At 42.7% G+C, this 144,179-nt stretch overlaps 3 protein-coding genes and 1 long non-coding RNA gene across 8 annotated transcripts; 1 reads left to right on the top strand and 3 right to left on the bottom strand.

The window, feature by feature from the left end:
* Window positions 1-47,195: 47,195 nt before the first annotated feature.
* LOC106571803 (uncharacterized) lies at window positions 47,196-62,504 on the bottom strand. The gene is made up of 3 exons (XR_001321011.2): window positions 62,231-62,504; window positions 47,392-47,462; window positions 47,196-47,235 (listed from the first exon to the last, which is right to left on the bottom strand). It is a non-coding gene; the product is annotated as an uncharacterized lncRNA (long non-coding RNA).
* armc2 (armadillo repeat containing 2) lies at window positions 62,278-85,144 on the top strand. Of its 2 annotated transcripts, none has more exons than XR_001321010.2 (18): window positions 62,278-62,425; window positions 62,983-63,293; window positions 63,400-63,472; window positions 63,659-63,833; window positions 67,595-67,757; window positions 70,057-70,130; window positions 70,882-71,001; window positions 71,851-72,035; window positions 72,190-72,292; window positions 73,690-73,913; window positions 74,699-74,844; window positions 75,359-75,458; window positions 76,224-76,560; window positions 77,917-78,039; window positions 79,833-79,946; window positions 80,185-80,317; window positions 83,987-84,315; window positions 84,467-84,596. XR_001321010.2 is itself a non-coding variant. In XM_014145261.2 (18 exons), the coding sequence occupies exons 2-18, from the start codon at window positions 63,082-63,084 to the stop codon at window positions 84,592-84,594; spliced, it is 2,580 nt and encodes an 859-aa protein (XP_014000736.1). In that variant the 5' UTR covers window positions 62,279-62,425; window positions 62,983-63,081; the 3' UTR covers window positions 84,595-85,144. The 2 variants fall into 2 exon arrangements, 1 of the variants encoding a protein (XP_014000736.1); XM_014145261.2 differs by having other exon boundaries at window positions 62,279-62,425; window positions 84,146-84,315; window positions 84,467-85,144.
* A 702-nt stretch (window positions 85,145-85,846) lies between these two features.
* Window positions 85,847-91,926, bottom strand: LOC106571802 (sestrin-1). 4 transcript variants are annotated; one of them, XM_045695899.1, is made up of 10 exons: window positions 91,633-91,867; window positions 90,884-90,927; window positions 90,588-90,653; window positions 90,235-90,324; window positions 89,945-90,127; window positions 89,424-89,663; window positions 89,000-89,251; window positions 88,602-88,792; window positions 88,266-88,410; window positions 85,847-88,144 (listed from the first exon to the last, which is right to left on the bottom strand). In XM_045695899.1, the coding sequence occupies exons 2-10, from the start codon at window positions 90,914-90,916 to the stop codon at window positions 88,058-88,060; spliced, it is 1,287 nt and encodes a 428-aa protein (XP_045551855.1). In that variant the 5' UTR covers window positions 90,917-90,927; window positions 91,633-91,867; the 3' UTR covers window positions 85,847-88,057. The 4 variants fall into 4 exon arrangements, with proteins under 4 accessions (XP_045551855.1, XP_045551854.1, XP_014000737.1 ...); XM_045695898.1 differs by having other exon boundaries at window positions 90,235-90,435; window positions 91,633-91,866; XM_014145262.2 differs by lacking the exon at window positions 90,884-90,927 and having other exon boundaries at window positions 90,235-90,435; window positions 91,633-91,926.
* A 25,223-nt stretch (window positions 91,927-117,149) lies between these two features.
* On the bottom strand, window positions 117,150-121,626 carry LOC123727130 (uncharacterized). The gene is made up of 5 exons (XM_045695243.1): window positions 121,051-121,626; window positions 120,087-120,355; window positions 119,826-119,991; window positions 117,783-118,061; window positions 117,150-117,660 (listed from the first exon to the last, which is right to left on the bottom strand). The coding sequence occupies exons 1-5, from the start codon at window positions 121,095-121,097 to the stop codon at window positions 117,543-117,545; spliced, it is 879 nt and encodes a 292-aa protein (XP_045551199.1). The 5' UTR covers window positions 121,098-121,626; the 3' UTR covers window positions 117,150-117,542.
* Window positions 121,627-144,179: the final 22,553 nt, after the last annotated feature.

Here is a 144,179-nt window from a genome sequence, read left to right as displayed (position 1 = left end):
CGGCCAAGTGGACTGGGGACAGCAAGGAGTCATCATACCAGGTAGTCCTGAGGCATGGTCCTAGGGCTCAGGTCCTCCGAGAGAAAGACAGAAAGAGAGAAAGAGAGAATTAGAGAGAGCATATTTAAATTCACACAGGACACCGGATAAGACAAGAGAAATACTCCAGATGTAACAGACTGACCCTAGCCCCCCGACACATAAACTACTGCAGCATAAATACTGGAGGCTGAGACAGGAGGGATCAGAAGACACTGTGGCCCCATCCGATGATACCCCCAGACAGGGCCAAACAGGCAGGATATAACCCCACCCACTTTGCCAAAGCACAGCCCCCACACCACTAGAGGGATGTCTCCAACCACCAACTTACCGTCCTGGTTGAAAAACAAGTTTTAATGACTCTAACCTAAGTGTATGTAAACTTCCGACTTTGACTGTAACTGTAAAAAAAGGGGGGGAAAGTAATCTGTCATGGATCTATGTAAAGTCAAGTTAACGGAAGAGCCGAGGAGAAGGGGGGAGTTTAGCCATTATTACTTAGCTAATTGGAAGGTTGCATCCAGGACGTGTAGTATAGCATATGTAGCCAAAATGAATACCTATGTTCTTGCGTTGTGTACATTTACACACCATAAAAGGTGCTTTGATGTAAACAGTGTTTGAGTCCAGGCCCTAGCAATCCGTGCGTTTTACCTACGCAGCCTGCTGAGCCGTAGCCGTAGAAGTAGCAACAGCAGGGTGGCGCTGAGAGGCCAGGAGGTTGTACAGTCAGGCTCCACCCCCTCTGGCAGCCATTTTGTTTTTCTAGAGCAAAACAATAAGCTATCTGTGTATATTGCCAAATTACTTGAAACATGTACATGTAGGTGATGCTGGCAGCCAAATTCACAACACACACACATGCACACACACATAGCGAAAAATAAGAGCAGGGATATGTGTTTTAACTCCGCTTGTTGTTTCGTTGTGGGCTTGAGGGGCATGTTATTATCTGCATATACCATCACTCAGGGGGAAGAGGGAGCTAGCCCATACCTAACATTACCCTAGATCACATCTCCATGGTAGGACACACAACAACATGTCCTTTGTTGGCAAAAAAGTCATGCTTGTGTCGTGAACCTGTAACCTGTGAACTATGACCTTTCAAGAAGAAGAGGAAAATCTTCACTTGGTCCTTTCGTTTCATTTTTTGTCATCATAGTTTTTTCTTCTCATGTGGAATTCATGATGCGCACACACCCACACCCCTCACAGACACACCTGGTGCTCCTACAGGTCTCTCCTGTATCTCCTGAGTGTGTGTTCGTGTGTGTGTGACTGTGGACGTTTATCTCAATTATTGATTTTATCTCACAAGGATATGTTATCCTTCGTTATCCTTCAAGGCGCATACAGCACCCCCCTCTGTATGCATGTACTGTATTTATGCATTATGAATTGTGTGAAATGCATATATATATACTCAGTCTATGTCCTTATATACTCATGTAGTACTTGACCCTTGTTTTTTTGTGATGCCTCGGAAGGTAGAGTTGAAGAAAGAACTTTACATTACTTGCCGGGTGGGAGGGAAGACACTACGCTAGTATTAGCAATGCTTTTGTTGAAGCAGATAGAGAACCAGGAAACCATTATTGTAGCAGCATCTGGGCCGCTGGTACCCCTTCTGTGTCTGGGGTAGTTACTCAGAGGGTTGCCCTGGCCTGTCTGTCCTGTAAAATAGTGTGCAAACAAACGTGTGTATGTATGTCCGTCACCCGGAGGCTGAGGCAGAGGAGTGTTTGTGCATGGCTGGGTAGGTAATCTACTGTAGCAGTGCTACCTGAAATTTAGTGCATGACCCCCAACCCCTAAAGTTCTACACCAGTGGTGCACTCAGCTCTCTCGGAATGTCGAGAATCTCTATGAGTCCCAGTAGATCCCCTAAACTTGAAATCTTCTAACCCCATTGTTTTCTGGAACCTGTGACTTCCAACAAACCTAGAACTTCTATGACTCTTCATTGTACCTTACCACTTATAGAAATGCCCCTGTATTATAGTATACAGACAGACAGAGAAGGGGAGAAAGAACCCAGTCAGCCCACAACAGATGTTCCACAAATTCATTCTTTGCTACTGTGTTTAGCCCCATAATGATGGCACATGCCATCCACACACAGACACACACAGTATTACCAGGCTGTATCACATCCGGCCGTGATTGGGAGTCACATGGAGCGGCGCACAATTGGCACCGCGTCGTCCTCATTTGGCCGGGGTAGGCCGTCATTGTAAATAAGAATTTGTTCTTAACTGACTTGCCTAGTTAAATAAAGGTTAAATATAATAATAATAATAATTACCCCCATGTCCAGAAAAAAAAGTCAGAAGTGCCACTAGTTACTCTTTTAGTCATGACAGCTCTTCTTGATCCTAGAACCTTCTGCACATCGTTAGCCCCACCCCTCACCTGCCATGCTGTCACCTATGACCTCTGCTCTTTGACCCCTGTAGTACACTCGCTTCTTCTCGACGATGTTGATGTTAGTGGGTATTTTTCCTGTGTATTCCATTTTGAATTGTAATCTAGTTTGTATAACAAATGGTGCGCATGTAAATAAACCTGGGTGAAGCTACACACTCTACTGGTTCCAGAAGTGCTCATTTTCTTTATGACATGTTTTGGGTTTACTGAAAATGCACAGAGGATTATAAAATGTATTCAAATGTACAACTATATGTGAATGTGCCATTTATTGGTTATTAGAAAAGCAGAACGAATAGGTAATATATTGGTTATTAATAGTTACTATTAATACAACCTTAAGTACACTTGGACATCTGAGACTTGGGATGGGTACTTTTCCATAATTATTGCATCACAGGGAGAAGAAGATGTAGAGAACATATTTGGTGTAGTAATGTTGCTCGTAAACACTTCGTCAGTCACAGCCCAAATCTCCCTCACACAGCCCCCCGACCACCCCTCACACAATGCCTGCCACCTCCCCAAGGTAAGGTTGCGGTCAGATATAAACTTTTATCTCTATGGTGTCAAGTTTCCAGCTGGCTAACTAAGAAAGGTCAGTATTTCAGCTATGAGGCTAGAGGTGAGTTAGTTTAGTTTAATAGAAATGCCTTGAAGCAATGTTCCCTGTAATTGTTTTCATCACTGAGCAAATTTCAGGTCTGCTGAGTGCAAACTTCTGGCACACGTTCACTGTGAACACTGAGGCTGTACCCGCTTTAAGTTAGTTTTAACAGTGGTCAAGTAGGCTACTGTGGCAATTTTATTGTAATGTAGGCCTAACAGAGTGGCCTACCATCAAAAACAATGGAGAAAATGCATCCAATAACATTTTAACATGGAAATAGCTGTTCTATTTTTCAACCTGCAGTAGCAGCCAATGTGTCATATTCAATGTAGGCCTACATTCCAAAAGCATGCAGGGCTTGACATTAACCTGTTTATCCACCTGTCCTTCAGACAACGAGGTGACTGAAATGTTGTGTTGTTTGATGCAAAATAAATACTTTACAAAATAAAATGCATTATTATTCCCATACCATTATTACAGAGAATCAGACAAAGCATACTACCCTCTGCATGCAAGCCTGTCTTAAAATACAACACTGCCCTTTGAAGACAAAAAAAAGCTCTTTACTGACTTGCACACGTTTTGTTCTCTTGTAGGAATCAATCACTCCCCTATTGCTGACTACAAAGTATCTATAACTGGGCTAATAACTCACTAACTAGCAGAGGATATGAACAAATGTACAAACGTGCACACGTCACTACATGTAGCTCTCGCTTTGATCTCAAAACAAGCGACCGCTGATGCTGTAAAAACAGTTCAGTTCAAAGTGAATGGCATATCCATACAATGGTCTATGTGCATATAGGTCTACTGGAACTCTGATTGGTTATGGTGCACCGGTCTTTGTAGAGTAGGTGCTTGAGTCGTGCCTGTCAATGCAATAGAATCCTACTCCGATGCGTTCTGCCTACAACAAAATCTCTTATATAATTAGTTTTGAATACTAAGTCTTGCATAGTTCTTTTTGTTTCAGTATGTTGTATTGAAAGTGGCTAATATTGCGTTGATTCGATCACAATTCCCACAGTAAAGGGAAACGTTGATAGTGTTAACTAATGGGGAAAACGCTACAAAGTTGAGTGAAGTTCAATCTCATGCTTCTCTGCACGTGCTGATATTTCTTCTGCGTGGCAGTCCCCGGGTGCACGTTTTGTTTTTTGTCCAAGCACTACACAGCTGATTAAAATAACCAACTCATCATCAAGCTTAGATTATTTGAAACAGCTGTGTAGTGCTTGGGCAAAAACCAAAATGTGACCTAGACAACTGATTCAGCCAATTAGACCAGTCTGCTGCATACTCACTGGAAGTCATGGGGTTTGACTTAACTTATCTACCTCTCTCTAGGTTTCACTGTTTGTCTTTTTTTCTGTCTCTCTCTCACTTTCTTTTCTCTCTGACTCCTGTTGGTCAGGAACTATGACCTTTTTCACACAGATTCTCTAGAAGTTTCGAGAGAATACCCTCAGCTATCCCTTTTTTTAATAATGTGAACTTGCGAACTTGTTATGTCTCTACCGCTACCTCCGGAAGTAGGGCTTGACATGCTTCCGACAGTTGCCCCCCTCCGAGCAGGGCAGTGAGAACAGAATTGTCTCATTCGGCCCAACACTCCGACAGTATGGTAATAGCAGATCAAAGACAATGTACAGACATTTTCCTAATATTAGAGACTTGTTTTATTGAATTTTTACTTTAAGTTGCAGTAACAGCCTGTTACATTCTGAAATTGCCGGCTGCACTGAGCCAAGTAAAACTATGGAAGCCCATCCCCACCACCAAAAAAAATTTACAATGTTGATAGTAGATCATACAAAACGAATATGTTTTTAACATTACAACTGGGAATTTGGAAACAAAATGAGCTCAGATTGGGAAAAATCATAATGTCTGTAATCTTCAGGTCAAAGATATTGGAGCTCTAGGATGAAGCCCAAGTTTCTTGACTTGTAATTCCTAGTTGGAGCATGTTTTTTTGCAGATGATTTGAATCAGCCACTACACAGCTGAAAAGTCCAGTGGCTACATGACTCGGGCTGGTCCCCAGAGTAGCTAGCCCTCTACAAGGTCACCAGACTTCATCTTCATCAACCATTTCCCAAACCGCCTTCCTCTGATCAAGCCATGAACTGTCCCTCTCCATCTTTTTTTTACCTTTATTTAATTAGGCAAGTCAGTTAAGAACAAATTCTTATTTACAATGACGGCCTACCTCGGCCAAACCCTCCCCTAACCCGGACGACGCTGGGCCAATTGTGCGCCACCCTATGGGACTCCCGATCACGGCCGGTTGTGATACAGCCCGGTATCAAACCAGGGTCTGTAGTGATGCCTCTAGCACAGAGATGCAGTGCCTTAGACCGCTGTGCCTCTCGGGAGCCACGCATCTTTGGAGAGTGCATGCACTCAAAAGACCTGGCCTCTATTGGTTGACCTAGCCAACTAGGCTACTGATGATGTATTGCTTGTTTGTTTTTTGCTTTTGATGCACTTTGAGATTGTTATGAAAAGCGCTACAGAAATGTAATAAATTATTATTATAAAAATATGGTTTATTTATATTAGTAGAGCAAAAAGCTCTGACGAAGGCCAAGAAGTCGACACGTAAGCTTCAATAAAAAAGTGATACTAGCAAGAGCAGTGTGCAGGTTTATTTTTTCTTTCAACTTATCTCATTGTTACCATGCACCTGCAACAACATAGCTCAGATTTGCGAGTACATTTTTGAATGTTGAAATGTTGAAAGTAAAACACACCAACAGTAAATGTTTATTACAAACAATAAACACTTTTCAATGAGAAAACAGAAATCCACTTTGGGATAAAAAAAAGGACTTAATCAAAAACAGTATAAAAATAACTGAATAGCTACATACAAAATACATAGTACTACTTCTTAATCAGGGCCTCTAAAATGGACATAAGGCGTGCCTCCCTGGCAATCACCCCTTCTCCCGTCTCCACATCTGGACCCTTCTGGGAGGGAGGAGATGACAGGTGGGGTAATGGAGTGGCTGTGGGCTCCCCTCCCTCTGTGCTGACTCCGGTGGGGGGAGCTTTCAACTCCTGAAAAATATGGAAAAGGATAGCTTTCAGCATCAAACATACTAGCTACATGTAAAGGCCTGTAAAAGGTATTATGCCAATTGCAGTATACTTCTCTGGAATACTTGCACCTTTCTGACATGTATATCTTCACACTTGAATGTGCCAATGAACCATAGGAAATAGATGGGAAAGTATTGTTGCTCTCAGATAAAAGGGGAACTTTATTAGCCAAGTACAGCACAGCAATAAATGTCAAGATAACATACAGTAGCGTACCGTGTATTTTTGCTTACGGTTCTCCCACTTATTTATCAACCATGCGGGTGATAGCTGCCCTTCCAGCTCACACACCTTCAAGTAGATCCTGAAAAAACATAAGAAATTCCACATTACAGGAGCATTCACCAAAACATGAGCAAAGTAGAGTTGTGTGAACTTTCTCTAGAGAGCTAGACTGCCACATCCTTTATTTCATCTTGGAGTGCCAAGGTGAAACAGTAACGAGTGCAGCTTACCATTACTTTCACCAACAGGTTATGTGCACACTGTAGCTACCTAGCCTAGACCCGGTCAGGCTGTAACCGTTGAGATAGAAACTAATATTGCATAGCATGAACATTACAACACAGATAAACCAACTTGACAAATCAGGAGTACTAGAAGAAAAGAGAAGTATTGGGACCAGCACCGCTGTGGAAAATAGGAATGTAACAGTAGGCTACCATTACTTACGTTAGCTATAGCTAGTGGCAGTGCATAGTGCAGTGTCAAGAGAGCTCACTAACTACATGACTTATTCAAAACCTTTGTTTGTGGCATTTCTCCTGCCGTGTTCACCACTGAATTAAATGCCTGGTATTGTCATCAGACCCTGTAACAGTTTGAACACAAGCCCTTATCAGAACTCAGGATAAGACCCAGATGCAGACAGAAAGAGGAGACAGAGGGCTGTGAGACAGGTTTAATCCTTGATACATTAAAAGTGGGATGCATACGGAGGGTGCGGGGAAATAGAAGACGAACAGCAGAGGGGATAAGAATCTTAGAGATGGGGAAAGGGCAGATAAAACGGGGGGAAAATTTGCAGGACTCCACCAGGAGGGGCAGATCCCGAGTGGACAGCCATACTCTCTGCCCGAGATGATAGCGGGGAGCCGGTGTCCGGTGGCGGTCTGCCTGCCGTCTATACCTGGAGGTGGTCTTGAGAAGAGCAGACTGGGCTCTCTTCCAGGTACGGCGACAGCGGCGGACAAACATCTGGGCCAAGGGTATGTTCACCTCTTCCTCTTGCTCAGGGAAGAGCGGGAGCTGATAACACATCGAAAATACTCGAAAGGCGAGAGACCAGTGGCTGAGCAGGAGAGGGTGTTGCGGGAGTATTCCACCCACACAAGTTGCTGGCTCCAGGTGGTGGGGTTGGCAAAGACGAGGATGCGAAGAGTCGTCTCCAGGTCCTGATTGGCTCACTCCGACTGGCCCTTACACTGGGGGTGAAACCCAGAGAACAGGCTGGCTGATGACCCAATAAATGTGAAGAACGTCTTCCAAAACCAGGACGAGAACTGAGGACCACGGTCAGAGACCATGTCCACCGGAAGTCGAAGGATCCAAGACATGCTGCACCATGAGCTAGGATGTCTCCTTGGCTGAGGGTAGCTTGGGGAGGGGAATGAAAAGGGAAGCTTTGGAAAACCTGTCCACCATCGTAAGGATAGTGGTGTTGTCATCAGACGGAGGGAGACCAGTGACGAAGTTCTCACTGTCCCTGATATGTGACCAGGGACAGTGAGGGCCAGGAAGTGGTTGAAGGAGGCCAGTCGGAGCTTGCAGAGGAGTCTTATTCTGAGCGCTGACCGTGCAGGCGGCGATGAACGTGGAGATGTCAGGGACCATGGTGGGCCAACAAAAGCATTGTCGAACAAAGGCTAGGGTCCGATGGGAGCCAGGGTCATAGGCAAGAGTGGAAGAATGAGCCCATTCCAGGAACGGGGAGTGGGCAGTGTCTGGAACAAACATGTGGTTAGCCGGGCCCCCCCGAACGCTGCGCATCACGGACCTGGTTCTCTATTCCCCAGATGAGTGTAGCGGGACTATAGCGGTGTTTAAGCACATCTGGCTTAACATTCTTGGACCCCGGGTGGTAGGATACGGTAAAGTTGAACCGAGTGAAAGCAGGGCCCATCGAGCTTGCCTGGAGTTGAGACGCTTGGCGGTGCAGAGATATTCCAGGTTCTTGCGATCCGTCCACACAATGAATGGATGTTCCGCCCCCTCTAACCAGTGCCTCCATTCCTCCAACGCCATCTTCACTGCTAGTAGTTCTCGATTTATCATATCGTAATTCTTCACTGTGGTGTTAAGACGAAGAAGGTGCAGGGATGCAACTTAAGGTCCTGGGCAGAACACTGGGACAGGACAGCCACGACTCCGACTTCCAAAGCGTCGACCTCCACCACGAACTGACGGGACGGGTCTGAATGGATTAATATGGGAGCTGTGATGAAGCGGTGCTTAAGGGCCAGGAACGCCCAATCAGCAGCTGGGGACCACATGAATGGGATGTTGGGAGAGGTGAGTGCTGAAAGGGGGAAGCCAGGGTGCTGTAACCCCGGATAAAATGGCGATAGAAATGGGAAAATCTCAGGAAGTGTTGCAGCTACACTCTGGATGTGGGTTGGGGCCAATCCACCACCGCTCTCACCTTTCCGGGATCCATCTGCACATTACCAGCAGCGATTATGTTTCCAAGGGAGGAGAGGGAGGAGCGATGGAATTCATATTTTTCTGCTTTCACAAAAAGCTGGTTGTCCAGGAGATGCTGGACGACTTGTCGGATGTGGAGAACGTGTTCTTGAGCTGAGCAGGAAAAGAAGAGGATGTCGTCAAGGTAGACGAACACGAACCGGTTCAACATGTCGCGGAGAACGTCATTAACCAGGGCCTGGAACGCAGCAGGAGCGTTGGTCAGACCAAATGGCATCACCAGGTATTCATTGTGTCCGCTAGCCGTGTTGAAGGCTGTCTTCCATTCGTCACCCTCCCGTATCCGCACCAGATGGTAGGCAATCCGGAGGTCCAACTTAAAGAAAATGGTGGCCGCCTGGAGCGGCTCGAAAACCGAGGTGATGAGTGGTAGCGGGTAGCGGTTCTTAACCGTGATGTCATTGAGGCCCCAGTAGTCGATGCACGGGTGGAGGGTTTTGTCCCTCTTCTCCACAAAGAAGAACCCAGCGGGGGAGGCAGAAGGACGGATACACCCTGCAGCCAGGTAGTCCTCGATGTACATTTCCATAGCCTTGGTCTCCGGACCCGACAGTGAATACAGCCCTCCCCGGGGTGGTGTGGTGCCCGGGAGAAGGTCGATCATGCAGTCATAGGGTCGATGTGGAGGAAGCGAAGTGGCCCGGGCCTTGCTGAAAACCTCCCGGAGGTCCTGGTCCTCCATGGGAACGGTGGAGAGGTTCAAGGCTTCTTCTGAGCCTACAGGAAGACGTCACGGGGCAGGCTGCGGACTTCACGCAATGAGCATGGCAGAACGGGCTCCAGCCAATGATAGCACCAGCAGTCCAGTCGATGAGGGCATTGTGATGCTGGAGCCATGATAACTCCAATACCACGGGTAACTGAGGAGACTTGATGAGCATGAATTGCATAGTCTCACTTTGGTTCCCTGACACTTGCAGGTTGATAGGAGTTGTACTTTGGGTGACTCTGCCTATAGAGCGCCCATCCAGCGCTCTAATGTTCATGGGAATGAAGAGGGGCTGAGTGGGGATGCCCAGCTCTGACACCAGGGAGTGTCCATGAAACTCTCATCGGCCCCAGAGTCAATGAGTACACGGAGAGATTTTGACTGGTCATCCCACCGCAGGATGGCATGGAGAGGGATACGAGTAAGGGGAGAAGGAAAATTATCCGTATGGCCCACCAGAGTACTCGTACCTACTGATGAACCTGGTCTTTTTATAATTTTTTTATTTAACCAGGTAGGTCAGTTGAGAACAAGTTCTCATTTACAACTGTGACCTGGCCAAGATAAAGCAAAGCAGTGCAACACAAACAACACAGAGTTACACATGGGATAAACAAACGTACAGTCAATAACACAATAGAAAAGTCTATATACAGTGTGTGCAAATCTAGTGAGATTAGGGAGGTGAAGGCAATAAATAGGCCATAGTTGCGAAATAATTACAATTTAGCAATTAAACACTGGAGTGATTGATGTGCAGAAGATGAATGTGCAAGTAGAGATACTGGGGTGCGAAGGAGCAAAAAATAAATAACAATATGGGGATGAGGTAGTTGGGTGGACTATTTACAGATGGTCCGAGGGAAAGGACGAGGGCTGCAGCTTGAAGATGAGGGAACACTAGGAGAGAAATACTCGACAGGTTCCTGACTCTCCAGCTAAGCGTTCCGGAGGAGGTGAGTGGGGTTCTCGGGAAGCCGGGGAGGCCTGGAGAGACACGCTGCTGACAGCGGGGTTACTGATCGCTGGGAGGTTACTGTCATGGCTGGCTGCCTAACAGACAATCTGCGGAATTGCTCCAGCAATGTATTCAAGGCATGGTCATGGTGTTCTGCCAAGGTCTGGAATCCTTCCATAAGACCTCGAAGTAACTCCCCGTGTTTCCAATGGTGGCTTCATTGGAGGAGACGGCATTGCGGAGCTGGTCCGAGTCTGCTGGATCAGTCATGGCCAGTTCATACTATCAGAACTCAGGATAAGACCCAGATGCAGACAGTTCGAATCACATAAGTTTTATTTACAAACATGGGGCAGGCAAACGACAGGTCAAAATCAGGCAGAGGTCCGTAATCCAGGGCAGAGTCCGTAAAGTACAGAACGGCAGGCAGGCTCAGGGTCAGGGCAGGCAAAATGGTCAAAACCGGAATAACTAGAAAACAGGGACTAAAGAGAACAGGAGTACGGAAAAACATGTTGGTAGGCTTGACGAGACAAGACGAACTAGCCACAGACAAACAGAAAACACAGGTATAAATGCACAGGGGATAATGGGGTAAATGGGCGACACCTGGAGGGGGGTTGAGACAAGCACAAGACAGGTGAAACAGATCAGGGTGTGACAGCCCTAGTATTTACAAGTAGCTAGCTAGCTAGCTAGCTAGCTAACTAGGCTAATGTTAACTATACTGAACAAAAATATAAATGCAACTTGCAGCAATTTCAACAATTTTATTGAGTTACAGTTCATATAAGGAAATCAGTCAATTGAAATAAATAAATTATGCCCTAATCTATGGATTTCACATGACTGGGTAGGGGCACAGAGGGGAGGGCACAGGCCCACCCACTTGGAATTCAAGCCCACCCACTGGGGAGCCAGGCTCAGCCAATCAGAGCGGGTTTTTCCCCACAAAGGGGCTTTATTACAGACAGAAATACTCCTCCGTTTCATCAGCTTTCCGAGTGGCTGGTCTCAGACAATCCCACAGGTGGAGGTGTGGAGGTCCTGGGCTGGCGTGGTTACACGTGGTTTGCAGATTTGAGGCCGGTTGGACGTACTGCCAAATTCCCTAAAACGGCTTATGGTAGAGAAATTAACATTAAATTATCTGGCAACAGCTCTGGTGGAGATTCCTGCAGTCAGCATGCCAATAGCAGGCTCTCTCAAAACTTGAGACATCTGTGGCAATGTGTTGTGTGTCCTTTTACTGTCCCCAACACAAGGTGCACCTGTATAATGATCATGCTGTTTAATCAGCTTTTTGATATGCCACACCAGTCAGGTGGATGGATTATCTTGGCAAATGAGAAATGCTCATTAACAGGGATGTAAACAAATGTGTGCACAAAATTGGAGAGCAATACGCTTTTTGTGCTTACAGAACATTTCTGGGATCTTTTATTTCAGCTCATGAAACACAGCACCAGCACTTTACATGTTGCGTTTATATTTTTGTTCAGTACATGAAGTTGTCGCTCAACAGCATGCAAGTAACACTGTATCTAACATTACTGTTCAAACAGTTATAACTTCTAGTCCTTCTAAAGCACTTAGCTAGCTAAAGGCAGCAGGCTGTAGATCTGTTTTCAAAGTTGTAACGTTATGATTAAATAGTAGTGATCATTTTAAGGAGAACAAAAATGACTTACATTTGAACACCACCGCAGAATCTTCGCTATTCGCCATCTTCCAAGTTGTTTCATTGAAGAGATCTATCACAACTCGTAGCCCCCCCTCCAATGCATTGCGGCTGTGAAATTCCCCAAAAGTGTGCAGCGAATTCTAATGAATGAAAAGCCAAAATGAGTATAACATATTGGCATTTAAAGCATATAGATTTTTCGCATACAGAGAATGCATCACGAGCGATTGCATTGTTTCCCGCTATTCGTTGATTTTGGTAGCACGTCCCCATATCTAATTCATCAGCTGTTGTCAAAGCCAAAATGCGTATGACATCCGGACATTTAAAGTACAATTGATTTTCAAAATCTCACATACTATTAAACTTTCTTTTTTCCCCGCATACTCAAATATACTACTATTTAGGACGTAAGTATGGATATTCAGACACAGCCAGTATGTCATCACCACTGTGTTGATTGATTAATTGCAGTTAATAATTATTTAGGATTAAAAAGGACAAGTTAGCCACCTGAAGTTTGAATATAAACCAAATTTGATCCCATTCACATTTTCTCAGAACACAAATAAATGGGCCTATATTAGGCTACAAATACATAGCTAAGAATTTAAATACATTAAATTACCACTAGGTTTCCCCTGACCAGGCAGCTGTGGTTGTTATAGGCTGCAGTAGATCAAACTGAAGTGCAGATTAAGTGTGCATGATTTGACAAATCATGAGGCATTTCATTGTATAATTTTTTTGGGGGTGGCGGGCTTCAGCTTCCAAATAAAACAGCTGCTTGTCGTAACTCCCTAGTGAATTCCCTTATATAAAGATGGGTTTGTTGTTTAGCAACAAAATCAACACGTGCGCAACTATGGGGCAACACAGACAGGGTTGGCTTAGATTGTTAACAACATGTAAACTATATTTCATCTTCAATGTTTATTGAAAACATAAATACATTTGCACAATGAGTACTAGTTGTCTATCAAATGCATTGTTACAGTTGTTGGTTAGCTAGCGAATTTTAGCCATATTAGCGTTGACATGCAATCGAACAAGATGAAACTAGCTGAAATGAGTCACTTACGTTTCCCCACATGACAGTTTGTCATTGTTGGTAGCTATCTGGCCATCCAGAATCACAACAACTCACGGACTTATGCCCCATTGAAGCGTGCACATCGTTTTTGTGACATTGTCAGCTAACCTATCTATTATATAATTTTTTTTATGGCTTTTTGAGGAGGAGCGGAAGTGAACCCTGGAACCCCAAAAAACTTCCGGTGCATTTGAAAAAATAGTCAGTTGCACAATTGAATTGTGTGTACCATGTTTAACCCAACCACTCAGAGGTTCAGGGGCTACTTTAATCGACATCATCAGCACCTGGGGAGCAGTTGTTGTTGAGGGTTAAAAGCCTTGCTGCCTTGCAGAATAGCAAATATTTCCACCTTGGAGATTCAAACAAGTGATCTTTCGGTTACTGGCCCAACGCTCTTAACCGCTAGGCTACCTGCCTCCATAACAACAGCGGTTCTGTTGTGGCTGTAAACAGCTAGTTACTAAGCTAGCTAATTTAGTGTAGTTGTTTTCTCATAGACCATAGTTGTCATGCCCTGATCTGTTTCACCTGTCCCTGTGATTGTCTCCACCCCCTCCAGGTGTCGCTTATTTTCCCCAGTGTATTTATCCCTGTGTTTCCTGTCTCTCGGTGCCAGTTCGCCTTGTATTTTTAGTCAAGTCAACCATTGTGGTTTTCCCCGTACTCCTTTTCTATTCTCTTTTGCTAGTCTTCACGGTTTTATCCACTGCCTGACTCTGGACTACTTTCCTGCCTGCTTGATCATCCTGCCTGCCCTGACCTTGAATCTGACCTTGAATCTTCGGTACCTATTGGACTCTGAACTGGTTCTGACCTTTTGCCTCTACACGACCATTCTCTTGCCTACCCCTTTTTGGATGAATAAACATTGTAAGACTCCAACCATCTGCCTCCTGTGTCTGCGTCTGGGTCTCGCCTTGTGCCTTGATAATAGTATTCACGGGGATGGTCCTTACATCCAGGGACAAATCTATTTTTGAAAATGAAAGTTGATAGATTTCCCAAAGAAGAATCGCAGCGGGCTGCATTGCCTGTATGAAGAGTAAAGAATGCTTGATCTGCTAAAAACAACAATGTTAGCTATCTACTGTAGCTAGTACAGTGCTGTCGTGTCTTTGGCATCATTAACGTGAAGACTGTTATTTTATCAGATCAATTCTCTGTAATTATTATTATGTGATTAAACAAATCATGTAAATGTAATTAACTAGGAAGTCGGGGCACCAAGGAAAATCTTCAGATTACAAAGTTATAATTTTCCTAATATAACTCTTCAGATATTTTAATATCTGATCAATTAGTCTTCTAATTAATGAATTATTCTTTACCTCACGTTAGTCTCATTCCAAACGTCGTGAATTGTTGATTATCTGCACAAACCCAACCTTTACTATGAATCATCAATACATCAATTGTCTTAATCATTTATTTACTAACTAAATAATCACAGAAATGCATAAGCAAACAACACAGTAGATATGGTTACAAGGAAATGATAGGGGAGGTTCCTTAGTGGGCTAAGCCAATATGACGGCTTGGTGGACGAAGGTACATTACATCATTTCACAAATAGTTTAATCTTTACTCATTCATTTTATACAAGAATTAGATGCAAACCCCATAATTGTGAAATTTACATATTCCGAGATATAGTTATGTGTTTTCTGTCCTCTCTGAGGTCACCAAATTAAACACTCGTCATACCCGTCCCTTAAGTGTCCACAGACCATTCCCACCTCCTCACAAGTGGACATTTTGTATCAAATCCTAATTTTGGGGATTTAGGAGTTTGCCATGTGAAATCCTCTGTTCTCTCTATGTGTCTCTTTCTGCATGGCCAGGGGAGAGAGTCTCCTCCAGGAATGTACGACCTGAGATAACAGAATCTGGGTGTAGGAGAGAGAGAGAGAGAGAGAGAGAGAGAGAGAGAGAGAGAGAGAGAGAGAGAGAGAGAGAGAGAGAGAGAGAGAGAGAGAGAGAGAGAGAGAGAGAGAGAGAGAGAGAGAGAGAGAGAGAGAGAGAGAGAGAGAGAGAGAGAGAGAGAGAGAGAGAGAGAGAGAGAGAGAGAGAGAGAGAGAGAGAGAGAGAGAGAGAGAGAGAGAGAGAGAGAGAAGAGAGAGAGAGAGAGAGAGAGAGAGAGAGAGAGAGAGAGAGAGAGAGAGAGAGAGAGAGAGAGAGAGAGAGAGAGAGAGAGAGAGAGAGAGAGAGAGAGAGAGAGAGAGAGAGAGAGAGAGAGAGAGAGAGAGAGAGAGAGAGAGAGAGAGAGAGAGAGAGAGAGAGAGAGAGAGAGAGAGAGAGAGAGAGAGAGAGAGAGAGAGAGAGAGAGAGAGAGAGAGAGAGAGAGAGAGAGAGAGAGAGAGAGAGAGAGAGAGAGAGAGAGAGAGAGAGAGAGAGATTGAGAGAGAGAGAGAGAGAGAGAGAGAGAGAGAGAAGAGAGAGAGAGAGAGAGAGAGAGAGAGAGAGAGACAGAGAGAGACTTCAGAGAGAGAGACAGAGAGCCTTTTACTAAAAATGATAGAGAGCTAAATCTACACACAATACCCCATAATGACAAAGAAAAAACAGGTTTTTAGACATTTTAGCAAAGCTGAAATATCACATTTAAATAATTATTCAGAACCTTTAATCAGTACTTTGTTGAAGCAACTTGGCAATGATTACAGCCTCAAGTCTTCTTGGGTATGACGCTACAAGCTTGGCACACCTGTATTTGGGGAGTTTCTCCCATTCTTCTCTACAGATCCTCTCAAGCTTTATCAGGTTGAATGGTGTGCGTCGCTGCAGAGCTATTTTCAGGTCTCTCCAGAGATGTTCAATCTGGTTCAAGTCCGGCCTCTGGCTGGGCCACTCAAGGACATTCAGAGACTTGTCCCGAAGCCACTCCTGCGTTGTCTTGGCTGTGTGCTTAGGGTCGTTGTCCTGTTGGAAGGTGAACCTTCGCCCCAGTCTGAGGTCCTGAGCGCTCTAGAGCAAGTTTTTATGAAGGATCTCTCTGTAGTTTGCTCCGTTCATCTTTCCCTCGATCCTGACTAGTCTCCCAGTCCCTGTCGCTGAAAAACATCCCCACAGCATGATGCTGCCACCATCATGCTTCACCATAGGGATGGTGCCAGGTTTCCGTCAGATGTGACACTTGGCATTCAGGCCAAAGAGTTGTTAATCTTGGTTGCATCAGACCAGAGAATCTTGTTTCTCATGGTTTGAGAGGGCTGTCATGTGCTTTTACTGAGGAGTGACTTCCGTCTGGCCACTCTACCATAAAGGCATGATTGATGGAGTGCTGCAGAGATGTTTGTCCTTCTGGAAGATTCTCCCATCTCCACAGAGGAACTCTCAAGCTCCTTCAGAGTACCCATTGGGTTCTTGGTCACCTCCCTGACCAAGGCCCTTCTCCTCCAATTTCTCAGTTTGGCTGGGCAGCCAGTTCTGGGAAGTCTTGGTGGTTTCAGACTTCTTCCATTTAAGAATGCTGGAGGCCACTGTGTTCTTGTGGACCTTCAATGCTGCAGAAATGTTTTGGTGTCCTTCCCCAGATCTGTGCCTCGACACAATCCTGTCTCGGAGCTCTATGGACAATTCCTTCAACCTCATGGCTTGGTATTTGCTCTGACATGCACTGTCAACTGTGGGAACTTATATAGACAGGTGTGTGCTTTTCCAAATCATGTCCAATCAATTACATTTACCACAAGTGGACTCCAATCAAGTTGTATAAACATGTCAAGGATGATCAATGGAAACAGGATGCACTTGAGTTCAATTTCAAGTCTCATATCATGCAGTATTTAGGGTCTGAATACTTACGTACATTTTTTTGTCCTTTGTTTAATTTATTTAAACTTCATTTAACTAGGCAAGTCAGTTAAGAACAAATTCTTATTTCAATGACAGCCTACCAAAAGGCAAAAGGCCTCCTGCGGGGATGGGGGCTGGGATTAAAAATAAATTAAATTAAAATATAGGACAAAACACACATCATGACGAGAGACAACACTACATAAAGAGAGATTAAGACAACAACATAGCATGGCAGCAACACATGACAACACAGCATGGTAGCAACACAACATGGCAGCAGCACAAAACAGGGTACAAACATTGTTGGGCACATTTTGTATAAAAACCTGTTTTCGTATTGTCATTATGGGGTATTGTGTGTAGATTGAGGAGGAGAAATATATTAATCTAATCCATTTTAGAATAAGGCTGCAACGTAACAAAATGTGGAAAAAGTAAAAAGGTCTGAATACTTTCCGAATGTAGTGTTTGTTTTTAGAAATTGTTGCAAATTAATAAAAAACGTAAAAGTCTTGAGTCAACAAGTATTCAACCCCTTTGTTATGGCAAACTTAAATAAATTCAGGAGTAACCATTTGCTTAACAAGTACCATTATAAATTGCATGGACATGATTTTTGAATGACTACCTCATCTCAATTATCTGTAAGGTCCCTCGGTGCAGCAGTGAATTTCAAACATAGATTCGACCACAAAGACCAGGGAGGTTTTCCAATGCCTCGCAAAGAACAGCAAAAAAAAGACATTGAATATCCCTTTGAGCATGGTGAAGTTATTAATTACAGTTGGATGGTGTATCAATACATCCATTCACGTCAAAGATACAGGCCTCCTACCTAACTTAGTTGCAGGAGAGGAAGGAAACTGCTCAGGGATTTCACCAATGTTGAGTTTAAAACAGTTACAGAGTTGAATGGCTGTGATAGGAGAGAACTGAGGATGGAATAACAACATTGTAGTTACTCCACAATACGTACCTAAATAACAGAGTTAAAAGAAGGAAGCCTGTACAGAATAAAAAAATTCCCAAACATCTATCCTGTTTGCAGTAAGGCACTAAAGTAAAACTGCAAAAAAATGTGGCAAATAAATGAACTTTATGTTTGGGGCAAATCCAACACAACAGATCACTGAGTACCACTCTTAATATTTTCAAGCATGGTGGTGGCTGCCGCCATTCACAAGGGCTAGGAGTTTTTGTTAGGATAAAGAGAAACGGAATAGAGATAAGTACAGGCAAAATCCTAGAAGAAAACCTGGTTCAGTCTGCTTTCCAACAGGCGCTGGGAGCCAAATTCACCTTTCAGCAGGACAATAACCTAAAACATAAGGCCAAATATACACTGTAGTTGCCTAGTTACAATTTTGACCTAAATCGGCTTTAAAATCTATGACAATACTTGAAAATGGCTGTCTCGCAATGATCAACAACCATCTTCACAGACTTTGAAGAATTGTTTAAAGAATAATGTGCAAATATTGTACAATCCAAGTGTGAAAAGCACTTAGAAAGACTCACAGCTGTAATTGATACCAAAGGTGATTCTAACATGTATTGACTCAGGCGTGTGAATACTTATGTAAATTAGATTTCTGTATTTCATTTTCAATACATTTGCTGAAATGCCTAAAAATATGTTTTCACTTTGTAATTATGGGGTATTGTGTGTAGATGGGTGAGATTGTTTTATTTATTTAAGACATTTTGAATTCAGGCTGTAACACAACAAAATGTGGAGTAAGTCAAGGGGTATGAATACTTTTTGAAGGCACTGTAGCAAAGCTGGATAGCTAATGAACATATTTTCAGTCCCAAAGCAAGAACTATGACAACACAAAAACACAACTGCAATGAAATATTAAATGTTATATCACTTGAGAATAATGAAGCAAGTCCTGGTCTAATTTCTATATTTCCTAACCTTAGATACAGAGACCTGTGAAAGCTGCTGAACCCTGTCATGGTACCTGATGAAATTGCTGTGTAATATGATCCTGTTGCCATCTAATGCACATTCAAATGTCATAAATCAACACTGCAGTGCTCTCCCTGTCCTCTGCCGTGCCTTGATTGTATTACTGTTGATGATATCTGGAAATGTGCATGTACACCCTGGCCCATCTACAGTTGCTAGCCCCAATTCTGACTTGTGCTCTGATATCTGTTTCACTGATTTCCGCTCTCGTAAAAGCCTGGGTTTTCTGCAAGTTAACACTAGAAGCTTATTACCTAAAATGGATCAATTGAAAGTGTGGGTTCACAGCTCCAATCCAGACGTGTTGGTCATTACTAAGACGTGGTTAAGGAAGAGTGTTTTGAATACTGATGTTAACCTTTCTGGCTATAACCTTTATCAGCAAGACAGATCTTCCAAAGGTGGGGGAGTGGCAATCTTTACCAAGGATCACCTTCAGTGCTCTGTTGTCTCCACCAAATCTGTCCACAAAGAATTTGATTTGATGGTTTGAAGCATTAAACTTCCAAATAGATTTTTGTTGACTGTTGGGGGGTGTTATCGTCCTCCATCAGCACCGGCCTGTACCCTACCTGCCCTAAGCTCTCTCCTGGACACTTACACTAAGTCTGAATTTGGTGACCTAAACTGGGACATGCCTAAACCACCTGACCAAGTCCTATAGCAATGGGACTCCCAAAATCTTTCTCAGATTATTACCAATCCCACAAGGTATGACTCCAAACACCCAGAAAAGGCTACTCTCCTCGATGTTATCGTCACAAATAATCCTGATAGGTATCAGTCTAGTGTTTTCTGCAATGACCTTAGTGATCACTGTTTTACAGCCTGTGTTCTTAATGGCTGCTCAGTGAAACGTCCTGTCCTGTCCTGATTTGTCATAGACGCTTGCTAAAAAACTTTCATGAGCAAGCCTTCCTTCATGAACTGGCCTCTGTAAATTGGTAAAGAATCAGCTTGATCCCCTCTGTCGAAGAAGCTTGAACCTTCTTTTTTGATAACTTCAGTGATATTGTTAACAAACACATTAGAGTTATAAACAGGTTCAGCACCTGGTTCGACCATGATCTTGCTGAGTTACTTCACCTCAAGATTTGCATTTGGTGAAAGGCTTGGCACACTCATACTCAGGCTGACTGGCTCTCGTTCAGGCAAATGAGAAATAAGTGCACTCAGGCTATCCAGAAGGCCAAAGTTAGTTACTTTAAGGAGCAGTTCTCTCTCTGTGGGTCTAACCCAAATAAGTTCTGGAAAACGGTTAAAGACCTGGAGAATAAACCCTCCTCCTCACAGCTGCCCATGTCCCTTAAAGTTGATGATGTGGTTGTTCTTGACAAGACGCACATGGCTGAGCTCTTTAAATCACCACTTCATTAAGTCAGGATTCCTATTTGACTCAGCCATGCCTCCTTGCCCGTCCAACATTTCCTTATCTCCCACCCATTTTAATGTGATTAGCCCCGATGCTCCTCCCTCTTTCCCCCCTGCCCTGCTACAAAGTCTCTCCCTGCAAGCGGTCACTGAGTCCAACGTGTTAAAAGAGCTCCTTAAACTTGATCATCTGACCCAGATGGTTTAGACCCTTTCTTCTTTAAGGTTGCTGCCCCTATACAGTACCTTGCAAAAGTATTCATCCCCCATTTCATGCAATGGACATACACAAAATAGTCCAAATTGGTGAAGTGAAATGAAAAAAGTTACTTGTTTCAAAATTGAGATCTTGTACAACCAATTACCTTCAGAAGTCACATAATAAATTGGGGGGGGGAGAATAGTTATAGAATAGTTATGCACGCGCAAGTTTTTTTGTCTTATTTCTTGTCTGTTTCACAATAAAAAATATTTTGCATCTTCAAAGTGGTAGGCATGTTGTGTAACTCAAATGATACAACCCCCAAGAAATCCATTTTAATTCCAGGTTGTAAGGCAACAAAATAGGAAAAATACCACGGGGGGTGAATATTTTAGAAAGCCACTTAATCGCCAAGCCTATCTCTGACCTTTTTAACCTGTCTTCTTTCTGGGGAGGTTCTCATTGCTTGAAAGGCAGCCATGGTTAGTCCTTTATTTAAAGGGAGAGATTAAGCTGATCCTAACTGTTATAGGCCTATTTCTATTTTGCACCGTTTATCAAAAGTGGTGGAAAAAATTGTCAATAATCAACTGACTGGCTTTCTTGATGTCTATAGTATTGTCTCTGGTGTGCAATCTGGTTTCTGCTCAGGTTATGGATGTGTCACTGCAACCTTAAAGGTCCTCAAAGATGTCACCATTGCCCTTGATTCTAAGCAATGTTGTGCTGCTATTTTATTGACTTTGCCAAAGAATTTGATATGCTTGACCGTTCCATTCTTGTGGGCCGGCTAAGGACTATTGGTGTCTCCGAGGGGTCTTTGGCCTGGTTTGCTAACTACCTCTCTCAAAGAGTGCAGTGTATGAAGTCAGAACATCTGCTGTCTCAGCCACTGTCTGTCACCAAGGGTGTACCCCAAGGCTCGATCCTAGGCCCCACGCTCTTCTCAATTTACATCAACAACATATCTCAGGCAGTAGGAAGCTCTCTCAGGATTTTGTGTTAAACGCTCTACAACAAAGCTTTCTTTGCGTCCAACAAGCTTTCTCTACCCTTAACCTTGTTCTGAACACCTCCAAAACAAAGGTCATGTGGTTTGGTAAAAAGAATGCCCCTCTCCCCACAGGTGTGATTACTACCTTTGTGGGTTTAGAGCTTGAGGTAGTCACCTCATATAAGTACTTGGGAGTATGGCTAGATGGTACATTGTCCTTCTCTCAGCACATATCAAAGCTGCAGGCTAAAGTTCAATCCAGACTTGGTTTCCTCTATCGTAATCGCTCCTCTTTCACCCCAGCTGCCAAACTAACCCTGATTCAGATGACCATCCTACACATGCTAGATTATGGAGATGTAATTTATAGATTGGCAGGTAAGGGTGCTCTCGAGTGGCTAGATGTTCTTTACCATTCGGCCATCAGATTTGCCACCAATGCTCCTTATAGGACACATCATTGCACTCTATATTCTTCTGTAAACTGGTCATCTCTGTATACCCGTCGCAAGACCCACTGGTTGTTGCCTATTTATAAAACCCTCTTAGGTCTCACTCCCCCCTATCTGAGATATCTACTGCAGCCCTCATCCTCCACATATAACACCTGTTCTGCCACTGGAATGAGCTGCAACAAACACTCAAACTGGACAGTTTTATCTCAAATCTCTTCATTCAAAGACTCAATCATGGACACTCTTACTGACAGATGTGGCTGCTTTGCGTGATATATTGTTGTCTCTACCTTCTTGTCCTGTGTGCTGTTGTCTGTGCCCAACAATGTTTGTACCTTGTTTTGTGCTGCTACCATGTTGTGCTGCTGCCATGTTGTGATGCTACCATGTTGTTGTCATATTGTGTTGCTACCATGCTGTGTTATGTGTTGCTGCCATGCTACTTTGTCGTCTTAGGTTTCTCTTTATGTAGTGTTGTGTTGTCTCTCTTGTTGTGATGTGTGTTTTGTCCTATATTTTAATTTAATTTATTTTTATTTTTAATCCCAGCAGGATTCTTTTTGCTTTTTGGTAGGCCGTCATTGTAAATAACAATTTGCTCTTAATAACTGACTTGCCTAGTTAAATAAAGGTTAAATAAAAAAATTGGTTTTGAAGTATTGAAACCAAACCATATGGGTTTGAATGAAAAGTATTTTTTTTTTAAATATGAAAAGGTGAATGTAAGAAGTGCACATTATTTCAAATAGGCTACATGTCATATTAAACAGAATATAATTACTCTAAATAGCATATAAACACATTTGCTGGTTCAAAGTTTTGGTAGTGGTGGTGGACGATGGGGCGCTTTCCTGGTGCCTGGCCAGCTTGCGGTGCTTGTAGAAACATATTTTATTAGACAACTATCTCCCACTCTCCATCTCTCAACGATAACACCGTCAAGAGAGTAGACTACACACATTTGAAAACTGTGGTAAAACCGCGGGGACACACACGGGACACATGACGAAAGAAAGACTTCAGACAAGCCACTCCAAATCACAGTTAAATTCATTAAAAAAAATCCCAATCTCTCTTTCGGCTACTTGCTACGCACTGATAGATAGACAAGTGTCTGTGCGAACACAAACTTGTTTGCTAGCTAGCAAGATAGCTAACATTTTCTCTGGTCCAATGTTAAACCAACTCGGAAGTTCAAAGACATTCAAAGTTCCTCCATAGAAGCCGCTCCTCCATAGGTATAATTCTCTAGGCCTAATTCACATAATGCATGTCATAACAGCACTTCAAGGCAAGCTTTCTCTTTCCTCCCCCCCAAAATGTCAGTTGCATCTCGCGCCCTATACTGTCAGATTTGGATATATTTGTCTGTTTTCGCTATATAACATTTAGAAGTTGTCCCTTTTCAGGTTTAGAAGAGGTGACTGCTAACTCCCGTTCGTATAAGCTAGTTTCTTATAGCTAGCATACAGAAATCGGTGGTCGTTTTTAACTGTAATGCAGTTCATTGGTGACGATGACATGAATATGTGTTGGGGTTGATATCCATACAAGCATTATACTCCGATTCTTACCTCAACATAATGTGAAATACACATATAAACAAAGCCATACAATCTACCTATGCAAGCAAGAAGTTGATCAACTCCCCAGGGAATTATGAACGTTTTCAGTCGCAATATGCTTTTACCTCATATAATGACTTACATGATGTTGATAAAATGAAGCCTGGTTTGTTCTAAGGTAACTTTAAGCTGAACGACACTATTATAACAATCACTGTACTTTTATATTCGTATGAGGGACAAACATTCATGTTTGATATGCTAACGTTACTAGCTAGCAGTAGCTACCTGTGCTATTGTCTTACAAGCTAATTTAATGTGTGTACGAACAAGAAAATAAACCCTATAATTGTCTGCACATGCATGTGAATTGTTGTATTATTAAAGAGTGTAATATGGTTTGGTTGCACTTGCATTATACAAGAGTGTAATATGTTTTAGATGAAAAGTTGCTTGCATTGTTGAATAGTTTGCATGCTTACTGACTGGTGGCTACTGTGATGTTTATGGTAAATTTGGAGCTGAAGAGCAAGAATATCATGTTGCCAGCCACAACGACAGGTAAGGCAAGAATGTAATGTAAATTGAAAAGTAGAAATCTCTTTGCCAGTCCGCTCCTCAGACTCAGGGGCGAAAATCTGATATCAACTTTGGAGGGGACAATTACATTAAATTTTCTCAAGAGCAATTCATGAGGGGACACCAAAAGTAGTGCTGTAACACATAGCCTACGTTGTAATATGGTAAATGTATATTGAGGAACCAAAGAAATAAGGTGTTTGCTGTACTCCTAACTACCGGTACCCACAACTACACAACCAATCACAACAGCAATACCATTGCCTTTAACAAATCTTAGTTCAGAGTGGGGGTATCCATGGCATTTTCCAATTATGTTCCTATTTTACAAGTAAAAAAAATGGAGAACCTTTCATAATGTTGCCAAACAAACACTTAACAAACTTACCTGAGACTCCCTGTCTCTGCCAGTCTGTCCCTGCATATCTGTCCCCAACTCTGCTGTCTGTGTGCCATCTGTTGCCTGCTCTGCCTAATGACATCATTGTGAAACATTTCCATTAGAATTTCATTTCTTTCTTATGAACATTTTATCAACTAGTCTTTGAGATATTAGGCTACTAGGGTTCTTACTTTGCGTTTTGGTGTACTGAAAAATACTCTGATGTCCGTCTTTTTTCTGCCATTTTTCTACCTGGCTGGCTACACACACACAGTATGTAGGTTATTTACAGTAGGAGATGGGCTTCTATCATCTTATCTTCTATCATTGTATATGGGCTTCGATCTAAAAGGTAGCTAGCAAATGTGAAACGGATTGCAGTGACAAGAGTTGACAGCTGTATGAGTTCACCATTTACACAACATATGCTGCAACCTTTTGTAATTTTAATCGTTTGTTTCATATTGGCTGGCTTCTAACAATAGCTGAATTTGCAAAGCTAGCGAGCACCAATTCAGTGGTGTTTGCTATAATCTTTGCTACCCGGGTTAAATAAAGGTGAAATAAAATATATAAATAAAAGTTCCCTTGCGACAATTTAGCTTTTGCAACGAGACCATTAAATATATTTAAAACAATGGTAGAAGAGAGTGTAGTTCTGATCAGTTTATCGCTAACCTTATCACAGGGACTTTGAAGCACTAACTTACATGCATGCTGATCTTGGAATAAATTGACGATAGCAAAGATTCCATCTTTGACGACGCCACATAAATGGAATAGGTACTAGCTAGCTTAATAGTTAATATTTGCGCGCTAGCTCTGCATATTCAGCTAGTGTGTGTGCGCGATTGACTGGATTAACCTCATGTCAGTTACGTGCATTGAGTGCCTTTCAGACAGTAGGTAAGACCTCTACGTTACCTAGCAAGCTAAGGAACTGGCAGTGGATCAAACCATTGTGAGGCAAAGGGTGGGGGGGGTCGCAATCTTTTGAAACTTAAAAACGCGCTATTAAGTGTCTATAATTAGCACAATTGCTTTCATTGCGTATTATTAATATTATTTAAATTACATAGTTATGTTTCAGTGATATATTGGGGGGGACAAATCATATTTTTCCCAGGATGGGGGGGTCGTGTCCCCCCCGGGATTTCCGCCCCTGCTCAGACTACGTCTTTCTGAATAAGCCCTTGGTCTCTCTTGCGTTTTTCTTTATCCCACTCTCTATTTCTCTGTCTTTCCTCTCTCTCATTACCTCAAACCACTGCAAACATTAGGTGTTTCTCAATATGCATACTATCGTGCTCTACACTCTCTCTCTTGGAGTGCATTCTAAGACAACGTTCTCTTGAGTACATTCTTGTGAGGATGAGAGTGTGGAGAATGCATAAAATAATACATTTGAGAAGCACTCCCACTCCCCCTATTGCATTACCTCACACTTCACCTCCCCATTCACTGAACCCTCTTCTAGCTAGGACAATGGCAACAAAGCAAAAGTTTTACTTCATAATTATCAGCTAGATATGCAAACCATAATAATTTGGCTAGCTAGCTAGTTAAACAGGCAAAAATAACCTAAAAACTGATGTTATGCAAGGTAGGTGTACATGCTTTGTGGGTAGCTATCAACTCTTCGTGGCTAACCCTATTGACTTACTATGGACTTACCCATTCACTAAACTCTCTTCCAGCCAGGAGGACAACAATGGCAATATAGACAAAACAAGATATACACAAAGCAGCCATTTTACTTCATAACTATCAGCTAGCTATATGTAAATTGTAATAATGTAGCTAACCAAATAGTTGAATGGGCAAAAATTACATAAAATGAATATTATGCAAGATAGATGTCAATTCTTCGTGGGTAGCTAGCTAACAATTATTTGTTGCTATCTGGCTAGCTAACAGTACTAGTAGCTAGCCAGTTAGCCCTATTGACTTACTATGGGCTCGTGATCTACGGTACGTAGGCAAGTAAACATGCTCAAATGAACACAGCATGTATTTATTAACGTATCAAGATAAAATTATTGTAGTCAGTCAACATATGAGATGTGAATAGGAAACATTTGTATTTTGTCTCGTCTTCAGTCTCATTGGATTACACTTCAAGATCAAGCCCATCTAAGAGGGGATGTTTTTTTCTGTTTGGAAATGTTTTAATTTCAGCTTCAGCTTCAGCACAAACAATTGATTTCAAGAATTGTGCATAGACTCTCTCTCTTTCACAATTTTTGTTATCAAACTATACAAAAATGTCCATTAATTATATCCACATTATAATTTACATTTCCTGTTGCTGCAGGATTATTTTCCTGCTGCCGCAAACTGGCTCAAATTAATATCCTACTTCTGTATGTTCCGCTCTGCTTTACACACACACACACACACACACACACACACACACACACACACACACACACACACACACACACACACACACACACACACACACACACACACACACGCGCACCTCTGCTCCACACTAATTGACGTTGGGTTTGTGGGGATGGATCAGTGACAGAGAGAGACCAGATAACTGAGTGGCTGTGAAATGATACCTCTGTTTGTGTTTGTGTGTGACTACTGCAGTGAGGTGATGTCATGGCTGTAATAGCCCACCGGCACAGAGTGGTTGTGTTGTCCTGCAGCTCTCCTATTAATTTCCATTGATCAACATCATTAAGGCAAATTACAGTGCAGACCCACGACTGTGGTAGCATACCAGCATTGCACACCACATACATACAGTGCATTCGGAAAGTATTCAGACCCCTTGACATTTTGTTACGTTACAGCCTTATTCTAAAATGGATTAAATCGTTTTTCCCCCCTCAATCTACACACAATACCCCATAATGAAAAAGCAAAAATAGGTTTTTGCCCCCAAAAAACGTAAATATCACATTTACATAAGTATTCAGAACCTTTACTCAGTACTTTGTTGAAGCACCTTTGGCAGCGATTACAACCTCGAGTCTTCTTGGTTATGACACTACAAGCTTGGCACACCTGTATTTCGGGAGTTTCTTCCATTCTTCACTGCAGATCCTCTCAAGCTCTGTCAGGTTGGATGGGGAGCGTTGCTGCACAGCTATTTTCAGGTCTCTCCAGAGATGTTAGATCGGGTTCAAGTCCAAGATCTGGCTGGTCCACTCAAGGACATTCATGTCTCTTTTACTGAGGAGGAGCTTCCGTCTGGCCATTCTACAATAAAGGCCTGATTGGTAGAGTGCTGCAGAGATGGTTGTCCTTTTGTAAGGTTCTCCCATCGCCACAGAGAAACTCTGGAGCTCTGTCAGTGTGACCATCGGGTTCTTGGTCACCTCCCTGACAAAGACCCTTCTCCTCCAATTGCTCAGTTTGGCCGGGCGGTCAGCTCTGGGAAGAGTCTTGGTGGTTCCAAACTTCTTCCATTTAAGAATAATGGAGGCCATTGTGTTCTTGGGGACCTTCAATGCTGCATACATTTTTTGGTACCCTTCCCCAGATCTGTGCCTCGACACAATCCTGTCTCGGAGTTCTACGGACAATTCCTTCGACCTCATGGCTTAGTTTTTGCTCTGACATGCACTGTCAACTGTGGGAACTTATATAGACAGCTGTGTGCCTTTCCAAATCATGTCCAATCAATTGAATTTACCACAGGTGGACTCCAATCAAGTTGTAAAAACATCTCAAGGCTGATCAATGGAAACAGGATGCACCTGAGCTCAATTTCAAGTCTCATAGTAATGGGTCTGAATACTTATGTAAATAAAGTATTTCTGTTATTTCTTTTAAATAAATTAGCAGGAAGAAAATAATAGTCCTTATGGGGTATTGTGTGTAAATTGATGATGAAAAATGTGTATTTAATCAATTTTAGAATAAGGCTGTAACGTAACAAAATGTGGAAAAAGTGAAGGGGTTTGATTACTTTCCGAATGCTCTGTACATCTATATGTGATGTAATGTACAGTACCAGTCAAAAGTTTGGACATGCCTACTCATTGAAGGGTTTTTCTTTATTTTGACAATTTTCTACATTGTAGAATAATAGTGAAGACATCAGAACTATGAAATAACACACATGGCATCATGTAGTAAACAAAAAAAAGTGTTAAACAACTTAAAATATATTTTATATTCTTCAAAGTAGACACCCTTAGCCTTGATGAGAACTTTGCACACTCTTGGCATTCTCTCTACCAGCTTCATGAGGAATGCTTTTCCAACAGTCTTGAAGGAGTTCCCACATATGCTGAGCACTTGTTGGCTGCTTTTCCTTCACTCTGCGGTCCAACTCATCCTAAACCATCTCAATTGGGTTGAGGTCAGGTGATTGTGGAGGCCAGGTCATCTGATGCAGCACTCCATCACCCTCCTTCTTGGTCAAATAGCCCTTAAACAGCCTGGGGGTGTATTTTGGGACCTGTTGAAAAACAAATGATAGTCCCACTAAGCACAAACCAGATGGGATGGCGTATCGCTGCAGAATGCTGTAGTAGCCATGCTCGTTAAGTGTGCCTTTAATTCTAAATAAATCACTGACAGTGTCACCAGAAAAGCAACCCCACACCATCACACCTCCTCTTCCATGCTTCACGGTGGGAACCATACATGCGAAGATCATCCGTTCATCCACTCTGCGTCTCACAAAGACACGGTGGTTGGTACCAAAAATCTCAAATTTGGACTCATCAGATCAAAGGACAGTCTAATGTCCATTGCTCATGATTCTTGGCCCAAGCAAGTCTCTTCTTCTTATTGGTGTCCTTTAGTAGTGGTTTCTTTGCAGCAATTTGACCATGAGGGCCTGATTCACGCAGCCTCCTCTGAACAGTTGATGTTGAGATGTGTCTGTTACTTGAACTCCTTGAAGCATTTATTTGGACTGCAATCTGAGGTGCAGTTAACTCTAATGAACTCATCCTCTGAAGCGGAGGTAACTTTGGGTCTTCCTTTCCTGTGGCGGTCCTCATGAGAGCCAGTTTCATCATAGCGCTTGTTGGTTTTTGCGACTGCACAAAGTTCTTGAAATGTTCCTGATTGACTGATCTTCATGTCTTAAAGTACTGATGGACTGTCATTTCTCTTTTCTTATTTGAGCTGTTCTTGCCATAATATGGACTTGGTCTTTTACAAAATAGGGCTATCTTCTTGTAAGTAAGCATTTCACGGTAAGGTCTACACTTGTATTTGGCACATGTGACAAATAAAGTTTGATTTGATTCGATTTCTGTATACCACCCCTACCTTGTCACAACACAACTGATTGACTCAAATTCCACAAATAAAATTTTAACAAGGCACACCTGTTAATTGAAATGCATTCCAGGTGACTACCTCATGAAGCTGGTTGAGAGAATGTCAAGAGTGTGCAAAGCTGTCAAGGCAAAGTGTGTTTAACACTTTTTTGGTTACTACATGATTCCATATGTGTTATTTCATAGTTTTTGATGTCTTCACTATTATTCTACAATGTAGAAAATAGTAAAAATAAAGAAAAACGCTTGAAGGCGTAGGTGTGTCCAAACTTTTGACTGGTACTGTATTTGTGTTTGCAATTTCTTTCCCCCTACCTACGTCCATTCAACACACTATCATAGATTATCGTTGTGACTAAACACCTGACTCACAGGTGATAAGAGTGTGAAGAGGAGACAGAAATAGAGAGGGTTGGAGAGAGAAAGAGGGGTGGCGCACTACCCCAGGTAGAGATTGATCTGAACACAACTTCACACAATGGTTTATCACAACAAAACAACAACAACAGCCCCACAAACACACAGCCCAAATGCACCAGAGAGGGACCACTGCTGCATTGGCAGGTTATGTGTCATCATGGCCCCTCTCCCCTATTTTGGCTTTTCTCTTTTTGTTTCCTTTTTGACTTTGTTGTTGTTTTTGTTCATGATGGTGATGCTGTGCATTGCACCACTTTCTCTCTCTCTTCCTCCCGTCTCATAGTCTGTCAAATGAAAGACAATAGAGACTTAAGGTGAAAAAAATATCTTTCTTTCTCTCGCTCAGTAGAGGGATCTTTAGGAAATAAACTAGGGAGGCAAAAAGGAAATATGTGAATGAAACACCAGCAGGGTGGTGTGGAGCTAGGGATGGAGGAGGAGGAGGAAAACAACAGTGGAGAAGCAGGAGGAGGGGCTGATGAATGTCCTCCCACACTATGGTCAGTCTTTAGTGATGTATTAGAAATGATTTCATACAGTCAATGAAATTAATGATATTTGGACCATTGGAATGAATGAACCTGATAACCTTAACAGTGCTGCATAAAACAAGTTAGTCAAAAGAGTATGAAGGACTTTTATCTCTGTCTCTATTTCCCTCTCTACCTCTCCTCTTGGTCATTCATTCAGCTCTCTATTATCCTCTCTCCCTCTGTCATTCTCATAACTTTTCAGCGTTTTCTCCCCTTTCCCTCTATCTGTCATTTTCATAACTCTTCTCCATCTCTTTCTCATATCTCTCTGTCATTCTCGCTCTTCTCCCTAACTAGCCTGGTCACATAGACAGAGAGAGGGAGAGGAGGTGGAATAATCTGACTGGAAATTTAAGTGTCATTCCATCCATCCATCCCCCTCTCTCCATCACTCTCTCTCCTCCTTTATCACACCAGCAGAGCTACCAATATCCCTCTTTCTCTCCCATTCTAATGTGAGCACAGTAGGCTACACACAAACACACACACACACACACACACACACACACACACACACACACACACACACACACACACACACACACACACACACACACACATATTCCTCCTAAGCCCTTCCATCTCCCCATCCCCCACTGCACAGCCTACATACATCTAACTCCCTGCAGCATGGATGTGTATATGTAGTACAGACACTTGAACTGCAGTTATGTGTATATGTACGTGTGTGAGTCTGACCTGTGAGTTGCGTGTGTTTGTGTGTGTCAGATCTGTGGTGTGTGAGCATGTATGCATGTGACCAGCACTCACGTGTGTGTTATTACTCTAAAGCAGTAACTAACCCTGCTCTGACCCTGTGTCACACGCTTGTGGAGGACAAGAGAGTCATTTAATACAGCTCCACCCCCCAATTTGTCAGCCTCCATCCTCCTAGCAGAGATAGTGTAAATGTCTATCTGAGGTGAGTTACTGTGCCCCAGAGAGAGGAGAGGGGGGGTAGAGAGGAAGGGAAGGAGGGAGGGAGAGAGAGCAAGTGAGCGAGCGAGGGGGGATAAGGAAGGTAAAGGGAAGGGAGATAGAGAGATACAAAGAGCATAGGTGAAACAGAAAGAGGAGAAACCGGGAGAGAAAGGGTGACAAAGAAAGGAGAGAGAGGGGGATGGTAGGAAGGTAAAATAATTAAGAGAGGTGGTGATAATAACGATACACTGCCCTGCTGCACGCAAGGGAATGTCATGGTCATACTGTAGCACTCTGCACATCCATATATCTCTCCATCGCTGGCCCCAATGGAGGGTCAGGACAGGCACAAAGGCACTAAAACATTGCTCTGGGGCCTTTGTGTGTGCCCGTAAGTGAATTATGACCTGCATTCACCATTAAAGCTACCAGGAAAAGCACATGCATAGCTTTATTAGCTCCTTTCTTTCTCACTCTCTCCTCTTTTCTCTCTCTTCTCTAAGTAAATGCTGTTGGCTGGCGTGGTGAGATGGAGTCAAGATAATCTTGTGTAAGAATCTCCCTGTAGGGGTTCAAGGCTGGTGGTATCTGAGTTGTGAGATGCCTGCCAGCCTGCTTACTGTGTGTGTCCACGGCTCCTCCTGATACAATTTGCTTTGTTCCCCCGCTCTGGTCAGTAATGCACTAGATCCCTTGTCTATAACAGAATTATGGAAGCGCACACATACATCAGTGTAGAAAAAACGCCTCCGGGCTTCAGGAGTCTTTATGGTGTATGTGTGTGTTTGAGAGGATAGTGAAGCTTATCACCATTAATCACTGGGAGATCATAGTTGGATTAGAGAGAGAGAGGATCCATTGTTTAGGGTAGAAAGCAGAGGGCAATATATGGCAGGCTAGTCACAGGAGAGTCCCTGTTCTCTCAGTTTCAGTGTTCACATGTAGGAGCGATGGATGGCGGGACTATGGGTGGCACGACACTGGAGGAGAGGACACTCCTACTATTACCACAAATAAATCCAAGGGTGAAATGCAGGGGTGCAACTTTGGTTTTAGAAGCGGGGTTCTGGGGGTCCTCCCATTTTTGGGGCATATAAAGCTCCTTTCCTGCATTTCTACACAATCTAATATGACCCATGGGCCTTCAAGCAGTCGCTTATTTAGAACAACAAAAAGTAAGCAAAAATGCCCAGTCATAAAGCAAGGTAAGAGATTATTAAATATGTCTAAGCGATTGATAAGACTGAACTCGATCAATGATAATTCAATAATCAATATTGTGTTGCACCTTTATCCTGTTAGGGCTAGGGGGCAGTATTGACACGGCCGGATAAAAAAACGTACCCGATTTAATCTGGTTACTACTCCTGCCCAGTAACGAGAATATGCATATAGTTATTGGCTTTGGATAGAAAATACCCTAAAGTTTCTAAAACCGTTTGAATGGTGTCTGTGAGTATAACAGAACTCATATGGCAGGCCAAAACCTGAGAAGATTCCATGCAGGAAGTGGCCTGTCTGACAAGTTGTTGTTCATCTTGGCTCTTTTTATTGAAGACTGAGGATCTTTGCTATAACGTGACACTTCCTACGGCTCCCATAGGCTCTCAGAGCCCGGGAAAAAGCTGAATGATATCGAGTCAGCCTCTGGCTGAAACACATTATCGCGTTTGGCAAGTGGCCGATCAGAGTACTATGTGCTTAGGCGCGTGCACTATTCGACCCCGTGCTTTATTTTCTTTCCTCTTTTTACCTAAACGCAGATTCCCGGTCGGAATATTATCGCTTTTTTACGAGAAAAATGGCATAAAAATTGATTTTAAACAGCGGTTGACATGCTTCGAAGTACGGTAATGGAATATTTAGAATTTTTTTGTCACGAAATGCGCCATGCTCGTCACCCTTATTTACCCTTTCGGATAGTGTCTTGAACGCACGAACAAGACGCCGCTATTTGGATATAACAATGGATTATTTGGGACCAAACCAACATTTGTTATTTAAGTAGAAGTCCTGGGAGTGCATTCTGACGAAGACAACAAAGGTAATAACATTTTTCTTATAGTAAATCTGACTTTGGTGAAGGCTAAACTTGCTGGGTGTCTAAATAGCTAGCCCTGTGATGCCGGGCTATCTACTGAGAATATTGCAAAATGTGCTTTCACCGAAAAGCTATTTTAAAATCGGACATATCGAGTGCATAGAGGAGTTCTGTATCTATAATTCTTAAAATAATTGTTATGTTTTTTGTGAACGTTTATCGTGAGTAATTTAGTAAATTCACCGGCAGTGTTCGGTGGGAATGCTAGTCACATGCTAGTCACATGCTAATGTAAAAAGCTGGTTTTTGATATAAATATGAACTTGATTGAACAAAACATGCATGTATTGTATAAAATAATGTCCTAGGGTTGTCATCTGATGAAGCTCATCAAAGGTTAGTGCTGCATTTAGCTGTGGTTTGGGTTTATGTGACATTATATGCTAGCTTGAAAAATGGGTGTCTGATTATTTCTGGTTGGGTACTCTGCTGACATAATCTAATGTTTTGCTTTCGTTGTAAAGCCTTTTTGAAATCGGACAGTGTGGTTAGATTAACGAGAGTCTTGTCTTTAAAATGGTGTAAAATAGTCATATGTTTGAAAAATTGAATGCTTTGCATTTTTGAGGTATTTGAATATCGCGCCACGGGATTACACTGGCTGTTGAGTAGCCCATAGAGGTTAACAAATAGCCTAACAAACGAACAACTCTTACAAATAAAATACAAAGACTTAACTTTTGATTGGCTTTATTAAGACATTCTCTTTATAAAATTTCAGCCAGACCGTCCAGCCATTTATTAAAAATATAAAACAGAAATACCTTCTTTACATAAGTATTCAGATTGGCCCAGCGTTGTCTGGGTTTGGGGAGGGTTTGGCCGGCAGGGATGTTCTTGTACCATCGCGCTCTGGCGACTCCTGTGGCGGTCCGGGCGCAATGCACACTGACACGTTGCCAGGTGTACGGTGTTTCCTCCAACACATTGGTGAGGCTGGCTTCCGGGTTGGGCGGGCATTGTGTCAAGAAGCAGTGCGGCTCGGCTGGGTTGTGTTTCGGAGGATGCACAGCTCTCGACCTTCGCCTCTCCCGAGTCCGTACAGGAGTTGCAGTGATGAGACAAGACTAACTACCAATTAGATACCACGAAATTGGGGAGAAAAAGGGGTATAAATAAATAAAATAAAAAGTTCCTCTTTTGAGATGGGAGAAACTTTCAGAAGAAAAACCATCTCTACAGCCCTCCACCAATCAGGCCTTTATGGTAGAGTGGCCAGACGGAAGCCACTCCTCAGTAAAAAGCACATGACAACCCGCTTGGAGTTTGCCAAAAGGCACCTAAAGGACTCTCAGACCATGAGAAACAAGATTCTCTGGTCTGATGAAACCAAGATTGAAATATTTGGCCTGAATACCAAGCGTCATGTCTGGGGGAAATCTGGCACCATCCCTACGGTGAAGCATGGTGGTAGCAACATCATGCTGTGGGGATGTTTTTCAGCGGCAGCGAGACTAGGCAGGGACTGGGAGACTAGTTGAGGGATGGATGACTGATTCTTTCCTGCATTTAATTATCGACAAGACTGTATGTACTTCTCTAAGAAATCCATCGATTCTTCCCAACAAGCTTTTCTTGTTAATGGGGAGAACCTAAAACGTTGTGTCTAATTTCATGTATCTCGGCATTTTGGACTCCAACTTGACATTTAAGAAACATGTGAAGAAGGTGGTTAACACGGTCAAGTTAGGATTATCCAACTTGAGGTTTCTAAGACCTTACCATCCTCTGGAGGCCGTCAAACTATATATGCATGCTATGATCTTCTCACATCTGGGATATTGCCTGACATGCTGGTCACAAGCAGGAACTACTATTCTGAAACCAATTGAATCACTCTACAAACAAACACTTAAGATATTTGATAACAAACCAAACAGTTACCACCATTGTCACATCATTCACAAACATAATTTATTCGGTCTGGATAGCTTTAAGCAGTATGTAGATGAAAGCCTTGTCTTTAAGGTCCTGCATGGTCTTGCCCCTCCACCCCTATGCCAGCATATCATGCTCAAGGAAAGCACCTCCAGGATAACAAGGGCAGTAACTAGAGGGGATTGCGTTGTCCCTTTTCACCACAGTAAATTTGGTCAATCGGCCTCCTCTGTTAGAGCTACAATATACTGGAATGCAATACCCTTGGGTTTGAGTTTATAGTCTGCTTCCAACTCACTCTCAAACACGTAGATCCCCTGAACGCAGCTCACTTTCCAGCTCACACTTTCAAACACATAGATACCCTGAACCCAGCTCACTTTCCAGATCCCAATGACCTGAATTCTGATCACCTGTTCACACACCTGTATGTCATTATCACACACTATTTAGTTCAGTTCTTTGCACCCCATCATTGTGAGGTATTGTTTGTTTTGTGACACACCTAGTCGGAGCACTGGGTTTTCCCTGTAATTTACTCCTCCCATGTATGATAGTTTTTGCTTATCGGATTTCCTGTTATCAACCTATTGCCTGATCTCCCGGACGATGTTACCAGACTTTTCCCTGCCTGTACTGTTGCCTTTTTGGACCCCTTGTGTATGACCTTCTGTCTGCCCCTGGACCCAGCTACCTGTCACCTCCTGTGGTCCTTTACAATAAACACCTGAGGCACCCTGCGCTTGAAACCAGCTCTCTGTCTCCCATTGTGTTCATTACATTGAGAAGCTGCACTGATTATTGTAATTTTAATTGAAAATATAGCTTAACTCTGTGGTTCCTCATATGTAAGACGACAGTTGATTAGTGTTCTATTATGAATAAGTTCTTAGAATTATATATTATTGGATGTAATGTATTTGTAGTTTGTATTGTTTTAAGTATTTGTATTGTGGCTGTGTAATTTCCCTTACTTGCCCTGGGACTATGGGTGCAAATTAGCTTTTGGCTAACCCTGGCACATTTACATGGATGTGGCATTATTGTGATATTGATGTAGATTAATGTGCATTGTCCCCTATAAATAAAACAATGGTCTGAGAGTCCTTTAGGTGTCTTTTGGCAAACTCCAAGTGGGCTATCGTGCCTTTTACTGAGTGGCGGCTTCCGTCCCGTCACTCTACCATAAAGGCCTGATTGGTGGAGTGCTGCAGAGATGGTTGTAGATACTTCTCAAGGATGATCAATGGAAACAGGATGCACCTGAGCTCAATAAGGTATTTTTGTAAAAAAAAATGCATTCTAAAAACCTGTTTTTGCTTTGTCATTATGGGATATTGTGTGTAGATAAGGGAAAAAAAACATTTAACATTTAATGCTACAAGTCATTCCCATACACACAACATCTGTTAGATAATTCTACCTGACAGATAGCTAGAGGCTAGCTAGAGCTGAACTGGCTGTGGTAACTACTAGCTAGCTAACTAGCTGCTAGTAGTTCACTTCAGTCGAGAGAGGATGAAACATTAGCTAATGTAACATGTCAGTTAGTACTAGATTAGCACTGGGAATACATACTTTTTTTTCAGTCAAACAGCAGTTACCTTGCCAGCTAGATCAGTCAACTAAAGAGTAGCCAGTTTCTGCTCAGCTTGCTTTTACAACTCTGAGAAAAAGCACAACACAGACAGCAGCTGCCTCTGTTCATCTATCCTGTGCTTGTCCTATTTGCCAGCCTTTCAGAGGCTTTGCCTTCACACAGCCAGCCTGTCAGCATGATCTGTGTGGTCCTAAATCCACCTGGCTGAAACCAGAAAACAGCCTACCTGACCGCTCTGAGGCGTCTGCATGGTCCTAAAGCACACTGGCGCTACGTTTTGTAGTGGGGGGGGCAAATATACAATTTCAGAAAGTGGGGGGGGTCATGTTCTTCCCTAAAACAGGAAGCCTGGGGAAGTGCCATGGCAGAAATCAGCTAAAGAGGGATAGGAACACGTCAAACCAATCAAATGCCTTGCTTGGGCAGAGCTCCAACTGTGTTCACCAGATTAGTGCGGTAGGAGCAACAGCGTGAGAAAAATAAATGTAAACAGTGTTGCCAATTTTTTTGTGACTGTGTCGCTATATTTATTGAGTTCAGACCCCTCCAGCGACTTTTATTGGTAAAAGATTCTAGCAACAAATTCAGCTACTTTTCAGGCTGCCTTTGGGGAGTTTTGACACTGAGGGTTTCTGTGGTTTTGATAGCATTTAGCAACTTTTTGTACTCAATTCTGCCGCAAATGAGTGGGAAAATCTGTATGTGCAACAGAAGTCACAGCAATGGTGCACTCACAGGCAGAGAAGCACAATGGGAGAGGGTTTGCGGCGGGAGAGGGGGCGAAAGCGCTATGTTAGGGACCACAGCTGTGCCGCTGCCGCAAAACGACATCTAGCAACAAATCAAGGAGCCAATAGCAGATCTCACTGAAAAACAGTGGGGGGAAAAGTACACAATTGTCGACACTTGAGTAAAAGTAAACATACTTTAATAGAAAATGACTCAAGGAAAAGTGAAAGTCACCCAGTAAAATATACTTCATTATCAAAAGTAAATGTAATTGCTAAAATATACTTACGTGTAAAAAGTAAAAGGATAAATCTTTTCAAATTCTTTATATAAAGCAAACCAGGCAGCAACATTTTCTTGTTATTTAAATCTACGTACAGCCAGGGGCAACACTCAGACATAATTTACAAACAAAGCATGTGTTTCGTGAGTCTGCCAGATCACAGGCAGTAGCGATGACCAGGGATATTCTCTTGAGAAGTGTGTGAATTAGAACATTTTTCTGTCCTGCTAACCATTGAAAATGTAACGAGTACTTTTAGGTGTCAGAGAAAATGTATGGAGTAAAAAGTACATCATTTTCTTTAGAAATGTAGTGAAATAAAAGTAGTCAAAAATATGAATAGTAAAGTAAAGTAAAGTACACAACCCCAAAAACTACTTAAGTTGTACTTTCAAGTATTTTTAGTTGGAAACACTGGCCAACTATAAGGAGCTGGTGACAAAACATTTTAGAAAGTTTTCAGCATGCTGGTTTTCACAGCATTTCTGTTATTTCAAGGTGAGCTAAAGCTGCAGCAAGAGGGGAGAAATGGCCTACAATGCTGGCCATATCAATATCTTTTTATTTTAACGTTTCTGAAGTGATATTTGGCTGTAAAGGCTAGCAGGAGGAGCAAAAAGTAGCTAGCCTCAATGACGTTTGATTTGAGAAAAGTTAGCTAACATTGTAAGCTACCTAGGTATAACTAGTTACTAGCTAGTAACATTTATCACAATTATAAGCCAACAAAATGTCTGGTGAAAATGCAGAGAGCCACATCAAATTACAGAAATACTCATCATAAACATTGATATAAGATACAAGTGTTATACATACAATTAAAGATACACTTCTTGTTAATCCAGCCGATGTGTCTGATTTCAAAAAGGCTTTACGGTGAAAGCACACCATGCGATTATGTTAGGTCAGCGCCTAGCCACAAAAACCATACAGCCATTTTCCAATCAAGGAGAGGTGTCACAAAAGAGGTGTCACAATAGCATTAAAATTAATCACTTACCTTTGATGATCTTCATCTGATGGCACTCCCAGGTCTCCATGTTAGACAATAAATGTTTGTTTTGTTCAATAAAGTTCATCTTTATGTCCAAATACCTCCTTTTTGTTCGCGCGTTTAGTCCAGTAATCCAAATGCACAAAGCGCGGGCACAAAGTCTAGACGAAAAGTTAAAAAAGTTCCATTTGAGTTCATAGAAACATGTCAAACGATGTTTCTAATCAATCCTTATGGTGTTTTTATCATAAATATTCAACAATGTTTCAACCGGACAATACTGTTTTCATTAGAAAGGAAAGGGAACGGAGCTCGCGCTCACGGCCACACGCGTGACTAAACTAAAGGCTTTCACCTGAGCCATCTGCTTAGAGTGCTCTTATTCGCTCCCCTTTCACAATAGAAGCCTGAAACAACTTCTAAAGACTGGTGACATCTAGTGGAAGCCTTAGGAAGTGCAATCTGACCCCACAGACACTGGATATTTGATAGGCATTCACTTGAAAACTACAAACCTCAGAATTCCCACTTCCTGGTTGGATTTTTCTCAGGTTTTCGCCTGCCATATGAGTTCTGTTATACTCACAGATATTATTTTAACAGTTTTGGAAACTTTAGAGTGTTTTCTATCCATATCTACTATTATATGCATATTCTAGCTTTTGGGCCTGAGTAACAGGCAGTTTACTCTGGGCATGCTTTTCATCCAAACTTCCCAATGCTGCCCCCTATCCCCAAAGAGTTTTAATCAACATTGACACTAGTTCATTTTGAATAATAGTTTAAGAATTAAAACAAGTTTCAACACTTCACTTCAAATAATCAACACTTCATTACTTCAAAATGTACAAATAAGCTAACTCGTAAAGATGAAACATCTTAGTCTAAACAACAATGGATAATTGAGTAGTAACAAGTAGACCATTATCACTAAAGCATCATTTCAGGTTAACAAAAAAATAAAAAATCCATGCCAGCGGTGGCCAACCTTGCTCCCCTGATCTATTGGGTGAGCAGACTTCTATTCCAGCCGAGTAATAGTATACTAGATTATCAAATCATTAGATTCAACAAGTATTGCTGGGCTGAAATAGAACTGCACACCCAGCAGACCTCCAGCAGGGTTGGCCTTCTCCAATTGTAATAGGTTTATACATCAGGACAAGCTAAGACCCAGATGCAGACCGTGTCGAAGTAACAATGTTTATTACAGCAACAGAGGCAAAGGTACAGGACGGCAGGCAAGCTCAGGGTCAGGTCAGGCAGAGGTCGGAAATCCAGATAGGGGAAGGTACAGGACGGCAGACAGGCTCAGGGTCAGGCAGAGTGGTCAGGCGGGCGGGTTCAGGGTCAGGACAGACAAGGGTCAAAAACCAGGAGGGCGAGAAAAAGAGAGCCTGGGAAAAGACAGGAGCTGACAGGACAAACGCTGGTTAGCTTGACAAACAAGACAAACTGGCAACAGACAAACAGAAAACACATGTCTAAGTACACAGGGCGACACCTGGAGGGGAGTGGAGACAAAGACAGGTGAAACAGATCAGGGTGTGACAGTACCCCCACCCTCCTAGGGGCGCCACCTGTCGTCCTACCTGGGCACATACCTGGTTGACCGGGGTGCCGGCAGTGGAAGTCGGCGATGAGGGCTGGGTCCAGGATGTCTCTAGCGGGGACCCAGCACTTCTCCTCCGGGCCATAACCCTCCCAGTCAACCAGGTACTTGAAACGCCTGCCCCATGATCGAACCCTCAGGAGGCATCTCACCGTGTACGCCGGATGGCCATCGACAACATGGAGAGGAGGGGTGGGCCTGTAAATTGAAGACACGGGACTGTGAGACATGGGTTTGATATGGGACACATGAAAGGTGGGGTGTATACGAAGTGTACTGGGCAACAGAAGACGCACAGCAGAGGGTCTAATAATCTTGGAGATTGAGAAAGGGAGGGCAGTTTGCGAGACTACACCCGGAGGGGCAGATCCCAGGTGGAGAGCCATACCTTCTGCCTGAGACGATACTGGGGAGCCGGTATCGGGGAGCCGGTACCGATGGCGATCCGCTTGTTGTCGATACCTGGAGGTGGTCTTGAGGAGGGCCGACCAGGCTCTCCTCCAGGTACGATGACAGCGGCGGACAAACATCTGGGCAGAAGGTATTCTGACCTCCTCTTCCTGCTCAGGGAAAAGCGGGGGCTGATACCCCAGGGAACACTCGAAGGGGTGTTGCGGGCATATTCAACCCACACAAGCTGCTGGCTCCAGGTGGTGGGGTTGGCGAAGACCAGGCAGCGCAGGGTGGTCTCGAGGTCCAGGTTGGCTTACTCCGACTGGCCGTTGGACTGGGGGTGGAACCAGAAGGACAGGCTGGCCGGCAACCCAATGAGGGTGCAGAACGCCTTCCAGAACTGGGATGAGAACTGAGGATCCCGGTCAGGGACTATGTCTATGGGCAGTCCATGGATCCGGAAGACGTGCTGCACCATGAGCTGGGCCGTCTCTTTGGCAGAGGGTAGCTTGGGAAGAGGAAGTAGTCGGCTTTGGAAAACAGATCCCCCACGGCCAGGATGGCGGTGTTGCCATCAGATGGGGGAAGACCCGTGACAAAGTCCAGGGAGATGTGAGACCAGGGACGGTGGGGGACAGGCAGAGGTTGGAGGAGACCAGCCGGTGCTTGCAGAGGAGTTTTGTTCTGTGCATAAACTGTGCAAGTGGCAACGAATGTGGACACGTCCAGGACCATGGTAGGCCACCAAAAGTGCTGTCACACTAAGGCCAGGGTCCGATGGGCGCCTGGGTGGCAGGCCAGCTTGGAGGAGTGGGCCCACTCCAGGACCAAGGAGCGGACAGTGTTGGGAACGAACATTCGGTTATCAGGACCCCCCCTGGATTTGGCTGGGAACGTTGCGTCTCACGGACATGCATGAGGTGGGAAGGATGGTCTCAGGTTCCGGGGTAGTAGTCGTGGGGCTATAGCGGCGGGACAGTGCATCCGGCTTGACATTCTTGGATCCCGGCCAGTACGAGAGGGAGAAGTTGAACCATGTGAACAGCAGGGCCCATCTGGCATGCTTGGAGTTGAGGCGCTTGGCAGTGCAGAGATACTCCAGGTGCTTGTGGTCAGTCCACACGATGAACGGATGTTCCGCCCCATCCAACCAGTGCCTCCATTCCTCCAACTCCATCTTCACTGCGAGAAGCTCCCGAATCCCCACATCGTAGTTCCTTCCCGTGGCGTTAAGGCGATGGAAGAAGAAGGCGCAGGGATGTAGCTTGAGGTCAAGGACAGAACGCTGGGATAAGACAGCCCCCACTCCGACGTCCGAAGCATCGGCCTCCACCACAAACTGACGAGATGGGTCTGGATGAACCAGGATGGGAGCTGTGGTGAAGCAATGTTTGAGGTCCCGGGAACGCCCGGTCGTGAACGGAACCTTGGGCAAGGTGAGTGCTGATAGGGGAGAAGCCAAGATGCGGATAAAGCGGCGATAGAAATTGGCGAACGCCAGGAAATGTTGCAGCTGCACCCTCGATGTAGGCTAAGGCTAATCCATCACTGCTCTCACCTTCCCGGGATCCATCTGGACACTCCCAGCAGAGATGATGTAACCCAGAAAGGGGATGGTGGAGCGATGGAACTCGCACTTCTCCGCCTTCACAAACAGCTGATTCTCCAGAAGGCGTTGAAGGACATGCCAGACGTGGAATACGTGTTCTTGAGGGGAGCGGGAGAAGATGAGGATGTCATCGATGTAGATGAAGACGAACCGGTTCAACATGTCATGTAGAACAACATTCACCAGAGCCTGGAACACAGCAGGGGCGTTGGTGAGGCCAAAGGACATGACCAGATACTCATAGTGGCCACTGGCCGTGTTGAAGGCGGTCTTCCACTCATCCCCCTCTCGTATCGGCACTAGGTAGTAGGCGTTCCATAGATCCAGCTTGGAAAACACAGTGGCCCCTTGGAGCGGCTCGAAGGCCGAGGAGATGAGTGGTAGTGGGTAATGGTTCTTAACCTCTATGGGCTAGGTGGGACGCTTGCGTCCCACCTACTCAACAGCCAGTTGAATCCTGTGGCGCGTTATTCAAATACCTTAGAAATGCTATTACTTTAATTTTTCAAACATATGACTATTTTACAACATTTTAAAGATAAGACTCTCGTTAATCTAACCACACTGTCCGATTTCAAAAAGGCTTTACAACGAAAGCAAAACATTAGATTATGTCAGCAGAGTACCCAGCCAGAAATAATCAGACACCCATTTTTCAAGCTAGCATATAATGTCACATAAACCCAAACCACAGCTAAATGTAGCACTAACCTTTGATGATCTTCATCAGATGACAACCCTAGGACATTATGTTATACAATACATGCATGTTTTGTTCAATCAAGTTCATATTTATATCAAAAACCAGCTTTTTACATTAGCATGTGACTAGCATGTGACTAGCATTCCCACCAAACACTGCCGGTGAATTTACTAAATTACTCACGATAAACGTTCACAAAAAGCATAACAATTATTTTAAGAATTATAGATACAGAACTCCTCTATGCACTAGATATGTCCGATTTTAAAATAGCTTTTCGGTGAAAGCACATTTTGCAATATTCTCAGTAGATAGCCCGGCATCACAGGGCTAGCTATTTAGACACCCAGCAAGTTTAGCACTCATCAAAGTCAGATTTACTATAAGAAAAATGTTATTACCTTTGTTGTCTTCGTCAGAATGCACTCCCAGGACTTCTACTTCAATAACAAATGTTGGTTTGGTCCAAAATAATCCATCGTTATATCCAAATAGCGACGTTTTGTTCATGCGTTCAAGACACTATCCTAAAGGGTAAATAAGGGTGGCGAGCATGGCGCAATTCGTGACAAAAAAAATCGAAATATTCCATTACCGTACTTCGAAGCATGTCAACCGCTGTTTAAAATAAATTTTTATGCCATTTTTCTCATAAAAAAGCGCTAATATTCCGACCGGGAATCTGCGTTTAGGTAAACAGACAAAGGAAAAGAAAGCATTCGGTCGACGCGAGCACGCGCCTAAGCCCATAGTACTCTGAGTTGCCACTTGCCAAAAGCGATAAAGTGTTTCAGCCAGAGCCTGCCTCGATATCGTTCAGCTTTTTCCCGGGCTCTGAGAGCCTATGGAAGCCGTAGGAAGTGTCACGTTATTGCACAGATCCTGAGTCTTCAATAAAAAGAGCCAAGATGAAACACTACTTCTCAGACAGGCCACTTCCTGCATGAAATCTTATCAAGTTTTGGCCTGCCATATGAGTTCTGTTATACTCACAGACACCATTCAAACAGTTTTAGAAACTTTCGGGTGTTTTCTATCCAAAGCCAATAATTATATGCATATTCTAGTTACTGGGCAGGAGTAGTAACCAGATTAAATCGGGTACGTTTTTTATCCGGCTGTGTCAATACTGCCCCCTAGCCCTAACAGGTTAACCGTAAGGAGAGGAAGAGGGATGGATAAATCCAGCAGCTAGGGAGTCCCCGATGTAGGTATCCATAGCCTTGGTCTCCGGTCCCGACAGAGAGTAGAGACGTGGTGCTAGGGAGAAGGTCAATCCCGCAGTCATAGGGTCGGTGCGGCAGAAACGATGTGGCCCGGGCCTTGCTGAACACGAAGGTCCTGGTACTCCACGGGAATGGCGGAGAGGTCCGGGGTACCTTCCGAGCCCCCAGGAAGACATCCCGGGGCAGGTTGTTCTGACTTCAGGCAATGGGCGTGGCAGAACGGGCTCCAGCCCATGATGGCATCAGTAGACCAGTTAATGAGGGGATTGTGCCATTGGAGCCAGAAGAATCCCAATACCATGGGATTCAGAGGGGACTTGATGAGCAGGAACTGGTCCCGACAGAGAGTACAGACGTGGTGCTAGGGAGAAGGTCAATCCCACAGTCATAGGGTCGGTGCGGCAGAAACGATGTGGCCCGGGCCTTGCTGAACACGAAGGTCCTGGTACTCCACGGGAATGGCGGAGAGGTCCGGGGTACCTTCCGATCCCCCAGGAAGACATCCCGGGGCAGGTTGTTCTGACTTCAGGCAATGGGCGTGGCAGAACAGGCTCCAGCCCATGATGGCATCAGTAGACCAGTTAATGAGGGGATTGTGCCATTGGAGCCAGAAGAATCTCAATACCATGGGATTCAGAGGGGACTTGATGAGCAGGAACTGGATAGCCTCGCAGTGGTTCCCTGACACCCGTAGGTGGATGGGAGTGGTGTTGTGGGTGACTCGGCCTATAGAGCGCCCGTCCAGCACTCTAACGTCCATGGAAATGTAGAGGGGTTGAGTGTGGATGTTCAGCTCGGACGCCAGGATAGCGTCCAAAAAAACTCTCGTCGGCCACAGAGTCAATGAGAACCCGGAGAGATTTGGACTGGTCTCCCCACAGCAGAATGGCATGAAAGGGGATGTGAGCAGGGGAAGCAGGAACGTCCTCTATATGGCCCACTAGAGTCCTTGCTCCTACCGGTGAGCCTGGCTTCTTTAGAGGACAAGAGGACATGAAATGACCATGTGTCCCGCAATACAGACAACTCTTCATATCGATCCTGTATTGCCAATCCGCTGCCGACAACCCAGTTCTGCCTAGTGTCATAGGCTCAGAAAACGGTGACTCGGCCGTCCTCGGCAGCCCTCGGGGCAGGTCGGGAAACCTCGGGTCCTCTCGGCAACGAGACCATCGGGAGCTTCCAGGTTGACTCGGAGGCAAGGTGGAATCCCTGGGCGTGCGTGCAAAATCGAATTTCCTCTCCCTCCGTAGCTTCCGTAGTTGCCCATCAATTCGGATAGTCAAAACGATGAGGGAATCGAGATCCGTAGGTAACTCCCGAGCAGCAAGCTCGTCCTTGACCACCTCCGAGACGCCGTGCAGGAACATATCGAACAGTGCTTCCAGGTTCCAAGCACTCTCCGCTGTCAACGTGCGGAAATCAACCGCATAGTCAGCCACACTGCAGAAGCCCTGCCGAAGCTGGATTAGCCTCCGGGCTGCTTCTCTCCCAGAGAACGGGGCATAAAAAACCTTCACCTCTGCCACGAATCTCTCCAGACTAACGCATATGGCCTTCTGCTGTTCCCATACAACAGTAGCCCAGGTGAGAGCCCTCCCGGACAGCAGCGTGATGAGATAGGCTATCTTGGAGCGATCCGAGGGGAAGGAGGGCTGAAGCTCAAAAATGAGGGCACACTGAACTAGAAACGCCCAACAGGTGCTTGACTCTCCATTGAAGCGTTCCGGGGGAGTAAACGGGGCTCCCGAGAAGGAGGAATGGCCGATGAGACGGCGCTGCTAGCAGCTGGGTTACTGAGGGGCTGTGGGGTTACCAAGGTGGTAAGCTGCCTCCCAGACAACCCGCGGAATTGCTCCAGCAAACTGTCCGATGCCTGGTCATGGTATTCAGCCAACGTTTGGACCCCCTCCACGAAGCAGTTCCTTGTGGCTCCTTGGGAGGAGATGGCGTCGCGCAGCTGGCCTGGGTCTGCTGGGTCAGTCATGGCCAGTTCGTACAATCAGGATAAGGTAAGACCCAGATGCAGACCGTGTTGAAGTAACAATGTTTATTACAGCAACAGAGGCAAAGGTACAGGATGGCAGGCAGACAGGCTCAGGATCAGGCAGAGTGGTCAGGCGGGCGGGTTCAGGGTCAGGACAGGCAAGGGTCAAAAACCAGGAGGGCGAGAAAAAGAGAGGCTAGGAAAAGACAGGAGCTGACAGGACAAACGCTGGTAAGCTTGATAAACAACACAAACTGGCAACAGACAAACAGAAAACACAGGTCTAAGTACACAGGAGATAATGGGGAAGATGGGCGACACCTGGAGGGGGGTGGAGACAAGCACAAAGACAGGTGAAACAGATCAGGGCATGACATTATACATTGTGTGTGATGTTTAACTGTATTTTTGTATACAAAATTTGCTAACATAGCTAGGCCTACACATACAGAATAACCCATGGCATATAGGAAATACCTCTAGTCTCTTGGGTCATTAATTGGGACCTCTCTCTTCGTCTACAAACAGGCTTTCACAGCTTTCCATATCTGAGGACAGAAAACATCACAAAGAAACAAGATTCATTATACTAAAATAAGACAGCACTGAATATTATGTTGCCATTATCTCTTTGTTCTCAGTTTTCCCCTCTGGGGACTGGAACTGGAGAATATTTTCATAATGTCCTCCCACAAAATGACCTGCCCTATCCAGTAGCCTACACTCTCCCTTCACTGACAGCTGGAGCTGCAATTTCACCCTCTTCCATGGCTGTTATTTACAACTGCATTTGGAGACTGTGTTTTTAATTTGCAATGGGTGTTTCACAATATGTGTACTACTGTGCTCTACACTCTAATGCTTTGGATGCATTCTCCGACTACGCTCTCTTGAGTACGAAAGTGTGAGTATGAGAGTGTGGAGAATGCATAAAACATTACATTTGAGAAGCACTCACACTCCCCCTACTGTATTACCTCACACTTCAACTCCCATTCACTGAACCTTCTTCCAGCCAGGACAATGGAAACAAAAGACAAAACAAGATATACACAAAGCAAACGTTTTACTTCGTAATTATCAGCTAGATATGTGAATCATAATAATCTAGCTAGACAGCTAGTTAAACAGGCAAAAATGACCTAAAACTAATGTCATCTAAGGTAGATGTAGCTAGCTAGCTAGCCAGTTATCCCTATTGACCTATGGACTTTCCCTGAACTGTCTTCCAGCCTGGACAATGGCAATAGAGATGAAACAACATATACACAAAACAACCCTTTACTTCATAACTGTCAGCTAGCTGTACTGTATGTGAATCGTAACAATTTTCATGCTTTGATCACGGTAGTATGCATTTCGAGAAACACCCAATGATTACATCAAGATAGCTAGCTAATAGGAAGTTAGCTAGCTGATGACATTTAATTCACTTAGCTAAACAGTGTATAAAGTTAGCTAGGTAGCTAGCAGTTCAGTTGAGTTAGCCTACAAAGTGGCCTAATGTAGCCAGCTAGCTAGTTAATAATACATCAGTTTTTTTTTTAATTTTTTTTATTATTTTTTTTTTTAATGGATTTACTTACTTGAACAGGTTCTCCCACTACTACTGTTTTTTGGGTCCTTACAAAAACAAAACAACAGGCAATCTTCACAAAATATTGGGTGGTAGCAAAGCACAGCCAGCAGCCATGTAGACAAATGGAGACAAGGAAAAAAAAGTGTGTTTGTCAAACGAGTTGTGACATTTGGCTTTACCAGCGTAATCCACTTCCAATTTAAAAAAATATAAATTGCAGACTGTCGGCCACACTTGATAACTTGAACACTAGTGCTCGAAACTAACATCGGAAATAACTATCTGGTTGGAAAACAGTGACGCACATAAGACACAGCACCTTTTCTATGTGCATGTGGGGGGAGGATTCGTGAAATGTAACATCCAATCAAAATCTTGCCACTGGGAGCCAGCGGACCATTCAAACCATTTTTGCAATACAAAATTCTCCCGACCTCCAGGGGAGGCGTGACAACAACGTGATTTCGGAGATATGGCAAAGCAAGACTAGGGATTATGTAACAATGTGGTTCTCAAAATATTCTGTTTTCACAGAATTTTGCTGCACCGCCCCTTTACACAATGGAAGTTGGTGAGGGATGATTGTTCTCAACACAGGCATGTCTCACTCTCTGTACGTTATTTATGTGTGTGTTTGTGTGTCTTTGAGTTATCTCATGCATGCCTTCCTCTCTCACCTGAGGAGTATATCACCTAGAGGGACAAACAAGGATACATTTCACCTTGATTGCTTATTTTTCTTACATGACAGAAAGAAAATCCAAATGTGTCATAAAACCATATCTCCCATTGAGTTGACTTGAAGTGTTTGTTTACACAGATGGGGGAGGTAGGGAGGGAGTATCTGAAACCACACCAAGGGTGTACTATTTCTTATTTATTTTCTTACAATAGAAAACTACAGAGAGGATGAGAACAGTAAACTATAATGTGAATGTTCTTGTAGTCTCACCATTGGTTGCACAACAGTTAGTGATGTGCAAAAATGAGAAGGGTGGAGAGGTTAGTGACTCTCAAACATCTATACACAATAGTACACACTTGAACACAGTGACCTACTATAGACTTTGTCACACACACAAATGAAAAAAGGAAGAGATGTAGGGGATTTGTCCCCTACATGTGAATCTTGTTGTGTTCCAAACACACTGCGTCCATATCACTCAACCACACCAAGGCATTGGTCCATGTGTGTACTTGACCAACAGAGCCTATTGTGACGTCATCAAGCAGTGGCCAGGAGAGGGCAGTTCATTCAATAGTTTATAGCCCTGTCATTTCAAACCAGTCATTGTATACAGGTGCATCACAATTCCCTATAGAACAAGCATTTTCTATTGAAATACCAGCATTACGAACAGCCCTAGGATTTAACTACCAGTTTTTTTATATTTATTTTTCAGTAGTCTCTATGTCTAGGACATGTGCTCAAGCTTACAAAACGTGGAACCAAAATGACATTCCCACTAGTGTCTGTCTGTGTGTGTCAGAGAGTTTATGTACTGTATGAGTGTGTGTATCTGTGTATGCCTGTTTATTCAAGCCAGGGTAACATGTTGGGAGAGCATTCAGGCTGCATTGTGGAGGAGTGAGTCAGAGTGTCTGTGGTCATTGGCCCTTGACATGAGAAGCCCATACAGACTGTCATAGAGCAGGAACACAGTGCACAGACAGACTGATAGACGGACGGACAGACAGGCAGGGCCTGTGGAAACAAAGAAAGAGGCAGACAGACAGACAGACCAGAGCATCACCAACACCCATGGAGCTATTTATGGAAACATTAATCAGTTCCATCAAGATTAGATATATGCTCTCTCCTTTTGATTAGAATATTAAATATTAAACTCCCTTCGTTGGAGTCTGTGGATGATAGGAGTCAAAGGGATATAAAACAGAGGGATGCTTCTCCATAATGTGCATGTGTGTGTGTGCGCGCCCAATGCTCATGTCTCCAAGTGTGTCACCCAAAAAATATCTGTGTGTAATATGAGTGCGTGTGTGTCAGGGTTCTTTTCCGTACAGATAGAGATGAGTGATAAGAGGGTGACTGTCTGTCGAGTGTGTCTGCTCTATTTGAATGGCTAGACCGTGTCAGTGACTACTATTCACCCCTACAGACGGGCTGCAGACAGTGTGTGTGCAAGTTTTATATCTGCTTGTGTGACTAAAGGCCTCAACAAGTCGCAGGTTGAAATGTATTGTCTTATCCTGGAGGCAGAACTGAGCGATTTCCCCTTAGATAGGCCAGCTGCAAAGTAAAACATTTTTCCTTTTTGATCTTCATTTAAGGTTAGGGTTAGGCATTAGAATAAGCAGTGTGGTTAAGGTTAGGGTAAGGTTTAAAATGAGCTTTTATGACTTTGTGGCTGTGCCAGCTAGTGACCAGCTAGCTGCCTCCAGAACAAGATTCATAATGAAAAACTCTAACCTGCCAACAAATCAAGCATTAGAGGCGGTTTATGAGTCCTATTGTTATTGTCTCTCTCTCTGTCTCTCTGTCTCTCTCTCTCTCAAAAGTTGAGAGAGCCAAGGTTGACAAAGTTAAAAAAGTGCTTCTGCTGTAAAACACAGTCTGGAGTAAGCTAAGTTGGCTTCTTTTTTATCATCAGAAATATGCAGCGTACACACTGTTCTGTTCGGTCCTACCTGTATGAGGAAATTCTCCTGAAGGCACATTTGAACTTGAAATCCCTGATAAAACTGCAAAGTCAAGCAAGCCTGTGTCAGTGTGCTAGAGGGAGATCACACAGCTTGTGTTGAACAGGAGTGGAGGCCTAGATACATCCATCAATAGCCAGTTGTGGTTTTCTGCCATAACACAGAAACACCCTCAATGCAAATCTCTCTCACGTCACAAAAAGAAAGAGTAAGAGAGACAGAATAAAAGAGACAATAGTAAAGAGAAAGAAAAGGAATGTTAATACTTGGGAGTCTGGGTTGCACACTAATTGAAATATCTCTATATAAGGCCAATTTTCCTCCCTTCAAACTCCGCCTGAAGCAGAATTTTGAATGCTGGAATTTGGGCAGAAGAATGAACACAATTAAAATGAATGAAGGATTACTTTATCCTATCCTAGGTATTCCTTAAAGAGGTGGGGTTTCAGGTGTCTCCGGAAGGTGGTGATTGACTCCGCTGTCCTGGCGTCGTGAGGGAGCTTGTTCCACCATTGGGGTGCCAGAGCAGCGAACAGTTTTGACTGGGCTGAGCGGGAACTGTGCTTCCTCAGAGGTAGGGGGGCCAGCAGGCCAGAGGTGGATGAACGCAGTGCCCTTGTTTGGGTGTAGGGCCTGATCAGAGCCTGAAGGTATGGAGGTGCCGTTCCCTTCACAGCTCTGTAGGCAATCACCATGGTCTTGTAGCGGATGCGAGCTTCAACTGGAAGCCAGTGGAGAGAGCGGAGGAGCGGGGTGACGTGAGAGAATTTGGGAAGGTTGAACACCAAACGGGCTGCGGCTTTCTGGATGAGTTGTAGGGGTTTAATGGCACAGGCAGGGAGCCCAGCCAACAGCGAGTTGCAGTAATCCAGACGGGAGATGACAAGTGCCTGGATTAGGACCTGCGCCGCTTCCTGTGTGAGGCAGGGTCGTACTCTGCGAATGTTGTAGAGCATGAACCTACAGGATCGGGTCACCGCCTTGATGTTAGTGGAGAACAACAGGGTGTTGTCCAGGATCACGCCAAGGTTCTTAGCACTCTGGGAGGAGGACACAAGGGAGTTGTCAACCGTGATGGCGAGATCATGGAACGGGCAGTCCTTCCCCAGGAGGAAGAGCAGCTCCGTCTTGCCGAGGTTCAGCTTGAGGTGGTGATCCGTCATCCACACTGATATGTCTGACAGACATGCAGAGATGCGATTCGCCGCCTGGTTATCAGAAGGGGGAAAGGAGAAGATTAATTGTGTGTCGTCTGCATAGCAATGATAGGAGAGACCATGTGAGGATATGACAGAGCCAAGTGACTTGGTGTATAGCGAGAATAGGAGAGGGCCTAGAACAGAGCCTTGGGGGACACCAGTGGTGAGAGCGCATGGTGCGGAGACAGATTCTCGCCACGCCACCTGGCCTAAAACATTAGGAACATCTTCCTAATATTGAGTCGCACCCCCTTTTGCCCTCAGAACAGCCTCAATTCGTCGGGACATGGACTCTACAAGGTGTCGAAAGCATTCCACAGGGATGCTGGCCCATGTTGACTCCAATGCTTCCCACAGTTGTGTTAAGTTGGCTGGATGTCCTTTGGGTGACCATTCTTAATACACACAGGAAACATTGACAGTGAAAACCTCAGCAGCGCTGCAGTTCTTGACACACTCAAACCGGTGCGCCTGGCACCTACTACCAAAACCCGTTCAAAGGCACTTCTTATGGCTTGAATCAGGTTAGCGGGATCGATATGACAACAGCCAGTGGAAGTGCAGGGTGCCAAATTCAAAACAACAAAAATCTCATAATTAAAATTCCTCAAACATACAAGTATTATACACCATTTCAAAGCTTTACTTCTTGTTAATCCAGCCACAGTGTCTGATTTCAAAAAGGATTTACGGCAAAAGCAAACCATATGATTATGTTAAGTCAGCGCCTATACACAAAAAAACACAGCCATTTTCCAGCCAAAGAGAGGAGTCACAAAAAGCAGAAATAGAGATAAAATTAATCACTAACCTTTGATGATCTTCATCAGATGACACTCATAGGACTTCATGTTACACAATACATGTATGTTTTGTTCGATAACGTTCATATTTATATCCAAAAATCTCAGTTTACATTGGCGTGTTATGTTCAGTAATGTTTTGCCTCCAAAACAACCGGTGATTTTGCAGAGAGCCACATCAATTTACAGAAATACTCATCATAAATGTTGATGAAAATACAAGTGTTATGCATGGAACTTTAGATAAACTTCTCCTTAATGCAACCGCTGTGTCAGATTTCAAAAAAGCTTTACTGAAATAGCACACCATGCAATAATCTGAGTACGGCGCTCAAACACAAAAACATGCCATACAATATATTCGCCATGTTGGAGTCAACAATAGTCAGAAATAGCATTATAAATATTCACTTACCTTTGATGATCTTCATCAGAATGCACTCCCAGGAATCCCAGTTCCACAATAAATGTTTGTTTTGTTCGATAAAGTCGATCCTTTATGTCGATCCTTTATGTCCTCCCTTTTGTTCGCGCCTTCAGTTCACAAATCCAAATTCACGACGCGTAGGTCAGACGAAAACTAAAAAAATTCCATTACAGTTCGTAGAAACATGTCAAAAGACGTATAGAATCAATCTTTAGAATGTTTTTATCATAAATCCGCAATAAAGTTTCAACCGGAGAAATCCTTTGTCTTCAGAAATGCAATGGAACTGAGCTACCTCTCACGTGAGTGCGCGTGGCTGAGGCTCAGGCTCATGCCCTGCTGGCAGTCCTCTCACTCAATGAGCTCTTATTCATCCCCACTTCACAGTAGAAACCTCAAACAAGGTTCTAAAGACTGTTGACATCTAGTGGAAGCATTAGGAAGTGCAAAATGACCCCATAGACACTGTAGTTTGGATAGGCAATCACTTGAAAAACTACAACCACTTCCTGTTTGGATTTTTTCTCAGGTTTTTGCCTGCCATATGAGTTATACTGTTATACTCACAGACATCATTCAAACAGTTTTAGAAACTTCAGAGTGTTTTCTATCCAAATCTAATAATATGCATACTAATAATATGCATATCTTAGTTTCTGGGCGTGAGTAGCAGGCAGTTTACTCTGGGCACGTCAGTCATCCAAGCTACTCAATACTGCCACCATCCATAAGAAGTTACATCTTTTGTCTTGCCCATTCACCCTCTGAATGGCACACATACACAATCCATGTCTCTATTCCATGGGTGTCAAACTCTGGCCAAATTTGGCCCGCGAGATAATACCAAATTACTACTAGAGCTGGCCCGCCGGTATTATACAGCGCATTCACCGCTAATACTACGAATCCCATAATGCTCTGCTGTTGTTTTCGCGCGCCAATCAGGACAGGACCCATAAACGCCCTCTCCTCTGTGACAGTAGTCATAGCAACATAGACGCTACAACTGTCAGCGCGCTATCCCTTCCCAAAAATGGCGAAAAGAAAGGCAGAAAACAGGAGCTTTCTGGACAAGTGGGAGGCAGAATATCTGTTTACATATGTAAAAGACAAACCTGTTTGTCTTATTTGTGGAGTCAACGTGGCTGTAAGTAAGGAGTACAACATTAGACGACACTATGAAACGAAACACCATGACAAATACAAGGACCTGGACATGACTCAAAGGAGCCAGAAAGTAGAGGAGATGAAAAGAAGTTTGGTTTCACAACAGAATATGTTCAAAAAAGCCACATCACAAAGTGAGGCTGCTGTAAAGGATAGTTATATAGTGGCAGCAGAGATCGCAAAATCAGCCCGGCCCTTTAATGAGGGAGAGTTCGTGAAAAAGTGCATGATGAAAGTTTGTGACCTCGTATGCCCAGAGAAAAAGCAAGCATTTTCAAACATTTCAATTGAACTCCAGTGCAACGACACGCTGAAGTCAAAGTATGATGCTGTGGGCGCCGCACAGTTTCCACGGTTCATCCCTGACACAATGCCTCAGCTCCGCACCCAAGCTGCTCAGATGCTCTCCATGTTCGGCAGCACTTATCTATGCGAGCAACTTTTCTCCTCGATGAAGATGACCAAAACAACTCACAGGAGACGTCTGACTGATGAACACCTTCGCTCGATATTGAGGATTTCTTCAGCTCAGAGCCTGAGCCCAGACATTGATGAACTAGCATCCAAGAAGAGATGCGCATCAGATTAGATCAGTGTGCAATAATTAACGTTTTCTTTGTGCACTTTTTCTTGCTACAAGGCATGGGCTTGAATGGTTGATTGATTTATTATCATTTTATTTGTAAAATTATTAGCCAGTGGAAAAAGTTTATTTTGGTATTTAAATCAGAAGGCTGCAAATAGAAAAGAGGCATACGATTTTTATTTAAGTTTTATTTATTTAATAAATGAATGCCATTGATGTGTTTTTTCATTTGAAATTCGATTTTGCATGTGTCCACTATTAAATTATATATTGTATGGTAATAAGCGATGCTTGTTCCATATTCAATGTTAAAGCAAAACTTGTTTGGGTCCATATTAAAAGGTTCATTTGTTCAATGTTGGCCCGCGACTTTGTTCAGGTTTTACATTTTGGCCCACTGGGTATTTGAGTTTGACACCCCTGCTCTATTCTCTCAAGGCTTAAAAATCCTTCTGAGAACACACGTTCCGCTAGCGGAACGCCTCACCAATATCCAATGGTAGAGCGTGGCGCGAAATACAAAAACCTTAAAAATGCTATAACTTCAATTTCTCAAACATATGACTATTTTACACCATTTGAAAGATAAGACTCTCGTTAATCCAACCACATTGTCCGATTTCAAAAAGGCTTTACAGCGAAAGCAAAACATTAGATTATGTCAGGAGAGTACCCAGCCAAAAATAATCACACAGCCATTTTCAAAGCAAACATATATGTCACAAAAACCCAAACCACAGCTAAATGCAGCACTAACCTTTGATGATCTTCATCAGATGACACTCCTAGGACATTATGTTATACAATACATGCATGTTTTGTTCAATCAAGTTCATATTTATATCCAAAAACAGCTTTTTACATTAGCATGTGATGTTCAGAACTAGCATTCCCACCGAAAACTTCCGGTGAATTTACTAAATTACTCATCATAAACGTTGACAAAATACATAACAATTATTTTAAGAATTATAGATACAGAACTCCTTTATGCAATCGCTATGTCAGATTTTAAAATAGCTTTTCAGCGAAAGCACATTTTGCAATATTCTGAGTACATAGCTCAGCCATCACAGGCTAGCTATTCAGACACCCGCCAACTTCGGGGCTCACTAAAAATGGTATTACCTTTGCTGTTCTTTGTCAGAATGCACTCCCAGGACTTCTACTTCAACAACAAATTTTGTTTTTGTTCCAAATAATCCATAGTTATATCCAAATACCTCCGTTTTGTTCGTGCATTCAGGTCACTATCCAAACGGGAACGCGCGAGCGCATTTCGTGACAAAAAATGTCAAAATGTTCCATTACCGTACTTAGAAGCATGTCAAACGCTGTTTAAAATCAATTTTTATGCTATTTTTCTCGTAAAATAGCAATAATATTCCAACCGGACAATGTTGTATTCATTCAAAGAGGGAAAGAAAAAAATGGCGAGGTCTCGTGAACCCGCATCTCCAGTCTCTCTGTCACCAGGCAGTCCACTGACAAACTGTGCTGCTGTTATCTGCCCAGAGACAGGAGACGCGTCAATCCGGTTTCTGAAGGCTTTAGAGAGCCAATGGAAGCCTTAGAAAGTGTCACGTAACAGCTCAGATACTGTAATTTCGATAGAGATGCAACAGAAGGACTACAAATTTTCAGACAGGCCACTTCCTGCTTGGAATCTTCTCAGGTTTTTGCCTGCCATATGAGTTCTGTTATACTCACAGACACCATTCAAACAGTTTTAGAAACTTTAGAGTGTTTCCTATCCAAATCTACTAATTATATGCATATTCTAGTTTCTGGGCAAGAGTAGTAACCAGATTAAATCGGGTACGTTTTTTATCCGGCCGTGAAAATACTGCCCCCTATCCACAACAGGTTTTAACCTGTCTTCTCCCTTCATCTACACTGATTGAAATGGATTTAACAATTGACATCCATAAGGGACCATAGCTTTCACCTGGATAGTCTATGTCATGGAAACAGCAGGTGTTCCTAATGTTTTGTACATTCAGTGTATGCTATTAAAAACTCGCACAATCTAGAATCAGAACAAATTAAGAACAAATTAAGAAGATTTAGGTGAACAACTTTATGATTAAATTTGGCAGAGTATGCTTCAGAGAATACATTCTAAAACATGCTGTAATACAATTTAAAATAGTCCATTGGCTACATTGATCAAATGCACAATTAGACCAGAAATGTATTCCACTTGTGACCGATGTAAGCAGGCTCCTGCTACTTTATTGCACATGTTTTGGATATGCCCAATTAAAAAAAAAAAGAACCTTATGCCTTTGTTGCATTATTCGAAGTGGCACCCTGGATACCTTTCTGAACAGTTATATGGGCAATATGCTAGCATTTATTACTCTTATTGCTAGAAGTGGAAAGATACATTTCCTCCTACTTTTAGCTATGGATAAAGGAAGTCTTGCAGCATCACAAACTAGAGAAAATGGGCTATTCAGTTAGAGGATCAGCAATACAATGGTATCATATCTGGCAACCTTTCTTATCTTTTGTAGCTCATTTCATAACTCCATAAAGTAACCCAAATATGACTGTGTATCAATATTTTTACATTTCTTTCCTTTTTTTGTTTGATTACAGTGCATTCGGAAAGTATTCAAACCTCTTGACTTTTTCCACATTTTGTTACACTCATCCTTATTCTAAAATGGATAAAATATATATTTTCAATCATAAATCTACACACAATATTCCATAATGACAAAGAAAAAAAAGGTTTTTTACAAATTTTGGCAAATTTAAAAAATATATAAAAACGGAAATATCACATTTACATAAGTATTCAGACCCTTTACTCAGTACTTTGTTGAAGCACCTTTGGCAGCGATTACAGCCTCGATACTTCTTGGGTATGACGCTACAAGCTTGGCACACCTTTATTTGGGGAGTTTCTCCCATTCTTCTCTGCAGATCCTCTCAAGCTCTGCCAGGTTGGATAGGGAGCGTCGCAGCACAGCATTTTCTGGTCTCTCCAGAGATGTTCGATCACGTTCAAGTCCGGGCCCTGGCTGGGCCACTCAAGTACATTCAGAGACTTGTCCCGAAGCCACTCCTGCGTTGTCTTGGCTGTGTGCTTAAGGTCGTTGTCCTGTTGGAAGGTGAACCTTCGCCCCAGTCTGAAGTCCTGAAAAGCTTTTCATCAAGGATCTCTCTGTACTTTGCTCCATTCATCTTTCCCTCGATCCTGGCTCGTTTCCCAATCCCTGCTACTGAAAAACATCGCCACAACACGATGCTGCCACTACCATGCTTCACTGTAGGGATGGTATTGGTCAGGTGATGAGCAGTGCTTGGTTTTGGCATTCAGGCCAAAGAGTTCAAACTTGGTTTCATCAGACCAGAGAATCTTGTTTCTCATGGTCTGAGAGTCCTTTAGGTGCCTTTTGGCAAGCGGGCTGTCAAGTGCATTTTACTGAGGATTTGCTTCCGTCGGGCCACTCTACCATAAAGGCTTGATTGGTGGAGTGCTGCAGAGATGGTTGTCCTTCTGCAAGGTTCTCCATTTAAGAATGATGAGGACACTGTATTCTTGGTGACCTTCAATGCTGCAGAAATTTGTTGGTACCCTTCTTCAGATCTGTGCCTCGACACAATGTCTCTGAGCTCTATGGACAATTCCTTTCGACCTTTTTTGTACTGACATGAACTGTCAACTGTGGGACCTTATATAGACAAGAGTGTGCCTTTCCAAATCATGTCCAATCAGTTGAATTTACCACAGGTGGACTCAAATCAAGTTGTAGAAACATCTCAAGGATGATCAATGGAAACTGGATGCACCTGAGCTCAATTTCGAGTCTCATAGCAAAGGGTTTGAATACTTATGTAAATAAGGTATTTTTTTATATAAAAATGCTTTGGTTTTCACTTTGTCATTATGGGGTATTGTGTGTAGATTGATGAGGAAATATTTTATTGAATCCATTTTAGAATAAGTCTAATGTGAAAAAAGTGAAGGGGTCTGAATACTTTCCGAATGCACTGTATATCTGTGTGTTTCAAAATTGTGTTTATATTACTGTAATTTTATGTCATGCCTGTTCATTTAAAGTCTGGTATTGGGGAGGGTCTCCAATGGAGTATGGAAGGTTGGGGTGGGGTCTTTAAAATGCCAAATAAAAACCCCTTGATAAGAAAAGACTGCTGCAGCTGCACATCGGCGGGATGGGGAGGCCCCTATAGTTCAGACAGACAAGATATCAGCAGTTTTCTATTGTATTCATCACATGATGCCTGATGGTTGCACTGTCAGTACAATTTTGTCAATTCTATGAAACAGGTTTTGCTATGAGAGTACATTAGAGTGAGAGAGAGAGAGAGAGAGAGTGAGAGAGAGTGAGAGAGAGAGAGAGAGAGAGACCTTACATTGGGGTCCTGGACTGAATAGTGATTGAGGAGAGAGAGAGAAGCTCCTCTCATCTAACCTCCATGTCAGCTGTGTGTTTCCTCTATTATACTGAGCTCCTGAGCCGGTTGCCAAGGAGATGCACCACCTTCAAGGAGGACGAAAGCACTCGCAAATCAAGCCATTTCTTCCTCACTGTGACGTGGACAAGTTAAAACTGTGACGTGTCTGTGGTGGGAGTGTGTGTTTACTGACTTTTAGAGCTGTTCTCTTCTTTCTCTCAATGATTACTGCTACTGCTCCCAGGCCATATCAGTGATATACACTTTGACTGTAACAGCCTCCTCCACTGCTCACCATGTTAGTGCCAACTGTCCTGTTAGTATGTTTCCCCCTCACTTAGTGACAATAAAATTACAGAGACCATCCTCCACCTCCCATTGGCTGGGAAGCACCATGGTGATGCCCTCTGATTGGGCATACCCACCATGCACTCTCATCCAATCAGGCTCACTGTATCCATGAGACTGAAGCATGTAGGGCTATTTAAATCCAACAAGAGAGACACAAAATGCTCAGATGTACATTTCTACTTTGGGAAAAAAGCAGGGGGGGAAAGGTTTGCGAGTGGACGAACGTTGCAAATCCAGACAGACCTGATTGCTGCAAAGTGATCGACCCATCTTCGGGGTTAAACTGACCAAGGGTGAAGCGTGAGTTGAATGAATGAAAGCAGCGTACCAATGCAAGCTGTACTCTTCTATCCCTCTACCCTATGTTTGTTTATGAATATTGATAGAACTCTATACCTTACTTGCACTCATGCCTGCTTTGCCCTAAATGAAGCTGTGGCAGTGAACAGAGACTGAACGGTGAAATCGGGTGGACAGAATGAACTAAAGCTGGAGGTCTCTTCTCCAGTGTCAGGGGAGCACTGGGTATTGGTTGTTCATGCCACAGGAATGTTGTACGAAAAATACTTTACATCTCGCAGAGGAGCAGCGTTCGAAAGCAAAGCACTGGATGAAAAAGTCGACGTAAGTTCGTGGCCATTTTGTGTTCGCTCTTTTTTATTTTAACATCACATTTTCACGGACCACAAAATGGCGTCCAAATGATCTCCTGCCAGGTCAGCCACTACGATCGTTTCGAGATTTGTTTTCATTGAATTTAATCTAACAATATCACCTGCAACATATGCCGTAATGGTGACCAACATTTTTATATGGACTTTGGAAACACCTTTAAATCAGATTTTATCCACATTTTTAGCAGTTTTAATGAATTTCTACAGCCTTATCTTAATTATAAAGTAGACTACATAAATGTATGACCCATGTACATTAAAATCTCAGTCTCAACTCTATCACAATTTCTGTAATACAAATAAATAATGTTTACTTATCTTTTCATATCTGTGTCTACATTGTTACCATTTTACAGCTTATATTTAACAAGTTAAGATTTTATGTTATTAAATAAAACATTAACTGCCTGGTATTTCATTAAAGTGAGTGGAAACTTATGGGAGAGGTGACAGTACTGTATAGCAACGGCCCATGCCGCCTTACCCTAACCATGACAACAAACAATGGAACAACAACAGATAGCCTACTACTATAGTCATGAGAAAGCAAGGTTCTTCCCTCCAGCAATTCTATAAACCTTGACTGGAAATAAAAGGTATAAATGTCAAAAAGGGTTAATACTCATTTACATAATGACCCAACTTAAATGTATGTGGCAGACTGAGACAGTCTAAGTCTTTAAATACTGTATCTGTAGTCTAAGTCAAGCTTTACCAGTTTTCTATACTTAATTATGCGCATAAGTGTCAGCAGCGGTTTAATGTGCCAGTGAGAAAGAGGAGATGGTTGATTCATAGCGGCCGACACATTAATACTGATTTTAAATTTAGCCAGAGTGTGTATTTGTATTAATTATGAATCCCCTTGGCAGCAGCTACTCTTCCTGGGGTCCAGCAAAATTAAGGCAGTTAAATCAGGAATCAGGGCAGCCTGTTCAGTTGAAAGCCTGCTCATTCTCTTAACAACAACTCAATGGATGGTTATTGTTATAAATCAATTCCTCATTCTGAATACTAACCAGAATGTAATGTCGGTGGGATGTGAAAAATGTACTTGGCTATTGGTTGAAACAGTTTACGTCTGGGTTTAAAGCATCTCTGGGGCACTGGGAAGGACATATAAAAAGATAACAATGTGACAAACAACACAATGTCCATTTTAAAGATCGTTTAAAGACAGAGCACCGTTTAATTTAATGACAGATGAGGAAAACTATAACATTTTGGCAAAGGTTCTCTAATCTAGAAACAAATTAAACACACAAAATTGGTTCTCATCCCTGGTTATAGGTAAAAATGATTATTCGGTGATGTATGACATGATAGCCTATGTGATGGTGTGACGCAACTGACTTGTTAAAATGTCATGCTTTTTGTCAGTTTAGTGAAAAATGCAAATGTTGTACCGAAAAAACGGTGAAGATGCTGAGGGACTCACCTGGGCTAATGCTGGACACAAACTGATAGTAAGGCTCGTGCCCGAGACTAGACGACGTCAGGCAGTCGTTTGCTGGCGACGTCTACAAACTCACTTGCATCAAACTTGAAAAGCAATGCATTTTCCTGTTTGGCTGTAGCTGGAAGTGTCGTCTCAAAATCGCCCATTCATTTTAAAGGTGATCACCAGTAGACGGTAAGTTTATTTTAGTAATAAGAATTCAACTTATTTTAATTTCCAAAGTCTGCCAGCTGACGTTAGCTAACGGTATCCAAAGCATTTGAACAGGCTAGCATGTCTAGCATGCTTGGTTTTTGAGACCACTCCCGAGGTAATTAGTTTATGATACCAATTCATAGTGAGTATTCCTGGTAGTGCTATCGGTTGAAAAAATCAGAGTGTATCATAGATTAACATTTAATTTGTTCGTTTCTGTACACAATTTCTGTTACTTTTTAGCCACTCCGGTTTGTTGTCACTAGTCAAACGCTTGCTACCTCCGCTGTTCTCGGTTACCATGGTTACTTAGCGAGGACGCGCAGGCTTTCTCGTTTACAACAAGCCACTGTAACGCTTCATATCAGTGTATAGTTTTTTATGCTGTTTTGCTTGCTTTACTCAGATGCATTTTTGGTGCCTGTTTCTGCAATGGCTTAACATACTGTGTTTATTATTCACCCATATATATAGTAAATAGCTTTTGTGAATAATTAATAGGTTTCCTCATCATTTCACTGCCTCTTCCTCTTCAGTAATACACCCAGGCAAAACCCACTTCTGTGATGAAGTCATTCTCATAAAGTAATTCTCCTGACCTCATCCCTGGTCCTGCTGGCAACAACCCTCACAAAATGTCTTCTTTGGAGAGGAAGCGTGAGAAACACAGCCCTTTCACCCTGAACCCTGACCCTCGGATGAAGACCAGCGCAGAGATCGTCACCGAGGCAAGGCACTCTCTGAGGACCCTGCGCACCCAGCGACCTTTTACCCCTCGAGACGACCACAGACAGCTGTTTGGAGAGACCTCTCGAGCCCAAGACGGTCGACCTCCCTCTACATTCAGGTTAAGGATCTGGTTAAACGCCCTATCTTATAACCCCCCTAGCAGTAGTCTAGTGTCACATCCATACAGTGTACTGAATGAACATGGTCTCTTTTTTTTCTTTCAGCCTCTACGCTTGGAACTTTGAAGCGCCGGACTCCAGACCGGGTTCTGGAACTCGCCTGTCTCCTCTGGAACATGTGGGTTCTCCTCATTGTACATTTCATATCCTCACTCTTGTACAGCACATTAATCTGTGTGTATCCTTGTGAACTTGTTGGTGGTCTTGGAAAGCCTTAGTGTATTGTTCTGATCAGCTGAAGACTACACACACTAAATCAGTGTTTGGTCCCTTTAATGATCAAGTAATGTTTGTGGCCTAACAGAAGCCCAGGTTGCCAGTGGCCCAGGATGAGGACCCAGATCCCGTCAGCCCCATGGCCCTCCCCAAACCCCCCTCTGACCAGCTGGAGCTGAAGAGGGGGGCGGTGGGGGCGAGGGCACGCCTTTTTAGAGCTGGCTCTCTGACAACACTCCCACCTGTGGCACGGCCAACAGAAGGTAAGGAGAGATGGAGAGAAAGGAAAGAGATGAAGAGTGAGGAAAGAGGGCTGAGATGTAGTTTTTTTGTATTTTATTAGGAAGTCTAAGAAGGGAGAGAGACAAAATTGCAAAAGCGATGGAGAGATTGGAAGTGATATACATACATACATAACACACACACACACACACACACACACACACACACACACACACACACACACACACACACACACAGTTGAAGTCGGAAGTTTACATACACCTTAGCCAAATACATTTAAACTCAGTTTTTCACAATTCCTGACATTAAATCCAAGTAAAAATTCCCTGTCTTAGGTCAGTTAGGATCACCACTTTATTTTAAGAATGTGAAATGTCAGAATAATAGTGGAGAGAATTATTTATTTCAGATTTTATTTCTTTCATCACATTCCCAGTGGGTCAGAAGTTTACATACAATCAATTAGTATTTGGTAGCATTGCCAAACGTTTCGGGTAGTCTTCCACAAGCTTCCCATAATAAGTTGGGTAAATTTTGGCCCATTCCTCCTGACAGAGCTGGTGTAACTGAGTCAGGTTTGTATGCCTCTTTCCTTTCACATGCTTTTTCAGTGCTGCCCACACATTTTCTATAGGATTGAGGTCAGGGCTTTATGATGGCCACTCCAATACCTTGACTTTGTTGTCCTTAAGCCATTTTGCCACAACTTTGGAAGTATGTTTGGGGTCATTGTCCATTTGGAAGACCCATTTGCGACCAAGCTTTAACTTCCTGACTGATGTCTTAATAACCTCTTACATCTAGACGTTCCGCTAGCGGAACACCTGCTCCAATAGTCAATGATGGGCGTGGCGCGAATTACAAATTCCTCAAAAATACAAAAACGTCAATTTTTCAAACATATGACTATTTTACACCATTTTAAAGACAAGACTCTCCTTTATCTAACCACACTGTCCGATTTCAAAAAGGCTTTACAACGAAAGCAAAACATTAGATTATGTCAGCAGAGTACCCAGCCAGAAATAATCAGACACCCATTTTTCAAGCTAGCATATAATGTCACATAAACCCAAACCACAGCTAAATGCAGCACTAACCTTTGATCTTCATCAGATGACACCCCTAGGACATTATGTTATACAATACATGCATGTTTTGTTCAATCAAGTTCATATTTATATCAAAAACCAGCTTTTTACATTAGCATGTGACGTTCAGAACTAGCATACCCCCCGCAAACTTCCGGGGAATTTACTAAATTACTCACGATAAACGTTCACAAAAAACATAACAATTATTTTAAGAATTATAGATACAGAACTCCTCTATGCACTCGCTATGTCCGATTTTTAAAATAGCTTTTCGGTGAAAGCGCATTTTGCAATATTCTCAGTAGATAGCCCGGCATCACAGGGCTAGCTATTTAGACACCCAGCAAGTTTAGCACTCACCAAAGTCAGATTTACTATATGAAAAATGTTATTACCTTTGCTGTTCTTCATCAGAATGCACTCCCAGGACTTCTACTTCAATAACAAATGTTGGTTTGGTCCCAAATAATCCATAGTTATATCCAAATAGCGGCGTTTTGTTCGTGCGTTCAAGACACTATCCGAATGGTAAAGAAGGGTGACGAGCACGACGCATTTTGTGACAAAAAAATTCTAAATATTCCATTACCGTACTTCGAAGCATGTCAACCGCTGTTTAAAATCAATTTTTATGCCATTTTTCTCGTAAAAAAGCGATAATATTCCGACCGGGAATCTGCGTTTAGGTAAAAAGACGAAAGAAAATAAAGCATGGGGTCGACTCGTGCACGCGCCTAAGCCCATTGTCCTCTGATCGGCCACTTACCAAAGGCGATAATGTGTTTCAGCCTGGGGCTGCCTCGATATCATTCAGCTTTTTCCCGGGTTCTGAGAGCCTATGGGAGCCGTAGGAAGTGTCACGTTACAGCAAAGATCCTCAGTCTTCAATAAAAAGAGCCAAGATTAACAAGAACTTGTCAGACAGGTCACTTCCTGTATGGAATCTTCTCAGGTTTTTGCCTGCCATATGAGTTCTGTTATACTCACAGACACCATTCAAACAGTTTTAGAAACTTTAGGGTGTTTTCTATCCAAAGCCAATAATTATATGCATATTCTAGTTTCTGGGCAGGAGTAATAATCAGATTAAATCGGGTACGTTTTTTATCCGGCCGTGAAAATACTGCCCCCTACCCATAACAGGTTAAGATGTTGCTTCAATATATCCACCAGATTTTCCTTCCTCGTGATGCCATCTATTTTGTGAAGTGCACTAGTCCCTCCTGCAGCAAAGCACCCCCACAACATGATGCTGCCACCCCCATGCTTCACGGTTGGGATGTTGTTCTTCGTCTTGCAAGCCTCCCCCTTTTTCCTCCAAACAAAACGATGGTCTTTATGGCCAAACAGTTCTATGTTTGTTTCATGAGACCAGAGGACATTTCTCCAAAAAGTACAATCTTTGTCCCCATGTGCAGTTGCAAACCGTAGCAGTGGCTTCTTCCTTGTCGATATAGGTCTCGTTTTACTGTGGATATAGATACTTTTGTACCCGTTTCCTTCAGCACCTTCAGAAGCTCCTTTGCTTTTGTTCTGGGATTGATTTGCACTTTTCGCACCAAAGTACGTTCATCTCTAAGAGACAGAACACGTCTCCTTCCTGAGCAGTATGACGGCTGTTTGGTCCCATGGTGTTTATACTTGCGTACTATTGTTTGTACAGATGTGGTACCTTCAGGCATTTAGAAATTGCTCCCAAGGATGAACCAGACTTGTAGAGGTCTACAATTTTTTTCTTCTGAGGTCTTGGCTGATTTCTTTTGATTTTCCCATGATGTCAAGCAAAGAGGCACTGAGTTTGAAGGTAGGCCTTGAAATCCACAGGTACAGCTCCAATTGACTCAAATCATGTCAATTAGCCTATCAGAAGCTTTTAAAGCCATGACATAATTTTCTGGAATTTTCCAAGCTGTTTAAAGGCACAGTCAACTTAGTGTATGTAAACTTCTGACCAACTGGAATTGTGATACAGTGAATTATAAGTGAAATAATCTGTCTGTAAACAATTGTTGGTAAATGTCTTGTTTCATGCACAACGTAGATGTCCTAACTGACTTGCCAAAACTATAGTTTGTTGACAAGAAATTTGTGGAGTGGTTGAAAAATGAGTTTTAATGACTCCAACCTTAGTGTATGTAAACTTCCGACTTCAACTGTATATAGGGAGAGTTGCATGTTAGGGTTTTTTAGAGCGAGGGGGAGATAGAGGGATGGTTGCAATAAGCAAACCATTAACACTATTATTGTAAGTAAATATCTCAGCGCGTGGCCTGCTAGTTATTTTATTATTAATTATTGTTTGCAGGCAGAAGGCTGTAACAGCGCTTCTCCCAAAAATGGAAATGAATGGAGCTTTTCACAGGAGGACATTATACCTGATTTACATTACCACTGGGGTGGTTGAGGTGGAAAACATAATTCACTGCAGCTGGTTGCCATGGGGTTTAGTCTTCTTTTTTGCACATTTGCTTGCTGTCATTCCTTACTTACTGTATTATAACGCTTTTGGGAAAAGCTAAAATGACTGTAAAATTGGGTTATTTGTACATTTTCTAAACATCAATTTTCTAATCTTTCACAAAATCAAAACACAATATCTGAAAAGATGGTGAAAACGTTAAGGGGTGTTCAGAATTAACACTAGTATCCAGTAACTATAATAGCTCTTAATTGTACTGTGTTTGTAGTAAGGGAGAGTGTAAATTCAGACTCCAGCCCAGAGCAGAGAGAGCTGTCAGCTAAGGGAAGAGGCAGGAGAGCCCCTTATGTTGAGCCTACTGATCAAGAGAGGAGAAACAAGGATAGTGGAGGACCCTCGAAACCTGCCCCACCCAGGACCAACAGTATAAGGTACTGTATGCCTGTACATTTCTCTACATTTCACCCCTTGTTCTCTCTTTCCTCCATATCCTCGTTTCTTTCTATTCTCATCTCTCTCTTTTTTTCCATATTCTTTTCTTGAATTGTTCTTACTGTTCTACTCTTTCTCCTATTTCTCTCTCCTCCTTTCTCTCTCCCCCTCTGTCCGTTCCTCACTCTGCCTCTTTTTGACCTAGGTGAAAGTAAGACAATAAGTGTAGATTTATTGGCACACAACGGATTCCATGTCACCAGTACCGCATAGTGGGGAATTATACCTCCTATTCTTACATTTCACATCCTTGGCCTTGGCCACTCTCTTTGTCACACCTTCAGTGTGTCTGATTCAAAGGACTTTAACTACGCCCCCCACCTCCTCCGTGCTTTCTCACTCATTTTGGTTCTCAGAATGCCTTCATGTTTATTCAAGGTATTTCATGAATTTCTCCTACTAAGTGTTATCAAATATTATATAACCTTTTAGCTACCCCCATCTAGGCCTAATAAGTCAACCTCATTATTCAGGTCAGGTATCTGTCTAAAGCAGGATTTCCCAAACTCTCCTGGGGTCTCCCATGGGTGCACATTTTGGTTTTTGCCCAAGCACTAGACAGCTGATTCAAATAATCATAGCTTGATGATGAGTTGATTATTTGAATCAGTTGTGTAGTGCTAGGGCAAAAACCAAAACGTGCACCCATGGGAGGCCCCAGGACCAAGTTTGGGAATCCCTGGTTTAAGGGATCCTAGTTCCCCCCCCAAAACGACCTTCTCAGCCAAAGCCCTTCCCAATAAAATAGGCCTATCTATCTGTTATCACCATCACTGACTGGTCAGCCTTATACCTCCACAGCCAGTAGAGGCTAGAACACTGTTTCTTTCTACCGACCTCATCAGGAGAGTGTCAGTTACGGAGGCATAACTCTAGGCGTGAGGACGGGCCTGTCATTAAAATCCATTCTTTCCATCGATTAGCTATAGCTGCTGGGGCTGTGTAACGACGAACAACCATTAAACACTTTTACTTAGAAACCAAGCTCCCCCACAGGTTTACTGAGAACCAAAAATCCAAGCCAGGAATCCTTTTCAGAACTTAGACCAACCCATCTTAGAGAGAGGGGGATAGAAAGCGACAGAAAAAAGAGAGTGAGAGTTTGAGCTAGGGGTGAGATACAAGAGTGACAGAGAAGGAGATTGATATAACATATTGATATACAGAGTGAAAGATTTAAAGTTGGGGTGTGTAGTGCATGCTCAAGAAATGAAAAAAAAAGTGAGTGAGAGATGAAGAGTGAGAGATAAGACATTGGCTGCTTCTTTTTCTCCAATAAGCCTGGGCTTTATAGCTCCAAATGGATGTCTATTCGATTTGGGTGCCCATCTGGGCATGGCTGGCAGCAACATAGCAGCGTCTCTGCTGGGACTGACTGACTGACTGTCTGCTGTCCATTGGCTAGACCCTGCCCAGGCCCAAGACACAGATGAGATCATGTCTCTGAGAATGCACTATCACACATAGAGGCCCTATTATCAGGCCCTAATCCTATCACACAGACCCCATGACCCCTCTCTCTCCCACTCTCGCTCTCTCTCTCTCTCTCTCACACTTTTTCTGTCTCTCTCTCCATGTGTATTTGTGCATCTCCCTCTTTTTCTCTCTGAAATGTAGAATAACATTCACCTCTGCTCTCGGCTTGTGCTTTCTGCTCTAGTCTATGCCCTGTGTACCAGCCTCAGTACTGTCCGTAAGTCATCCAATAGATGCTTTAGCCTTTGAGGGAGTTTTAAGTTCCATGCAGAATTTTACTTATCTGTTTTCCCATGTGCTCTTACAATGATTCAAACACAGTAGGGACATTATAGCACTGTCAAGATCAATTTGAACATCAATGACAACAAACAGACAGTGAATGGAACAGTGTAGATTAAAACAGCATGTTATGGGTGTTACTGTCTGTTCTCTAACCGAAACTGACTGGTGAGTAAAGTCACAGTGACAAAACATGAACGGCTTTAACCAGGCTTAACCCACAACGCTGTGGTCTGAGTTCTTGTTGCAATGGGGACACCGAGTGGTGGCTGAAGGAACTGGTCACATATGTATCTAGCAATACAACCAGTCGTTTCCAAACTACAGTATTATGCACTGTGAGTGACCCATCTTTGAAAATGTCATACATCTCAGTTAACAATAGTTAATCAGCCAAGACCTAATAGGTTCTGAGCCACCATTTTGGTAAAGACTGTTTCAACTCGAACATCTTGTGTGTGTTTGTATGTCAAATTGCAGTGGACTCAGGTTCCATGGTGGTGTTGACTCATCTATTAGACCAGGCGAAGGAACAGGAGCCGGGGCCAAAACAGGTTAGTCCTGATTCACTAAGTGAATACTAGCTTAGTTCAATAGTTTACTGAAACATACAGTTCTAGCTGTACGTTAGGATCAACTAAGGGCTTATATGTCCAGCAGCGAACCAACAGAGCCTGTGAGGGTAGCCTACACCAGGCCAATTGTTAAACCTATTGTTAAATCTACCATCCAGGTTGGTTGGTTGGCTGTAGATGTGTGTCACCCCGACTTTGAAGGATGTTTTATTTTATTTGAGCTTAAATCAAAGTCATAGTTGGTTTGATGTCTACATACTGGTTGAGGATGGATATATTAAGCTGCTAAATGAAAAGAACCAAGAATGTAGTGTTCATCTCATCTCCAGCCTAACCACCTTTCTTTCCTCTCAACTGTGAGAGCTTAGCAGTGTGTCACACTTTGATCATGCAGGGTGTTGTTGCTGAAGGCCTCACTCACACCTTCTGTAAGCAGCAACTAATGGCTGTTGGTCTGTAGCCACCACTTCCTGCACCACCACTGCACCAGGCAGCCAGGCATACAGATATGCAAATATTCACACACACGCAAGGACACACACAAATCAGAGGAACTATAGATGCAAACGGTGACCTTTCATTGCAGGCATTAAACTTCCTGCAGAGCGATTTATTTTAAGAAGCTGAACTTGTGAATTATACTCAGCCCTCTTGCACCAAGTTGAGGTTTGAGGCATTCATTGTCTGTGTTTTTCTTTCTTCCCTTTTCGTCTCCTTGTTTCTGTGTCAGAGTTAGGAACAGAGTTAGGCAACGGAGACAGACCAGCCAGCCAGGAGGCTGAGGACGAATCAGTGGTGTGGAATGTTAAGATTTTCCCTCTGTTGCAAGAGCTGGAGTCCATCGCTGCAGGTAGTGTTCTGTTTGCTATGAATGAACCCCAAACAAAAGTACAAACAGATGTTAGTCACATAACATTCTTCTCAATATAGGACAATGATGATTGGACAGTGTTGGATTGCAATTCTTTCCCTAATGCATCTATGTTGTCCTGTACAAAATGCACCTCTTCCGTAAATGCACAAATCATTTTGACTTTTTGCGAACTGGGCAGATATTGTGAAAACAGGACTGAAATTAAGTTTATCCTGTGATTTTAATATAGGGAAGTTTCTCATGTGCTATTCAGCTGATTTCCTTTTCATGCTAATATGTAAGTTCATAAAAAATTTAAATAAATCAGTGTTGTTAGAAAAACACACACAAATGAAAAAAGTTAACACGGAGCCATTTTAACAGTTGAAGAAAGCAAAACAAAGTAGTGTTGTGTTTGGCGTCCCTTCAGAATTCTCCTAGTTTGGCTTTGCAGTCTGACTACCGCAAAATAAATTCTAGGTCTGTAAATATTTTAACACTTTTGAAATATTTATTGTACCGAGTACCTCCTGGCTCATGCATTTCAGATTGGCTGTGAAATTGCAATATGTTGAGTCGAGTGTGTGGCCAACCTTTCTGGAAAGAGGCAATTGGCCGTAGAAGAAAAACATATTTTACCTGGAAAACACGGAAAAGCACCCCACCCTCTCTCTTCCTCTCATAAATGTACAGGATGTTAATCATGCATATTCACTGGGGGCCAAATCCTAACATAAGATATGTGTGCATAACTCTGTGTGCATGTGCATAAATACTGCATGCCAGTGGTATATTTGCACAAATATGTCTAAGTTTACATATTTTTCTTAATCATGTGCCTCTCAGGTGGATCCGAGGATGCCGTGGAGCGGCTGTGTGACGCGTGTGACTGTCTCCATGGCGCCCTGGCAGAGCACGGCATGCTGGGCCGGCGTTGCAGGAAGAGAGCGGGGCTTCTTAGGGCGCTGTTCTGCCTCATTGACCTCAACTCCGCCCAACTCAACCTGCAGCTCGCCAAACTCACCCTTGAGGTGAGTACAAGTGCGTTTCTCCCATCTCTTCTTTGCCCTAATACACAACAGTAGTTAGTTAGCTTTGTTGGGTGACATCCTTAGTACAAAGCAACAGCGTAAAGTTCCTGGCTGCTGTGTTAGAATTATTGTTGTCTAATAACTTGTTGTTCAGCTGAACGTCAGTGGAAAAAACCTGCTGAACATCTGTAAACTCATCTTCAAGATCAGCCGCAGTGAGAGCAACGATATCCTCTTTCAGAACAACTCCATCATAGGTAACATTGACACACTTAACAGTATGTGTGTATAATGTTAATTATATACAGTACCAGTCAAAAGTTTGGACACCTTCTCATTCAAGGGTTTTTGTTTATTTTTTATTATTTTCAACATTGTAGAATAATAGTGAAGACATCAAAACTATGAAATATCACATAAGGAATCATGTAGTAAACAAAAGTGTTAAAACAAATCAAACTATATTTTATATGAGATTCTTCAAAGTAGCCACCCTTTACCTTTGCACACTCTTGGCATTCTCTCAACCAGCTTCACCTGAAATGTTTCTCCAAGTCTTGAAGGAGTTCCCACATATGCTGAGCACTTGTTGGCTGCTTTTCCTTTACGCTGCGGTCCAACTCATCCCAAACCATCTCAATTGGGTTGAGGTCGGGTGATTTGTGGAGGCCAGGTCATCTGATGCAGCACTCCATCATTCTCCTTCTTGGTCAAATAGCCCTTACACAGCCTGGAGGTGTGTTGGGTCATTGTCCTGTTGAAAAACAAATGATAGTCCCACTAAGCGCAAACCAGATGGGATGGCGTATTGCTGCAGAATGCTGTGGTAGCCATGCTGGTTAAGTGTGCCTTTAATTCTAAATAAATCAGACAGTGTCACCAGCAAAGCACCCCCACACCATCATACCTCCTCCTCCATACTTCACGGTGGGAACCCCACATGCAGAGATCATCCATTCACCTACTCAAGTCTTCCTTTCCTGTGGCTGTCCTCATGAGAGCCAGTTTCACCATGCTTGATGGTTTTTGCAACTGCACGTTCAAAGTTCTTGAACTTTTCCAGATTGACTGACCTTCATGTCTTATTAAAGTAATGATGGACTGTCGTTTCTTTGCTTATTTGAGCTGTTCTTGCCATAATATGGACTTATCCCTATTTGGTATAAGACCATCTACTGTATACCACCCCTATCTTGTCACAACACAACTGATTGGCTCAAACGGATTAAGAAGGAAAGAAATTCCACAAATGAACTTTTAACAAGGCACACCTGTCAATTGAAATGCATTCCAGGTGACTACCTCATGAAACTGATTGAGAGAATGCCAAGCTGTGATCAAGGCAAAGGGTTGCTACTTTGAAGAATCTCAAATATAAAATATATTTTGATTTGTTTAACACTTTTTTGGGTTACTGCCCGATTCAATGTGTTATTTCATAGTTTTGATGTCTTCACTATTATTCTACAATGTAGAAAATAGTAAAAATTAAGAAAAACCCTGGAATGAGTAGGTATGTCCAAACTTTTGGTTGGTACTGTATGTGTGAATGTTTGTTTTTACCTGTGTAAGGTTCTAATTAAAAGCAGCTCATGTGTTGTGAGGTTGGAGTGATGTGTGTTAACAAGTGTGTGTGACTTTGTATTATGTCCAGATTCCCTGCTGTGTGTGCTGCGCTGTGAGGATGTGTGTGTGTCTGGGGAGGCTGTGTTGTACTGTGTGGGCACTCTGAAGTTCCTCTCAGGGAACTCCACCCTCCTCAGGCTCCTATTGGCCAAGGACTGTGTGGGTGTGGCCACCCTGCTCATACAGAAGCTCCATCCACTGTCCCAACCTGACCACACTCAGTTCACCATCGGAGGACACATCCATGTACAGGTGAGATTGTAGAAGATACTCCGAACCAGTTTTATAAACACCATGGTAAAGGCCCGGTAGAGCTGACCCCAAATCAGTCAAGGGCAGTTTTTTGAGCAACTTTCTGCTAAGTTCCTCGACAGTTGAAGAACAGCTGGACAGTTCACTTTTCAGTTGAAGTAAAAAAGCTAAACATTAAAAGGAACAAAATGTGAAATATTCGGTTTTAAGGAACTTCTCAGTTCTGGTGAGGGTTCTTTAATTGTCCTTATCCTGCTATTAGGAATTATGCTTTTGTTTCTGTCTGCTCCTCCATAATATTCTGATCCGTTCGGGCCATAACACACACAGCTCTGCTCCACAGTACAGTGTGTTTCATTCTATAGAAAATCAACACTTAACGTCTTCAATCTGATTAACTGATTAAGATGGCATCCTGAGTTAGAGTTTAGCAGATGATTTGATATGAAACGATATGTGGCAGCCTGTCTGGCTGCTTGTTATGCTGTTGGTAGTCAGAGGGATCTGAGAGTGTTGTCATTTCAGCGCTACTGCTGGCAACGCTCTGTGTAGTGTTGGAAATCAGTTTCCTTCACGATAGAGTGATTTATAGGGTCTTTGAATAACTTTTGCTCCTTCTGTCAAAAAGGTTGAAGATTACTGGAGATATTGTTACATCAGGTGCAACTGGCAAAGACAATCTACAATAAATCATCTGTTCTCTTGGTTCCGCTCTCATCACATCGACATTGCCTGACATGCTCTCTCCCTCTCGCTCTTTCTCTCTCCACCTCTGACCCCTGCAGTTGACAGCGACCCTGAGGAACCTGGCTGACCTCCCCGAGTCCCGCCCCCTTTTCGTCTCCCACGGCACCCTGACAGAACTGTGCCTGGTGCTGCGCCATCACCACGGAGACCAGGACATCTGCACCAACATTGCCAGGGTGTTCAGGTAACACACACACACACTGTACATCTAAAACCTCTCAAAACTTACATTCAACTGTTTTATTGAGAGTGGGACAGTACAGTCCTCAGGCCATTGGACATTGTGCATTTCTTTTTAGCCTGTAAACATGAAGTGATGGTTAAATATGTCTCAAAGACTTTTCCCAACTACATCAGCCACTCTGAACTGTTATTCCTCATAGGATGAACTGTAAATGTGTTTTCTATCTTATAATATGAATGAACAGTTCACTATCTCACAGTGAATGATTATAAAACCATGTAGCTCTCCCTATTTCCAACTAATGCCAATAAAACCAATGCCTCTTTAGTTAAACTGTCCAGTGAGAGTCTATCAAATCAAATCAATTGTATTTATATAGCCCTTCTTACATCAGCTGATATCTCAAAGTGCTGTACAGAAACCCAGCCTAAAACCCCAAGCAGCAAGCAATGCAGGTGTAGAAGCACGGTCTATCTGGTCAGTGTTATTTATTGTCCCTCTGTCTGTCCTCCAGTAAACTGTCCTCCTACTCTGAGTGCTGCCTGGTTCTGGCCCAGACCCCAGGCTGCTTCACACTATTTATAGAACTGTTGAGCAGACACCAGTGGAAACAGGTGAGCCCTGTGTGTGTACTGTGGTATAGAAAGCAGATTAGCCTATTCACTCCCAGTGTTTATACTGTTCATCGACTAAGCCTGTTTACCTTGAGCAGGTTGTTTATGTACTCCCAAAGCCCAGTACATTTACAGGTGTGTGTGTGTGTGTGTGTGTGTGTGTGTGTTTTGACTTTAATCAGCGTCCCAGGAGAAATTGAGGAAGTCATCCTGCCCTTCCTCAGGGAGACGGGGTGGGGAGGATCTAAATCACCCAGGGAATAAACAAAACACAGCAGGGGAGCTAACACCACACACACACAGTGGGCACACACACGCTAGACACAGTAGATATCCCCCATTAATACACATAGACACACAGTTGATCACATTGTGTCCTGAATAGCCCTTTGACAGGACAGCCTGTACAGTACAGCCCAGTCCATCCCAGCCACACTTGCCAGTCAGCCCAGCCCAGGACTAGGGTAACTCTAGGGCAATGGGAAGGATGTGTGCGTTTGTGACACCCACTTTAGGGGAGGGGCGGTGTGCGATTGAGAAACAAACGTGGTGGTATACAGGTTGTTTTCTTCTGCTTTTGGGGTAATTTGTCGGTCCTTGTCGTTGTGGTGGGGGAGAAATTGAAAATGAATGTAATGCCATATCTGATGGGAGAAATGACTGTGTTACTCTCTGTAACCAAGTTATTTGTTTATGTGGATAACACACACACACACTACACTGAAACACATTCAAGCCCCCTCCCTCTGTCTCTCCTCCACACAGGACCTGGTGGTGCGTCTGCTCTTCACTCTGGGTAACCTAACGTCTCGGAGCAGTGAGGCCAGAAAGCACCTCTTCACGGCTGAGGGATGTATGTCTGTGCTCCTGGGGCTCTACCACACCTACCACGGGAGGTGGGACCCACCTCCCGCACACACACCCCGCACACCTCCAGCCAGGGACACCTGTAACCCCCGCACCCCTTTCTTGGGGTGGCGGGAGAGCAAGGATGTGCTGGTGAAGCTGGTCAGGGTCCTGGCTAATATGTCCATCCACCCTGCAGTGGGACCGACCCTGGCAGCTAACACAGACCTAATACACTACCTGCTGGACACACTGGGTGAGTTTCAGCACTTTGAGGGTAATGTAAGGGTGAAATATGACCCCATAATGTTCTCATAACATCCCCATAATAATCCTATAACATCCCCATAATGTTCCCATCCCCATATTGTCCCTGGTTGTACTGAAGCTTTCTATTCACCAGGGTTAGTTAGTTAGCTAACTTGAGCTAGCGCTCAAGACAGTAGTACTTTATTTGTTTAGCCCTTAGGTGCTCCGTCACCAGATGAATAAAAATGTACAAACCCTTTATAATGTAAAACTCTGTACTGTCAGTCCTACATCTAACAAACATCTAACACCTATTTCATTTTTCCATTTCTCGCTTTCTTTCTTTCGATTTTTGTTTGTTTGTTGTGCACATCCTTTTTCAGTTTGGGTCCTTTTGCAGAAAAGAGCCAGAGAGAGAGCAGAATGTTCTGTTCTTTTGAGAGCCTGGTTGGTTCTTGTGAAACTCCTAGGTGGTTAGATTGGTTTCAGGACTGACTGACTGGTATAGGCCATGTTCAGGTGGGTGTGAAATTCTTAGTTTCTCAGCTTTAACTGTGAGCTCTTATCTTCCGCCTCCCTCCCACACACTGTACTGTACGTGACTTGGTATGAGGAGATGGAGAGAGAATGACAGAGAGAAATAGAGGGCCATATGCAGATGGTGATAAAGACAAAGGTATGGCCATTTGAAGAAAGAGAGGGTGAGTGTGAAACAAAGTAAAGAAAGAATGGGAAAAACCGCAAAACAGAGAGTAGATTGTGAGAGCCAGGCAGGCAGACCGAAGAGATGGAGTTTTTCCCTCTCCGATCTGCACTGGCTGTGGACATAAATCAGGCATCTCAATAATATCCTGTTTTGATCACAGTTTATGATGCATGCTGCTTTACATTAGAGAGAGGAGGAGAAATTCTCCACCACACTAAAGGGCCTTTCCAGTGAGACCCAGAAACGAAACACACACTATGATGCAGGCACCGGTTGACACTCAGTACGACCGCAATATGTGATATACAGTATGACCGAATAAGCAACATCTGCTGCAAAATCCAGAGCACATTCTGTTTTCAACCGCTTGCATCTTTTTTTACTTTTCTGCACAAGTTCGTTGGAAATGATACCCACATTTATTTGTACATTTCCTGCAGATAACATGTAGCTAAGTGAATTTTGCATATTCCATAGTTACTATTTTCACACTTTTTACTATACCTCTGCCTTCATTTGACCTATAAATTCTGTTCTTGCTGTGCTGCAGAGAGCCTCAACAGAGATCTTTTTTCTACAGTAAATGCATCATGTTTTAATGCTCCTTGCTGTAAAGTGTGTGTTGTGTGTGTGTGTGTGTGTGTGTGTGTGTGTCAGAGCTCAGGTCCATGCAGGAAAGCGAGGAGCTTCTGGTGAACGTGGCTGCCACCATCAACAACCTGTCCTTTTACCAGGAAGACAGCTCAGTGGTCAGGGACAGAGGACTCACTGTTGCCAAGTGTAAGAGAGTGAGAGTGTGTGTGTGTGCGCACTTGCGTGCATGTACAGTTGAAGTCGGAAGTTTACATACACCTTAGCCAAATACATTTAAACTCAGTTATTCACAATTCCTGACATTTAATCCTAGTAAAAATGCCCTTTCTTAAGTCAGTTAGGATCACCACTTTATTTTAGGAATGTGAAATGTCAGAATAATAGTAGAGTGATTTATTTCAGCTTTTATTTCTTTCATCACATTCCCAGTGGGTCAGAAGTTTACATACACTCATTTAGTATTTGGTAGCATTGCCTTTAAATTGTTTAACTTGGGTCAAATGTTTCGGATAGCCTTCCACAAGCTTCCCACAATAAGTTGGGTGAATTTTGGCCCATTCCTCCTGACAGAGCTGGTGTAACTGAGTCAGGTTTGTAGGCCTCCTTGCTCGCCGATGCTTTTTCAGTTCTGCCCACACATTTTCTATAGGATTGAGGTCAGGGCTTTGTGATGGCCAGTCCAATACCTGGACTTTGTTGTCCTTAAGCCATTTTGCCACAACTTTGGAAGTATGCTTGGGGTCGTTGTCCATTTGGAAGACCCATTAACTTCCTGACTGATGTCTTGAAATGTTACTTCAATATATCCACATAATTTCCCTTCCTCGTGATGCCATCTATTTTGTGAAGTGCACCAGTCCTCCCTGCAGCAAAGCACCCCCACAACATGATGCTGCCACCCTGTGCTTCACGGTTGGGATGTTGTTCTTCGGCTTGCAAGCCTCCCCCTTTTTCCTCCAAACATAACGATGGTCATTATAGCCTAACAGTTCTATTTTTGTTTCATCAGACCAGAGGACATTTCTCCAAAAAGTACGATCTTTGTCCCCATGTGCAGTTGCAAACCGTAGTCTGGCTTTTTTATGGCGGTTTTGGAGCAGTGGCTTCTTCCTTGCTGAGCGGCCTTTCAGTTTATGTCGATTATAGGACTCGTTTTACTGTGGATATAGATACTTTTGTACCTGCTTCCTCCAGCATCTTCACAAGGTCCTTTGCTGTTGTTCTGGGATTGATTTGCACTTTTCGCACCAAAGTACGGTCATCTCTAGGAGACAGAACGCGTCTCCTTCCTGAGCGGTATGATGGCTGCGTGGTCCCATGGTGTTTATACTTGCGTACTATTGTTTACACAGATGAACGTGGTACCTTCAGGCGTTTGGAAATAACTCCCAAGGATGAACTAGACTTGTGGAGGTCTACAAATGTTTTTTCTGAGGTCTTGGCTGATTTTTCTTTTGATTTTCCCATGATGTCAAGGAAAGAGGCACTAAGTTTGAAGGTAGGCCTTGAAATACATCCACAGGTACATCTCCAATTGACTCAAATGATGTCAATTAGCCTAACAGAATCTTCTAAAGCCATGACATCTTTTCTGGAATTTTCCAAGCTGTTTAAAGGCACAGTCAACTTCTTACCCATTGGAATTATAAGTGAAATAATCTGTCTGTTAACAGTTGTTGGAAAAATTACTTGTGTCATGCACAAAGTAGATGTCCTAACCGACTTGCCAAAACTATGATTTGTTAACAAGAAATTTGTGGAGTGGTTGAAACACTAAGGTTGGAGTCATTAAAACTAGTTTATGTAAACTTCCGACTTCAACTGTATATGTGTATACTAGGTCGAGGTGTTTGTGTGGCTCTGGTGTCTCTTTATATTTGCTGTCTCACTCCCTTGCTCTCTCCCTCCCCCCTCTCTTTCTCCATTCCTCTCTCTCTCTCTCTCTCTCTCTGTCTCTCTGTCTCTCTGTCTCTCTGTAGTGCTGTTGAAGCTGCTCCTCAGCTCCAGTATGGATGGGATGCTGGAGGCCACGCGTGTGTTTGGCAACCTGTCCCAGTCCAGGGAGGTTTGTGACTTCATCATACAAAACAAAGGTGTGTGTATATGCGTACACACACAGTGGAGTGAAATGGGGATATGTGTCATGCTCTATTGACACCTGTTAGACAAAATAAAGGTTGTGCTTTAAGTATTGTATTCTGTGAATACACATGCAGAGCACGCACACGCATGCAATACAAACCTTTTTTCCCAGATAAACACTGACACAAAAGACCCACCTGTGTTGTACCCCTAACCCATCTTAACCTCTTATCTCCCTGTCTCCCCCAGTACACCAGTTTGTGGTGACTCTGTTGGACTCTAAGAGCCCAGAGGTGTGTTTCTCAGCCTGTGGGGTCCTCACTAACCTGGCCCTGAACCCCCCCAGCAGAACCACCCTCACACAGGAGGGAGCACACACCAAGTAAGGAGCACACAGGAACTAGGAATGATATTAGTCTACTGTATGTGGTCATTTTACTAGGTCTTAACCCCAGTACCTTCTTTATGGTGCTAAAACATGTTAATTAAGACCTGGTGCTTTTAAGACTCACAGCTTAGTCTACTTTACTTGATCTACTAAAATCTTTTTTTGATTATGTTAATTGAGCTTATTGAGATTTTTATACATGCAAACATTTCATAGAATATCTGTTGTAGAGCCTCCCGAGTGGCGCAAGCATTGCATCGCGGTGGTTTGGCGTCACTACAGCCTGGGGTTCGATTCGGTCATTACCGGCCGTGATCGGGAGTCCCATACGTGTGTGTGTGTGTGTGTGTGTGTGTGTGTGTGTGTGTGTGTGTGTGTGTGTGTGTGTGTGTGTGTGTGTGTGTGTGTGTGTGTGTGTGTGTGTGTGTGTGTGTATATATACACTGCTCAAAAAAATAAAGGGAACACTTAAACAACACAATATGTGTATGTATGTATGTATATATACACTACTCAAAAAAATAAAGGGAACACTTAAACAACACAATATGTGTATGTATGTATGTATATATACACTAGTCAAAAAAATAAAGGGAACACTAAAACAACACTATGTATGTATGTATGTATGTATGTATGTATGTATGTATGTATACACTGCTCAAAAAAATAAAGGGAACACTTAAACAACACAATGTAACTCCAAGTCAATCACACTTCTGTGAAATCAAACTGTCCACTTAGGAAGCAACACTGACTGACAATACATTTCACATGCTGTTGTGCAAATGGAATAGACAACAGGTGGAAAGTATAGGCAATTAGCAAGACACCCCCAATAAATTAGTGGTTCTGCCGGTGGGGACCACAGACCACTTCTCAGTTCCTATGCTTCCTGGCTGATGTTTTGGTCACTTTTGAATGCTGGCGGTGCTTTCACTCTAGTGGTAGCATGAGACGGAGTCTACAACCCACACAAGTGGCTCAGGTAGTGCAGCTCATCCAGGATGGCACATCAATGCGAGCTGTGGCAAAAAGGTTTGATGTGTCTGTCAGCGTAGTGTCCAGAGCATGGAGGCGCTACCAGGAGACAGACCAGTACATCAGGAGACGTGGAGGAGGCCGTAGGAGGGCAACAACCCAGCAGCAGGACCGCTACGTCCGCCTTTGTGCAAGGACGAGCAGGAGAGGCACTGCCAGAGCCCTGCAAAATGACCTCCAGCAGGCCACAAATGTGCATGGGTCTGCTCAAACGGTCAGAAACAGACTCCATGAGGGTGGTATGAGGGCCCGACGTCCACAGGTGGGGGTTGTGCTTACAGCCCAACACCGTGCAGGACGTTTGGCATTTGCCAGAGAACACCAACATTGGCAAATTCGCCACTGGCGCCCTGTGCTCTTCACAGATGAAAGCAGGTTCACACTGAGCACGTGACAGACGTGACAGAGTCTGGAGACGCCGTGGAGAACGTTCTGCTGCCTGCAACATCCACCAGCATGACCGGTTTGGCGGTGGGTCAGTCATGGTGTGGGGTGGCATTTCTTTGGGCGGCCGCACAGCCCTCCATGTGCTCGCCAGAGGTAGCCTGACTGCCATTAGGTACCGAGATGAGATCCTCAGACCCCTTGTGAGACTATATGCTGGTGCGGTTGGCCCTGGGTTCCTCCAAATGCAAGACAATGCTAGACCTCATGTGGCTGGAGTGTGTCAGCAGTTCCTGCAAGAGGAAGGCATTGATGCTATGGACTGGCCCGCCCGTTCCCCAGACCTGAATCCAATTGAGCACATCTGGGACATCATGTCTCGCTCCATCCACCAACGCCACGTTGCACCAGGAGTTGGCGGATGCTTTAGTCCAGATCTGGGAGGAGATCCCTCAGGAGACCATCCGCCACCTCATCAGGAGCATGCCCAGGCGTTGTAGGGAGGTCATACAGGCACGTGGAGGCCACACACACTACTGAGCCTCATTTTGACTTGTTTTAAGGACATTACATCAAAGTTGGATCAGCCTGTAGTGTGGTTTTCCACTTTAATTTTGAGTGACTCCAAATCCAGACCTCCATGGGTTGATAAATTGGATTTCCATTGATTATTTTTGTGTGATTTTGTTGTCAGCACATTCAACTATGTAAAGAAAAAAGTATTTAATAAGATTATTTCTTTCATTCAGATCTAGTGTGTGTTATGTGTTATAGATGTGTTATTTTAGCGTTCCCTTTATTTTTTTGAGCAACCGACTTGCCAAAACTATAGTTTGTTAACAAGAAATTTGTGGAGTGGTTGAAAAACGAGTTTTAATGACACCAAACTAAGTGTTTGTAAACTTCCGACTTCAACTGTATTTCCGTTAATTCCCATATATTCCCGTTAATTCCCACGGAAAGTTTCCACCTCTGAATATTCCCCAAAATGTGCAACCCGAGTTTGGACACACCTACTCATTCAAGGGTTTTTCCTAATTTTTTTCTATTTTCTACATTGTAGAATAATAGTTAAGACAGCAAAACCATGAAATAATAATGTAGTAACCAAATAAGTGTTAAACAAATCAAAATGTATTCAATAAGCGCAAACCAGATGGGATGGTGTATCGCTGTAGTAGCCATGCTGGTTAAGTGTGCATTGAATTCTAAATAAAATACAGACAGTGTCACCACCAAAGCATCCCTACACCATCACACCACCTGCTTCATGGTGGTAACCATACATGCGGAGGTCATCCGTTCACCTACTCTGCATTTCACAAAGACTCGGTTGGAACCAAAAATCCAAATCCAACCAAAAACCTTCAATTTGGACTCAGACCAAAGGACAGATTTCCACTGATCTAAAGTTCATTGCTTGTATTTCTTGGTCCAAGCAAGTCTCTCTATCTTATTGGTGTCTTTTACTAGTGGTTTCTTTGCAGCAATTCGACCATGAAGGCCTGAATCACGCAGTCTCCTCTGAACAGTTGATGTTGAGATGTGTCTGTTACATCAACTCTGTGAAGCATTTATTTGGACTGCAATCTGAGGTGTAATTAATTGACGATTAACTTATCCTCTGCAGTAGAGGTAACTCTGGGTCTTCCTTTCCTGTGGCGGTCCTCATGAGAGCCAGTTTCATCATAGCGCTTGATTGTTTTTGTGACTGCGCTTGAGGAAACTTTAAAAGTTCTTGAAATGTTCCTGATTGACTGACCTTCATGTCTTAAAGTAATGGACTGTAATTTTTCTTTGCTTATTTGAGCTGTTCTTGCCATAATATGGACTTGGTCTTTTACCAAATAGGGCCATCTTCTGTATACTACCCCTACCTTGTCACAACACAAGTAATTTGCTCAAACGCATCAAGAAGGAAAGAAATTCCACAAATGTACTTTTAAGAAGGCACACCTGTTAATTGAAATGCATTCCAGGTGACTTCCTCATGAAGCTGGTTGAGAATGCCAAGAGTGTGCAAAGCTGTCATCAAGGCAAAGGGTGGCTACTTTGAAGAATCTCAAATATAAAATATATTTTGATTTGTTTAACACTTTTTTTGGTTACTACATGATTCAATGTGTTATTTCATAGTTTTGATGTCTTCACTATTATTCTACAATGTAGAGAATAGTAAAAATAAAGAAATGAGTGGGTGTGTCCTAACTTTTGACTGGTACTCTATATCGTTTGTAGAGTGCTAAGCTCAAGACTCAGTCATCTTTAGCCGAAGAGCCTTACTACAGTAGCAGGGGCAGAAGTTTCATCAGCCCACCTTTTAGGACCAGCTGCACGTGACTTAAGTCTCACCCAGTCACTTGGCGTGTATATGTGCGTGTGCATGCCTGTGTGCAGGCTGGCAGACTGTCTGAGGGACTTTGGACCAGTGGACTGGCAGCTGGCTGGCCTGGTGTGTCAGACCCTGTGGAACCTCACTGAGGAGGGGGGGACGGAGACAGGCCCCCCATCCACAATGAACAACCAGGAGAGAGAGGCACTGCTAGAGGTCCTAACACTATACCTAAGTAAGGATACCAAACTACTGTAATGATTTACCGAAAGTGTCTTGAATAACCATCTATAGTGTTTCTATGCTTCTGTATACTACTGTAAACAGATACTTTGTTCAGTTTTTTTATGTTGAATCATTTTGATTAAGCGCTTTCTATCTCTCAGACAAGGAGGACGCGCTGCAGTGGACTTCTGGTGACGACATGAGGGACTTCCACCGATTATGCTGGGAGATGGAGTTCCTGCCTGTGGCTCAGAGGCTGAGGGACAGGATCCAGACTCAGACTGACTAACATGACTATCTCCTTACTCTGGTTGTCGCGAATGGCACCCTGTTACCTATATAGTGCACTGCTTTTGACCAGGGTCCATAGGCTCTTGTCTAAAGTAGTGCACTACATAGGGAATAAGGTGCCATTTGAGATACACCATGTCTCACTCCCTAGTGTGACCTCTTTGCAATGTCTTCTCCTTTCTCATTGTTGTGCCTTGCTTTACTGACACCTCTCTAAAGTCACTCTATACTCTATGCTACTACTACTCTTCAGCTACTTCCCCTCTCACTAATTCTATGAATAAGTATTTAGTTATAGGTCTAGATTTTTTCCTGGTTAAGTCACATGGTCATGAAAAATGTCAAGGCCCATACCTATGACCCACTGAATGTTGAGCCTCTACCTGACATGTATGACAAACTGTTTACACTTTAAATAACAAATTATTTTTTAGGTTGTATCTTATGCATACTGTAAATGGTTGTGATTTTGTCATAAGCTACTCTTGTTAACATGAGTAGAATTGTAATTTGCCTCTGTGGTGATAAAAAGTGAATGTTTCTCCTTATGGCTGGTTAAGACATTTGTTAGGCCTAGATGTAATCAGATCAAGCGTTAACCAGCGATATCCAACACCCAAGTAGTTGATGTTTTTGCGGTATCGGAGGTGTAACTGCGTTGGAGTTGTCAAATCTGTGAACAGCTGCTCCTGATCAATGTTGCGAAGCCACACCCATCCCAACTTGCATTAGAAGTTCAGAACAAGAAAGTATAGGCTATATAGAACTAATGACGCATAAATTGATTAAATTAAATGAGGATTTCTATCAGCCCAATTGAGGTGTAGATTACATCTCACATTCCAGTTTTTGAACTTTATATTAACAAGGCTGCATGGGATTTCTCTTAAGTCGACTCCGTGTAGCTAATGGCAAAGTCCACTTCAGGTATAATTCCAGGAGACACTTGTGGATTTGACAGCTCTAACGCAGTTTCACCTCCAACACCGCCAAAACAACCGCTATGCTCTCGTGTCTCCCATTTGACCACCTGACCTCACTCAAGCACTGAACTTTCTCATCCTTCAGGTTCTTGACCGTCGATCAAGTCATGTGGTTTTTAAATGTATTTAGTTTGCTTTACCGCGCTTTGAAATGAACAGCTCTATATAAAAGTTGAATAAATTGAGGATGTCGGCTAAAGTGGATCTGATCGAATAGAGCCCTAAATCTGTGAACCGCTGTACACAAACTACAGCAAAACAGAAAAGTATTGTAAACATTCTCCTCAAAGCCTTTATTGTTACACAAATATGGACCAGGCAGTGCTGCTGCAAAGTGACAGCATTTTCAAATCACATTAATAAAAAAAAAATCTAAAAACGGCACTTCTGTTAAAAAAACAAACTCAGTTCCCCTCTTCCTTGTCCTACTATACAAAATTAAAGCGTTCAGTGACATCACACAAGACAACCCAATAGCATTTCATCAGGCATATTCAATGACAAACATTGTTCTCCACATGATAGATGCCTGTCTGTCTGGGTTGATATGAAACAGGTAGCTGGCTGATCATGGAGGTGTTAAGAGCATCATTTGTTTAGTCTCATCCTTTTTCAGATTGTCATAGGGAAATGAGTCAGTCAAAAATAGAGGCAGTTCAGTAGAGACACACTGCTGGTGATTGAATGGACCAAGTCACCCTCTGTCCTTAATGGAAAAATCCCTGAACATCCAAAGATTTCAGTCTATAGCAAGTCATGCCAGGGAGTTTTTCCACTGAGGACAGAAGTGAACAGAACAAAGCTCAAAGGTGATCCTAAAGGGAATGTCCCCTCTTATCTCATTGCACATTACAGACAAGTAATGTGATGTCCATTGTTCAGCTTGCAGATAATACATGTGCTGTGACTACAATTTGGTGGGTTTGTTGCATGAATGATTCAACATGTACCTATGTTATGTAATGAGTGAACATTTTGATGCAGGAAAAACAGTTTTAGGGAGAACTAGAAAAATGATACAATAAGTTTATTATATTTAATTTCTTTAAAGTGTCAGTAACTGACAGAAGTATGAAACCAACTTCCTACCACCTCCAAATAATCAACTGTCTCAACCCACCCTCAGACGAATGCAGTACTTTACTTGTTTTCAGTCAACAGAAATAAAAACAGTGGAGGGTCTGTCATCGTCTTAAAAAAATAAGAGCTGCTTTTGCACTGGTCAGGCTTCCACAGAGGAAACAAGCACAGCTATGACCGACTGCGTCGACCACAGTCGGTCCAATGAGAACCAACCCGGGCTCCTTACGAATGGAAGCCAAGCGACCCAGAGAAAAAGAGTCATTCTTAATGTGATAGAGAAAACAGAAGAGGTATGTACTGTTAAAACTCACAATCCAAAGCTTTGAAGGTGTTAGGATGACCAGGCCAGGGTCAAAGGGTGAATGTGGAAGACAGACAGGTGACGGCATCTTTATGACAACCGGAAGCCAATCCCCTAGAAGACCTGGTTTTTTAAAAAAAACATTTTTAGCTCATCTTTTTTCCTTACATGACAAAGCTTCTATCAGAAACAAAACAGATCAATTTAAAAGTGACCACATAAAAAGAGTGCCTCGCCTTTTTTTTTTTTTTTTTTAACGCTTGAAATCCCAACATTTTTTCTAAAACACACACGGAGTCACACACATACTTGTCACAGAGAGCCTCTCCTACTTACAGTCAAATTGAATAGGTCTCAAACAGTGTTCTTTTTTAATTTTCCAACACCTTTCCGTTCTCACACACTCCTTGGGTTAGCTTACACAAACAGTTTAGGATGGTTAGGGGGTGGGGTCAATATGACCCCATGCTTACCGGAGCTTACAGAAGCAGCAGTATCAGTCAGCACCTCTGAACACTGCCGTATGATATAAAAATCAGGCACACTTTACCACACAGCCCAAATAATGATTTCATAATCTCCAGTTACAGCAATAACATCTTAATACAACCCCCCCCCCCCCAAAAAAAATAACTATGATTACATTGAGTGTAGACTGGTGTACTGCTCTCATTTCTGGAGAATTGCTGTGGGTTTTTCACACTATAAGGAGATTTCAGTGACATCGTCCACTGAGATGTATTGGAATACTGGAAGGTTGGCCACACACTCCTGACAGAGGGAGTCTGCTCTAGGCTGCCCCCTCATGGTGTGCTTTGGCAATGCAGGCAAAGAGGACCAACAAAGCGCATCTTTCCACAAATGGGTTCAGATTATTATTTTTTGCAGTTATTTCTTTTGCCCCCCATTCTCTCTCTTTTGTCCCATTCACCTTTCTACTTTCCATCCATCACAAGGACGAGCTTCTTCATGACGAGCGGGGCTCCTTTCTGTCCCTTCCTATTTTCTGTTTTCCCCCTTGGTTTTTTATTTTAAAAGGTGTCCAACGAGAGCAACAACAACAGTAAAATACAACGATAAACGCCAAAAGCACTTCATGTCATGTAGCAGGTGATCGCTCTCAGAGCGTAGAGCAGTTCTGCCTGCATGCGCGCTTCCATAAGAAGCAGATTTACATGGACCTGGGAAAGGGAAAGGAAGAGTTACAACACTGCTCCAGTACTATGAGAAAACTAGAAACTTTAAATGCTACCAATAGAAACAAACCCATGGACAAATAAGTAAAATAAGTTGTTCCGTCACCTTCTCGGAGTGCTGGAACTGCCTCCAGAAGCTCTCATACATTCGTTTGGTGGTTTTCTCCGGGCTGCACACCATGGTCTTAATGTAGACCTTAAAGCTGCGGTCTAACAGCTGGTTAATCTCCCCATAGTCATAGTCATCATACCTGAGACACACACACGAGGGAGATCTGTTAGAGCTACTGATGAATACAGTTATTTCTTTACTCAAGTACATTACCGTCCAAAATGAATGCACTTTGCATTAAAACACATATCACATGTTTTCATTGAATCTAGCATATGTCATCTTGGAATAAATCAATTTGTATTCGTATTGTGCCAGTGAGTGGCGTACCTGATGCCGAACATGCAGTGGATGTAGTTCCAGATAGCCCTGCGGAGCATGGAGGTGTCCACGTCTTTGTGCATGGCCATGGTGTTGTAGGTCAGGTTGTAGGCCATCTGGAACTTCTCATCCAGCAGCTGACCAACATCAGGGTACAGACGGTTCACCAGGGAGTAGCCGTGGTCCTCCCAACTGTAGTCCTGCAGAAGAGAGAGGAGAAAAGAGGAAGGCAAGGTGCTAATTACAAAGTCTGGATATCAATTGGTCAATCAGATAGTGCAACATTTTCTAAATGTAATCTTGAAGCTATTGAGAAAACGCTTCACCTTCTCTGTCCTTTCAAAATGCCTCTTTCCATTGCTCTCTGTTTCTCCGTAAGTGAAGTTGTGTGTGCGAGCGTTATATACCTGTACTCTGAAGGTGGGTACATGTTCTCCTCTCCTGGAAAAGTCCTTGTAGCCGTAGCTGGGGTCTTCAAAGTGCCTGGACACGTCTCTTGACTGCACACACTCCTCGTCCTCTGCCGTGGCCACCAGCATGCTCTCGGTCTTCTCCCTCTCGAAGCGTGTGGCCATCTCCTCCTGACTGGCTTCCTCTTCATCACGACACTCCTGCAGCTGCTTCATTCTCTCAATCAACACCTCCACCTCACCAGACACCTAGACAGGAACACAAACATGTTCTGGGTCAGGGCATGGGTCATAAAAAGGGTGACCACAACCACAAGAGCCACTCAACTCACAACCACATCTTTGTCAAAGCCAGTAACTAACAAACCCTCAGCTTCACTTTCTCTCACACAAACAAATACACCATCCTCCTTCCTCACACCTGATGGCTGCCTCTCCTTTCCTCCAGGTCGTTGCCGTGCCCATTGCCATTGGCGATGTCGCAGACACAGTACTGGCTGAGGGAGACAGGTCTGAAGGTGTGCCCACCATCACTGTGGATCTCAGGGGTGATGCCACAGCCGAAGGTAAAGGATGCCAGGGAGTGGTAGTGTGTGAGGAGCACCACAGCATGGATCAGCTCAGCCAGGGACCAGCTGTGTTCTTCAGCCTTCAGCAGGTGCTGGGGAGAATAGAGAGTTGAAGTGTCAGTCAATCAGTAGTTTCCTTTGGATGGAATCTTATTTTCCTGTCTCTCAATTTCTACCCTTCCATTTGTTCTCTTCCTTCTATTTCATCTCTGCCCATTCCTCCCGCTTTCATATAACTAACCCTGCCAAGTAACAGCCGCATAACTCTGGTGTGCCGCCACCCATGATCTCAGTCTGTTACATAACCCTAACCTGTCCCTTTGCCCAGTCCTGCGTGTGTGTGTGTGTCACAGGTCCAGCCTCAGCTGCCTACCTCAATGTGTGCCTTGGTAAGAAGCCAGGGCCGGTGGGCCAGGATCTTGTTGAGCTCCCCAAGAGCCTGCAGCTTCTGTGGGGCTCCGTCCAGGCCATTCAGCCACTTGGGGTCCCCTCCCACCTGGAGGAAGTCGTTGACGTGGAGGTTGACCAGGTAGGAGCACTGGTGTCTGGCCGCAGCCTGGGAGGGATGCAGGGGAAGGAGAGAGTTACGAGATTGTCCAAGTGTCTCTACACTACCATGGTAAAGCCACTGCAGAGTTTAGATTAGGGCTTAAAGGGCCTCACCATGATGCCTATGTAGTGGCGGTAGTGCAGGGATAAGGGCCCATCCATCTGCAGCAGGTAGTGCTGTGTTCTCAGGAAACTCTCCAGGTACTGTGGGTGGAAGCCCATCACCAAGGAGATGTTGTCAAGACGACCCAGTGCAGCAAATGCGTCCTCAAATATCGATTGCACCCTCGGATCTACTTTACTGACTTGAAGTATCTGGTGCCACAGAGCCAGTGAATACATTTTTACTCTCAATCACATATTGATGTAATATGGCACTTTAATGTATTGTAATGGTAAGTAAAAAGGTGTAATAATTTCCACAAGTATAGAAGATCATGTGGTGTAAATGAAGTTGTTCTCCTTACCTCTTTTTCAGGGATAAATCTACTTGGTCCATTTCCCAGTGGTCTTGGGATACTAACTCCTAAGTCCTGCAAGTTAAGAGTACAGAAACACATAGTTCTGCAAGAACCAAATGCAACATCATGCGAAAACCCTAAATGCTGTTTTTAGTGCCATTTTGGCTGCGAGCCCTGACTGAGTAATATTGTACATCCTTCTGCAAGACATCTCTCTCACTCTCCACTAGATCACATATTCGCTCTACAGTCAGGTTGGAGCATTGCATGCACAGCCTGTGCAAAAGAGAAATCCAACTCACTTTGTTCACAATTTCGCTGTAGCAAGCTGCCATAACAGTAGTCTCTAGAAATGCGACAAGTGTCAAAATACACAAATCAAACACTTGATAGATACAATGCATCATGCGTGCGGCTGCTATGTAACCACTTGCAGTTTGAAACATTTGAAATACACTTGATACATTTAATACCCTAATTGATACAAAATTATTCGGAAAGGTTTGCATAGTCAAATGTTGTTATTAAAAGGAACAAATTCAAGACACGATTGACATCACATTAAACATTAAAACAGCCAACTGTCAACTTAAGAAGTCGCTGATCACATGTTCCCTGGGGACTCCATAGATATCTCCTGTCCCTCTGCGCAGAGCAATGAAGTGGTAGAATTAATTACCTAGTCTTAGAAGAACTCGGGGCCAAAGATTGCTCGACAGCGACAATACTGTCTTGCATTCAAAGACACCAAGCGAAAAATGTTGCTAAGCGCATATACGAAATAGCAGAGTTGACAATATGATGACAAACCACGAGATGAACTGTAAAGCGTTGACAAGCAACGCTAACTCCTCAAACGCGTAAACAAGGTTGGACACAAAAGAAAAGACTGCACTGCAGTTCCTTCGCTCGCAGCCACAAAACAAAGTGTCTAAAAGGACATGAACTTGTCACAAATGAACACTAAAATTCCACGACGACGGTGCACGGAGTTTTAAAAACATGCATTCACTGTCAAAAACATTTGCCATGTATTTTCCTTTTCTCTTACCTTTTTGCTAAGCCGTTCACAATGAGTGCATATTTTATATAAGTCTGTTACTGTAAATGAATTATTTTCCATGGTTTCTGTTGCTGCAGTTGCGTGCCTCATAATGTGTCTTCAGTGTGATCTTGTGTTTCAGGTATATTTAAATTGATGTTTCCGTTCTCGCTTTGTTTCATGGGGGTAAAGTGCTCAATTGTCAGTTGTTGCAGCCCTACAGCAGAATACCGTTCGACCTCAGCACACACTCTGTAAATAAACTGAGCCCTAGTTCAGTGACGTGCGCAACAGCCAATCGAAAGACGAAAACAACCTCCATTCATCAATGAGGTATAAGAGGACGGAGAAATAGGAGTGGACCGTGCGGAGAGAGGGTCTGAACGTGAACGCAGAGCGACCCAGCCCCCAGGAAAACATAATCAATCAAGTGTCTCATTTTGTTCCTTGCTTCTGCCATTGATCATGGCAATGGATATCGAATGACACCATCACTCTGCAGCGCACAATGTGTGCATTAATCTTATGAGTCTATCTAAGTAACATAACAAACAAATCCCCATGAAAATCCGTCAATTTAAACTAGAGATTGCATGGGATGCGTCTCAATCCACCAAACTTGAAGGTAACCCATACAAACGAATGGAAGTATGGAGGTAGTTTTGTGCCAACAAATATAAGGGATTAAATACATGTCCAAAACAACCGCAAATATTTCCTGAGCTTTCTTACAGCTCGTAGATATAAGGCCACATTCTAAATTTGATTCTAAATCAAATAGCTAAATGATCAATGGTATGACCATCTTAAAACAATTCCATATGTTAACTTAGTTAACCCCCCCAACAGCTTAGACTTCCAGAGGTTTTAAGAGGTCCCTTTGACCAGCTGCCTTAATATGTCTTTATTACATGATCCATAGGTGAATTATCTAAGTCAATCAATTATGACAAACATGTCATTCACTTTGCAAATTTTTTTGCACGTTTATTTTTCACCCTTTCCCACCACAATGACCCACTACACTAATGTTTGCATGCACCAGCTATCTATGTTCTCATCTCAGTCATGTGCATTGAAAACAACTACCGATACAAGATTATTCAGCAAGCAGCAGCAAGTTCTTTTCTCTGTGAAAAGTCCAATGTGGTCATGTCTCCTTGGCCAGCATCACCACTTTAAACAAGGTGGCCTACCGACGCTTTGCGGTGGCGTATATTATTATGGCACAGTAGGATATCTGGTCCTGCAAGACAGGACAGGACACAGCAGGTGTACAAACAACCTGAAATTAATCCCTGCTTATGGTGCATTTCAATTGAGGATTTAACCCAGTGTTTTACCCAAAAGGCTGACTTTTTTGTTTCCATCTATTCGGGCCGGCGCCTCTGTCTCACTGGGCCATGGCTCCAGCGGACCCGCTCTAATACCTGATGTCCACCAGATGCATATGCGTTTTGTTTTGCTGGATGTCTAGCCCACATTTTCCGTACTTAACACACATGTACTTCGCTTTTCAACTAGCTAAAAGCTAGCTAGTTGGAATCTGTGTGTGTAACTCTGTTTGTACCGACACACGGTAAGCAATGCATACAGTACACAGAATGCACCGCAGCTTAGTGAGGCATCCCAACGTAGTGTTGTGGATTGCTCCATTGGCAATGAATGACTTCAGCCGGAACACAAAGAGTTTTATGCATCTGGTGGAGATGAGGCTTAACTTGGAGCCAAGTAAGGCTACTTTTCTTCCTGCATTTACATAACCATGGCGAACTGTGAACTTTAACACCTTCACACAAAGCAACAGTCTTGAATGATACAGAGGTTGTTGATTCTGCTTGCCACAAGTCTTTAGTGTCACACTCCTGATGGAAGCACAATAACATTAAAGCCTGCATCAACATAATAGACTAGTGGCCCACTGGTGTGGGGGTATTATGACTTCAACATGCTTCGGTTCGGTTGCCACCTAGCTGAATTTGGCTAGGTGAACCCGAGCTCACATACTCCCTTAAAAGACCTTCGCTTGAAAAATGAGCAGCAATAGTACTGTTTAGAGGTTGATCGATTATGATTTTTCAACGCCGATACCGATTATTGGATGCCCCAAAAAATGCCGTTACCGATTGATCGGCCATTTTTATATATATATATTTGTAATAATGACAAATACAACAATACTGAATGAACACTTTTATTTTAACTTAATATAATACATAAATAAAATCAATTTAGTCTCAAATAAATTATGAAACATGTTCAATTTGGTTTAAAAAATGCAAAAACACAGTGTTAGAGAAGAAAGTAAAAGTGCAATATGTGCCATGTAAAAAAGCTAGCATTTAAGTTCCTTGCTCAGAACATGAGAACATATGAAAGCTGGTGGTTCCTTTTAACATGAGTCTTCAATATTCCCAGTTAAGAAGTTTTAGATTGTAGTTATTATAGGAATTATAAGACTATTTCTCTCTATACCATTTGTATTTCATATACCTTTGACTATTGGATGTTCTTATAGGCACTATAGTATTGCCAGCCTAATCTCGGGAGTTGATAGGCTTGAAGTCATAAACAGCTGTCACAGATGTGTGGAGAGACGGACCAAGGCGCAGCGTGCTCTGAGTTCCACATATTTTATTTAGTGAAACTTACAAAACAAAAGGAAACAAACAACTAACCGTAACATCAGCGGCGCTACATGCACTAACTCAAAACAAGATCCCACAAAACAGTGGGGAAATGGCTGCCTAAATATGATCCCCAATCAGAGACAACGATAAACAGCTGCCTCTGATTGGGAACCATACCAGGCCAACATAGAAATAAAACACCTAGATAGAAACACCCCCCCTAGTCACACCCCGACCTAACCAAAATAGAGAATAAAAAGGCACTCTATGGTCAGGGCGTGACAACAGCGCTGTGAATCAAGCATTTCTAAGAGCTGCTGGCAAACGCAGGAAAGTGCTGTTTGAATGAATGCTTACGAGCCTGCTGCTGCCTACCACCGCTCAGTCAGACTGCTCTATCATATATCAAATCATAGACTTAATTATAATATAATAAACACAAAAATACGAGCCATAGGTCATTAATATGGTGAAATCCTGAAACTATCATTTCGAAAACAAAATGTTCATTCTTTCAGTGAAATATGGAACCGTTCCGTATTTTATCAGAATGGTATTTAAGTCTAAATATTGCTGTTACATTGCACAACCTTCAATGTTATGTCATAATTATGTAAAATTCTGGCAAAATAATTACGGTCTTTGTTAGGAAGAAATGGTCTTCACACAGTTCGCAATAAGCCAGGCGGCCCAAACTACTGCATATAGCCTGATGCAAATGCGCTTTTGTTAAATCATCACCCGTTTGGCGAAGTAGGCTGTGATTCGATGATAAATTAACAGGCACTGCATTGATTATATGCAGTGCAGGACAAGCTAGTTAAACTAGTAATATCATCAACCATGTGTAGTTAACCAGATATTATGTTAAAATGGATTGTTTTTTAAAAGATAAGTTTAAATGCTTGCTAGCAACTTACCTTGGCTCCATGCTGCACTCGCGTAACAGGTGGTCAGCCTGCCACGCAGTCTCCTCGTGGATTGCAATGTAATCGGCCATAATCGGCATCCAACAATGCAGATTACCGATTGTTATGAAAACTTGAAACCGGCCCTAATTAATCGGCCAATGCCGATTAATCGGTCGCTCTCTAGTATTGTTTGTCCATCTTGAGATGCCGTAGCCAGTATAATTCAGACTATTGTGAGGAAGTGTAATCTAAGATAACGAGATCTTAGTCGCGCAATTTTACATCTAACTAGGATGTTTGGTGGAGTATTTCTCAAGTGCAAAAATTTGCATGAAAACGAGTTCACTACTGTTGACCAATGACCGACGAAGGTGCATAGACTTCGGCAACCAAAATTCAGCTTGCAAAAAGAAAAACATTTGTGTGCATGAACAGTCGAAAAAACCCTTGCTGAAGTCCAAAACAAATAAAAACTTCAAAAAACCTAGTCATAATATATGCACAAACTTTTCTGAACTGTTTCGGATGGGAAGCATGTGAAGGCCTTTAGACTATCAGAGCTCAGATAAAGCAGCCCAGGCCTAAACCAATCAGACAGGCGGTATAGCAGCTCAAACAAACCTAACAGGAAGTCTAGATAAGACAGGCAACGTTTCCCTCTCTGGCTCTATCATAGAGCCTGTCAATATAGATACAGCCTGGATGATGTCACCAGCTACCTGTGTTGCTGTTTTTACTGTATTGTACCCTGAATATTTACAAGTCATTTGTGAGTAATTAATGATGCTGTTTGGTCAGATGGTAGGAACATGAAAAGGAGGTTTGGTCCGGATACGACTACTCAAAAAATTCTTGCAGTGGTATGAAATCTAAATATGTGTCTAATTGTCTTATAAATTAGTGTGGTAAATAGCATATACATAATTGGGATAATTGCTTATTGCTGCAGCACAGCCAGCTAGGCAGGCCTGAGTGAGTCATGTGTGTTCCATGTCTGAGATGACAACAACCTCTTTACAAGCATGTTACATAATATCACTAGCATATTAAGTCTATCTAATAAGAAATCAAGGCGGGGGTGGAGGTGGGTTTGGGGAGGGGGGTGGTGGAAGAACCAAATAAAAACCAGACAAACAAGTTATATTAGGTAACAAGGCTCTTGGTTCAAGCCATTCGATCACAAAGCAGTTCGCATAACGGCTATGACTTGGCATTACCCGTATGTCCCCATCCAGGTCCACTTTGTAGTGCAGGACAGTTGGACATTATGCTTCATTAAAATGTCAAACTTTCACATTGTTCAAAATTGTAATTGTGTTTGTGCAGATGCTTAGCTATATTGTATACCTAAGGATGATGAGCCTTGAGTTATATGTTGCTGTGGATCAGTTGTCCTCTATGTAGCCTAACAACAATCCCTACCAGTGAGAACTGAAAGAACTATTACACAGAACAAAAATATAAACGCAACATGCAACAATTTCAAAGATTTTACTGAGTTACAGTTCTTATAAGGAAATCAGTCAACTGAAATCAATTCATTAGGCCCTAATCTATGGATTCCACATGACTGGGAATACAGATATTCCTCTGTTGGTCAAAGATAACTTTAATAAAAAGGTAGGGGCGTGGATCAGAAAACCAGTCAGTATGTGGTGTGACCACCATTTGCCTCATGCAGCGCGACACATCTCCTTTGCATAGAGTGGATCAGGCTGTTGATTATGGCCCGTGGAATGATGTCAAACTCCTCTTCAATGGCTGTGCGAAGTTGTTGAATATTGGTAGGAACTGGAACACGCTGTCGTACACGTTGATCCAGAGCATCCCAAACATGTTCAATGGGTGACATATCTGGTGAATATGCAGGTCATGGAAGAACTGGGACATTTTTCAGCTTTCAGGAATTTTGTACAGACCCTTGCGACATTGGGCCGTGCATTATCATGCTGAAACATGAGGTGATGGCGGTGGATGAATGGCACGACAATGGGTCTCAGTATCCCGTCACATCGCATTTTATCGATGCATTCAAATTGCCATCGATAAAATGCAATTGTGTTCATTGTCTGTAGCTTCTGCCTGTCAATACCATAACCCCACTGCCACCATGGGGCACTCTGTTCCCAACGTTGACATCAGCAAATCGCTCGCCCACATAACGCCATACACAGCGTTTGCCATCTGCCCGGTACAGTTGAAACCGGGATTAATCTGTGAAGAGCACATTTCTCCATCGAAGGTGAGCATTTGCCCACTGAAGTCAGTTACAATGCTGAACTACAGTCAGGTCAAGACCCTGGTAGGAACGAGGAGCACGCAGATGAGCTTCCCTGAGACGGTTTCTGACAGTTTGTGCAGAAATTCTTCAGTTGTGCAATCCCACAGTTTCATCAGCTTACTGTATTGTACCCTGAATATTTACAAGTCATTTGTGAGTAATTCATAATGCTGTTTGGTCAGATGGTAGGAGCATGAAAAGGAGGTTTGGTCCGGATATGACTACTTAAAATATTCTTGCAGTGGTATGAAATCTAAATATCTGTCTAATTGTCTTATAAATTAGTGTGGTAAATAGCATATCCATAATTGGGATAATTGCTTATTGCTGCAGCACAGCCAGCTAGGCAGGCCTGAGTGAGTCATGTATGTTCCATGTCTGAGATGACAACAACCTCTTTACAAGCATGTTACATAATACCACTGGCATATAAAGTCTATCTAATAATAAATCAAAGCGGGGGCGGAGGTGGGTTTGGGGAGGGGGGTGGTGGAAGAACCAAATAAAAACCTGACAAACAAGTTATATTAGGTAACAAGGAGGTGGTGGTGTAAGGGAGCCCAGATTGTTATCGGTTATCACTAGACCGAGCCGATCCAAGCTCCAATTCAATACTCTGTTTAAGGGCCTGGCTTCCTGGTTGATTTGGCACTGGCTGGCTGCAAGTCAGTCCCCTGGCTAATAGATAGCACACCATTCAGCAGGTTCATTGTGTTGATAGTGCCCCCCTCCCTCTCTCCCCCTCCCTGTTATCCCCAGAGAGGGGTGGGAGTCATGGTAAACATGCCCTGGGTCTGGAGTCAGCACTCTGCCATTTCCCAGCCGCAATAGCCGGAGCAGCACAGTGAGCACTGTGTGTATGTGAGCCCCATGGCTCAGCAAAGTTGCAGAGCAGAAGAGGCCTGGTCAGCTTTCGGTTTACGACACCATCTTTTCACATAAAAGCGCTAGGCTAGGTCAGGGACCAGACTGGCCCCCAGCCCCCCGGACAGAGGACAGGGCCAAACACTATTGTCACGGGCGTACACATCACCACCACCCAGCAGACACTCTTGGGGCTTTGCTGTACACATGCCGGCCAAAGACCAGTGCGGCTGGGGCAGGGGTAAGAGTGGGTTATGATAACATCATGATGATTAATTACACTGCAGTGGGAGGCTAGTGGAGATTCTGCAGGGATCCTTCTCAAGACGGTTCTCACAGTGCAGATGGTGAGCCTCAGAGGAAGGGATAGAGGGATTGGACAGTAGAGTTGGAGTTAACTCTTCTTTAATTTCGTCAGATCAGACTCAGTTTGGAACTGACCACATTCATTTAGCCATTTGTTTTGAAGGACTTTTGGACTCCTGAACTAACCGGATTGACATGGTATATGAGCCATGCCATTAGTCCTGCGGTATTAGGAATAGGGGCCTTGTTAAATTACTTGGGTCTCCAGAGAACCCTGGTTCTCAGTGGTCTTCTCTTTATTGAGTCTGAATGAGCGGTCTAACTGATGATGCACAAACCACCCGCACACAATGATATCCTATTATTACAACTGACTGGGAATACATTCTACAGATAAGACTGAAACAATGGTAGGTATGGACCGGATATCAACAGATTATCTATACAAATTAGATGTTTGGGTTTTAGAGGAGTATGTTAGTAAATAGTTTACTAACAGATCTCTATTACATCAATGCAACTGGTTTGTGATTAGTATTTTTATGGACAGGATAAAAGTAATGGAGATTTGAGGGGGCCAGAAAAAAAAAGTTTAAAAAAAGTTAAGGAAATGTACTTATTGTTTTACTGCGCAAACATTTCAGCTGCTGTTACCAGTAAAAAGGAGGATAAAAGTCAAAGGGATTAAAGTAGAGAAAAAGAGAGAGAGAGGAAGCCAAAGTTAATGCTGTGCACATAAAGTATGTGCCCCAGAAGTGGCTGCAGTGTTTTCCACATGCAATTAGAAGAGAAGAGAACGGAGAGCCAAAGAAAACCACAAAACTGTGGGGATGTTCAACAAGCGGTAGAAGTCCTCCTAACCAGTTCAAACCTGACCTATCGCTTTGCAGAGAGAGGAAGCAAAAAACTCCCACCCTCACAGTGACATAAGCCTAGCAACAGGCTACCACCAATCACAGGCTAGAACAACAGTTACAGGGTCCAATCTTTTTTCTCACTCTCCCTCTCTTGTTCCTCTGGGGAAAAAAGAGAATTAAAGGTTTTGCTAGAGCATGAAGTTGTGTGCACAAGCATATCTGGTCTATTTAATAGAGTTTGACTAACTTCTCACTTTACAAATTGTGCCATCAAGTTTTTCAGAGCTGTTTTGAGTGCAAGTGTGTATGTAAGTGCATGTGTGTTGGTGTGTGTGCGTGGGTGAGTAACAAGTAGACTTCTATTCTCACTGTGAACACGAAACCATATGCCGCAGCTTGACCCAGAGCGGTTTCACAAAAACAACCTATATCTCTTCCCCAAATCAACAGTGTACTGTATGCAGCATGCATATTCCTTATGTGATTTTGTTTCTCTCAGTCTTTGCATGTTGTTTAGAATTGAGGCTCTCTAGTAGTTGGTAACGTCTGTTTAAACTTAATGGAAGGGAGATGAATGAACACAACGTATAAGTAAAACTGAAATTAATAGTGCTTATTTGCTTCAATCATCGAACACAACCAGCGCTTAGAGACAGGCTTCTATTTGAGCCAGGTGTCTATTTCTGTAATGCAGAGCACACAGCTTTAGCTCAAGCTCCTTGCTAACCTTTTTCCTCCCCAACCTTGCAGTGTTGCCCTCTTCTGATCCAACTCAGACAAACGTTCAAGTTTGACTTTTTTACCCTTGTTCATGTGCAAAAAAAGTATAACTGCAGACGAAGTATGTAGGTATTCTCCCCCTTTTCCTCTGACTCTCCCTCACTCTGTCGCTCTCCCACTCTTCAAACAAGGCTCTTGGTTCAAGCCATTCGATCACAAAGCAGTTCGCATAACGGCTATGACTTGGCATTACCCGTATGTCCCCATCCAGGTCCACTTCGAAGTGCAGGACAGTTGGACATTATGCTTCATTAAAATGTCAAACTTTCACATTGTTCAAAATTGTAATTGTGTTTGTGCAGATGCTTAGCTATATTGTATACCTAAGGATGATGAGCCTTGAGTTATATGTTGCTGTGGATCAGTTGTCCTCTATGTAGCCTAACAACAATCCCTACCAGTGAGAACTGAAAGAACTATTACACAGAACAAAAATATAAACGCAACATGCAACAATTTCAAAGATTTTACTGAGTTACCGTTCTTATAAGGAAATCAGTCAACTGAAATCAATTCATTAGGCCCTAATCTATGGATTTCACATGACTGGGAATACAGATATTCCTCTGTTGGTCAAAGATAACTTTAATGAAAAGGTAGGGGCATGGATCAGAAAACCAGTCAGTATGTGGTGTGACCACCATTTGCCTCATGCAGCGCAACACATCTCCTTTGCATAGAGTGGATCAGGCTGTTGATTATGGCCCGTGGAATGATGTCAAACTCCTCTTCAATGGCTGTGCGAAGTTGTTGAATATTGGTAGGAACTGGAACACGCTGTCGTACACGTTGATCCAGAGCATCCCAAACATGTTCAATGGGTGACATGTCTCGTGAATATGCAGGTCATGGAAGAACTGGGACATTTTCAGCTTTCGGGAATTGTGTACAGATCCTTGCGACATTGGGCCGTGCATTATCATGCTGAAACATGAGGTGATGGCGGTGGATGAATGGCACGACAATGGGTCTCAGGATCCCGTCACAGTATCCCTGTGCATTCAAATTGCCATCGATAAAATGCAATTGTGTTCGTTGTCCGTAGCGTCTGCCTGTCAATACCATAACCCCACTGCCACCATGGGGCACTCTGTTCCCAACGTTGACATCAGCAAATCGCTCGCCCACATAACGCCATACACAGCGTTTTTTTTCTTTTACATTTACATTACATGATCTGGCAACAGCTTTGGTGGGCATTCCTGCAGTCAGCATGCCAATTGCACGCTCCCTCAAACCGTGATACATCTGTAGCATTGTGTTGTGTGACAAAACATTTTGGAGTGTCCCTTTATTGTCCCCAGCACAAGGTGCACCTGTTTAATGATCATGCTGTTTAATCAGCTTCTTGATATGCCACACCTGTCAGGTGGATGGATTATCTTGTCAAAGGAGAAATGCTCACTAACATTTGTTTACCAAATTTTGGAGGAATAAGCTTTTTGTGCATATAGAACATTTCTGGTAGAGTTTATTTTAGCTCATGAAACATGGGACCAACACTTTACATGTTGTGTTTCCATTTTTGTTCAGTGTAAATAATGAATGCATTTTTCCAAAAGTCATAAAATCAATAGGCAACAGCTGAGATAACCTGGGAACCACTTACATTATATAGGTCAGAATTTAAATCCCAGTGTTTCCACTATATTAAATTAGCAGCGGTGGCTAGGGCTCTGACACATTTCAGCTGAAGGCATTCAGTTGTACAACTGACTAGGTATTCCGGTTTCCTCTTTCATGAAATTTTGTCAAGCAAATAACTGCCGGTCTCATGGTAATTGACTATGAATTAACATAAACACAATTAGCATTTCCTGGCTTCCACACATATCCTACAAGCCACTGATGCAGACCTTTGGAACATCTACATTTTAAAAAGTCTAATAAATGCATTTAATATAGCCTACACCTTCACAATAAATCCATAATTTATTTTAGACAGGTAAAAAAAAACATGATATGAAGAAAATATAGTCTATTTCAGAAGAACAGAATGGCATACTCTGAGTTGTCCTTATGTTATGTCATTTGGTTGTGGTTTACACTAGTTCATTTAGCAGACAAGATTTGCTTAGAATTCCGTGTAATATTTTTTTTTTAAATGTATGGTATGAAGAATACAACTGAACAAAGCTGAATAAAGTAGAAAGGATATTTTCTCCAAATGATTTCCAAGGAAGTGCGCACAAGCGGCTATTCTGTGTTGAGCGTTAACAAAGAAACAGGTCCTCCTATATGCTTAATTTAGAGTTATTTATGCAACTTTAGTTGTGATACAAACGTTGGGCTAAATGTTTTGATGTTTAATATATTTTAAGGCTGCATGATGAGACTAATGTTGATATGAAAAAAGTAGCATGAAAGGCATGAGCTCTGATTTGTTTCTTGTGCAGGCTGCACACACTTCATCATTCAATCATTCACAATTTGACAAGCACTTGATAATATTCTCACCAGGCATAATATTCTCGGCGGCATCCCCCTTGTGTGGCCGTGATGGCCCCTAAAAAATCCATGCCTTTTGCGGCCAAAGTGGCCGTTGTGCCCATGGACTGAAAATAATTATAATTCCCTGCTCCCAGTTGCCATGCTCCAAAACACCTTTCACTCACATGGCTCTCTCAGATATTTCAATTCTTATTAGTAAATGCCCGTCACGTGATCGGTTCCTTCTCACAGGCATCTCAGTTAAGAAGTAGGCTACAAGTGAAGACAGACACGTCTGGGACCATTATCATGCACCGGTCTCGGAAACTGGGGCACATAAAATAGCGAATGGAGGACGCTTTTCCCTGGGGTTCATTTTCATGCCAGCCAGGTAGGCTATATTCCTGTTGTAAAGCATGTGCTTAATATTAGGAAAGTTGATAAATAAATATAGTAGGCCTAGCCTATAGAAAACTGATGGGATCCTCTTTCTAATAGAGGCAATCAAAACTCTGTTTTCTCATGCAATTGCATAGCCTATAGAAATGAAGCTGTCAGGTGGATGCATTGTCTTGGCAAAGGAGAAATGCTCACTAACAGGGATGTAAACACATTTGTTCACCAAAACATCTGCTCATGGGCTCTCATGAAGTGTTTGATTTGATTTTCAAAAACATTTGCATTGATGTGATCTAAGTGATTAGAGGGACAATAGAGTGCTGAGTACCAGGCAGTTAGCAAGTCTGGTAGGCTACTAATGACCATCAACGGCATCAGAGCTTGAAGAAGCCTAGTTACTGTGACTAAATGGTCACATGGAGTTTGACTGGGGTCATGAATCGTGACCGCCAGTGTGGAAGTAATATGGTCACCGTAACAGCCCTAGCGGTGGCCCACCTCTGCTAAATCGTTTCCACCACTTCCCAAAATGTTTTTTTGTTGTTGTTGTTTATTATATTTTTTATATATTTCTGCTGAGACAAGCTTTTAAATGGATAGTGCAAGATCTTGGCAATAAATCCCTTTTTCTACATCCCCATAGTCAGATCAACTCATGGATACCATTTTTATTTCTATGCATGCAGTTTGAATAAAGTTAAAGGTAACTAGCGTTAAGCACAATGACTGGTCTTCTGGTCATTGTGCTAAAGCTAGTTAGAAACTTCCTTCAAACTGCATGCATAGAAATAAAAATGGTATCCATGAGTTGATCTGACTATGGGGATGTAGAAAAAGGGATTTATTGCCAAGATCTTGCACTATCCATTTAAAAGCTTGTCTCATACAAATTGTCTCCATGAGTTGATCTGACTCCATGTAGTAGAAAAAGGGCTTAATTGACAAAATCTCACACTATTCCTTTAAAGTCAGTGACATGTTTCATGTATATTTGTAGCAAACAGAGCAAGCAGTGACGCAATTGAGAGCCACGAGCGTACAGCAATCCTTTGCTCCTCATCATCTCCCTACAATGCAGTGGCACGCATCAGTTATATTTCAGATGGTGTCAACATAATTTCCCCCCTTTACATTTGCCACTGCTGCTAAAAAGAATCCAAGAGGAAACACCGAACCCTCTACTCCAATTCCTCCCTCTACTCCCACTCCCCTCTCATCAATCTCCCCTCTCCCTTTCTATCTCTCCTCTCTGATGTGTGTGTATTCTGGCATGCAATAAGAGTGCAGCTGCCTCGCCAAGCGCCAGCTTTCCTGAGTGGAGAGGCACGGTTGAGACCAAAGGGCCCTGGCCTGGGACAAACGCGCGCAGACACCAGGAGGAAACCGCGTTCCCTGGATTCCATGAAATGGAGCGGAACTCAAGGGAGCAAAGGGCACAAAAAAGTAAAAGGCTGCAGGGAGGGTAGAGAGGAGGGAGGACTCTGAAACTAAATAAAATATTTTAAAAACTGTGCTGTACTTTGTATGTTTCAACTCTGGACAATGTGTAGAATATGTCTCCAGACACAGACAGACAGACAGACAGACAGACAGACAGACAGACAGACAGACAGACAGACAGACAGACAGACAGACAGACAGACAGACAGACAGACAGACAGACTCTAGCTCTCACAGATGCAGAAAGAGCAAGCCTGTATGTCTGCATCTCCCGCACATACACCCACCCACCCACCCACCCACCAGGGTTTCCATTAGGAAATTGTGGCACCGGACAACTATATTTACCGGCCATTTAAAAGATTTACCGGACCCATATGCATTGGGTGCATAACCCATTAGGGCGTCCACCCACGGTGCTCAGAATAACAGAAATCACATGTAGGTTATGGTAATGCATTTTAACAGAACATGCAACTCATGTAATGAAGCAGCCAATAAAAGGTAATTTTCAAACATTTGCTATAAGGCAATTCACGGGAAAACACCATTCTACACAATGGACTTGGGAACCTGATAGCAGTTCCTGTGAAAGAGATGAACATCTGTTAGAAACTTAGAAAGAGGGGGAATCTAAAGATGCAACAACTAGGATGGGTTGCTAATATGACTAGCATTGTGCCTTTGGCTTCTGGACAACGAAAGAAAGTTGATATGAAAACCAATAGAACAGGAGAGAAACGGCATAGTGGATCCAATTGGGAAATAAATGGAAATTCATTTGTCAAAATGATGTAATTACTCCTGTCTATACAGAAATAAATACAATTATTCAAAATACTTCACCAGAAAGCATGACTTAGCCACAGAGGAATCAAAGATCATTAGATTCTTTAAAAAGTTAGGCATGGATTTTTACAAATCACAAGCTTGTAGGTCTATGCCTATTTGGGAAGCCCACAATTTGGGCAGGGTGCATGGAAATAAGCCTAGCTGGTTATTGAGTTGCGGCTGTCAGTAAAAAGCATCTAAAATATGTGTGAAGATAACATGTCTTGAGCACAATTTAAAATATTGAGACAAGAAGATGAATCTCTCTCCTGAACGGCTCAGCTGTCTCCCACCAACTCTTGTGAATTGTTTGCCCTTTGATTATTTAATTTTGGAATCAATTCCCCATTACATAAGTCTGCAGTAGTAAAATGTACCATTAATCCCTGTCATTGGTTACATGAATGTCTGTTAATGCATGTATTAATTACAGTCACTTACCTTTCTCATTCTCAGAGTAGAAACATTGTTTGCAGCGTTCACAACCTGCTAACCTACAAGAAACAAGAAACATGTTTTTCATTGTCTTTTGTTTGGAGTGCTCAATGTGAGCAATGAGTATGTGTCTGGTTTCTCTGTCCTGATAATGTTGATGGAGCTCTTGTTCCTGAGCACGCATATAAGTACCTGGCCTGCTGTGTGGAATAGTAGAAAATGGTATTTTTGTTTTTACATCCATTGCGAATGATTTTAATGTATATTGAAACTATAGTTCCTCACAGTAAGCTATTTGAAAAATCTTTACAACAATCATCAATCCTCCGTGTGAAAAAGCAATGGAAGACATATGCCTACTGCTGCATTGGCCGATAGGCTATGAGTTCCATACGTTTATTACTTTAGCCGCCAATGGATCGTGGTGTATCAATGTGTCCATATGGCAGAGGCTGGTGATCTCACATTACTTGACTTTTAACTTTAAGATGATCATTTTAATTCCTATTTTTATGATTAACCACGTGACAATGATTTTGAGAAACAAAAACGTTATTGAAATAAAATGGTTCCACTAAAATGCGCATAGGGAAATCATAACTGGCACGCAGAACGGTAGAAATCCTAGGATAAATCGTAAGCATCCCCAAACTTGAAACTCACGTGCCCCCAATGTAGTCTTTATGAAAGAATTGACTCCACATCCATGGTTGGATTTTGGCTATAGGCTACTTTGAAGCAAGGTAAGACATTCATGTTAAAAAAATTAAGTATGTTTTCAAAATGCACACTTCCTCCAGCTCACATCGTAAAGTGGTGGGTGACACGCTGATAGCCTGTTGCCTGCACTTGAATGGTGAGTGGGAGGTGTGCTTCAATTACCGGTTGAGAAAAAAATATAGTAGCTCTTTTCAATTGTGCACCAAAACTGTTTTTAACATGCAATCGCATTTAGACCAGCTGGGAGCTGCAGGACAAATCCTTCTCAAAATAGGCTCTGTATGCTGTGTGCGTGTGACAGCTGTGTTGGATAGCCTAAATAAGATATGCCCACATGATGACTAATGAAAATACACACAGGCCAATTTAATTCCACTAAACTATGTAGATTAATGTAGAGACCGAAAAGCATAAAGGTATTGATAAGAGAATTATCTAATGAAGGTAAATGAATCAATAATCCATTATGAATTAGTAGTTATGTAGCATGGATAATAAACTGTAAGTCAATGTACTGAACGTTAGTCCCATCAAGTCTAGACATGGGTGTGTGAGATACCGGGAGGAGCCTTCAAGGTTCTATGGGGAAAGGAACAGGCAGTGCTGGAAAAGTGGTGGCAGGTCAAGGAAGAGATACTGTTCACCTACTGTCTGTGCGTATGTGTGTGCATAGGTTATCTACTTTTGGGTGTGGATGTGTGTGCGTAAGCGGAGAGAGAGGATAAAATGAACATCTTTGCGATTTGGACTTCAGAACGTTGTCTGAATAAAGCCGTATGAATCTTTTGCAGAAAGCTGAGTCCTTGCCTAATTATTAACCCAGTGTCTTACAAACCCTGGGGATTAGTCAAGGCTTATTGATTGTTAATTTATAGCATTAGGATAGAAAAATCCTTTGACAGGTATTTACGTCGACTGGTATTTCATCAAAGAATAAAATGCATTCCTTCACAATTTTTTTCTCCAGTCATTTTGTTCAGCAAAAGTTTTATTTATCGGCTTTTCATTGGATATTTTTTTTACCAAAATCCAGCAATTGTTGACTAACTGACACACACACACACACACACACACACACACACACACACACACATACACACACACACATATATATATTTTGGGGGATTTCATGTAAAGGACATACACAAAATAGTCAAAATTGGTGAAGTGAAATGAAATGAAAAAAATAACTTGTTTCAAAAAATAAAAAATAAAAAAATAAAAACCCAGAAAAGTGGTGCGTGCATATGTATTCATCCCGTTTGCTATGAAGCCCCTAAATAAGATCTGGTGCAACCAATTACCTTCAAGTCACATAATTCGTTAAAAAAAGTCTGCCTGTGTGCAATCTAAGTGTCACATGATTTGTCACATGATCTCACTAACTATACACCTGTTCTGAAAGGCCCCAGAGTCTGCAAGACCACTAAACAAGGGGCACCGCCAAGCAATGGTTGGGTTATAAAGGGGTTGGGTAATAAAAAAATATACAAAACTTTGAACATCCCATGGAGAACCATTAAATCGATTAATAAAAATGTAAAGAATATAGCACCACAACAAACCTGCCAAGAGAGGGCCGCCCACCAAATCAATCGGATCAGGCAAGGAGGGCATTAATCAGAGAGGCAACAAAGAGACCAAAGACAACCCTGAAGGAGCTGCAAAGCCCCACAGCGGAGATTGGAGTATCTGTCCATAGGACCACTTTAAGCCGTACACTCCACAGAGCTGGGCTTTACGTAAGAGTGGCCAGAAAAAAGCCATTGCCAGAAAAAAAGCCAAGAAAAAAAATAAGAAAACACGTTTGGTGTTCGCCAAAAGTCATGTCGGAGACTCCACAAACATATGGAAGAAGGTACTCTGGTCAGATGAGACTAAAATTGAGCTTTTTGGCCATCAAGGGAAACACTATATCTGGTGCAAACCCAACACCTCCCATCACCCCGAGAATACCATCCCCACAGTGAAGCATGGTGTTGGCAGCATCATGCTGTTGGGATGTTTTTCATCGGCAAGGACTGGGAAACTGGTCAGAATTGAAGGAATGATGGATGGTGCTAAGTACAGGGAAATTCATGAGGGAAACCTGTTTCAGTCTTCCAGAGATTTGAGACTGGGACGGAGGTTCACCTTAGGGACAATGACCATAAGCATACTGCTAAAGCAACACTTGAGTGGTTTAAGGGGAAACATTTAAATGTCTTGGAATGGCCTAGTCAAAGCCCAGACCACAATCCAATTGAGAATTTGTGGTATGACTTAAAGATTGCGGTACACCAGCGGAACCCATCCATCTTGAAGGAGCTGGAGCAGTTTTGCCTTGAAGAATGGGCAAAATTCCCAGTGGCTAGATGTGCCAAGGGTATAGAAACATACCCCAAGATACTTGCAGCTGTAATTGCTGAAAAAGGTGGCTCTACAAAGTATTGACTTTGGGGAGTGAATAGTTATGCACGCTCAAGATTTCAGTCGTTTGTCTTATTTCTTGTTTGTTTCACGGTAAAAAATACTTTCAAAGTGGTAGGCATGTTATGTAAATCACATGATACAAACGCCCCAAAAATCCATTTTAATTCCACATTGGAAGGCAACAAAATAGGAAAAATACCAAGGGGGTAAATACTTTTGCAAGCCACTGTACATTTAAATGGTATTAATATTAATTTGCATATATTTCCATTAATTCCCATATATTCCCGTTAATTCCCACGGAAAGTTTCCACCTCTGAATATTCCTCAAAATGTGCAATCCTAGTGTGGACACACCTACTCATTCAAGGATTTTTCTTTATTTTTGCTATTTTCTACATTGCAGAATAATAGTGAAGACATCAAAACCATGAAATAATCATGTAGTAACCAAATAAGTGTTAAACAAATCAAAATATATTTTCTATTTTAGATTCTTCAAAGTAGCCAACCTTTGTCTTGATGACAGCTTTTCACATTCTTGGCATTCTCTCAACCAGCTTCATGAGGTAGTCACCTGGAATGCTTTTCCAACAGTCTTGAAGGAGTTCCCATATATGCTGAGAACTCGTTGGCTGCTTTTCCTTCACTCAGGTTGTAAGGCAATAAAACAGGAAAAATGCCAATGGGGGTGAATACTTTCACAAGCCACTGTACACATACACAGTATAGAGTCCAGCAGTCAGCAGTGTTCCACTGGAAAGCAGTCGTCCTCCAACCCTATGTGCACGTTAGGAAGGCCGAGTTCCCAGGGATGTTATTTTAACAGTGAGGGAGCGCAGCTGTTACAATACAGGCCCCAAACAAAAATATCACATAGAATAACAGAAAATACAAACCCTGCTCAGGCCCAGCTATCTTTAGCGTGATATAAAACAAACTGGCAATAAAATAATGAATAGACCCCCCCCCCCAAAAAAAACAATGTTACCCCTCCAAAACCCTCCTCTGTGTGATTTATGCCAACATAACTCCAACCTCCCCGCTCTAACTCCCCATAATCTCCTGGAGTTTGGTGTGTCATCGGGTTCTGTGGAAGATACCACTGTTTCGCTACAGAGGGGTGCAAGGAAGCGTTCAAAGGGTAAAGTTCAGGGAGCAAAGAGGTTTAAAAAAGGGAGAGTGTGCACATTGTAAAGAAAAATCATAAACAAAGATCTGGGATCCGTTAACCATCTCAAAACTCTAGCCTTGATGCAACATGCAGCTCCTAACTATCCAACCCCCTGCTCCCTTGGCAGAAAGTACCAGCAGTTTTTTTTTTGGTTGGTGAGAACCAGACTTTGCTGATTGGGCACAAATGAGTCAGCTCACTCCCAGGACCCCGTCCAACACATCCCTAATCAGATTAAAATAGATCCAACCGTTCACCTGAGACAATAATTCACTCCCCTAACTCTCTCCATCGCCACAAACAACAAGGAAGGCTACACGACAGTAAAAACAGCTCACCATCGTGCCACTAAATCATAGGTCATAAAACCTCATAACTAATAAAAAACTCCATGAACCTGAACCTCTGCTCAGCCAGCCGGTACATTACAAAGTTAGGGCATTATCAGTCTCATCTGATTGCTCATACGGTTAAAGGAAAGAAAAACAACAATGTGTCAATGAACTCTGTATGAGAGAACTTGACTAGGAGAGTAGCAGACATGGGGTGATAAAACTCAAGGCTAGATTGTTGGACAGGTTTTATTGTAGCACATTTTTGGAAGTGTAAAAGAGTGCTGGTATGAGAGGTACGTCCAGGTCTGATCCTGTCCACTGATTCTGAATGCAACGTCTTGCAGACAATGGCAAACATCCGAGATATAACAAGGATAATACAGTGCTACTGACGTGGCCCGCTACCTAGGACTGTGGGCCCCCTTCTCCTTCTCCATGGCCGACGTGAGTCAAATATTCAAACGTGCTAACCCTCGCAAGGTTGCCGGCCCAGACAGCATCCCTTGCTGCGTCCTCAGAGCATGCGCAGACCAGCTGGCTGGTGTGTTTACGGACATATTCAATCTCTCCCTATCCCAGTCTGCTGTCCCCACATGCTTCAAGATGGCCACCATTGTTCCTGTACCCAAGAAGGCAAAGATAACTGAACTAAATGACTATCGCCCCATAGCACTCACTTCTGTCATCATGAAGTGCTTCGAGAGACTAGTCAATTATCATATCACCTCCACCTTACCTGCCACTATAGACCCACTTCAATTTGCATACGGCCCCAATAGGTCCACTGACTTTGTAATCGCCATCACACTCACACTGCCCTATCCCATCTGGACAAGAGGAATACCAATGTAAGAATGCTGTTCATTGACTACAACTCAGCATTCAACACCATAGCACCCTCCAAGCTTATCATTAAGCTTGAGGCCCTGGGTCTCAACCCCGCCCTGTGCAATTGGGTCCTGGACTTCCTGACGGGCCACCCCCAGGTGGTGAAGGTAGGAAACAACATCTCCACTTCACTGATCCTCAACACTGGGGCCCCACACGTGTGCGTGCTCAGCACCCTCCTGTACTCCCTGTTCACCCATGACTGCGTTGGCCATGCACGCCTCCAACTCAATCATCAAGTTTGCAGACGACAACAGTAGTGGGCTTGATCACCAACAACGACGAAACAGCCTACAGGGAGGAGGTGAGGGCTATGGAATTGTGGTGTCACGTAAACAACCTCTCACTCAACGTCAGCAAAACAAAGGAGATGATCGTGGACTTCAGGAAACAGCAGAGGGACCACCCCCCCCATCCACATCGACGGGATGTGGATAAGGGGGTGGAGAAGGTGGAAAGTTTTAAGTTCCTTGGCGTACACATCACATCATGCCGTTGCCACTCGGTCATCGCTTATTCATATGTGTATATATTCTTATTCCATTCCTTTACTTAGATTTGTGTGTATTAGGTAGTTGTTGTGGAATTGTTAGATTACTTGTTAGATATTACTGCACTGTGGGAACTAGAAGCACAAGCATTTTGCTACACTCACAATAACATCTGCTAACCATGTATGTGACCAATAAAATGTCATTTGATTTGAATCGCATTCTCTGTTGCTCAATAACTCTGTATATCTCTCAACAGTGCATTCGATAAGTATTCAGACCCCTTGACTTTATCCACATTACAGCCTTGGTATTTTTGCCATTTTGTTTCATGGGTGTCATGATGATCCAGCTCCACTATAAAGCAAAGAGGATGCGATATGCCCTAATCCTTGTGGCGCTACCGTTTTCCCCAGGTCCCATTACCTCATAAATAGGTACCGGCCGGCAGAACAAAACCACCGGCAGAGTCTCGTTTGAATGCCACACTGCGGCCCGAACAGCCCCGTTAATATTTAATTGTTGATGAAATGCCCATTTGGTCGGGCAGAAATTCAACGTAGTTCTGTCTTCCCCCTCTCTCTCTCTCTTTCCCTCTTCATCCCCTACTTCCACGACATAAACATTTCCACACATGAAATATGGAGGGAGGGAAATGTACTGGCTGTAACAGCTGAGGACCTCCATCTATATACCATCTTTCAGGGCTTCTTTTCTCTCCTCATCCTTCACTCCCTCCCCTCTTTAGGGACCCTATCTCTCACTCTGACTTGCTTCATCTCCCTCCCTCTATCAGTCTTTTAATGTCCTGTTGTGGTTGACTTTACTAAACAGTGCTATTTGTAAAGAATGTACACTTAACATTCTGACTCAATTCCTCCAGCGGAATATCAAATAAGTCCGTAAAAGTAAAAGAACACACACAAACAAACAGCGCATGTACACACGTGCAGTCTACTGCACATTTACTTCCATAAATTCAAAAACAGACTTCTTCAAACATGTGGTAAGGTTTAGTACAACTGGCATGTTGTCTCAAAGATGACAGTCTATGAGTCTTCTAGGTCTAGCTCAATTCACAAGAACAACAGTTATACCTGGATTCTTAGGACATTATATTTATAGAATAATAGACTGGTTGGTGAAATGTCTCACCCTCTCAGGACTTCACGGCCCAGGTTTGACTATGACCATCTTGGTGTGTGTGTGTGTGTGTGTGTGTGTGTGTGTGTGTGTGTGTGTGTGTGTGTGTGTGTGTGTGTGTGTGTGTGTGTGTGTCTGTGTGCGTGTGGCTAGTTGAGCAGTCCTCTGATGGCTGCGGGTGAGATGTTTGCCATGTGGTTAATCAATAACAGGACCATAAAAGCAGGAGAGGAGAACAAACCAACCAACCAAGGGAAAATCTTCCATATGGCTCACTAGACTAACAGGCCAAGGATGGAGGGAGAGAGGAGGAGAGTGAGGAGGAAGATGAATGGAAGAGCAGGAGGAACAGAAGGGTTTTTCCGCCACATTGACGTGAGACAGAATGGAGGGGACTAAGAGGAGGAGAGGGAGAAGAGGGGATTAAAGAGGGAGAGAGAACCTTATGGTTAAGCAAACACTGTGTACTGTACATCTGGAGTGACATCATCGTCCCAGAGAATCAATAACTAGCCACTTCCTGTTTAGTAACTGAAAATCAATGACTGAACACTACCTATCTGCACCCACACACCTGAGACACACACACACCCCCCACATTCGCATGCACACACACAATCGTAGTTAGGATCAGATTATACAGTGACGTCAGGGGGCCTCTATTTCTTTTCCACAGGACCTCTTATGTGTGCATAAATAATGTTTCTGGGCATAATAGTAAAGCCAAGCCTTTTAACTGTTTTTTTTTAATTAACTTTTACTTTGGCATGAACCAAATTGGTCAATTTGTTTTGCTCTTATTGTCAAACAAATCACTTTATGTGTTTGTCCACTTCAAAATAATTCCAGCATCCATGCCATTTGATGAACGGAAAGAGACATCTGTTACATGACATACAGCGATTGTCATTGGGTATACTCTTGTTGCCGAAATTAATTGATGCGTATTGCTGACCTTTTTTGTAGAAAGAAAAGTTGGGACACTTGAAAAGGGCCTGAGATATGGGACTGTCCCAGGATAACAAGTGAAGCCACATGGGAAACAAATGGTTTAAACCATGACACAGAGTTCGGGGTGTTAGTTTTATTTGGAATACGTTTTTATTTTAATATTTACCACAGTACAAATGACATTTTAAACAAATAGGAGAATGATTAAATAACCATTATTTAGAGACCCCCCCAAGTTGGACTTTGTTGCATTTAGCGGGACTCATGTCTCATTTAGAGGGTCTGAGACCCCTCTTGGCCCCTTGTAATTAGCACTCTGGTTGGGACACATCAGTTCCTGTTGAAGTCTGCAGGGCCCAGCTCAAGCAGATCTATCTCAAGTTTCAACCCCCCCCCCCAAACATCCCAGACTCCCTTACCTCCCTCCCCCTCTTCCACTACTCTCTCTCGCTCTTCTCCACTCTCTGTCCCGAGCATGTTATTATGTTGCGGTATTGAAACCAGAAACCACAAATAAAAGGCCATGTAGTCACTTGACAGAGATCAGCAACAGGCAATAAAAGAGAAGGGAAACACTCACACACAGATGGCCAAGCAGAAGTACAAAATATTAGCCATGCAAGTAATTTGGGTCACTCAATACGAACTCAGAACAATGGCAGTGATCATTCACTAGTGACGCCAATCAGACAGGCTCAGTCTATGAGGCTTGCGATTACCTATCCTTGACTAAAGCTTAGAATTCAACTTAAATAATTCTAATGCCGCATATACCATATAGGCAAATGTACATTCATTGAATCACTACACTTAAGTTATACAAAGTTCACATCCATGAAATCCAATTTCCCTCAGATCACCCCTCTCCTGTACCAAGTCATAGAGCTAACAGAAAATATTCATAGAGGTTTAGGAGCTTTCAGAAGAGAGAGCCATCAGACTGACAAGGCTGTTGTCAACGCAATGAGCAACTGAGCCCAAGCACTACAGTATCACATCAATCCACCCATCAATATCACCTTCTAGCCGACAGAGAGTGTGAGAGAGAAAAGAGGAGAAACAGGTTCCAACAACACTTCAACAACAAGTCACAGAACAGGGGAGAAGAAAAAAAACTATTATAACAGAAAAACAAAATGGTGCGATGTCACCCATATAGACACAGCAGATAAGCAGAGAAGTGTGAATACAATACCTGGGGGTTACTGTGATAGATCTATTTGTATTTGGTGAGTGGGTGTTTTTTTTCTTCCATAGCCCCTTACTTGCCTCTTGTTATCACATATATTTGTTTTGAGCCTAGGCTTTTTTCTGTTGTTGCGAACAGCGCACTGTATTCTCGAAGTGAGTATAAGCCCTACTGCTACCTGTCATTATGCAAACATTTGAGTTGAATATAACTGTGTGGGCTAGAGGGTAATATTCTCTATCCTCCACAAGCCCAACAGTCTAGATCACCTACAGGGGCATATGTCCGTCTGTCTGTACTCACCTGCTGAGGTGTCTGTCTGTCCCCCACCTGTAGAGACACCATATGGCACACAGACACCAGTAATGTCTAGAGCCCTCAGTGTGTGGATGCCTGCCAGTATCTATAACCTTGAGAATATTCGGTTGGCCCATCGACTAGACTTAACAATGACCATTGAAATGTGTCGCCAGATAGCTATTGCCTCTGAACACTGACTCAGGGGAATATTTTATTTGAAAATCCAATGATCCGTGTTAGCATTGGTGTGTGTGTGTGTCCGTCCCTGTGTGTGTAGAGAGAGAAGAATCGTATTAATTTGCTGCATTAGAGCCAGGTGAAAAAAAGCATTGACCCTTCGCTAACCTTTTCTGAAGACCAGGTCTACAGGCTCCATGGCTCAGTGTAAAGCCAGCAGTGTTCTCTATGAGAGTCCCACAGGAAACACTAACATAATACAGCCAAGGCTTTCCTCGATATAGACAGACAGTGTGCACAGAGAGACGCACACACAATCAGTCTCTCTCTCACACACATGGTCAGATAGACAATGGCCAGTGGAACATTTCCATAAAGGAAGGCTGTAATGCTGTTGTCCAGTCACTGGGCAACTGGAACAGCAGATGGTCATCTTCCCTTCCACTAATATCACACCAGCTAGCCGTGGTGGGGGGGACCTCAGGCACCAGTCTCACACCTATCATGCACTGCAACTCTACCCCGATTTGGTTTGACTTTGATTTCCAATAGGCATCAGTTTAAAACGGATAGCAGAAAAATATGCAATAAAATAATCTCTGAACTATAGATCAATGCTGTGCAGTTCTAATGCAGCGGATTAAACAGGAGACCATTAATTGGCATAAGTGAGAGACAGACAGTAGGGAGCATAGTGAGACAGTACCAACTATAACAAGACAGTGTATGAGGGAGACACTAACTGAGCAAAACTGCTCATTGCAAGAAGTAGTGGAAAGGTCAGCTCTAAAATAAAGAACAGAAAACAGGAAGGTTTTATATCCTGTTGATTGGTTGGCCCAAGCACGCACTGTAAAACTATATTGGAGAACATAGCCTACTTGCCACATAAGACCGACCGGCTCAAAGCAATCTTAAGTAGCAAAATTTGAAACTGTGTTTTTACATTGGATAAAAGTAGAGATCCAGAGCTACAAAATGGTATATCTACACTGCATTTTTGAGGAAAAATGAATTTTAAAGATGAGAAACTTGTAAGCTCATTTTTGAGAAAATGGTCTTTGAATAATTTGGTACCTACTGGGGAGCTCTCCTTTGTCTACAAACATTCAGCATTGTTCACACCCTCTTAAGCCAGCCCCGCCCATCTCTTTAAGGATTCACATGTGAGGTCATGTGCTAAACAGTGAGTAGTGCAGTAAAGATTAAGACAAAAAAGAGGTAAAAGTAGTAGCCTACAATAAGGAAAAATTCCAGTTAAACAGAAAGTGTCCAGATAAAATATTTTATAAATATTAGATGACGCTTACCCAGACACATTTGTCTAAATTGATGGGTCATGTGAAAGAAATGCTATAACCCCCAGCGGTGGAAAAACGGTGGAAAAAGCACAAAATTGTCATACTTGAGTAAAAGTAAAGATAGCTTAAAAGAAAATTACTCAAGTGAAAGTCACCCATTAAAACACTACTTGAGTAAAAGTCTAAAAGTATTTGGTTTTAAAAATACTTAAGTATCAAAATTAAAAGTATAAATCATTTCAAAATCCTTATATTAATAAACCAAACGGCACAATTTTATGTTTATTTTTTTATTACGTGATTTACAAACAAAGGACTTGTGTTTAGTGAGTCTGCCAGATCAGATGCAGTAGGGATGGTCGGGGATGTTCTATTGATTAGTGTGTGAATTAAAAAAAAATTCCTGTCAAAATGTAGCGAGTACCATTCGGTGTCAGGGAAAATGTATGGATTAAAAAAATACATATTTTTTTCAGAATGTAGTGAAGTAAAAGTAAAATATGACTGGTCCATCCGAACCATGCATGAACAAGGGAATCTATATTCGGAGAGCCTGTTTCTGTCCTGCCCTTGACTTTGGTGCAGGGCATGTGACGTCCATAGCCTCTTCATAACAAAACTCCCTTATCTTCTCAAAAAGATGTTTGTCTAGCTGTGTCCAGTCCAGGTGGTGCTTATACAGGCAGACCATCTATGGGAGGAAGGATGTCAGCATTGCACAACAGCTGAAACCTGGTCCTGACTGAGTCCGAACGCTCCTTGGCGACAACACCAGGCTCCAGAACATCGAAGCTATAAAACAGGAAATAACAAAATAAATTGAGAAGACATTACAACCTTGCACAACATCAATTCACCTCCCAAGTTTAGATAAAAATAATAACCTCATACAATGCAATGATAATGATATTCACCTGAAGTGCTGGTACTGTTTGATCTGTAGCAGCAGCCTGAAGTACAGAGTCAGGTGTTGTTGCCAGCAATAGCTTTCCACCAGCACGGTACCATCTTCCAGTCCAACCAGCTGTGGGATGTTGACCCCTGTCAGAGTGCTGTCCTTCACTTTGCTGGACAACATGCCTTCATCAATCAAGTAGTTGACTTGTTGTGGTATTCCTTCACAGCAGACACCAAACAACCCACACTTGTGAGGAGTTAAGAAGTAGATGGGACCTGGCTGCAGGCTAGTGCACCTGCAAACAACAAAAGAACATTAAGATAAATTACAATTAATTGTCTCACCCCTGTCAGTCTGTCTTTACACTGCTCAGTGAAAGGTATTTGCCTTATATATACACAATTGAAGTCGGAAGTTTACATTCACTTAGGTTGGAGTCATAAAACTCGTTTTTCAACCACTTCACAAATTTCTTGTTAACAAACTATAGTGTTGGCAAGTCAGTTAGGACATCTACTTTGTGCATGACACAATACATTTTTCCAACAATTGTTTACAGACAGATTATTTCACTTATAATTCACTGTATCACAATTCCAGTGGGTCAGAAGTTTACATACACTAAGTTGTCTGTGCCTTTAAACAGCTTGGAAAATTCCAGAAAATTATGTCATGGCTTTAGAAGCTTCTGATAGGCTAATTGACATCATTTGAGTCAATTGGAGGTGTACATATGGATGTATTTTAAGGCCTACCTTCAAACTCGGTGCCTCTTTGATTGACATGGGAAAATCTAAAGAAATCAGCCAAGACCTCAGAAAAAGAATTGTAGACCTCTAGAAGTCTGGTTCGTCATTGGGAGCAATTTCCAAATGCCTGAAGGTACCACGTTAATCTGTACAAACAATAGTACACAAGTATAAACACTGTGGGACCACGCAGCTGTCATACCGCTCAGGAAGGAGACTGTCTCCTAGAGATGAATGTTCTTTGGTGCGAAAAATGCAAATCAATCCCAGAACAACAGCAAAGGACCTTGTGAAGATGCTGGAGGAAACAGGTACAAAAGTATCTATATCCACAGTAAAACGAGTCCTACATTGACATAGCCTGAAATGCCGCTCAGCAAGGAAGAAGCCACTGCTCCAAAACCACCATAAAAAAGACAGACAACAGTTTGCAACTGCACATGGGGACAAAGATTGTTGAAGAAATGTCCTCTGGTCTGATGAAACAAAAATAGAACTGTTTGGCCATAATGACCATCGTTATGTTTGGAGGAAAAAGGGGGAGGCTTGCAAGCCGAAGAACACCATTCCAACCGTGAAGAACGGGGGTGGCAGCATCATGTTGTGGGGGTGCTTTGCTGCAGGAGGGACTGGTGCACTTCACAAAATAGATGGCATCATAAGGAAGTAAAATTATGTGGATATGTTGAAGCAACATCTCAAGACATCAGACAGGAAGTTAAAGCTTGGTCTTCCAAATGGACAATGCCACCAAGCATATTTCCAATATTGTGGAAAATGGCTTTAGGATAACAAAGTCAAGGTATTGGAGTGGCCATCACAACACCCTGACCTCAATCCCATAGAAAATGTGTGGGCAGAACTGAAAAAGCGTGTGCGAGCAAGGAGACCTACAAACCTGACTCAGTTACACCAGCTCTGTCAGGAGGAATGGGCCAAAATTCTCCCAACTTATTGTGGGAAGCTTGTGGAAGGCTACCTGAAACGTTTGACCCAAGGTAAACAATTTAAAGGCAATGCTACCAAATACTAATGGAGTGTATGTAAACTCCTGATCCATTGGGAATGTGATGAAATAAATTATTCTCTCTACTATTATTCTGACATTTCACGTTCTTAAAATAAAGTGGTGATTCTGACAGGGAATTTTTACTAGGATTTAATGTCAGTAATTGTGAAAAACGGAGTTTAAATGTATTTGGCTAAGGTGTATGTAAACTTCCGACTTCAACTGTATATATTTTTTTGGAGTGTACACCAATCTATTCATCTACGTCCTTAATCAGTATGAAGGAGGAAATGTTGCTTACTTGTTGAGCAAAATCAAAGCTGCAATGCATCCTAATGTCTTTTCTTGCTGGTTCAGTACGGGCCCCCAGAGACAACTGGGCTTGAGATGTGGGGCAGTGCTTGAGATGTGGGGCAGCAATTTTCCCCACAGATTCCTGAAGGAAGGCAGCCCGACTACACGTACCTCTGTAAAATACAGAAATAATGTGAGATCAATGAAAGTAGTGCCAATCATGTTGGAGGTCAATTAAATAATCAAAACGTGTTTATGCTTTACATACCAAGTGTTGTCATTGATTCCTTGTACAGATGCCACACTGCTGCTTTTGTCACATGGGGTGGCAGCAGCTTTCCACCTAAGTGTTTGTGTGGGTGGCGTCCTGGTAATACTATTGCATTATCCTCTGCGTAGTTGTTGATGAAGTTCACCACTCGCTGCAAGTCCTCATGCTTCAGGTGTAACCTGTGCTTGCTTGGGCCAGCTCTCTTTCTGATGGGAGGCATTAGACCATTCTCCTTGTATGACCAGTGGAGGAGAGTCAGGCGTGTTCTACTGATGCCGAATGACAAATTCCAGGTACAAATATTTTAGCATTATTATGCAATAGATGCCAAATGGTATTCTGAGATATCACTACACACAGTTCATACACATAATGTTAGCTAGGAAGCCAGTCATCGAATGTCAGCTAGCTAGCTAACAGCAAGCTTTAACTTGGGGTCTTTTGTTTCGACATGTAGCTAGCTAGCTAAACAATGAACCATAATCCTAATCCATAGAGTACTAGCAATACAAACCGATTGGCATAGCTAGCTAAAGCTAACCAAATAGGTTCAATGTTAGCTAGTTAACATTAGGCTATAACTAGCAATGCGAAATGGCATTCTGAGATATCACTACACACAGTTCATACACGTAATGTTAGCTAGCTAGCCAGCCATCTATCTAACGTCAACTAACGTTAGCGAACTAACAGCAAGCTTTAACTTGGGGTCTTTTTGTTGAGACATGTAACGTTAACTAGCTAGCTAAACAATGAACTATAATCCCAATCCATAAAGTACTAGCAATACAAACTGATTGTCATAACTAGCTAAAGTTAACCAAATAGGTTCAATGTTAGCTAGCAAGCCAGCCATTGAACTTCAGCTAGCTAGATAACAACATGCTTAAACTTGCAATGGAAACAACTTTCTTACAAAATTAGAAACATATAATATCTGAAACTGTAGCTAGACTCTTACCCGTATACATGGATGAAAGCTTCACAGCGTACTGCAACCCCTTTCATTAAATAAGACGTCCAGTGTCATTTCTGTTTAGTTTGCACAGACATTCCACGGATTTCAACACTCGGTCAACTTCTTTCATGACAACAACACTGTTGATCGCCGTTTCTTCCCCATCACTGTCATCAGAAGACTCTACAAATGTCTTCTTCAAAAAAAATTTAACCTACATTAGGGATTTCCTCATCATCTGATTCCTTTTCAGAGTCAGAGAGAATCAACATGGCACGATCGTCCTCCAGGAAGTAGTCCATCACAACCTTTTCCCACTGACGTTTGTCGATAGTGCCTGATAAATTCAGGGAAGCAATGTTATTGAGAGCAGTAGCAGCATATTTGCAGTTCTCCATGGCTAACGTTATATAAAAAAAAAAAAAAACTGCAGTAGAAAGGAACATCTACGCATAACGAGCAGCTCATTTTATAGACAAGATGCTACACCACAGACCAATCTGAAACGCATCTCTCGGCATGTCCAGCCCACTCATTATCTCAGCCAATCATGGCTAGCGGGAAGGTTCCTGACTTTTTCTTTGGCTAAACCAACTAGGCTCATAATTCAACAACTTTATTCATATTTACAGATGGCATAAAAGTTTATTAGTAAGGTACATGAAAGTTCACATGTTTGAGAAGGCATTTCTGCCCAAAAAATGCATTTCAATAAAACATTTTTTTACATTCAAACGGCTCTCCTGGGAAGTTGTGACTTGCGACATACACCTAGTTTCCTGAAACAGTCAAATATTTAAGCGCACGTGTGTGAGAGTGAGAGAGAATGTGTGTGTTTACTGTATCTGTTGAGATGCTTTCCCCCCCACAGCTCCTCTGCATATGCTTAGTCAAAAGAATGTGCACGTCAGAAGGCATATGTGGGGTGGCTTACCCATAAGAGTCATCTTACATAAATAAAGACCTTATTGGCCGTTGCAGGCCCACAGATGGGGAGAGAAATGTGAACTATTTGGAGCGGCACACAAACAACTGCAATGAATGAATGGGGCCTCTGTGTGTGTGTGTGTGTAGGAAAACATGTTCGGTGCAGGGAGTTACATCACAGTGGAGGTATGGAACAGAGGGGCAGAGAGAGCAAGAGAGTTTGGGCAGGGCCAGGGAGGGAGGTTCAATCTGAAACATTGTTCTACCATTACCTGCAAAGACTAACCTCAAGTTGTTTTCTTCTTTTCTGTCATTCCATTTTTTCTCTCTCCCCCTCTTCTGTCACTCTATTCCTATTTCCATCTTCTCTTCATCCCCTCTTTTTTTCAGTCTCTTTCTCTTCTTCTTTGATACATTTCTTCCTTACCCTCAACTCTCTGATTATTGTTTTTGTCAAATGAGACAGCTAGTGGAATGTGGTTGAAGCGCAGTCCAACGCAACTGAGGCAGGGCGCCAGACATACCATTTAGTCGCATTTTGTGACCCTTTGACTTGGCTGTGCAAGTAAAAAATTGTATTGCCACGTTCTACCTGTTCACCTCAATCAAAACGTCCTATTGTTGGGGCGGATAAAAGCACAAATAGAAAAGTGCATTATCCTCATGGTTCCTGTAATAAATAAAAAAACTGTCTGCCCCTGCCACTGTGCCTGCCTTGTTTCGCTGGGGCCATCTGTTGTAATGAGCGAGCCTCTCAAACGCTTTCTCCCCCTCGTGTGCGCCTCGTGATTGTATAACATTTCAAAATGCAATTGCAGCAAAAAAACAAATAGTTGTCCATATTAAAGAGAGAGGGCAACTTTCTGTAGAGATAATTTTAATTGTCAACGATCATTATTGAGCTCAAAGTACAGCGTTTTACAATCAAGATATCTGATATGGCTTTGAAATACGGAGCGTGAAGATGAAGGCAAATCCATCTCTGTTGAACAAAAAATAAATCTGAAAATTCTGGAGCACTATTTTGACAGTAACATAACAAAAATTATCTAATTGTCAAACCAAAATTCATGACAATCACTGGATTAGGTTGCATTTCAAAATATATACACATTCTATTACACTTCTTAATAAAGCATTGTGAATAACTTTACAATGAGATGATAAGATGATGACTCAAATGTATTATATTGTGTGATGCTGTGAGCTGGTGCCACCAACTGGAAAAGTTAGTGTCACCAGTGCCATCAGGGGAAAATTGTATTCTGGAGCCTTGCCATAAGTGTCAACACGTTAGACATCCCAGTCATTGAGAACCAATGGTTTGACTCAAATATGTGTATCCCTTAAATAACTCCTCCTACCACCTGTCAAAAGAAACCATTGACAGTGTTCAACTTAACACCAATGCATGGTGGGAAATATCCATTGAACTTGAGTGAGCTAGCTTGTCAGCAGACCCCCTTTTTTTCCACATCAGAAAAACTGATTCCCTGAAAAGCAAATTGATCTACATTACAATAAGTAGCCTTCTTCTTAAAGTGGAGAATAACAACAGTTGCCAGCTTCTCTGGTTGTACAACAAAATATAAGAACAATTCTTTTTTTATTTGACAGACCAGAAAGACTTACAGTGCCTTCAGAAATTATTCACACAACTTTACTTTTTCCACATTTTGTTGTGTTACAGCTTAAAAAATTGATTAAATGTAAATGGTTTTGTCACTGGCCTACACACAATACCCCATAACGTCAAAGTGGAATATATATATATTTTTTAACAAATTAATAAAAAATGAAAAGCTGAAATGTCTTGAGTCAGTAAGTATTGAACCCCTTTGTTATGGCAAGCCTAAATACATTCAGGAGTAAAAACAAGTGCTTAACAAGTCACCTAAGTTGCATGGACTCACTGTGTATTCAATAATAGTGTTTAACATTATTTTTGAATGACTACCACATCTCTGTATCTCACACACACAATTATTTTGAAGGTCCCTCAGTCGAGCAGAATTTCAAACACAGATTCAACCACAAAGACGAGGGGGGTTTTCCAATGCCTCGCAAAGAAGGGCACCTATTGGTAGATGGTAAAAAAAAGCAGACATCGAATATCCCTTTTGAGAATGGTGACGTTATTAATTACAATTTGGATCGTGTATCAATATGCCCAGTCACTACAAAGATACAGGCGTCCTTCCTAACTCAGTTGCCTGAGAGGAAGGAAACCGCTGTGATAGGAGAAAACTGAGGATGGATCAACAACATTCTAGCTACTCCACAATACTAACCTAATTGACAGTGAAAAGATGGAAGCCTGTACAGAATAAAAAATATTCCCAAACATGCGTTCTGTTTGCAACAAGGCACTAAAGTAATACTGAAAAAAATTGTGGCAAAGCAATTACGTTTTTGTCCTGAACACAAAAAAGTGTTTTGTTTTGAGCAAACCCAATACCAGACATTGCGGAGTACCACTCTCCATATTGTCAAGCATAGTGGTGGCTGCATCATGTTATGGGTATGCTTGTATTCATTAAGGACTGGGGAGTTTTTCGTGATAAAAAAGAAACGGAATGGAGCTAAGCACAGGCACAATCCTAGAGGAAAACCTGGTTCAGTCTGATTTCCACCAGACACTGGGAGATTAATTCAACTTTCAGAAGGATAATAACCTTAAACACAAGGCCACATCTACACTGGAGTGGCTTATCAAGAAGACAGTGAATGTTCCTGACTGTCCAAGTTACAGGTTTGACTTAAATCTACTTGAAAATCTATGGCATAACCTGAAATTGACCTCTAGCAATGATCAACAACTATTTTGACAGAGCTTGAGGAATTTTAACAATTTTGGCAAATGTTGCACAATCCAGATATGGAAAGCTCATAGAGACTTACCAAGAAAGACTCACAGCTGTAATCACTAACAACGGTGCTTCTACAAAGTATTGACTCAGGGGTGTGAATACCTATGTAAATTATATATTTCTGTATTTAATTTTCAATACATTTGTTAACATTTCGAAAAACATGTTTTCAATTTGCCATTATGGGGTATTGTGTGTAGACTGGTGAGAAAAAAAAAAAATATTTAATCAATTTTGAGATTAGACTGTAACAACAAATGTGGAATAAGTCAAAAAGTTTATGAATACTTTCTGAAGGCACTGTAACAGGGCTGTACATTTTACCATCCCTCCTCTTCTCGCTCTTTCACTCCCTCTTCCCACTCCCTCGCTTTCTCCTTTAGGGCGCTGTACGACTCTCTTCACACAGGGCTTTAAATAACATGTCCTCAGACTCACAGAGCGAGGGAGTGAGAGAGAGCTAGAGGGGGAAGAAAGAGAGCAAAGGGGGGTTATGTTTTTTTCCTCCCTGCTGACTTTGCTTCAGTTTGATAAATAGCAGGCCTCCTCAAAGCACCAGATGCCCAGGCTCAAACCCCTGCCAATTCCCCAGAAAAATAATATATAAAAAAACAGCCCTCCACAGCTGTCCCACAAAGTGCCTGCAGCAGGGAATACAACACTGTCTGGATAAAAAAACAGGCCCACTTCAACCCTGCTATCCAAACCCCACCCCAAACCAGCACCAGTCAGAGTAGACCTCAATCCCCAGACTCACATGAAAGTTTGGCCCCCATACAGAGGACATGGATTTTAGTTCAAGTTCAAGGTTATTCTGGGTCTTTCTTTTGTGCTATCTTTAACTTAACAAAACTGTCTGACATCAAGCTCTACCCACACACTAACACTCCTATAACTAAGTAATTGTACAGTTGGCTCAATATAGAAACAAGTGTAGAAAACAAGAAAATATGTTTTCCACACATTTCAGCAAACATGAACACTGTTTTCCAGCGACTAGGAATTGTATTTTCAGCGAGGAGCCTGTTTTAAGGGTGTTTAGTGTTTTGTGGTCTGTGCAGGAGAATGTTTGCTCTGAGGTAGTGTTGTGCAAGTTGTGTTTGAGTTTAGGACCTGGTTTGTGGGCTGAGTAGGAGGGTGTTTGGGGACAAACAGAAAATTGTGAGAGTTTGTCAGAGAAAATGTTTGTTTAGGAGAGTGTTGGTAAAACCAGCACAAAGACCACATCTCCCCCCTTTCCCGTTCTCTCTTTCTCACTTATTTCTCTCTATCAGTCTCTCACATGGTGCTTGTCTCCCATACTCTTGTTTTTCTCTCTCTCCATCCCTCTCTTTGCACATTTATTTTTGTTCCCTCCTCCTCTGTTTCTCTCTCTTAACAGAGATAGCGCAGGCCTCCGTCTGCTCTGAGCAGGCCAGGGTGGTGACTGACATGGAATGAGCTATTTAAACACACAAACGATCTACAGTAGAGACTAGGATGACTGTCCAGTCACTGTGTCTACGTCTGTGTGTGTCATGTCGTGTGCCATTCTGTGTATGTATGTGTGTATGCATGTCTGTTTACAGTATCAGTGTCTTGTTGATGTTTAAGTTTGGCAGCCAAGCACATGTTTATGTGGTCCACATGTAGGTGGAAAATAAAGGCCAGCAGATGGTAGCTGTATTAGAAAGGTGTGTGGAGCCATAGAATTAGATATGTTCTAAGGATGGTCCTTTATGTACAGTACCAGTCAAAAATTTGGACACACCTACCCATTCAAGGGTTTTTCTTTATTTGTACTATTTTCTACATTGTAGAATAATAGTGAAGACATCAACACTATGAAATAACACATATCACTAAGCACAAACCAGGTGGGATGGCATATTGCTGCAGAATTCTGTGGTAGCCATGTTGGTTAAGTGTCCCTTGAATTCAAAATAAATAAATCACAGACAGTGTCACCAGCAACGCACCACAACACTATCACACATTTACCTCCATGCATGACGGTGGGACCCAAACATGCAGAGATCATCCATTCACATAATCTGCGTCTCACAAAGACACGGCAGCTGGAACCAAAAATGTCACATTTGGACCAAAAGACCGATTTCCACCAGTCTAATGTCCATTAATTCTGTTTTTTGGCCCAAGCAAGTCTCTTCTTCTTATTGGTGTCCTTTGGTAGTGGTTTCTTTGCAGCAATTCGACCATGAAGGCCTGATTCACAAAGTCTCCTCTAAACAGTTGATGTTGAGATATGTCTGTTACTTGAACTCTGTGAAGCATTTATTTGGGCTGCAATTTCTGGTAACTCCATTGAACTTATCCTCTGCATCAGAGGTAACTCTGGGTCTTCCATTCCTGTGGCGGTCCCCATGAGAGCCAGTTTCATAGCACTTGATGGTTTTTGGGACTGCACTTTTCAAAAGTTCTTGAAATTTTCCATATTGACTGACCTTCATGTCTTAAAATTATGATGGAGTGTAATTTCGCTTTGCTTATTTGAGCTGTTCTTGCCATAATATGGACTTGGTCTTTTACTAAATAGGGCTAACTTCTGTATACCATTCCTACCTTGTCACAGCTCAACTGATTGGCTCAAAGGCATTAAAGGAAAAAGATTCCACAAATTAACTTTTAACAAGGCACACCTGTTAATTGAAATGCATTCTAGGAGACTACCTCATGAAGCTGTTTGAGAGAATGCCAAGAGTGTGGAAAGCTGTCATCAAGGCAAAGGGTGGCTATTTGAAGAATCTCAAATGTAAAATATATTTTAATTTCTTTAACTCTTTTTTGGTTACTACATGATTCCATGTGTGTTATTTCATAGTTTTGATGTCATCACTATTATTTTACAAAGTAGAAAATAGTAAAAATAAAGAAAAACCCTGGAATGAGTTGGTGTTAGAAAACCTTTGACCGGTAGTGTACAGTACATGTTTCAAGCAGACCACCATAGTTCCTGTGTCCAAGAAAGCGAAGGTAACCTGCCTAAATGACTACGGCCCCGTATCAACCATGTTGGTAGCCATGAAGTGCTTTGAAAGGCTGGTCATGGCTCACATCAACACCATCATCCTGGAAACCCTAGACCCACTCCAATTCGCATACCGCCCCAACAGATCACGCAGTCTCAATCGCACTTCACACTGCCCTTTCCCAACTGGACAGGGTGGGAATGCTGTTCATTGACTACAGCTCAGTGTTCAGAAACATAGTGCCCACAACAAACACCTGCCTCTGCAACAGGATCCTGGAATTCATGACAGGCCACTCCCAGGTGGTAAGGGTAGGCAACACTGCCACACTGATCCTCAACACGGGGTCCCCTCAGGGGTGCATGCTTTGTCCCCTCCTGTACTCCCTGTTCACCCACGACTGCGTGGCCAAGCACGACTCCAACACCATCATTAAGTTTGGCAGTGTGGTGCCGGGACAACAACAACCTCTCCCTCAGCGTGAGCAAGACAAAGGAGATGATCTTGGACTACAGGAAACACGTCCCCATTTACATCAACGGGGCTGTAGTGGAGCTGGTCGAGAGTTTGTCAAGTACCTTGGTGTCCACATCAACAACAAACTATCATGGTCCAAACACACCAAGACAGTTGTGAAGAGGGCATGATAACACATTTTCCCCCTCAGGAGACTGAAAAGATTTGGCATGGGTCCCCAGATCCTCAAAAAGATCTACAGCTGTACCTTCCGCAGCATCCTGACCAGTTCCACCACTCCCTGGTATGGCAACTGCTCGGCATCCTACCATAAGGCACTACAGAGGGTAGTGCATACGGCCCTTACTGCTATCCAGGACCTATATACTAGGCGGTGTCAGAGGAAGGCCCAACATTTTTTCAAAGATTCAAGTCACCCAAGTTATAGACTGTTCTCTCTGCTACCGCATGGCAAGCAGTACCGGAACGCCAAGTTCAGGTCCAAAAGGCTCCTTAACAGCTTCTACCTCCAAGCCATAAGACTGTCGAACAATTAATCAAATGGCCATCCGGACTATTTACATTTATGACCCCCCCCCCCCTCCTCCCTTTGTTTTTACACTGCTACTACTAGCTGTGTATTATCTATGCATAGTCATTTTACCTCTACCTACATGTACAAATTACCTTGACTAAGCTGTACCCCGCACATTGACTCGGTACCGGTACACCCTGTATATAGCTTCCATATTGTTATTTTATTGTGTTACTTTATTTTATACCTCAGATTATTTATTAAATATTTTCTTAACTATTTCTTCAACTGCATTGTTCTTTAAGGGCTTGTAAGTAAGGGCTTGTATTCGGCGCATGTGACAACATTTGATTTGAATGTCAAACTGGGATTATTTTTTTTTATATATACATTAAAAATGAAAAGCTGAAATGTCTTGAGTCAATAAGTATTCAACCTCTTTGTTATGGCAAGCCTAAATAAGTTCAGAAGTAAAAATGTGCTTAAGTTGTGCTTAAGTTGCATGAACTCACTCTGTGTGTAATAATAGTGTTTAACATGATTTTTGAATAACTACCACATCTCTGTACCCCACACATAAAATTATCTGTAAGGTCCCTCGGTCGAGCAATGAATTCCAAAACACAGATTCAAACTGAGACCAGGGAGGTTTTCCAATGACTCGCAAAGTAGGGCACCTATTGATAGATGGGTAAAAATAAAAAAGCAGACATTGAATATCCCTTTGATCATGGTGAAGTTATTAATTACACTTTGGTTGGTGTATCAATACACCCAGTCACGACAAAGATACAGGCGTCCTTCCGAACTCAGAAGCCGGAGAGGAAGGAAACCGCTCAGGGATTTGACAATGAGGCCAATGGTGACTTTAAAACAGTTACAGAATTAATGGCTGTGATAGGAGAAAACTGAGGAAGGATCAACAGCATTGTAGTTACTCCACAATACTAACCTAATTGGCAGAGTGAAAAGAAGAAAGCCTGTACAGAATAAAAAAATCCAAAACATGCATTCTGTTTGCAACAAGGAACTAAAGTAATAATGCAAAAAAAATGTGGTAAAGCAATTCACTTTTTGTCCTGAATACAAAGTGTTATATTTCAGGCAAATCCAAAACAACCTATTACGGAATACCAGTATCCATATTTTCAAGCATAGTGGTGGCTGCATCATGTTATGGGTATGCTTGTAAATCGGTAAGGACTGGGGAGTATTTCAGAATAAAAAAGAAACGGAATGGAACTAATCATAGGCAAAAGAGGAGGAAAACTGGGAAATTACTTCACCTTTCAGCAGGACAATAACTTGAAACACAAGGTAAAATCTACACTGGAGTTGCTTACAAAGAAGACCGTGAATGTTCCTTGAGCGGTCGTGTAACAGTTTAGAATTAAATCTGCTTGAAAATATGTGTCAAGAACTGAAAATGGTTGTCTAGCAATGACCAACAATTGATTTGACAGAACTTTAAGAATTTTGAAAAGAATAACGAGCAAATGTTGCACAATCCTGGTGTGGAAAGCATTTAGAGATTTACCCAGAAAGACTCACAGCTGAAATCTCTGCCAAAGTTCATTCTAATATGTATTGACTGAGGGAGTTGAACATTTATCTAATCAAGATATTAGTGTTTTATGTTATGTGTTTTTTTGTTGACAAATACTACTTTAATCCCAATATTTAACACAACAAAATATGGAAAAGGTCAAGGGGTGTGAATAATTTCTGAAGGCACTGTATATGTTGATAAAGGACTCTTTTGCAAGTATGAGTTGGGGAAACGGTGGACGGGCCAAGGAAGGCAAGGCATCGTTTTCTCATGGGCCTGATAAATGGACCTGTCACCATGACGATGAGCGCTCCCAACGTTCTTCTTTACGGTCCTGATAATGCTGGGTCAGCAGAACACAGTGTTCCCTGAGGAGAGTGTGTGTGTGTGATTGAGAGAATCTGCATGGAGGGTCTGTGTGTGTGTGTGTGTGTGTGTGTGTGTGTGTGTGTGTGTGAACACCACTATTAGAGGAAGAGGCTGGGACATATAGTCCTGCTAGGTAGGAGGGTATAGTCCGGCCTAGGAGGGTGTAGGTCCACCCACTGGCAAGCCAGGCCTAGCTAATCAGAATGAGTTTTCCCCACAAAATGGCTTTATTACAGACAAAAATACTCCTCAGCATCCCCCCCTCAGACGATCCCACAGGTGAAGAAGCCGGCATGGTTACACATGGTCTGTGGTTGTGAGGCTGGTTGAACGTACTGCACAATTTACTAAAACAACGTTGGAGGCAGCTTATGGTAGAGAAATAAACATTAAATTCTCTGGCAACAGCTTTGAAAAAGCTCTGGTGGACGTTCCTGCAGTCAGCATGCCAATTGCGCACTCCCTCAACATGAGACATACAATGCATTCGGAAAGTATTCAGACCCCTTGACTTCAGATGTTGTAAAATTTATTAAAAGTCCCCCCCCCATCAATCTACACACAATACCCCATATTGACAGAGCAAAAACAGGTTCATACATTTTTGAAAATGTAGAAAAAATACAAAACTGAAATATCACATTTACATAATTATTCAGACCCTTTACTCAGTACTTTGTTGAAGCGCCTTTGGCAGCGATTAAAGCTTTGAGTATTCTTGTGTGCCAAGCTTGTGGCGTCATACAACTGTATTAGGGGACTTTCTCGCATTCTTCTCTGCAGATCCGGGGGCGGCAAGGTAGCCTAGTGGTTAGAGCATTGGGCTAGTAACCAAAAGGTTGCAAGTTTGAATCCCCGAGTTGATAAGGTAAAAATCTGTCGTTCTGCCCCTGAACAAGGCAGTTAACCCACTGTTCCTAGGCTGTCATTGAAAATAAGAATTTGTTCTTAACTGACTTGCCTAGTTAAATAAAGGTAAAAAAAATTAAAATCATCTCAAGCTCTGTCAGGTTGGATGAGGAGCGTTGCTGTACAGCTATTTTCAGGTCTCTCCAGAGATGTTCGATCGGCCTTTTTTTTGTTGCTCTGACATGCACTGTCAACTGTGGGATCAGTCCCGTTAACAGGACTGATTTGACAGCACCCAGTGAAATTGCAGGGCGCCAAATTCAAACAACAGAAATCTCATAATTAAAATTCCTCAAACATACAAGTATTATACACCATTTTAAAGATAAACTTCTTGTTAATCCAACCACAGTGTCCGATTTCAAAAAGGCTTTACGGCGAAAGCATACCATGCGATTATGTTAGGTCAGTGCCTAGTCAAAAAAACATACAGCCATTTTCCAGCCAAAGAGAGGAGTCACAAAAAGCAGAAATAGAGATAAAATGAATCACTAACCTTTGATGATCTTCATCAGATGGCACTCATAGGACTTCATGTTACACAATACATGTATGTTTTGTTCGATATAGTTCATATTTATATCCAAAAATCTCAGTTTACATCGGCGCGTTATGTTCAGTAATGTTTTGCCTCCAAAACATACGGTGAATTTGCAGAGAGTCACATCAATTTACAGAAATACTCATCATAAACTTTGATGAAAGATACAAGTGTTATACATAGGATTAATGATAAACTTCTCCTTAATGCAACCGCTGTGTCAGATTTCAAAAAAGCTTTACGGCGAAAGCACACCATGCTTTCATGTCAACAAAAGTCAGAAAATGCGTTATAAATATTCCCTTAGACGATCTTCATTGGAATGCACTCCCAGGAATCCGAGTTCCACAATAAATGTTCGTTTTGTTCGATAAAGTTAATCTTTATGTCCAAATACCTCCTTTTTGTTTGCGCGTTTAGTTCACTTATCCAAATGCACAAGGCGCGGACACGAAGTCCAGACGAAAAGTCAAAAAAGCTCCATTAAAGTCCGTAGAAACATGTCAAACGATGTATATAATCAATCTTTAGGATGTTTTTATCATAAATCTTCAATAATTTTCCAACCGGACAATTCCGTTGTCATTAGAAAGGAAAGGGAAGGGAACGGAGCTCGCGCTCACAGCCGCGCGCGATAAACAACTCATGGCTTTCAGCTGAGCCACTTACTGTGAGTGGTCTTATTCTCTCCCCTTTCACAATAGAAGCCTGAAACAACTTTCTAAAGACTGTTGACATCTAGTGGAAGCCTTAGGAAGTGCAATCTGACCCCATTTACACTGGATATTGGATAGGCAATCACTTGAAAAACTACAAACCTCAGATGTCCCACTTCCTGGTTGGATTTCTCAGGTTTCCGCCTGCCATATGAGTTCTGTTATACTCATAGACATCATTCAAACAGTTTTAGAAACTTCAGAGTGTTTTCTATCCAAATCTACTAATAAGATGCATATCCTAGCTTCTAGGCCTGAGTAGCAGGCAGTTTACTCTGGGCATGCTTTTCATCCGGATGTGAAAATACTGCCCCCTAGCCCAAAGAGGTTTTAATTGTCCCCAGAACAAGGCGCACCTCTGTAATGATCATGCTGTTTAATCAGCTTCAGGTGGATAGATTATCTTGGCAAAGGAAAAATAAGAGAAAAACTAAAGCTTCTTGTGCGTATGGAAAACTTCTGGGATTTTTTATTTCAGTTCATGAAACCAACACTTTACATGTTGCGTTTATATATCTTTGTTCAGTGTAGTTGCACAGCATTCTGACAGTACAGTCCATAAGGACACACACACAGACACACAGACACACACACAGAAACACAGACACACAGACACACACACACGGCTGGAGGTGAAGGACTAGACAGCCCAAACACAATGGAGGCTCAATTCAGCAGCGTAGAGAGTGATAAGTGTTTGTGTGTGTACTGTCCCTTTCCTGCTGCGTGTTATGTAAGGGCCTTGTATGAAGCAGCTGCATAGGCTACCTGCCAATACAACCACGTCTGCCAACTCTCTGTCCCCCTTCTTTGTTTTCCTCTATCCTCCCACCTTTCTTTTTTAATGCTTTAATGATTTATGCAGAATGTCCCCAATTCACTTATTCTGTCTTTCTCCCATGCAATCGCCTTATTTCGCTCTTTCCTTTAAGGCCTAGAGTAGTCAAAAATGCGATTTCCTGTGTTTTGTATATCTATTTCCACACTGAGCTTGGAATAATAATGTGAAATTGTCTAAATGATAATGCCTTTTTAGCGAAATAGCTGTTTGAAAAGGCCGTCTGAAATTTCAGCCTGTTGTGTTGGGATGGAGTTTTGACCTGCCTGGTGACATAACCAGGCGGTAAAAATGTGTTATTAGACCTATAAGAAAGAGAGTTCCAAACCTCTATGCCAAAAACAGCTAGTTTTCAGTTTTCCCACACACACACACACACAATGATGATGATGATATACAGTTGAAGTTGGAAGATTACATACACCTTAGCCAAATACATTTAAACTACATTTTTCACAATTCCTGACATTTAATCCAAGTAAAAATTCCCTGTCTTAGGTCAGTTAGGATCACCACTTTATTTTAAGAATGTGAAATGTCAGAATAATAGTAGAGAGAATTATTTATTTCAGCTTTTATTTCTTTCATCACATTCCCAGTGGGTCAGAAGTTTACATGCACTCAATTAGTATTTGGAGGCATTGCCTTAAATTGTTTAAAACGTGGGTCAATCGTTTCAGGCAGCCTTCCACAAGCTTCCCACAATAAGTTGGGTGAATTTTGGCCCATTCCTCCTGACAGAGCTGGTGTAACTGAGTCAGGGTTGTAGGCCTCCTTGCTCGCACACGCTTTTTCAGTTCTGCCCATAAATGTTCTATAGGATTGAGGTCAGGGCTTTGTGATGGCCACTCCAATACCTGAAGCCATTTTGCCACAACTTTGGAAGTATGCTTGGGGTCATTGTCCATTTGGAAGACCCATTTGCGACCAAGCTTTAACTTCCTGACTGATGTCTTGAGATGTTGCTTCAATATATCCACGTAATTTCCCTTCCTCGTGATGCCATCTATTTTGTATAGTGCACCAGTCCCTCCTGCAGCAAAGCACCCCCACAACATGATGCTGCCACCCCCATGCTTTGCGGTTGAGATGGTGTTCTTTGGCTTGCAAGACTCCCCCTTTTTCCTCCAAGCATAATGATGGTCATTATGGCCAAACAGTTCTATTTTTGTTTCATCAGACCAGAGGACATTTCTTCAACAATCTTTGTCCCCATGTGCAGTTGCAAACCGTAGTCTTGTCTTTTTTTTATGGCGGTTTTGGAGCAGTGGCTTCTTCCTTGCTGAGCGGCCTTTCAGGTTATGTGGATATAGAACTCGTTTTACGTTGGATATAGATACTTTTGTACCTGTTTCCTCCAGCATCTTCACAAGGTATTTTGCTGTTGTTCTGGGATTGATTTGCATTTTTCGCACCAAAGTACATTCATCTCTAGCAGACAGTCTCCTTCCTGAGCGGTATGACGGCTGCGTGGTCCCATGATGTTTATACTTGCGTACTATTGTTTGTACAGATGAAGGTGGTACCTTCAGGCATTTGGAAATTGCTCCCAAGGATGAACCCGACTTCTACAATTTGTTTTCTGAGGTCTTGGCTGATTTATTTTTATTTTCCCATGATGTCAAGCAAAGAGGTACTGAGTTTGAAGGTAGGCCTTGAAATACATCCACAGGTACACCTCCAATTGATTCAAATTATTTGAATTAGCCTATCAGAAGCTTCTAATGCCATGACATCATTTTCTGGAATTTTTCAAGCTGTTTAAAGGCACAGTCAACTTAGTGTATGTAAACTTCTGACCCACTGGAATTGTGATACAGTGAATTATAAGTGAAATAATCTGTCTGTAAACAATTGTTGGATAAAATGACTTGTATCATGAACAAAGTACATGTCCTAACAGACTTGCCAAAACTATAGTTTGTTAACAAGAAACAAGTTAATGACTCCAACCTAAGTGTATGTAAACTTCCGACTTCAACTGTATCATCCTAAAAAATCTCCAGTGAAAAACACAGACCAAGCTGCTAACACTAGAGAGCAGTAACTACAGTGAAAACACACACACACAATGTCTTCTTTGGCGAAGTCACCAGTTCTTCTCAGACTGCCAACTAAAAAGAGGGATAACAGATGTTTTGTTTCTGGAGCTTCCCCTTCCTTTCTACATGTTGTTGGAAAGATCCCTCACACTATGTGTCCTTTGTGTGTGTGTGTGTGTGTGTGTGTGTGTGTGTGTGTGTGTGTGTGCCCCCTCTGTCAAAGTGTGTTATGAAGAAACTGAAAACATAAACCACAAGACATATCAGTTGAGGGGTCAGAATGTCACACAGGAGCGTCAGAGATCAGAAATAACCCCTGTGGTCGTCACTGCTGGTGACCATGGGTTACATACTGTCCCCAGGGTGCCTTACTGACTGAGAAACACTCATGTCACATAAGTTCCGGCAGCCATCAATGCTTCGTTAAGTTATGTGAGTGTGACCTATAGGGACCCAAGCCTGACTCAATCAGCCAGGCCATAGTTTATGCAAGGTTCATGCAGCATCTTGTTTACATAGCCTACTACTGCCTAGTGTCCATAAGAGTGTGATTCAAATTCCTGGAAGGAATCTAGAAGAGGTGGTATTTGCACAGTAGCACAAACCCATTCTGTGATTTTATTTAGAGGGAAAAGGTATGTTTATAGGGCCTAGGCTTCACTGTAAATAATGTAATGTGTGTCAGAATAAATTAGTTGGGAGAGGGTAGACCACAGAGAAGCGTGGGGAGCACAGAGAAGAGCGACGGAAGGGGGCGAGAGGACAGGGCCGAGGGGCAAGGGGCGCCTCAGCCCGCCTCTGATAACTTCAGTGGGTGGCTGGAGGATTAGGGGTTACATGGTTTCACATGAGCTGAGGTGCGTCCGTGTGCCGTGTCTGTGTCTCCCTCTGTGTCTGTATCCTCTGTCAGGGCAAGAAATCGTTGGCCCTTGCCCATCTCCCATGCCCCCAGTTTCTTGCCCTAACCTCGGCCCAGAAGCGATCTGATCTTCGCCCTCTCCACCTCCCAGGCATAGTGGTCACCGCACCCAGCCTCCCTTTCTCTCGCTCTCTCTCTCCCCCTCGCTCCACAGCTCTCCACAGCTCTGTCGCCTCAGTGTTCATGGCTGTTTAGACAGGAAAGCCCACTGCCAGCTGAAGACAATAACAGCTAGACCTTCGTCACAGCTACAGAGAAAGAGGCAGTGTGCGTGCGCGCGCATGCTTGTGTACGTGAGAGGGAGAGAAAGAGGGAAAGAGAGTGTGATAATGACAGAGCGAGAGAAACAATATTGTAAGTTATAGGCCTTAATACAGTAAGTAGTATGTCACTGCAGATAGAGTAGTAGTGGAACACTGGATGTCCTTGAACTTATAGCATACAGTACATATTCTGTGTGCAAACACTGTGTGTACAGTGTACGCACACAGCTGGCTGCTAAGAGAAGGGACTTCCCCTCCAGGCTCCTGGCTGAGACGACCTCTTACCCTCTCTACCTCCATATCCATCCTGTCAGTGTAACAGACCACTTCCTCTAGCACCAACCAACACACACTTTCTCTGCTTCTCTCACATTACAGATGTCTCCTCTCGTATCTGTCGTTCTATACCTTTATATCTTTAATCTCTTTCCCACACCCTACCGTTTCGCTCTGTCTCTTTTTACATCTAGTTTTCACTCGCTCTGTCTTTCCATCACTATTTCTCCATCTAGTTATGAATTACCCTGGAAAACACATTTTTGTTTAACACATGAGAACATTGTGCCTAAAACTCTATCAAACACTGCACAATAACTGTGGCTGCTTGGTAGGTACCCCTCTGATGGGAATAATTCTGTTTTACTGTCCCTGTCCATGTTCAGAAGACAAGCCTCTTATTACGAACTGCTCTGTGTAGCCGAGCCACCGCGCTACATCCCACGGAGGAACTAGTTTAAACCAGCTCATGCCTAATGAACGAAACACACACACACACACACACACACACACACACACACACACACACACACACACACACACAGAAACCACAGCAGGCCCCACACACATAACCATCACTCCATCACTCACACCACGAGCACACACCCTCACACACAGTATGTGGTCATACATGCGCTTACGTAAGTCTGAGTGTTCTGGTATGTGTCAGTTTGTTTTAGGTACACTACCGTTCAAAAGTTTGGGGTCACTTAGAAGTGTCCTTGTTTATGAAAGAAAAGCAATTTTTTTGTCCATTAAAATAACATCAAATTGATCAGAAATACAGTGTAGACGTTGTTAATGTTGTAAATGAGTATTGCAGCAGGAAATGGCATATTTTTTTATGGAATATCGACATAGGCGTACAGAGGCCCATTATCAGCAACCATCACTCATGTGTTCCAATGGCACATTGTGTTAGCTAATCCAAGTTTATCATTTTAAAAGCATAATTGATCATTAGAAAACCTTTTGCAATTATGTTAGCACAGCTGAAAACTGTTGTGCTGATTAAAAACCTGTTACGGCTAGACGTTCCGCTTGGTGAAATTAGAATCAAATTAAATTATTAGAAGTATTTAACTTTCATAAAATCACAAGTGCAATACACCAAAATAAAGCTTAGCTTCTTGTTAATCCAGCCACCATGTCAGATTTCAAAAAGGCTTTACGGCGAAAACAAACCATGCGATTATCTGAAGACAGCACCCCACCATACAAACGCATGAAAATCATATTTCAACCAAGCAGGTGCGACACGAAAGTCAGAAATAACAATATAATTCCTGCCTTACCTTTGAAGATCTTCTTCTGGTGGCACTCCAATATGTCCCAGAAATATCATAAATGGTCCTTTTGTTCGATAAACTCCTTTTTTTTAAAAAAAACACCGCTCAACATGACTACAAATTATCTAATAAGTTACCTGTAAACTTTGTCCAAACATTTCAAAAAACTTCCCTAATCTATCCTTAGGTATCCTAAAACGTAAATAATTGATACAATTTAAGACGGAATATACTGTGTTTAATAGCGGATAAAATCAAAGTGGCGTGAGCTACAGGTCGAGCGCCCCAAACAAAAGAGTCCACTTGGCTTGACACTCATTCTGAATAGCCGTACTTCTTCATTTCTCAAAGGAAAAACATCAACCAATTTCTAAAGACTGTTGACATCTAGTGGAAGCCATAGAAACTGCAACCAGGTGCCTCATAAATCTAGTTTACCATAGAAAACACTCAAAAACAACATTGGCTGAGCACTTGTTGGCTGCTTTTCCTTCACTCTGCGGTCCACCTGATCCCAAACCATCTCAGTTGGGTTGAGGTCAGGTGATTATGGAGACCAGGTCATCTGATGCAGCACTCCATCACACTCCTTGGTCAAATAGCCATTACACAGCCTGGAGGTGTGTTTGGGGTCATTGTCCTGTTGAAAAACAAATTATTGTCCCACTAAGTGCAAACCAGATGGGATTGCGTATCTCTGCAGAATGCTGTGGTGGCTATGCTGGTTAAGTGAATTCTAAATAAATCACAGACAGTGTGACCAGCAAAGCACCCCCACACCATCACATCTCCTCCTCCATGCTTCACGGTGGGAACCATACATTTACATTTACATTTAAGTCATTTAGCAGACGCTCTTATCCAGAGCGACTTACAAATTGGTGCATTCACCTTATAATATCCAGTGGAACAACCACTTTACAATAGTGCATCTAAATGCAGAGACCATGCAGAGACCATCCGTTCACCTACTCTGCGTCTCACAAAGACAGGGTGGTTGGAACCAAAAATCTCACATTTTAACTCATCAGACCAAATCAAATTTCATTGGTCACATATACTTAGTTAGCAGACGTTAATGCGAGTGTAGCAAAATGCTTGTGCTTCTAGTTCTGACTATGCAGTAATATCTAACAAATTCACAACAACTACCTTATACACACAAATACACACAAATGTAAAGGGATGAATAAGAATATGTACATATAAATATATTGATGAGCGATGGCGTGCGGCATAGACAAGACGCAGTAGATGGTGTAGAATACAGTATATACATATGAGATGAGTAATGTAGGATATGTAAACATTATTAAAGTGACATTATTTAAAGTGACTAGTGATACTTCTATGTAAATATTATTAAAGTGGTGTTATTTAAAGTGACTAGTGATACCTTTATTAAGTCTGATTATTTAAGTGGCCAGAGATTTGAGTCTATATGTTGGCAGCAGCCTCTCTATGTTAGTGATGGCTCTTTAACAGTCTGATGGCCTTGAGCTAGAAGCTGTTTTTCAGTCTTTTGCCACTGGGTTTCACTGTGTAATCATAACGGATTAAACATGGTGTTCTTTAAAAATGCTGAATACTGGCAATTTAAGAACTGTATTCACATTAGTGAGTGTAAAACCCTGGACTCCACAAATATTGTCAGCATGTGATTGATGTAGGTGTATGTCTACATAACGAGGTCTTAAAGGATGCCTGCCTTTTTATTTTATCGCCTTCTGGATTTTTTATCACCTTCTGGATGATAACGGGGTGAACAGGCAGTGGCTCGGGTGGTTGTTGTCCTTGATGATGTTTTTGGCCTTCCTGTGACATTGGTGCTGTAGGTGTCCTGGAGGGCAGGTAGTTTGCCCCAGGAGATGCGTTGTGCAGACCACACTACCCTCTGGAGAGCCTTGCGGTTGAGGGCGGTGCAATTGCCGTACCAGGCGGTGATACAGTCTGACAGGATGCTCTCAATTGCGCATCTGTAAACATTAGTGAGTGTTTTAAGCCAAATTTCTTCAGCCTCCTTCAGCCTTCTTCACCATGCTGTCTGTGTGGGTGGACCATTTCAGTTTGTCCGTACACCGAGGAACTTAAAACGTTCCACTTTCTCTACTACTGTCCCATCGATGTGGATGGGGGGTGCTCCCTCTGCTGTTTCCTGAAGTCCACGATCATCTCCTTTGTTTTGTTAATGTTGTATGAGAGGTTGTTTTCCTGACACCACACTCAGAGGGCCCTCACCTACTCCCTGTAGGCTGTCTTGTTATTGTTGGTAATCAGGCCTACCACTGTAGTGTCGTCTGCAAACTTGATGATTGAGTTGGAGGCGTGCATGGCCACACAGTCATGGGTGAACAGGGAGTACAGGAGAGGGCTGAGAACGCACCCTTGTGGGGCCCCAGTGTTGAGGATCAGCAGGGTGGAGTTGTTGTTTCCTACCTTCACCACCTGGGTCCCAGGGTCTCGAGCTTAATGATGAGTTTGGAGGGTACTATGGTGTTAAATGCTGAGCTGTAGTCAATAAACACCATTCTTACATAGGTATTCCTCTTGTCCAGAAGGGATAGGGCAGTGTGCAGTGTGATGGCGATTGCATCGTCAGTGGACCTATTGGGCGGTAAGCAAATTAGATTGGGTCTAGGTTATCAGGTAGGGTGGAGGTGATATGGTCCATGACTAGTCTCTCAAAGAACTTCATGATGACAGAATCATCAAATCAAATTTATTTATATAGCCCTTCTTACATCAGCTGATATCTCAAAGCGCTGTACAGAAACCCAGCCTAAAACCCCAAACAGCAAGCAATGCAGGTGTAGAAGCACGGTGGCTAGGAAAAACTCCCTAGAAAGGCCAAAACCCAGGAAGAAACCTAGAGAGGAACCAGGCTATGAGGGGTGGCCAGTCCTCTTCTGGCTGTGCCGGGTGGAGATTATAACAGCACATAGCCTAGATGTTCAAATGTTCATAAATGACCAGCATGGTCAAATAATAATAATCATAGTAGTTGTCGAGGGTGCAACAAGTCAGTGACACAAGAGTAAGTGTCAGTTGGCTTTTTCATAGCCGATCTTTGAGAGTATCTCTACCGCTCCTGCTGTCTCTAGAGAGTTGAAAACAGCAGGTCTGGGACAGGTAGCACATCCAGTGAATAGTTCAGGGTTCCATAGCTGCAGGCAGAACAGTTGGAAATGGAGCAGCAGCACGGCCAGGTGAACTGGGGACAGCAAGGAGTCATCAAGCCAGGTAGTCCTGAGGCATGGTCCTAGGGCTCAGGTCCTCCGAGAGAGAGAGAGAAAGAAAGAAAGAGAAAGAGAGAATTAGAGAGAGCATATTTAAATTCACACAGGACACCGGAAAAGACAAGAGAAAATACTCCAGATGTGACAGACTGACCCTAGCCCCCCGACACATAAACTACTGCAGCATAAATACTGGAGGCTGAGACAGGAGGGGTCAGGAGACACAGTGGCCCCATCCGATGAAACCCACGGACAGGGCCAAACAGGTAGGATATAACCCCACCCACTTTGCCAAAGCACAGCCTCCACACCACTGGAGGCATATCTCCAACCACCAACATACCATCCCGGGACAAGGCCGAGTATAGCCCACAAAGATCTCCGCCACGGCACAGCCCAAGGGGGAGCGCCAACCCAGACAGGAAGACCACGTCAGTGACTCAACCCACTCATGTGACGCACCCCTCCCAGGGACGGCATGGAAGAACACCAGTAAGCCAGTGACTCAGCCCCCGTAATAGGGGTAGAGGCAGAGAATCCCAGTGGAAAGAGGGGAAACCGGCCAGGCAGAGACAGCAAGGGCGGTTCGTTGCTCCAGCCTTTCCGTTAACCTTCACACCCCTGGGCCAAACTACACTTAATCATAGGACCTACTGAAGAGATGTGTCTTCAGTAAAGACTTAAAGTTTGAGACTGAGTCTGCATCTCTCACATGGGTAGGCAGACTATTCCATAAAAATGGAGCTCTATAGGAGAAAGCCCTGCCTCCAGCTGTTTGCTTAGAAATTCTAGGAACAATTAGGAGGCCCGCGTCTTGTGACCGTAGCGTACGTGTAGGTATGTACGGCAGGACCAAATCGGAAAGATAGGTAGGAGCAAGCCCATGTAATGCTTTGTAGGTTAGCAGTAAAACCTTGAAATCAGCCCTTGCCTTAACAGGAAGCCAGTGTAGGGAGGCTAGCACTGGAGTAATATGATCAAATTTTTTGGTTCTAGTCAGGATTCTAGCAGCCGTATTTAGCCCTAACTGAAGTTTATTTAGTGCTTTATCCGGGTAGCCGGAAAGTAGAGCATTGCAGTAGTCCAACCTAGATGTAACAAAGGCATGGATACATTTTTCTGCGTCATGTTTGGACAGAAAGTTTCAGATTTTTGCAATGTTACGTAGATGGAAAAAAGCTGTCCTTGAAACAGTCTTGATATGTTCTTCAAAAGAGAGATCAGGGTCCAGAGTAACGCTGAGGTCATTCACAGTTTTATTTGAGACGACTGTACAACCATCCAGATTAATTGTCAGATTCAACAGAAGATCTCTTTGTTTCTTGGGACATAGAACAAGCATCTCTGTTTTGTCCGAGTTTAAGAGTAGAAAGTTTGCAGCCATCCACTTCCTTATGTCTGAGACACAGGCTTCTAGTGAGGGCAATTTTGGGGCTTCACCATGTTTCATTGAAATGTACAGCTGTGTGTCATCCGCATAGCAGTGAAATTTAACATAATTTTTTCAAATGACATCCCCAAGAGGTAAAATATATAGTGAAAACAATAGTGGTCCTAAAACGGAACCTTGAGGAACACCGAAATGTACAATTGATTTGTCAGAGGACAAACCATTCACAGAGACAAACTGATATCTTTCCGACAGATAAGACCTAAACCAGGCCAGAACTTGTCCATGTAGACCAATTTGGGTTTCCAATCTCTCCAAAAGATTGTGGTGATCGATGGTATCAAAAGCAGCACTAAGATCTAGGAGCACGAGGACAGACGCAGAACCTCGGTCTGACGTCATTAAAAGGTCATTTACCACCTTCACAAGTGCAGTCTCAGTGCTATGATGGGGTCTAAAACCAGACTGAAGTGTTTCGTATACATTGTTTGTCTTCGGGAAGGCAGCTTTTTAATTTTTTTTTGAGAGGAATGGAAGATTCAATATAAGCCGATAGTTTTTTTTATAATTTCTGGGTCAAGATTTGGCTTTTTCAAAAGAGGCTTTATTACTGCCACTTTTAGTGAGTTTGGTACACATCCGGTGGATAGAGAGCCGTTTATTATGTTCAACATAGGAGGGCCAAGCACAGAAAGCAGCTCTTTCAGTAGTTTAGTTGGAATAGGATCCAGTATGCAGCTTGAAGGTTTAGAGGCCATGATTATTTTCATCATTGTGTCAAGAGATATAGTACTAAAACACTTTAGTGTCTCCCTTGATCCTAGGTCCTGGCAGGGTTGTGCAGACTCAGGACAACGGAGCTTTGGAGGAATACGCAGATTTAAAGAGGAGTCCGTAATTTGCTTTCTAATGATCATGATCTTTTCCTCAAAGAAGTTCATGAATTCATCACTGCTGAAGTGAGAGCCATCCTCTCTTGGGGAATGCTGCTTTTTAGTTAACTTTGAGACAGTATCAAAAAGAAATTTCAGATTGTTC

This window comes from Salmo salar, chromosome ssa15 (genome assembly GCF_905237065.1).
Source record: "Salmo salar chromosome ssa15, Ssal_v3.1, whole genome shotgun sequence".
NCBI classification, from domain to species: domain Eukaryota; kingdom Metazoa; phylum Chordata; class Actinopteri; order Salmoniformes; family Salmonidae; genus Salmo; species Salmo salar.
The sequence above is the reverse complement of the archived record's forward strand: the minus strand, read 5'-3'. Positions and strand labels throughout refer to the sequence as shown.

Excerpts from the sequence above, each read along its gene's own strand:
- armc2 (XM_014145261.2), top strand. The coding sequence starts at position 63,082 with ATGTCTTCTTTGGAGAGGAAGCGTGAGAAACACAGCCCTTTCACCCTG. Across the intron at positions 72,293-73,689 it reads TCAGAACAACTCCATCATAG|ATTCCCTGCTGTGTGTGCTG; the intron begins GTAACATTGACA and ends TATTATGTCCAG. Across the intron at positions 79,947-80,184 it reads CTTCATCATACAAAACAAAG|TACACCAGTTTGTGGTGACT; the intron begins GTGTGTGTATAT and ends TGTCTCCCCCAG.
- LOC106571802 (XM_014145262.2), bottom strand. The coding sequence starts at position 91,734 with ATGAGGCACGCAACTGCAGCAACAGAAACCATGGAAAATAATTCATTT. Across the intron at positions 90,436-90,587 it reads GATTTATCCCTGAAAAAGAG|ATACTTCAAGTCAGTAAAGT; the intron begins GTAAGGAGAACA and ends CTGTGGCACCAG. Across the intron at positions 88,793-88,999 it reads TACCCACCTTCAGAGTACAG|GACTACAGTTGGGAGGACCA; the intron begins GTATATAACGCT and ends TCTCTTCTGCAG.
- LOC123727130 (XM_045695243.1), bottom strand. The coding sequence starts at position 121,097 with ATGAAAGGGGTTGCAGTACGCTGTGAAGCTTTCATCCATGTATACGG. Across the intron at positions 120,356-121,050 it reads GCTTTCATCCATGTATACGG|AACACGCCTGACTCTCCTCC; the intron begins GTAAGAGTCTAG and ends CGGCATCAGTAG. Across the intron at positions 119,992-120,086 it reads GGAATCAATGACAACACTTG|AGGTACGTGTAGTCGGGCTG; the intron begins GTATGTAAAGCA and ends TGTATTTTACAG.